The sequence below is a fragment of the Drosophila mauritiana genome, chromosome X, assembly GCF_004382145.1.
Source record: "Drosophila mauritiana strain mau12 chromosome X, ASM438214v1, whole genome shotgun sequence".
Taxonomy (NCBI): Eukaryota; Metazoa; Arthropoda; class Insecta; order Diptera; family Drosophilidae; genus Drosophila; species Drosophila mauritiana.
Window position 1 is genome coordinate 3,714,468 of NC_046672.1, and position 133,260 is coordinate 3,847,727.

Consider the following 133,260-nt stretch of genomic DNA (forward strand, 5'->3'; position numbering starts at 1 on the left):
TAAAGGGCAGGCCCGGTTAGTAACACTTCTCTTCGGTGACTACGCATTAAATGCTTGTCGGCGAAAAAACGACGGCCATTAGGGCTGCCACTTGTCGAAAAAGCCGAAGGGGACAGCTCGTACGTGAAACTACGCCCATGTCTCTAATATCTCCACGCTTTTCGGGTGTGGTGCCCTGGTATCCGATTAAATTTACTTACAACTGTTGTGTATTTGCCTTACAAACTTGCTTAAACGTATCAAGCAATTAATTATTACCGATCGATCACTACATATTTCACTAAATTGCCATTTTCAACTCCGAACGCAAATGTTCTACAAGATACAGTTCTCAACGAACAGCCCTACCACAGTATCTTTTTCCAACGAGCCGGTAACGCCGGCCAACTGCATTTCTGTTATACTTGTATTGCACATAACAGCTATCATTAACAGCAAATTTTGGGACATAGTTCAGTTTCAAACCCTAACTGAAGTTTTAAATTGTGCATAGCTAATAGCCAATATTATTGTATCGTGAACATATTAAACAGTGCCAATTATAATAATTAATAAGTATTTCAATGCCAAACATATGTAATAAAACGTATAAAATGTATTTACAAAACAATTGGGTAAAAAATGCATCTACAGAATACTCGTACAAACGAAGATATTTACAGCAAACTACATACATAAATAAATGCGAACAAATAAAATAAATAAAAGGCTACGACTACGACTAAATGCGAATGCGGGCGACGCTCTTGATGTGGGTATGGACTTTAAGTACGAAAATCGGGCATCTAGGCCTCCGAGAAATCGTTGTCGTAGGCGTGATTGCGGTAGGCTCCGTATCCCGGTTCCGCCTTAATGCCGCTTGTTTTCCTTGAGGTTGTATCCACTGTAGTGTTCTTGGGCTTCGACTGCATACCACTATCGATTGTCGCATCGTCGTCGTCCTCGAAGTCCTCGCGCTGATCCTTGTACTGGTAGCTGCGGGCTAGCCACAAGAAGATCATCATGTCCACCAGCATGAGGCTGGCGAACAGGGTGAACTCTCCGGATTGCGAGCTGGTGAATTTGAATTCGGCAATCACCACGACAAGCATGTTGCCAATGGCCACCGAGAGCAGCCAACAAGCCTGAAGAACACTCTTCATACTGGGCGGCGACTGTGAGTAGGAGAACTCCAAGCCCGTCACGGAGAACATCACCTCAGCTGCGGTCATCACGACAATTTGGGGCAGCTGCCACAGAATAGATACGGTATTGGGGGCAACCACCTCGACCACGTTGTTTTGGTAACCATCGCGGGCACTTCCCGTCACCAGAAGGCTGTAGAGTGCACCTTCTTTGGCCTCGAAGCTGGCCACCTGTGTGCCATTGATGTCTACCCGAGCGAAGCCAGGCGTGATCCTGTGGAGCTGCGGCAGATTGCCTTTGTTCAGGGTAAGCGGTGGCTCCTGGGATGTGGCTGACTCAGTTGATAGAAGAACGGGTCCCTCGTCGTCTGGCGTGTTTAACAGAGCTCTCACTGAACTGCGACCAGTGTCAGTGGCGGACATTTGTAATCCATCGGCAAACTCGACGAGCTTGTCCTGAGCTAGGAAGTAACTCACTGACTTTCCTGGTTGCAAACGCAACTTGCCGGTGATGGAAGGGCACTCTCCGGATACGGGCTGAGCATTAAAAGTGTATTCTTTGGACTCGGGCATCTGGAGTGAAAGATCCTCCCACACATTCAGAGGTTCGATAAAGCGAGAAGTTTGAACCACAGCACTCGAGATTTCATAGCGACAGGGCATGCCATTGTATATTCGCAGGTGGGCCATATCGGGCTCTGTGGGCATGGCTCTGTAGGCAGCCTGCTCCATCTTCATCTCAAGACCCGCTGAGAGGAAAAATCCTAAGGCTGCCAGGAGAAGGCCTAAGGTTAGCTTCTGCAGTGGTCTCCTTATTCCACAGCGTGCCAGAACAGGGTAAATGATATAGTCGAATAGTGGCAGAAACCCGAGGATGAGCAGGGGATTGACCACCTGCATCTGATCGGGCTTTATCTGAAAACCAAACACATTGCCGTCCATTCGTGTGGCCTGGAAGGTCCATCGCGAGCCCTGCTGATCAAAGAGGGCCCAGAAGACGGGGAAGGGCAGAAAGAGTCGTAGGATTCTACCCAGGCACTTGGTCTCCTGCACCATTCGCGACCCCACCGTCGGCTTGGCATAGTCCAGAAAGCTCTCCATTGGCTCCGAGTGCCTGCGCTTTTGCCATCCCTTGAACGCATCCGCAATGCAACGCGACACCCCGAAGATCATGTTGCCAGCAGGTGGCTGACACCTATACAACCGCTTGCCGGCCATGAAGATTACCACCGAAATGATCATCAAGATGGCGGGCACGCCAAAGGCCAGCGAGAAGCAATCCTGATCGCCGAAACAATGGACGTCTGCCCTCAAGATCGGGGTGAACGTGGTCGAAATCAGAGATCCTGCGTTAATGGCAAAGTAGAATAGCGAGAAGAACTTTGCCAGCTGGAGACTTTGCGCGGGCAGCGAGAACTGGTCGCCCCCAAAGGCGGAAACGCATGGCTTGATTCCACCGGTCCCGATCGCAATTAGTAGGAGTCCCACAACGGTCACAGCTCTAAATGGCGATAAATTAATGTATGATGACAACCATGCTATGCGGTATATACTCACTTAGTTGGCATCCCCGATAGCGGAACGGCACCAAAGGATACCACCATAGCCCCTAGGCTGTACACCAGCGATAGATATAATATAGTCTTGTACTTTCCCAGCCAGCCATCGGCGATAAGAGCTCCGATCAGGGGGAAGATGTAGACCAGCATGGTGAACGTGTGAAACAGTACGGTTGCCGTCTCCTCATTGTAGCCCAGCTTGTTGGTGAGGTACAGCACCAGGATGGCTGAAAAGTAAGAAATTTATTAGAAAGGACAACATGGATATGTCGCCGAGGTTACTCACTGCGCATGCCATAGTAGTTGAATCGCTCGCAGAACTCATTGCTGATGATGAAGGCCACCGACTTGGGATACGGAATGGTTGGCTAGTCGGGAGAGGTAGAAGAACTGTCATTAAACTATCGCGATCTGATTGCCCTTTGTAGCACTATCTCCTCTACATTTCTTTATCAATGGCCCACCAGTGAGAATATGTCGTTTCATGGACTGACTTGGCAATTATACGCCAAGTACCCATGTCGATAGAATTAAATACAACACGCGACGCCAAAAGATGTTTGGGTTTTAGGTGCATTTGACATTCCATCGCAAAGCGGCTAAAGAAACTTTCTATTAGTTTACTTTTTTTTGTTGAAACTTCTACGGATTCTAACAAAGCAGTGCCATAAATTAACTATTATATGAACGGCCTTTTCAAAGCGTGATACTCTTAATCTGTTTATAATAGTCTCGAACTAGCATGTGACTATTTATTTATTTATTGTATTAAACAAATTGTTGTGATTTTATAAAGAATTACAAGGGTTAAATGTACAAAATTTAACCAATTTAATTAACATTTTTATAGTTGTGAGAGACTTTGATTTTGAATCCGCCGCATTAAAAACGATTGAATAGTTTAGCTATTATGGTGCTTTTGGAATTTGCCTATGGCTACGAAATCCCCGTTTTCATCTTTTGATAATATGGAAGCTTACAAATATGACTCGTAACTTGGGGGAACTTTTCAGTATGTTTAATTGATATTGGATTGGAGGCAGTTCTCAAGTGTTAGATGAGGTCATTTCACTAGGGTATTTCTAAGGTACATACATATTTCGGATGGCCCTTAACTTTTTGGCGTTTTCTAAGCCTATTCTCATGGAAATGCTGCTTTCTGTCGTCACAACGCCTTGTTTTCGATTTGGCTTTCGATTTTGTTGGGTTTGTTTTGTTTTGCTTGGCTATTTAGTTTTCTGTTGTGATTTACCGCGTCTCTTGGCCAAGGTGAGCAACGAAACGCAAACGGGTTTCTGTCACTACCAGTGTCTCCGTTTATCAGTGAGTACGTTAACCATTGATGATTGAGAATTCTGTGCACACCACGGCCTAGGCCAAGTGGCTCTCCTCATCCTCCTTTCCGATCCCTTCGATCGCCCCAGCACTCCACGCTCTTCACAAGACTCACCGTTGCCGATTTGCAATTCTCCGGGCCAACAACTGCATTGCCGACAAATGCCATAACGAGCTTTACGTAATGATCGCTACACTGTGGGGTTTCTGATTTTCGGCTCGAATCTACACAAGACTTCACTATGCACCCTACTTTTTGGCCCCCGCAGAATTTCTGGTCTTGAGCTCCCGTCTGTCGGAGACAACGTTCAGTATCGAACTAAGAATTCTCCGGAGCTGGCCCCGAGCTTTAAAGTTCGATCTGCCACCCGTCTTTCTTCTCGGCCTTTCTTGCGCTCCCAGTCCCTAACTGCCACCTCGAGCAGTAACAGTTGTTAAGCATAGGCAAATAAATTAACAAACAATAGAAGATCCCCAGAGAGTCTTAAAAGGGTTGGGGGCTTTAAAGGGGGGCTCGAACAGAAGATGGTGAGATCAAAGCTACAGCTGATAGTCTCTGGCTTGTCTAGACTCTAGTGTCAGACTCTAGTCTACACCTTATCGCCGGTAACTCCGGGGCAGGCGAGCGGATGATAACAGAGCTCGGGTAAATGCATTTGTGTAGCCCGATCCGCAAACTGGGTCACTATCGATTTTATTCTCTTTTCACAAGAGTACATTAGCTGCAACAGTTGCTGGAAAACGTCCCATTACAAATATGTACATAGATTGGTGGTATTTATCAAAGCTTAGCTACTAATTTTAGCTCCTCAATTATTCAACTGCAATAAATAGTTTTAATTACGGGTGTCGTGTAAAAAATTGAATACAATAAAAATGGTATAAAAAAATAATTCGCATGCCGTTTAACCTTGATCGACCTTAATTGCTTAGCAAATATTTCTGTTGGATTAGTAAATGATTAAAGGGTATTTATTGATCGACGCTATCATGGAACAAGACATATTCGATTCTTGTTTTGATTCTGACACACGACGATTAATTCAATCAATTTGCGGGCAATAAAAGGATCTCGATTTGCTGTCGCTTTTGGTTGACACACATTTATCGATCGCCGGGGGCGTACAAGGTCAGCTGCGCTGCCGCTGTGATCAATAGCCTTGGGAGCAGAAGAAAACGAAGCAAGTGGCGAAGAGAGTAGAAAGAAGAAAAGTCATTGGAACTTTGTGCGCTTCTTTTTCTCGAACACCCACTGCACGTTCAGTTGGGCAAATGTGTATGTATGTGTGCCTTTGTGTGCACTGTACTTTCTCAATTGACAACTAAATATGATAAGTAGCTGTTCTTCGTGCTCTCCGCTTTTCACACCGAAAGAAAATCCATGGTTGCAGCACTCCCTTTCATTGGGATGCAAGAATTGGGAAAATGGAAGGAATGGGATTTGCTATCCTCGCCCACTTCTTCGAACTCTCTCCTCTTATCATTGCACCCTTTATTCAGCATTTCGCTTGCTGGCATCACTTACCGCAATCTGAGAATCGGACTCCTCTTTTTGTCCGTTTTTAACGTTTTGTCCGTTTTTACCGTTAGTTATTTCACTTGCCATTTTGGCATTGGCTCGCCTTGTCCTCCTTTTGGCTACCTCTTAATTGCGCTTTAATGAGCTCGAACAAGAGTCACCTAATCGCGCTGGGCACTTTGGAATTTTGTCGAAGTGCCCCGAAAATCGAGAAACGGAAAACACACGCACACGTTTTGACACAAAAGGTTTTTTGCACCGATTTGCGTTGCCAAAAAAAGTTGTACAGAGTGTACTACATCAAAAAAGACACTGGTGAAAGGGGGTTGTGGGGAGGTGATCAACAGGTCGACGCCATAAAACGATCGCCGTCGCTGGCCGACGATAAATGATGCTCCGTCCATTTGCAAGCTGCGCTTTTAAGCTTGACTCGCAGTCGGCGGCTACGTTGGCAGCGCAGTCGCGACACCGAAAACCAAAAAAACAAATAATACACAATTCGAGCAAGAACAAAAATCAAATTAAATTTTTAGATAAACAGGTGGTGATGGAGTGGTAGGGGGGGGGGGGGGGAGCGTGGTGTAGAGAGGGTGCAAGAGAGCGAGAGCAAGATAAACTCTGCTCTCGCTTCAAGCTGTGCTCTCTGCACTAAAAAAAAAGCCATGTGTAATCTACAAAATATAACATTGAATTTGTGAATCTATTATTCAGCCAGAGCGACAACATCAAACAGTTTCAATAAAGAGCGAAGTATAATGGCAACAGAAATTAGCCAAATATTCATTCCTATAAAATATTTCTCTCCGTGTAGCTCGCTCTGCAGAGATCATTGCAGCTGCAGCGGCGATCTCTTAGTATTGCTGTGGGGGTGTTCCCACCACCGCCCTCTCTTTCGCGCAAAGCTGCGGCAGTCAAGTTCAATGCTGTTGGAATGACGAGTTGCTGAATTAGTGGACACCCCGCCCACCGACGGGCGCTATCGCTGGGAGTCTCCTAATCGGGCGTGTTACAGCTGTATTCCTCCTAATTTGTGCGAGCAGTGTTTCCTGTTGTTTCAGAAGGCTTGTGGAATGTGCATCCCCATCTGTGGACACAGTGCACCCACAGTATTCCAGCTTATAGCCATTGCTGTGTCAACTTTGGCGTTTGGCGTGCTTAAAAGAGAGAATGTGGTTCTAGGAAGCCATATCCTATTTGCGATACCGTTGTTGTCAGATTTAACGTTATCTTGTGCTCAATATGTTATCTGCGCTGAATCTTGTGGATATCCCCTCGCTTTTCTTTAAGCCGAGCCAGTGAGCTGGCCGGTACGAATCGATCTTATCTCGATCATATTCCTATCCCCTATCTGGCGATTAAACCCCTGGCCGTGCAAAATGGTCGAGTGCCAAGTGCCTGTTATCTATGTTTGTTTTCTTTACGGCTTTGAGTAATTTGTTGGACTTTCCCAGGCAGCCATAAATCTATCCAGCTGTAAAGATTTATGGACCGCATTAGCTATTGTTTCGCGTCGAGATTGCTAAGGTTTTTCACGAAAACGCCGCGCTACACCACAAGATTGCACAGTTCCGGAAATATATTGATACATGTGCCGAAAAGGTTGTCAATTTCGCACTTCATTCCAGTCCAGACCTCAGACTCACCTTTTGGAAGCCGTTGCGGTTACCTTCGACGAAGTGGATGTGCTGCAACCGATCGTCCTTAGCTCGAAGGCGGGCGAAGTGCCAAGCTGTAGAAAGTACATACATATATATATGGGAGGTCTTTGGGAAACTGATGATACTTACTGCGACTGAATTCGGAGCTGCTCATCGGGCGACTGGATTCGCAGCTCGAACTGCATATGGATGTGGCTGTGCTAGAGAATTCGGGATTCCGCTGTCTGTGAAGCATACTTGAGCTGTAGCCTGGATTTCTGACAACTAAGGCAAAGGACAGTCACCCTAATTATAAGAAATTATTTATTTAGATTGGAAATGTATGGGGATCTTTATAATAAATTGTATTTTTGAAATTGACGTGACGTCTTTATATCTTTGATGTACAAATCTAATCAGTTGGGCAAACACTTCACCGCCTATCTTCATTGATATCGGACTCCGAGCCTTCGAGATCTTGAGATCTATAAGTACCCCTCTATCAGAAGATCGGAGCCCCTAAGCCCCCACTGCCCTAAGAACGAGTATGATTGGGTGGGTATCTGGCTATCTTAGGCAAGGACATCGGCTATATCTCGCTTTCGCTTCGCCCTTTCAGCCCGATTACTTAATCGGCACAAAGTGCGATTCGGTAAGCCCCGTGCCGAGTTGTGCGATTGGCCCACCTCTTAGGTAGGTTGGTGGTTGCGATTTAATCGGAGATACTCTATCGCCGCCTGACCACCAGTTTGCTAATTGATAAGGTCTTAAGTGTAATCCCCAGGCTGAGCGAAGAGTTTCTCGCCCAGATACGACGCCATAAGTCCATGGATACGAGATGCATAATAGCTGGCTGGGGATACGAGTACTCGATGTCTGTGTGTGTCAACACGCAACCCGCTCAATCGACACACAGACCCCCAATGCCTTGATGGCTTTAATTAAGTGTTACTCAATCGATCGCATAGCTGGCATTATGAAGACTAGACACCATGCAATCTGGGAGCCAAGTAAGTGACAATCGTAAAATCGAAAGCAAGAAGCAAAACAAAAAGTTCACTTGTCGCACAGTCAGGGCCTCTCGTTGAGCAATAATGGTTAACGTTAACAATAACAATAACAATAACAATGTCGGGCTACGGACTATCGCAGATCGGCCGATTGGCTATGGCCAATAGATGTACATATGTATATACTTGTTTCTGGGCATGGCATTAATGATAGGCGGCCATAAATACTATTCGCAGCTATCGACGCAGCGATTAAGTTCATAAAACAAAAACGCCACAAGTTTTGCGACCACATCCGATTAGATGCCTATCAAAGCGGTGAGCCAAACGGGGTTAGATGATATAGGTTTTCCTATTTAAGGGGTCGCAGGATTTATAAGCCTTTAAGAACCTATGTAGTATTCGATGTGATTCGCAGCTTTGGCTAAATAAAGTTTCCTCAAATTTCCTCATTACTTCATAAGGTATTATTATTGGGAAAATTGTCCAATTTCGAAAGTTTCCGGCCTTAAATGCCTATGGATTGAAAATTTCGGAACGAGTTCAACGAGATATAACATTCCACATTAGGCCAACTATTACCCAAGTGGTTTTCAAAGTACTAATCTTAAGGCGTTGAAATGACTTATACTTATGACTAATCTGATATGAGAGACGTACGTACTTTTGAAACGCCTGTTTGTTTCGCAAAAACTTATTGCCGATGTGATAACTTTAACGGCCATAAAACTACTTAATAGATTTGTAATAGTTCATTTTCCTATTACTATCATTTTAAGGGGCTTAATATAATTTATTGTATTGCTGCCAAAATACTGCCAATCATTTCGGTCTTAACTTATATGTGTATGTACGTACATACGTTGCTTACCCACGGAAAAGCGTGAAAAAAGAAAGTCATGTAGCTCGTTAATATGCAAGTCATTAGTATTAAATACTGGACGCGTTGCTCTAAAAATGGTTGGCGTACTTTCTTGAAAAAGAAATGGCTGATTAGTTACTTTTTGAGCAATATCAGTAAGCCATTTGGCTATTTATTATTGATTAATTGCCCGATTAACACACAGTTCAAGCCATTGAAGATTCTGACTAGCTCTCCTTACCCCACAAATTTCCTTGGCCAGCATTATTGTTTCTATTTCGGCGTTGTTTTTTTTATCAGCATATAGACGTAGTAGCTCTTTAAATAATTATCTTTAGACCATATACTAGACTACTTTTCGATTCATGACTTACGGTGGGTAAAGTTGGGAAGCTCCCATCCCCCAGACTTGCAAGTAATGGCCAGAGATAACCGTTTGGGGCGTTGAAAATATTTAGTTAATGATGGTGCGCAATCTGCATCGCCCACTACACACCACCCACCGACTGATGACAGACGGGGCGTGGCAGGTGTGATAAGCGGAGCAATTGTGATGGACAGCGATCTGTAATTGACAGGCGGCCAAGGGCGGGAAAGGGTAAAAAGTCAAGTAGATATTTCGGTGGGTAGTTGTGGGCCATAAATAACAATCGCGAGAGCTGCGAACTGCGGCTCCATTCATTGTGGGTAAGCGAACACCGGGCCGTAAATACTTCCACTTGCCAGTCGATAGTACGATAACACTGCGATTAGGCTTATCAACTCAGTCGTTCTAACGCCTTTCGCCATCCTTCGACGTCGAGCACGCGCGCAGTCGCAGCGGGCAGAGCAGTGCGGCAGAGCGGCGAAACCGTCAACGGCTTCTTAGCTAAGTTCGTTCACAGTCGACTTCAGTCTGAGGCTGTTGATCGCCGCTTGCGGACGTGGTCGCTCAATCCTGCTCGATTCATAACCGATTCAAAACCGATCCGCACCGATCCCAACCGAAACGACGTGCGTTCCAATTTTTTTTTTTGCAGTTGTTAAATGTTTTAATGTGAGTTACGAGTGCGCGAATGCAATGAACAATAAAAGCAATAACGATCCGAAAGCTTCGCCAGAGAACGGAGAAAAAACCGACGATAAATGCCTTATGAAAACATTATGTTATGGAAAGATCTTGCGAAACAATCAAATCCTTTCAAAGGCCAATGCAGCTAAACAGGATTAGATTTTGTATACTTTGAAAATCAATTTGCAATACAAAAAATCAATTAAAACTATAATTAATCTGAATGAGATCTAATTGCGATATTTTTGGGTTAATGCAGTGGCAATTGGAAATTTCCCTTTAAAGTAGCCAATTTGTGGTCTTATATACATAACTTCAGGCGAGGATCAGTACTTTTTTGCTTTTATTGTCTCTTATTGGAAAAAACAACAAAATTTACGCATAATATATATGTGCATATTTTTCGTTAAATTAAAAGAAAGTTGAGTTTATGCAGCCCGGTCCATATCTCATACATATGTACATTCCTACAACGTAATGATTTTTAAAGCAAATTTAATATTTTTCTTCGATTTCAAGTGACGCGTAACGGATGTGAAGCGATCTCCGGGTTCCCACCATGACGGATAACAAAAATGGTATTGTAAATTACTAAAAAAAACCACAGATGCATAATTATAGTTTCTACAGAGGGGTGGCGATTATACCCACTACTGAAGCGAGATTTATGGCCCATATTTTTCAGATGCTCTAGTTTTAGTCACTGTTTCGATTTCTAGGCAAGCAATATAAGCCACACAAAATTCCCCTCACCATAGATTGCAGTTGTGTTCTTATTTAGTTTATTGCGCCTATTTACTTCGATTCGCACCCATCCGTTTTAATCAGGGTCCGTTGGGTAACGTGCATGTTATAAGGATGGCCGGTAGTGACTCAACGGAGGAACGATTCCCAGAACTCCAGGCTCGCAACTACGATAATCGGCTCCCTTGGCCGCGTGTGCAGTTCGCAAATCTAATCGCTCTGATAAGGGACTTTGAGTGGCTGGCCCCGGGTTTTAGCCACTTGAGCGGCTCCAACACAAGCAACAAGCAGGTCCAAATGTGGATTTGCTTTTGACGGTCCCCAAAAAAGAGCTGCCAAACTTGGTCAATTGGCACGGACGAACCAAAGACACTAGAATAACAAGATGCGTAACGGCCATACAAATTTTTGGCACGCGATTTTTTGGCCGTGGCTCTAGAGGTGGCTCCAGGCTCTCTTGAGTTTTTGTTCGAGAGAGAAAGAGCGGAGAGCGCTACAGCAAACAGCTCTTTTCTACGCATACAGTGATAGCATACAACTGTATGTGTGCACACGTATGCTCATGTATTGTAAATTTGACAAAATATGCCCTTTACCTTAGAAGTTCGTTGACTTTAAATCTATATTATTTTTTATCAATTGGCACCATGCGAAAAATTCTTGTTTTGCATTGCCTCAACGTTATTATTATTTAAATAAAGCTTAGAAATAGTAATAGACATAATAATATGTACATCACAAAATAAATTTCGAAAATGACTTTATATTAGAATACTTGTCATTAGGGTATTCAGCTTGCGGCGTGAGAAAAATTAATAAGGCAATGATTGTTGAGTGCTTGTGTCCGCACTTCGTGCCTGACGATATGACTTTTGCAACGAACTGTTTTCATATTTTTATTTATTTTATTAATTTTTATTTTCTACTACGTATTATTATTTTTTATGAAATATTATTATGAAATATTATTATTTTTATTATTTATTAATAAAATTATTATTTTTATTATTTATTAATAAAATTATTATTTTTTTATGAAATTAAAAAATAATTATTATTTTTATGAAATATTTATTTCTCAATGTTATGTCTTCTTTTTGGAAAATTTATGTTTCAAATTACAGTAGTATAATAATTTCCTTTGTATTGCTTTAATTATTATTATAATAATTATTATAATAGTCAGGGAATTTTTATTTTATTTCATCATATTGCTACGAAATTGGCCACAACTCCAAATATGTAAATTCGTTTCTTCGATCAGAATTGATTTCGGCCCGAAAATCGTCTTCTAGCACAGCACGCACACATATACGCGTTCTCGTCTCTTGTTTTTACTCACGCAAGCAAGCAAATTCTATTTTTATATTTCTTACGCTCTCAACGTGAGCGAGCGGAAAGAGAGCAAATTTGGCCTTCACCAAAAAAGTGGCTGCATAGTGCCAAACGAATGTATGGCCGTTACGCATCTTGTTATTCTAGTGTCTTTGGACGAACCTTGCCTACACTTGCCTATTCAAATCTCAAAAAAATAACTCGACTTGCCTACACCGATGCAAATTTTCTAATTTGTATAATTGTGTGCGCCTGCATTTCAATGTCAGCCGCCGGCTTCATTTGCATATTCGTAGGCAAACTGCCATTGCGGGTGTTTAAAACAAATGCGATTACGATTTCGTTTGGTATTCCAAACACACACACACACTCCACTTGCTGACAAATCGCTGGGAGAGCCTGTAGTAAGTGCAACCGCTTGCAATTAGTGAGTGAGTAGTTCGCCTGGAATTTGCTAGTGCGAAGCAGAACCCGGTCGAATTGGATGGGGCGGTGCCGATATGGGATCGTAATTGCCACTTCGAACGGAACAAGACAATCAAAGTTTTGCTCACTACCGAAAACACCGAACTTATCTATCTGACAACTTCCATTGAATAATTCTGTTTCTTCGCCGCCGAAAAAAGCATTTGTAATTAAAACTGGGCCAAAGCCCCTGCTCCTGCGCCGCTTATCATCGCGCTGGACCAATAAACATCGCGCTCGTTCTAATCGCTTGTAAATCAGTTGGAATACTTTTAGACCCTCTTCATGGCGATTATGTTATTGGGTAGGTGCGAAATTTACAACCTATTCGATGGCCAATCGATGAACAAACCGACGACTATGCGATAACGATGCCGATATGCAATGTCATTAAAGAATCACTCACTACTATATATTTGATATGCAACATATAGATAACTCACTTGTAAATAGCACTTTCAACTTCACTATATTCTTGTCCTGCGTGAGACTATCCAATTATGGCCATCCGTTCTCGAATTCCAGAGGAATTTCTCTGCATATCACAGTTAGCAATAGTTCAACGCGATTCAGCATCATAACCACCTATCAATCAATCAATCAATCAATCAATTTATCTATAGGTCCCAGGGCTCTTAGAGCTTAAGTAAAGAAATCTTAAGAAAGTGAGATTGAGAACACTTTCACAGCACTTTCCCTCTGACTCTTTACAACTGCACTCAAGGCATACCAGGCTTATCTAATTATTTATAGGTAAAGCCCTCACTGTACTCATTTTTCAATTAGCTTGTTGGAAATTACGGAGTATCAGCGACTACGATTGGTCTTCGCCTTTTATGGAGACCAATCGAGTGGATTGGAAGATCCGTCTGGAGATCCATTTTCCGTCCTTCGGTGACACTTGGCCAGTTCCCTGGAACTAAACACTACGCTATTAGCGGCTGAAAATGAATGAATGAGTGGTTTTGAGTGTGAATGTGAGTGGCAGGCCTGGTCTCCCGACTTCAAACGGCCACCGAAGCGGGTCAATGCTGTACACGTCTGGTACTTGTATATTTTGTATATCTCTGTCTCCCTGCGATAAGGCGCTTAGTGTTAATGGATGTTTGATGTGAAGTGTAGTGCGTGCAATAGCATTGTTTCCACGGTTTATGGGGCCATGTGATGGCTACATTACTGCCTCAAATAGCGGTCATAAACGCTGATAAAGCATCGATGGATTAGCTGCGAACCGATTCTGGATATCGCAGTTAGATAAGGCCCATTCATTGGCCGCCTTTCGGGACTTTCGCAGTTCGCTTCCTGAATCATCAACCATCGAACAGATACAGATCCAGTTGTCCGAACATGGCCATGACCATGACAAGATGCAATTACCATTCGATCTACATGGACATGACCATTAAAGCTCCAGCAGACATTTAGACGCAGCATTGTCAGTAATCAGCATGTTGTTTATGGCGTGGAAAGCCATACTCCCAGCCAGTTTGTCAAAGTGGAGGCGATCGCCGAGAGAGCTATCTTCCCTAGCTGGGTTATCTGACGCCCGCCACTGCCGTAAACCTCGTAAAAGCTCGGGGCCTAAGGCTGGATAATTTATGCCGGGCCACCGAATTCACACGCCCACCGTTGAAGTAAAGGCCTGGCCAAATATAGAACAGTCCTTATCTGTGGCGGAGGTGTCAAGCACAAGGCCACAAGTCTCGGTTTCGGTTTCTGATGAAATGTCGCCGATCCTCAGATCACTAACGAATCTCAGTGGCCATATGAAATGGAGCTGCCGGTGGAGCAAGTACCCCTGCTGGGTGGGCTCTCCAAGTTTTCGATGATCGCATTTCGAATTACTTACCTGGATCCTTCTCTCTTCCGCAGAAATACAGCCAGCGGCTGAGCCTGTGGCTGAACCAGAGCCTACTCCCGCGGCCGAAGTAGCTCCTGCAAGTCCCGAGGGTTCCGGTCCAAGTGTTGCCGAAGAAGTCACCCCGAGTGTTGCGACCGTTGAAGACACTACCCCGTCTGCAGCACGTGCAGAGAGTCAACCGTCCATCGAGAGCAACGGCACGGCGGAGGACAAGAAGCTTCCCGAGATCGCCAAAAAGAATGGCAAGGAGCCCGAGCAAAATGACAAGGAGCCCGACCAGAATGGCAAGGAACTGGCGGAGGCCAATGACTTCAAGAACGTCTCCGAGACTGAGGGTCAGCAGAAGGTAATCGTTATTATCAAGATTCGAAGCGAACACTGTACTGACCTTTCAATTGACACCCACAGAAACTGCCCTACCCCAAGTCCGTGTTCTTCATCATCAGTAACGAATTCTGCGAACGTTTCAACTACTACGGCATGAGGAGTAAGTTAATCGCAAAGGATCTTAGCATGGAATCTCTGCTAATCGCTCGTTCTTCTTTCAGCTGTTTTGGTTCTGTATCTGAGTCGAGTTCTGGGCTATTCTGATGACACCGCCACCGTGGTCTTCCATATCTTCACCATGTTCGTGTACTTCCTGTGCGTTTTTGGAGCCATCATTTCGGACTCTTGGCTGGGAAAATTCAAGACTATCCTGTATTTATCGCTGGTTTACATATGCGGATCGGTGCTGCTGACCCTAGGTGCCATTAGACCACTTAACCTGCCCATGGAAACGTTCACGATGATGGGCCTTGCGCTAATTGCCCTTGGTTCAGGTGGCATTAAGCCGTGTGTGTCGGCGTTCGGTGGCGATCAATTTAAGGTGCCGGAGCAGGTGAAGCAGATCACTTCGTTCTTCTCGCTCTTTTACTTTTCGATCAATGCCGGATCGCTGATCTCCACCACGGTGACCCCTATACTGCGCGAGGACGTGTCCTGCTTTGACGACATTAACTGCTATCCATTGGCCTTTGGAGTACCTGCCGTACTTATGATTGTGTCGGTCATAATCTTCGTTTTGGGACGATCCCTGTACAAGATGAAGCCACCGGCCGGAAATATGGTGGTGCTTGTGAGCAGTACCATCTGGACAGCCCTGACCACCAAATGTAAGGAGAAAAAGACCAATCCGAGGGAGCACTGGCTGGACTATGCCGATAGAAAGTACGACCGCCAGTTGATTGACGATGTGAAGGTCCTTATGCGAGTCCTCTTCCTCTACCTGCCACTTCCGGTCTTCTGGGCACTGTTCGATCAGCAGGGCTCCCGTTGGACCTTCCAGGCCACCCGAATGGACGGCGACATGGGCTCCTGGGACATCAAGCCCGACCAGTTGCAAGTGCTCAATCCTCTGCTCATCCTAATCTTCATACCGTTGTACGATGTGGCCTTCTATCCGGTCCTGAAACTAGTGGGCATCCGACGGCCGCTGCAGAAACTCACCATGGGCGGCATCCTTGCGGGCATTGCTTTCATCATTTCCGGAGTGGTGGAGCTTAGCTTGGAGGTGAGTAATTGTTCGAAAATGCTTGTTGGCTTGGGACTTAAAGCTCTGAAAGGATTTAATTGGGAAGTTTTAAAGTATTTTTAACTACTGTGCTTATATATATTGTATTGTACTGTACCTGCACCTGCACTTTCCGTTTTTCTTTCGTTGCACGCCTTGCTGTCGTTAGAAAACCTATCCCGACCTGCCCTACAGCCAGAACGTCCAGCTGCGCATCTTCAACGCCGACAACTGCGACTACCTCTTCACCTCGAACATTCCCGGAGCGGAAAGTGTGACGGTGACCTCGTTGAATGCCTATACCAACAAGGATATTTACGCACCCGGTTCACTGGACGTGGAGTACTCGCTCAGCAGTACAGATGAAGCTTGTGCCATTAGCGCCGACAAAATACGTAAAGTCCTTACTGATAAGACGGCATGGTCTCTGTTCCTCAATCCGCTGAATGGTAGTGGATACTACTGGGAGGAGGATTTTGTGGACAAGCCGAGCCAGAGCCATCCGCTGATCCGAAACGTCGCTAATGTGCCGCAGGGGCTATCAATTCGTTGGCAAAAGCCTAGCACGGGAGAGGTGGTCTATGATGACCTGGCTAGCAAAACATTGCTCACTCGTGTGAATTCGGCGGAGTATGAAGTCCTGGTGGGCGAAACGAACGTCGGAACATTCGATGTCCACACCGGCGGCGTGTACACACTCCTGATTAAAGATAACAACAACATTTACGAAGCCAATTTGGTGGAAGTGACGAGCCCCAACTCGGTAAAGATCCTTTGGCTGGTGCCGCAGTACGTGGTGATGACCCTCGGCGAGGTGATGTTCTCGGTGACGGGACTGGAGTTCTCATACGCCCAGGCTCCTCCCAGCATGAAGAGTGTCCTGCAGGCCTGTTGGCTGCTAACGGTGGCCTTCGGCAACGTCATTGTGGTCGTCATCGCCGAGGCCGCCTTATTCGAATCGCAGGCCAGCGAGTTCTTCCTGTTCGCCGGCCTCATGTTCGCCGACATGCTGATCTTTATGGTGATGGCCTACTACTACGTGCCCAACGATCCGAACAAGGCGGAGGAGGCCCAGCCCCTGACGGCGGGCGATGCCAAGACAGAGATTCCCGCGCTCGAAGACGGAGTCGAGAACAAGGGCAAGGACATCACCGAGTAGACCTCAATCCGATTCGTCCTGCTTGCTCCCGCGTTGTGTATTATATATATTTGTACTTGTAGATGTGTATATGTATGTAAATCCTTAGTGGCCTTTGTCCATTTCCAAGCTAAGTGTAAGTGAAGCTGCGACCGGGCATTGTTGCATATGAAAAGACATCCAACTAGTTAATCTAATAAAAGAAACTTAATAATATAATCCGTCGTTGTTACTATTCTTGCTCTCTCTCTATCTGCTTGAATACTCTTAATTGTTTCCTAGACTTTACTCAGTAGACTTTACTCAGTATGATAGTCTTATAAGATATCATTCCGGAGATTTCTGGTATTGCTCCGATCTAATATATTCGTACCAGCTTGCACGTTTATCTTCCACCCTTGCAGCACACTTACCCATTGTTACCGAGCAGTGGTAATACCCAGCTACGCGTCTTCAACGGTATTCCCGACTGCGATTATCGCTTCAGTACGAACCTCGGAGCCCGGGAGAGCTTCACCTTAAGGGGGCTGGACTTCTACTATTCGGGTAGCGTGGCCACGAGCACCGACGGTACCTTCCAGTTAACATACACCGTGGAGAGTCTAACTGAGGGTAAGTTACCACGTTATCGTGATCCTCATATTCAGAAGTCACGTAAGAACCCGTGAATATGCTTAAAGACCACTATCCTCTTTGGAGCGTTAGGCCGACATCACAATTTGAATCACTTCACTTAGGTTGCGTAATCCTGGAGGGCGGAACCCAGCAGTTGTATGAGGCCACCGCCCACTCACTGTTCCTGCGACCTTCGCACGCCATCACTAAGTATTGGTACGAGGACGAGGTGCAGAAGTCGAATCGCTCGTGGGCTTTCGTGCGAAACCTGGCGAATCTCTTGGCCACCACGCGTGTGGTTTGGCGGGAGGATTCCGGGGATGCGGTGGCCCTGGATTTACCCGCCCGCAATCACGATCTCTACGAGCTAAGTACGGGCGATTACAACGTTCAGGTGGCGGATCACAATCTTACTAGCATAGAGTTACGCGCTGGAGGCGTTTACGCCCTGCTGATCGGCCAGAGTCACGGGACATTCGTATCGCGACTCATCGAGGTGACCAGCCCCAATTCGATGCACATGCTCTGGCTGGTGCCGCAGTACGTGGTAATGACCCTCGGCGAGGTGATGTTCTCGGTGACGGGACTGGAGTTCTCCTACTCCCAGTCGCCGCCAAGCATGAAGAGTGTCCTGCAGGCCTGCTGGCTGCTAACGGTGGCCTTCGGCAACGTCATCGTCGTGGTTGTGGCGGAACTCAAGTTCTTCGACTCGCAAGCCAGCGAGTTCTTCCTGTTCGCCGGCCTCATGTTCGTCGACATGCTGGTCTTCATGTTCGTGGCCTACTACTATAAGCCATATGATGAGGTGGCTGCCCTGGTGCAGAGGGTAAGGGCTAGACGGGAACGGAAATGGCAGGATCTCGACCGATTCAAGAGGGACTAGGAGTACGGATGCCTGCTCGTCATTTGAATCGGTGCGCTTATTGTATCCTTATGTGTAGTTCTTTTACGATACGAAATAAATATCCCAAAAATACGGCAAAACAAAGACTTTTAATATCCGCTATCAGAAGAAACATATAATTATTTCTTACTTTGTTACTATTTCAAAGACGATCCTATGAATTGTTAGTTATATAGTTATATTAAAAGTTACTGACCATTTCCTTTACATTTATCCAGCGCTCAACTAGTTTACTACCGCTTGCGTCCACTGCACTTGCTGTATCATTAAAATATAAAATGTACAATTATTTTAATATAACTGTAACGAATATTCAAGCTCGCGCGGAGTTGCCAGATCGCAACTTAACAGCGTGCTGTTATGCGCATGTTGTCACCTGACATTCCGCAATTTTTAGTACCTTTTTCGCTGACATTTGGTCGAGAAAAATATAAGAAGAAGAAGAGTTGAAAATCATATGACTTGTCGATCGATAGAGAAAAAAGGTTGAATTTTCACCGTCGCTCCGTATCGAACTGCACGCCCTTCGCCACACAATTCGCGCAACTTTCGGTCGAGCGAGAGCAGTCCCATAGAAAGGAATCCAGCGCAATTCGCCACCTCTTCAACTTCCAGCCAGCTCCTCTGCGTGTGTGTGTGCGTGTGTCATCAAGATGAACAGCTCGGGCTTTATGTTTAACATCGATAATGGATATCTGGAGGGTCTGTGCCGTGGCTTCAAGTGCGGCATCCTGAAGCAGGCTGACTATCTCAACCTGGTGCAGTGCGAGACCTTGGAGGGTAAGTAGCAAAGCCATCGCAAGCGTAAACCGAAAACCCCATTTTCCCACACGCCCCTGGGTCACATGACCAGCGATAACAGAGTCGTGCGTGTGTGTATATATACATGTATGGCTGTTAATGTATCTTTGCACCGGTGTGTGTAAGCTTGTCTTGTGATTTGTTGACGTTTTTCAACTGGATTTTCTTTGAATTCATATTTGCAATTTATTTGGATCAAGGAACATGTAGCGCGATTTTCCAATAACAACTAAATAAACGCCGGACAAGTACTTTGGCTCACTATGTTTCGTAGAAAACTAATTTTCAAATGATGTATTAAACTTGATTTCACTTTGGATTTTACAGATCTCAAGCTGCATCTGCAGGGAACTGACTATGGCAGCTTCCTGGCCAACGAGCCCTCGCCCTTGTCGGTGTCCGTTATCGACGACAAGCTGCGCGAAAAGCTGGTCATCGAGTTCCAGCACATGAGGAACCATGCTGTGGAGCCGCTGTCCAACTTTCTGGACTTCATTACCTACGGCTATATGATCGACAACATCATTCTGCTGATCACTGGCACGCTGCACCAGCGACCCATCTCGGAGCTGATCCCCAAGTGCCACCCTCTGGGCAGCTTTGAGCAGATGGAAGCCATCCATGTGGCGTCCACTCCCGCTGAGCTCTACAACGCCGTCCTCGTGGACACGCCACTGGCGCCCTTCTTCGTCGACTGCATCTCCGAGCAGGATCTGGATGAGATGAACATCGAGATCATCCGTAACACCCTTTACAAGGCCTATCTGGAGGCGTTCTACAACTTTTGTAAGAACATGGGTGGTGCCACCGCCGACGTCATGTGCGAGATCCTGGCTGTAAGTGAAATAATGTTATAGGCGTATATATAATTTACTTAACATATTGTTTCATTTGAAAAATAAATACTGTACATCTTACCATTTCAGTTTGAGGCCGATCGTCGTGCAATTATCATTACCATCAACTCCTTCGGCACCGAGCTGTCCAAGGACGACCGTGCCAAGCTGTATCCCAACTGCGGCAAAATGTACCCCGATGGCCTAGCCGCTTTGGCGAGAGCCGACGACTACGAGCAGGTGAAGACCGTGGCCGAGTATTATGCGGAGTACGCCGCGCTGTTTGACGGATCCGGCAACAATCCCGGAGACAAGACGCTGGAGGACAAGTTCTTCGAGCACGAGGTGAAGCTGGACGTGTACGCTTTCTTGCAGCAGTTCCACTTCGGTGTCTTCTACGCATACCTCAAGCTGAAGGAGCAGGAGTGCCGTAACATCGTCTGGATCGCCGAGTGCGTTGCCCAGAAGCACCGCGCAAAGATTGACAACTACATACCCATTTTCTAAGCGCGCTAGATGATCGCTAAGCATTTGGCATACAAATAATATTACACGTTTTTTTTTCCTGCCTTTCGATATGCGTTTTTTTTTTGTTTGTCCCCCTACCCTTGTTATTGAATTGTTTAATGTATATTATATTATGATACCGAGTCTGTATGTTTGTATGTAGCGAGTATTATTGCCGGCCCAGGCAAATTTTTGTCAAGTGTTCAGACCCAAGCCTAGATTTCTCAGTTTCCGCGGCTCCTCCTCCCATTGTTATCAGCATTGGCCCCATAGATAACTATATAATATGTATTCGGGAGACCCATAGCGTCCCTTCAGGGCTTCGTGTTTGTGTACATATGTATAATTATCGAACGGAACGAAAACAGTTCAAATTGAATGTAGAGAAAAGAAACATCAGCACCATATGTTAACTACTATATAGAAAATGCATACTTATACAAGAACTACATATGTGAATGATAAATCAATTATTAAAACATGTTTTCAAACATTCCCTTAAACGCCGCTGTCTAATAACTGAGTTATATGACTCTGATACATGCCAATAACAAGTCAGGCATTTGCTTTAAAAAAGATAGCTCTGACTAAAACGATGGCCTCTGATTCCAACTTTCTTGTTTGTTTTTTGCATAATCTAAAAGCATTTTTCTTTCGATCTTAGTTTTATACATATTTTCTCTTTTGGATGCTTAAGTAGCCAAACTTAACATGCCAATCGGTTGGACAAACTGTCACGGGTCGTTTTGGGGTTACATAAAAATTGGATAAGATGCCAAACAAGTTATTGGCTATCGAATGATTTCAAGTTTGTTGTTGTCGTAGAAAGCATTTCCAAAAATATGTTTTCTGCAGAATGATTGTATTTTAATCAGTCCATGTACGAGCATATGGTATTTTTTAAAAAGGGAGCAGACAATAAGTTTAGTTCTTAGTTCTGGCTAATCCCTCTGAGTCACTTTTAAAAAAGGTCTACGAGTAAAGAGATTTATGATAAATGCAAGTATGAGAGGTATTGTCTTGAAGGCATCACATATTTCACTCAATTCATAAAGAAGACAGTTGTCAAGGATATCCAGCTACTCTTTGTCTGCTCGCGGAGTTCAAGGTTTCCATACATCCAGGGTGCGTCCACTGCTCCATTACTCACCGGCGAATCTTTTGGGCTAGACAAAGAAATCCTGCTTTGTATTCCATCAGCATACACTGAATATACATATGCATACCATGCGTTAACTTCTTGTCATTTAAGATATTCAAAAGCGGTGATGATCTGAGCTGGAAAGACATCATATGCATGTATATATTTGTGCTTGGCCAAGTTGTGATGCCCCGGAGATGGGATTTCAGATCTTTGCTTTGATTATGCACAGTCAATGGGAAATCAATAGCTTTTCTTTCTGTGTCGTGGGTTAATTGCGTGCAGCATGCTACGTGCTACGTGCCCGTAGAGCGCAGCATTCCCGTTAGGCAGGCCTATAGCTGGCCATAGCTTCGGATCTTGGCCCAGTGCGTATGGCGTCGCTATGGAGCAGGTGCCGCCGACGAGCTGAAGAACCGACTAGCCGACCAGCCGACCAACCAACGAACCCCGAACACGTTCGATGCGAAAAGAAAGCTGCTGTTGTTGGCTCGATCAGCTGGGGGAGCGACCCGTGGAATCGCCCATAACTCGGCCTGGTGGCTCCAAGTCCGCACAGTCGAGTTCCGCGTCCCCGAGCGTTGAGTTCAGTCTTATAAAGAGCAGCAGCATCCGATTTCCTGGCAGAGCGGGAAAACCAACCGTCACGCGCGCCAAGCCAATTTCAAAACCATTTTCCAACATTATTTTTTTTTTTGCCACACACGGAGTGCTACAGTTTTTTTGTTGTGTTCCAAGTGCAATACGGAAGTGTGTCGTCTGACCAGCAACTGGAGTTACAGCAGGATAGCAGGATACTAGGATAACTGGATAACCCACTCATAGGTAAAGATATACGCAAAGTGATATACGGTGAAATGCGGTCGGCACTCAAGTGGGCCAATATGATGATGACCGCTGGAGTTGGAAAAACCAACGCGCCAAAGACGGCCAAAGAGGCAATTGCACGTAAAACCCGCCAGTCGGCGTGGAATTGTTGAATTGTGGAATTGTGTCAACCAGTTTGGCCCCGCACTTTGCGAGTACGTCCCCTCGAAGGCCCGCAAGACTCCCCAGATCTCCATCTACGTAGTACGTACATACGTACATATGTGGCCGGCCATCCATCCGCTTCTGCCTCTGTTTGCTGTGCGTTCTTCTTGCCTTGTCATTAACTTATTTGAATTTGGCAAAACAAAAGAGACGCGTCGTCGTCGTTTTACTTTCTACAACCCATCACCGCATTCTTCGCCGCCCGACGTCCCGTGTCCAAAGTCGCAGGTGCTGGAAAGTGGAACTGTTTGTCCGATGTCCGTTGTCCGATCGCTTTGGACCAACTGTGGGTTTTGGCCAATTGATAATCAAAGTCAGCTGGGAAGTTTATCTGTTTTGTTCTCACAAACAAGGTCCAAAAAATCAAGTGTTATGCAACATATACGTAGGGAGGGATATGCTTTTCTCCTAAAACATGTCACGTTTCTTATAAAGCGTTCATCCATTGAATATTTCATCTGATTACAGTGGGTGATAATACTCACATTGCTATAGCTATATCAAACATTAACTGCGGGAATCCAAGGTTTTCAGCTCGAAACGGGCTAATTTTCTGGTCCATTGGGTCAGCCTTGACCGGAAATGCCGACCGCCGATCGCTGCCCCTCCTCCACTTGTTCGCCCCGTTCCCCCGCCGCCCCACCCCTCCCTATACGCCACCACTTCGGTGGGGGCTACCCACGCCCATGGCGAACGGAAATTTCACCGCTGGCTGCATTAAAGAACTTAACCTTAATTTTGGCATAGGTCTCTCGACATGGTCATCATTATTATGGTAACTTTGATTTTACCTCCTCTTCGCTTTGTGTTGTTGTTGCTGTCGCTGTTGCCGTGGTTGTTGTTGTTGTTGTTCTTGCTGCTGCCCAGCGATTTCACCCACACACTGGCAGAAGAAAGTGGTGAGCACACACATGAACACAGGGAGCCAAGAAATAACACAAATCAGGCAGAAAATCTCAGAGCAGTCGTAAAAAAAAGACCGAAACCGAAAACAAAAACAAAAACAACAACAAAAACCGAACGAAATTATGCAAATTTCTTGGGGTCTAGCGACTACACACATACATACATCTGTATGTACATATGTATGTACATATATGGGGTTATATAAACCACACCGAAGGATGTAAAAGTCTGACAAACTGTTTAGCATAATCACAGCTCGCTGGTTTCGCAATCACCGAGCGTGGATTAGATGCACAGATGCTGTGGCATCAAAAATCCAAAAAAAAAAAAGAAATATCATTATAGAAAAGCATTTTTTTCCTTTGAAATTTTTGCATCACTCTTACACTTTCGCTGGCGCACTGAATAATTAACAGTTCGATTTCGATGGACGAGCTAACCTCCGCCCAAAAAAAAGCTGATTGTATTATGATAATTTAAAAAAAAAAAAAAAACACAGCTAACCACTGTCTCACTTTCTATTTTCCTATGCGTTTAATAATTAATTAATGCTAATAACTTTTCACAACCGTTATAATTTATTGACAAAATTCGAAACTACTGCTCGAAAACAAACGAGATGTGTGCGGTTATTGGGTGAGGGAAGGGGAGGGGAGGGGAGGGGAGGGCACACACGTGGGCTTTTTATAATATTTTCGGTTCGTTTCCAAATGCAATATGCCAAACTGGACTTTCGAGCGTTTCGATTACGTATTGGAATTTGGGATCGGCTTTTAGGTGAAATTATTATGAAGCCAGTGCATCGCCAAAGTGCAGATTGCATTTCAAACATGCAGCAATGTGTGCCAAAAGCAGAGCAGCAGAATGGCTACAGTGAGTCCTGCCTGAAGCGAACCCCATCTGAATAGCAATAACAAGCTGTTGATTATTCTTATTCTTAACTTTACTTCGATTATACAACTAATTCTTGAATTTGAACTTGCATCGCATTGCCCCCGATATTGGTGTTGGCTTGAGGCAGTCTCCACTGTCTACCACCTGCCCATTGAATTCGGTTCGGTTCGAAGTCGACCTGCGATTACGAGCAAGTTACTTCGACTGTGGTCACATATTGCTACTGCCAGTGCCAGTGGGCATTATTACGGACACTCATTCTCGGAATGGGACTTTGGCCACTGCCATATTTAGCCGCACACACTTTCTTTGCCCAAACAGCCACCAACTGGGTCACAAATGGTGTTTGTTGTTCCGCCCAAGCGGAAGGTCATCAATGGAATGGAATGTCCAGATGCCACATATCACGCTGCGAGCCACGTACGGTTGAAGAGGGCCCAGAAGCCGAGAAGCAGGAGGCGGTGCCCAGAAAAATGAAAGTGGAACAATGTGGAGCTGTGGATCTGTGGAGCAGGTTCAGCTGGCCGAGATTTCTGTGCGTTGTTTACCGTTTCCAGACAAATGATGAAAATGAATATGAAAATGATGTAAGGAAATGGGCACCATTAGAATGGGCGGCAGGCAGCGCAGATAATACTCGGTAATAAGCCGGTTATGGTAGAATGAATTACCATTATCCCCTGCGGCCCATTCCCATCCAGATTACACAAATTGTCCATGGCGAACAGTGTGAAAGATAAGAAACAGATAGGAAAAGAGAACAATAATCGCCACAGTAGGGATTAATGGTCAAAATATTAGACCAAATCGGTCAAATCCATACAGACCCAATCGAAAGCAGTTCTCCCAAGAAAACGAATGCGTTTAATAGCATGGAACCAACGAGCTTTTCTATGAGCTCCATCTTTAATTGTAGTATTCAATACTTTGTTTTTTTTCTTCGTTTTTGTTTAATAGAAAACTTGATTTAGTTTCTAGGGCGTGCCCGTGCCCCACATCCCCACATCCCCACATCCAACAACTGCCATCCGAATCGTTTTGCATATTTATCTTGAAATAGTTCTGGCTCTGGTCCGAGCCCTTCGGGTTTCTCCGCCGGTTGAGCTCCAGTTAAGAGCCGCTAATTGATTTGGACATCTTGGGGCGCTTCGAAATCCCCCTGCCCCTGCCCCTCCCCTTCCACCCTCCCCCGTGCCAACGAGCACTTGAGGTAAATGAGTCAATAGCTGAAATTTCACTTTGCCATCGGTGACTCCCCCTGCCACCCGAAAAAAACTCAAAAAAACAAAAAATAAAAATGAAAAATGAAAAGAGCCCAGTTGGAGTTGGCAACGAGCTCCAACTTGTTGGCTCTGCGGAAATGAATGAACTTCAGAGTGGATACATGCATACATAAATATGTAGGTTTGTACACAGGTAGTGCTAGTATATGGGGGCTATTCTAATGAGCCAATCCAATTCGTCAATTAAATAACTCTGCAGAGAGATTTCACTCTCGTTTTTTGTCTCTTCGCGTTGCGTTGTTAAATTCGGCTTTTAGTTTTCAAAGCCACTGGGTTTCGCTGTTAATTTGTTTACTTTGCATTTGGAAGTGGGGAGAAGGGTGGAGGAGGAGGGGGAGGAAACGCAAAAACCGAAGATGAGATGAAAAGAGAAGTGAAAGAAATTATGTCAATATTTATTTAAATTCATTTCTTTTGCAAAATACGAGGCGGCCAAAAACGAGACGGAAGAATGCGGTGAAATTTAATCGCTGGCCACTTGAAAGCGATTTCCGAGCTGTTGACTTTTGGAATACCTCTTGGTTTTGTGCCCGTATCCACCTTCCTCAACCGCTCCACTTCGATTTCCATTTCCATTTCGATTTCGATTTCGATTTTGAATTCCGCTTCGCAAAGTGAATCGCCATGGAGCTCGCTTTTTCACTATAATTTTCACTGTATTCATTCTCGGGAGTAATTTTGTTAACTTTAGTATAAAATACCCATTACAGAGTCAACAATAGTGCTTTAACTAATAGCATATGCACTTATAGCATATGTACTTTGTGCATAAGTGTGTTAGTTGTTAAGGTTTTTATGGGAATACAATACACAATCCTTTATGTCAGCATACTGACTTTGATTTGCGTGTTTCGTTACAGATTCGCAAAACAAGATGACCAGCTCAAGGAACATGCTCCTGATGCTGCTCCTGGTGGCCAGTGCCTCTATACTTCAGCTGGAGGCCAAGACCGTGTTCCGGCGCACCGACAAAATATCGGAGAACTTCAAGCAGTTGGATCTGCCGCCAGAGGAGATCGATCCCAATGTGGCGCCCCCGGAATCGGAGCCGCCCAAGGTGGAGGATGTCGCCGATGTGGCAGATGAGGTGGTCGATGCCGTGTCGCCTGCTGCGTCCATCGACGAGAGTGCCAATGAGATAGCCAGCGGTGACGTGGAGACCCCGAATGCTGCCGCTTCCGTTGCTGAAGCTGTCGCCCCAGCCGCTGCCGTTCCCGAGGTCGCAGAGGCAGCTGCTCCGGCGGTGGCCACCACTCTTGCGGCCAAGCCCACCACTGCGCCGACCACCGCCAAGCCGGAGAATCCCATCAGCAAGTTCTGCAAGTGCTCGGAGAGCCACTGCGACTGCTGCCGGAAGTTCGGATTGCCATTGCTGCCCAGCGGACCTGGCTGCGCTAAGATAGCCTATGTGGGCAACGACGAGATGAGCGTGTCCCTCAAGTACGGTGGCATCACCTTGGCCTCCCGCCGCATCTCCAGCAAGCGGGCTCGCCCCATTTGCGTGGGCCTGCCCGGCGGCTACTCCAAGTTCTGCGGCAAGGTCTATGGTCTGTCCCGTTCCAAGGAGTCCAAGGACTTCAAGGCCTGTCTGGCCTTTGAACTGCGCTCCGACGACGAGGTGGAGGCCTCCCTGCGCGTCTCCTGCTTCAAGTTTGGTCCGGAAGGAGTCCGGGTGGCCGAGGCGGAGCCGTTGCCTGTGAAGCCCAGTTCGGACGACGATGATGACGACGATGATGACCTCTTTGGATTTGCCGGTGGGTTGGCATGTTCATATACGTATACATAATATTTGTTTCGATATATTGCGTATCCGCCTAGTTGAACTGACTCCTCTAGTCCATGCTAAAATATCTAATCTAACTCTTTTTTTGTATTTAGCTGGTGGCGATGATGACGAGGATGAGGAGGACGACTATGACAGCGACAACGATACGGATGCGGATACCGATGACGACGATGACACCGAGGACTATGCCGATGATGACGAGGCCGAGGCGCCAGAGGATGCTGATTACGGTGGCTTTAGTTTAGCCGGACTTCTGGACGAACTCGACGATGACGAGGATGAGAAGCCGGCTAAGAAGCCAGCTGCGGCTGCAGCTGCGTCAGCGGCTGCTGACCAAACTCGCGAGCATGTGATTGCCGATGGCCAGGCGACCGCGACTACGACGAACAGCGACCAGGTGCAGAGCAAGGACGATACGGGAGCTCCTGCCGCTGGCGAGGCTGTTGCAGCTGCTGCAGCTGCAGCACCGATTGAGGGTGAAGTGGCCGCAGCGGTGACACCGGCAACTACTGCTGCCGCCGACGAAGACTCCACCACGCCCAAGTCCAAGAAGTCCAAGAAGGCGAAAAAGAACAAGAAGAAGAAGACTGCCGCCGAGGCGACGGATGAGACTGGATTCGCCTACGAGCTCCTCAACGGCATTCTGGATTTTTTCAACTGAGCGGCCAGCGCGAGTTTGCCAACATGCTGGGCAACAGTGTAAATACCTTGTACCGCCGCAGCTGGTCGACACAAATTTAGTTCATAGTTCGTAGGTCGTAGCGCTTAAGGGCCCCCGAAATTTCACATATTTATTTCAACTATTTATTCGATTCGATAATTTATTTTAAATTTATAACGAATAAAAAAGGAAAAATGTACTACCCAACTGGCAGCTAGTCGATATTTTATTTCTTTCTCTGCGAAGTGACCACCTCGCTCGATGGACTTCATTTACATCTAAATCGGAATGCTGGCCTTTTTCGGGCTTTTGCGGCCAACATTTCTGATTTGATTGAGGTTTTGCAGTCAGTGCTGTTTTCGCTCCTGTGGCACGTTTCCCGTTCCAGGCCCTCCACTTTGATCTGAATTAATTTGCATCGAAATTCCAGCTGCACTGCGGAACTGTGGAATTAGCCGCAGGCCAACAGGAGTTGACAGGATATATACAATAAGTGCCAGAACCCAAGTTCGCCACAAGTCACAGGAGCTGCATTTGTGAGTTATGTATTTGACAATGATTCACAAAACTCCGGGGTAACACAAATGGTACACATATTAGACAAAAGATAAAAAGGGCCACAATAAATGAAATATTTTAGAGCCACTAAAACGTAGCTACTGTTACCGCAGAGCCGACTCGCCTTCTTGTAACTAATCTGGGACTTAATTACAAGTAAAAGGTACTGCTTTTTTACTGAACCAGCGATGACTACGGCATTTGGAGTTCCGTTCCCTGTGGAAGTGTAAGCATACATACAAAGGATGGCCACCATTGAAGCAGCATAATTAATGTTCCAGCCAGCCATTATCCAAGTTTTTATTCTCCTACTCTTTCCGAGTGTCTCGGCATCGCTGGCATTTTGATTAGTCATTTATGGAACACACTTCCGCCCTTGGTCCTGGTCCTGGGCATAACTTCCAGCTCGGGAATCCCGACTAAGCCGCAGAACACAAAAACAGCATTTTAGGAGGTCGAGATGCTGGTGCTGGTGCTGCGTTGATTAAGTGCCTGACCATTTGTCAAATTCCGGGATGGAGTAACTTTTAATTGGAAACTATGCGTTGCAGTTATGCGGCCGGGTGCGTGATGGGCTCGGATCGAATCCGTAATCCCTTTGGCCTTAATTGCCCGGGACTGTTGGTCCAAGTTCCCACTTTCCCCCAATTGAAAGACGGGCGGTTAATGCTGAAGTATAAGCTGTAATTAATTACACATAGAGTAAAATATTTATTTATGGTTAAAAGTGCCCATTCAATTTGATTGAATGAAGGTTTCTCGCAAAAAAAATGAATTACAAATGCTTACGCATACGTACTAAATCGTGGTTACTTTATATGTATTCTATTGTATATGCCACGTGGAACCATCTTTGCCTTTGCTCACCTAAACCAATTGCTTTGCTTGGAAACTTCAAAATCACTCGGAATTAAGACGGGAATTAAGAGCAAATTGTCGTTCAGTATATATATATGCATATATATATGTACATATATACATATATATGGATATCAATTACAAATAGAGGTTCTTGCAAACACACACATATCATAAATGTTTAACGTACATCAAAAAATCTCAAGTATTCATAGTGTATATTCGTGTATAATAGAAACAACTGCAGCGTCTTTTGATTTGTAAACAATTTTGTAAGGAAAAAATGACACTATTTGGGAACGTTTTTTTGTTTTTTTAGGTTTTGATTTGATTCGAACGGAGTGAAAGTGGGTTGGGGGAGGGGCAAGAAATAAATGACAGGATGGTAGGGAGCACCAGTTGGCTTTCTATAACTAAATCTCCGTTCGCGTATCACACTTAAATGATATATAAGAACAAGTTAACCATTAGTCAAATGGATTCCCATAAAAATGCCGCTGAACTTGTCCGAAATTCGTATAAAGTTTGGTTTAACTTAACTTATCGCACTCAAATGGCACGGAGTAAAACTTGTGTGTAAATATTTCATCGTATATATTTTGTATACATATATGTATATAATAGGGGTATATAATTATATAAGATATATATTTGTATTCAAGTAGTTTTGTATATGCGACCTTATCCAACCGATAGGTTCTATAACTTGTAAATGTATTCTTAAATTATCGTGTTGCCGATAGTGTACGCGAAATAGGTTATGAAAGTTGAAGTTCAGGTTGTCAGGTTGTCAGGTTGTTGTGATATTCTTCCGTTTCCGGTATGTATGTATGTATGTATGTATGTACCTTGTGTGTATACTTTGTTTGTGTGCTGTTTAGTGGAGGGGGGAGCAGTAAAATCAGTCTCGATTTTGAAGTAGTAGGTAGTAGTGGGTGAAGTTCCGAAGTGATTCTGTCCGTTAGAGTGAGCGTCCCCAGTTCCTTGTCCAGGGTTTCTTCTCTTGACCCAGCTTATGTCCAGTTTCTGTTGCCCCAGCCCAATCGAATTCGATGCCCCATTAAATCTGATCCAGTTAAATATATTCGCTAAGCCTCTTGGCCACTGGACTTTCAGCTGAGTTCAGCACAGTCGTTTGGTTGGAGTTATGGTCGAAAGAGGTTCAGTAAACTACATGTCAGATTGGAGTTGACGAAACTGACTTGGATATTAGATGTGGTGTCATACGCATTCGCTTCACTTGCACTTAATCTCCAACTTAGGTCATTCACGATTCGTTGTTCCGTTCACTGTGTTTTTTTTTTGGCCATTTTTTTCTATTTTGCCCATTTCTAGCGCTCCCGTTTTGCTGGAAGCTCCGATCAAGTCCGGCCAAGTACTTAGCTAGATGGCACATAAGTCACCGTCTCATTCCCCCGAATTCGTCCAATGTCTTGCTTCTCGTTTTGAGCAATACCACTCTGCCTCCATTCCTTGCCAGCGTTTTCCATATTTTTCAATTGTTTGACAGGAGTGAGAAGTGAGGAGTGAGCGGGGGGAGTTCTTGTGGCTGAGTTGAGTGTGTTCTTTTTTTATTTCAATTTGTTTAAGTTTCTTGTTCTTGACTTTGTGTACCTAAGTTACTTGTTGTTGCTGCCGCTTGTGCGGACAGCACAAAAATAATGGTGGAATGTATGACTTATTCTTTGTTTTGTTTTCTTTTCTTTTGTGTTCGGTTTTTGAAGACCGCCTTTCCTACCAAAAACTTTGACAGCTTTTACAACGTCAGTTGAAAGCGATTACCAACGAAACTAATAAGGCAAGTAAATAATTTAACCAGCTGTCAAAATGCAGTTAATGCACTTAACAGCTTGTATTCACCCAGAACATAAGGCAATAAGAACGAAAATTAGCAATTTAAAAAGTTTAACCAAAAATTATTAAAATTATTGTGAAAACCCCGTCGCTTGGTCGATATTCCATTTGCTATATTTCTGAGTTTGCGATGGTAGCCGCTAAGAAATTTCCAAAAACACCAATTGTGTACATTATTTCGTGCCTGTTCCATTTGAAGACAGTATTGCAGGCTTTGGTTAAGCGCATTATGGTTTTGGCTGGCGTTCCAACGACCGACGGAATTACAAAAGCAATCGGAAAAACTTAGGGGATATTGGAGGTACTTCATCTCCGCCTCCGATGTCTTGGAGGAAGAAGATTTGACTTTAATAGTTTAGTCTTTTCCTCTGATTTAGCATTCATAAGCTATTAATATTGAATATTCTGTGTGTTGTATAGAATCCCTGTTCGGGTGCCATTTGCTGTAACTTTTTGTAGAACTCTTTGTTTCATTGTACAGATGATATCTGCTGTTGTTATGTTTATTTTTATGTACTTTATGTAGTGCTTTCAGTGGTTTCAGTGTATTTTCGGTATTCTTACCACACGACATTTAGAAGTGTAAAATACTTATTTGCCTATTCTGGATCAAAGACGCGCAAAAAAAACATTTTTTTTCTTAAAAACTCGGCGCTAGACAATTATTTTTTTTCATGTATCAATAGATGTGCATATGTATATTTATAGTTCAGCAATAGCCAAACGAGCAGCAGTTCCAAGGGTGCGCATCTTACAAAAAGCTCTCACATTGCTTTATTGTAAATTGCAGTTAATATAGGAAAAATATATTAATACCTAAATTGTTGGTGGAAGGTTGTTTTTTTTTTTTTTTGTCTTTTTTGGTAAATAAGCAACTATAAGATTATCACAAAAGAGGGTAAATGTAAAATAGGGTTTTTAATTGTTTACAATAATGTTTAAAATGTTTTAATAGTTGAGCCATTAAGTTGGACCATTGACATTATGAAATCGATTTCATTAATATGCTTGCCACTCTAAAAAAAAAAGGGTTTGGACTATTTCATACTGCTCTTTTTGGCTTTCATTTGTTTGCCAGAATTCCTGTCTACATACATCATATGTCATGTTCATTGGTTGAAAAAAAAAATGCATAATTGCACCATATTACTCAATATATGCATTATGTTATAAAGTCAATTCATTATTTGTTTGAAACTGGTCAGAAACCACGCGATTAATCATAACTAGAAACCACAAAAACGACATAACAAAATAGAGTGCAATTCCTTGCCCTGTTTCTCTACATATGTATGTATATTGCAATTGCGGTTTTTCCTGTTTCCTCGAGTATGTATGTATGTGCCACTCAAACAAAGCCGAAGTTTGTTTATGTTTTCCTTTTTTTTTCATTTTAGCTGCATTTTTCATTTTGTTTTCAAGCGGATAGGATTCGATTTTGCATTTTGCATTTGCATAAAACGTGCTTAACCCTTTGTTTTTCGATTTTGGATTTTCGATTTTGTAAAATTTGCTGATCAATATTTTTGGTAAGAAAATTATTGTCCGCATTTGCAGCGCCACCTACCGGCTGGGTTCGTGGTAAAAGGGTATGTCTTTTGCTTTTTAATGTTATGTTATATTCGCCTGTTCAAAACTTTCTAGATGCTTAATATCACTTACATACGTTTCCAAAGGTTGTCTACAATATATTTTCAGTCCGCAAGTCGCACGGCCATGGTTAACTAGACCACTCTTTTAAATGCCATTTCAAGTGATTATAAATTTCTAGAAATCTGTTTGGCCCAGAATTTCATATTGCTTGCCTTCGCCCGACGAGTTGCAGTTGCCATCAAAAAGTGCAAAATCTATAGCTCTGAATCTGCAAACGTCCGTTGGCCAATGAAACGGAAAATGTCCCTGTAGTTTTTGTGGAATATGCAACTGGAAACTTCCTCATAAGTTGACCTCCTTTACTCCTGCACTTCCGTGTTCGACTCCACCTCGGTTTGCGCTGCTGTTTCGTTGTGCCTGCCTGCCTGCCTGTTTTGGTCTCTGGATCTCCTGGTCTGGATGGTTCCGGTTCCGGTTCCGGTTCCGTTTCCGCTTCCGCTTCCATTTCTATGCTCCCACTTCGCCTCCTTCTATACTCCGTTTATGTACATTCAGTCTATGCTTCCTATGCTTCCTACTTCCTATGCCGCCGCCGCCAACCGTTTAGATCACGAAGAGATCGCTGCAGCTGGAGGAGTTGCGCCGCTTGAGGCTGATGGCCTTCTTGAAGCGCAGTACCGACGAGATGAATACCTTGGTGCGGGCGGTTAGTTTCTTGACCACCTTCCGGTTGCAGGCATTGCGGTGTCCTCCATCCACTGTGTCCTCACCGTCCTCCTCGTCATCGCTGTCGGCCAGTCCACTTCTCTCCCCGAAGCGCTCCTCCGTCGCTCCTGCCAGCCGTCCCTCCAGCTGCAGATCATCCATGGCCCGGAGCTGATAACGCCGCTGCAGTTCGGCGGCTGCATCCGCGGCTGCAGACGTGGAAACGCCGCCGTCGAACGAGCGACGCTTGCGGAATGGACGACGATGACGTATGGAGGCCGCCAGCATATTGAACTTGCTCAGCTGCGACGACTTGACCACATCCTCGTCCTCGTCCACCTCGCTTTCGCCCATCTTCAATATGCTTTCCAGGTTTAAGGGCTTGCGGTTGGGATTCTCGATCCGCGACCGTCCGGCCTTCGATGTGCTAGGCACTCCGTCCGGATCGTCGTTGGCCTCGCCGTTCTGCAGCCCCTCCGGCAATCCGCCATCGAAGATCTCCCCGTCGCCCTGGCACACGCTCATTTGGCGGACCATCCGACGCGTCTGCAGGTGCATTCCACGGTGCTTTTGGATGGTACTCTGGAGATTCAGGCGCTGCAGCTCCAATTCCGTTAGCAATCGCAAACGCTGCGGATTGAGTTTCACCTGGGCCACGATGCCGACCAGCAGCTCGTCCACATTGTGATCCAGTCCCGAGGACGTCTCGATAAACTTGCACGCTATTTCCTTGGCCACCTTGCGACCCACTGGAATTGAAGAATTGGTGGTGTGTGACCAACTGGATTAGTTCTTTGCCCTCATTTAAAAAGTATAGAATATGTTCTCGCAATGTCGTTTTACAAATAAAAGATATGGCTGTGATTTAATCCGGTCAATCAACACACAAAAATTGAATAGATTGCTTACTCTGACGGGTGACAACTCGGTGTCGCTGCAGATCCGTTTTGTTGGCCACCAGGATGGCTCCGCGGGACAAGAGCATCTCGTTCTCCTTGAGATACTGCAGGACACGCTCGGCTGCTGCGAAAGTGTTTCGATCTATCACAGAGTAGACCACCACGAAGAGGTCGATGTTGTAGGTGGCGCAGAAGGCCTCCGTCTGCAGGCGAGAACCAATTTTGTGGTGGAGAAATAATAGAAACCAAGAGTGAGATGAGCCATATGGCGCAGAAAAGTAGGCTACAAAAATCGTTCTAATGAAATTTCAAGCTGCCTGACGACGAGCTGGGTGGGTGGGGCCAAAAGGGATGGAAAAGTTCACGTTGTTCCAGCTGAGACGCCTGACCCCTTGCTCAAATTAAAGACCCAAAGCTTCTCTCAATCCAGACTTAAGAAATCGCACATGGGTTAACCGACAATTGCAATGGTTTTGTGTTGAACATTTGCTAATTGCAATTGCAATTTACTTAGCAATTTGCAATATTTTGGTGTCATGCCATCACAATGTTTCTTCTTTAAAGTGACGACCGACAACGTGTAAATGGCATTTGTCAGTGGCAGATGGCTGTAAGTCCACAGCTTGATCCACTTAGCCAGACTGGGAAAATCGGAAAATTCGGAAAACGGAAAAACTCCCAGCCAGATAAGAGGCAGTTTTCAGGGGAATCGTTACTCACCGACATCTCGCATGCGGGATGATCAATAATCTCCAAGTCCGTCTCAATGTTATCGACCAGCACCGACACCGTCTTCTGTCCGTAGTCATCATCTAAAAAATATATAAATGTATGTATATATAATATATATGGGTATATAAAAACTAATTGGTAATTATATTACAAGATAACAAAGCAGCCAACGTGAAGTGCATTGTTCAAGCGTGTATTTCGAGGAGTGCATTTACATTGCCATCAGAAAAAATGAAAGCAAGCCCTGAGCTCTGAATGTTTTCACGGAAATCAAAATAACAAGTACTCGAATGCAGTTCTAGGGTCTTAAATCGATCAAATTGCACCAGGGGGGCCAAGGGGTGGCAACAACCATCGTGGGCGTTGGAGGGGCGTGCCGCCCATAAAACCGTAATCAAAGTGATTTTATTTGCCCAGCAAGTTAATGTCGCAATTGACGCTCCCCTTTCTCTGTCCACATTGACTGTTTTTTTTTTAGCCCAGCCATGAAACGTGGAAAAGGACGCACACAGTGAACTTGGAGTGGAGGCCACACCGGGTGTTGGCAACTGGGAACCGACCCTCGGTGCTCCGTACTCGCTACTCTGGAGCCGTGAAGCCTTCTTGTCCCTTGGAGCACACGGAAAGTGCTACGTCACACTGCAACACTGCCAGAAAATTAAGTTTGGAAACTTCCCTATTTGAACTAATATTTCCAATGCAAACTGACTCTTTTTTGACGGTAATCAAGTTTTACTTTCGGTAGAAATGCGATTTTTTTTCAAATTGGGTTTTTTCTATAATTTGGCTAAAAAGTGTCACATAGGTAAAAACGAAAACGGATTTTTACAGAAATTTTCATTAGAAAACGACGGACACCACGTTTTGGATTCATTTGAAAAACAAAAATTTCATCGATTTTTCGCATTTTTTATAAGGGGTTACATCGTGATTTTTGCGAAAAATGGCTTAAGTTGAAAGTTTCCAGATTTTAATGCACTTCGATAGGAAATTTCATTACGAGCTCAACAAGATATGGCACTCCAGATTTGTGTTACTATTTTCCATTTTGTGAATAAAACTAACTTACTGTTTTTTCACGGAAATCCAGTTATAAACTTTTTTATATGGGTTTTTTGCTATATTCTGACTAAAAACGCTCCCAGAACTAAAACAAATGCAGATTTTTACGGCTAATAACCTTGGGTAACTATGCAAATCTCTTTTCGGTTGACTCTCCAAAGTATTTTTTTTATATATTTTCGCAGTTTTTATAAAGTATTTTTTCCGAAAAATAGCCAAATTTGAATGTTACCAGGTTTAAATGCACTTCGATGGGAAATTTAATTACGAGTTTAACGAGATATGGCATTCCACATTTGGACCATTATATCGAATGTTGTGCATAAAATAAGGGACTATTTAGGCCTAAAAATGGTGAAATCCTAAAAGCGAACGAATTTAAATGACTTCTCGCTGAATCTTCTTATTTTGCCTTAAAACTCCAATTAGGCACGATTTTTTTTGTCAGTGCACGAGGACCGCCCTCCATGTACGCTTTGTCAGCAGTCTGACACGAGCCAGCAGGATGAAGGGGCAGCTTGGGTGGCTGGAGCAGCGGAAAAGGACGAAAGGAGCTGGGCAGGAGTCGCAGGAGCAGACAATGACTGCAGTTTGCGTCCGACTCTGTTTGCATTCAGCTGTGGCAAATATTTAGACGCCAGTCGACCCCCTGCATCCAAATGCTGAAATGGTGAAATGGTTAAATGACTAGAAACAAAAAAGCCCACACACTTCGCCGCTTAATTTGCATGTTGCAAGTAATTTACCATGCGTGGGCGGTGCCGCACAAATTGAATAGAAAAAGCAAACGTGCTGTATTGCCGTTGTCGGTGGTCGGTGGTCGGTGGTCGAAGAAGCCCCCTTCTGCCTTCCAGCGTGAACATGGGTCCTTCGACGGCTTAGCCGATTAGCCATGCAATTGGGGAGCGGCAAAAGGCGAACGGCGAACGGCAACCGCGAGTCATTGCAATGCAATTATCCAAACGCCTGTGCAAACAAGCCAACGGAAAGCGGGGAAAAGCAGGAAAAGCTGGGAAAACCCCATGCGATTTTGGTGAGATTACACGCACTGGCCGTCCCTAAAAGCAAAACATTTTGGGGGCGTGTATTATTAGCCACTGATGGCTAAAATAAGTGCGGTGTCTGAAATGGCTGAGGATTATTGGGGCTTTCTAGAAAAAGTCAAATATAGACTGTAGTCTATTTTCGTTTAGATGCCACATGTACAGTTTTGGGTACAGTTGTGTTCAAAAGGTGTTTTGTAATGTTGCTCTACAATAGTGGTTGTTGCATAAATGTAACTGAAATCAGGGCGATTGTCCAAAATCATAGGCACTTAGACTTACTCCAAACGGAGACATGGCATGTAATAAATTTACCATCTGCTTTCGAGGGCGTGGCCAAAGCAGTTCCGCCGCCCACAGATTTCTGTGGTCATGCAATCGTGGCAGCCATTAGCGAAATATGGCTAAGATGCCGCCCACACGCAAAAGCACACAGCAATTTGCGTGTGCTGCAGGAAAGCATTCGAGTATCGAAACCACACACGCAGCCCTCAAGCAGTGCAAGCAGTGGAAGCAGTGCAGCTGGCAAGCTAGGAACCAGTTCGTAGGACAACTCATCTATGTTAATTGCCAACAATGGTTGGCAACCAAAAGGGCAAAGACCCCCAGCACACACACACACTCGCACACACGATTGTCATAAAGTTCGCCCCTCCTTGTGGACTAATTAAAGCTCCCAGTTTTATTATCTCCACAACACACACAATCCTGCACAAACGACCATGGCAATGCCACTTTTCGGCCCTTTGGCCTTGTCCAGCTGCAAATGCCAGCGAGGCGAACAGAGACCAATCGGAGCCCGTATTGCACAGGAAAGTACAATGAAGCTTGATGATAATGATATAAGTACGCCGCACTCCATTAATATAGAATTTCCAAATCGCATGCGGGCGCTTGCTTCCTGACCAGAAATCATCCGCTGGCAACTGTTGCTGCACGGCGACACACACATGTTGCGCCACTTGCAGCAGCATTTATCCGCTGCTAATGAAATATTGGGTTTCGGCAACTTTCGCCATGATCGGATTACTCCAGCCAAAACTCAAGCCGTTGAGCTTCCAGCATCCCAGACGTAATTAACTCAGTGCCAGAACACAAGTGTGGTCCATTAAAGTCCGCTGCTCAAAAGGTAATTCGATAGTGGCACAATTCAATTAATTCGACTTCGGAGCGGATGCACTAGCATCTTTTGGTCTGACTAATTACGTCAATTTTCGCCAGACCCCGGCAGACAAAAAAAAGGAAGAGAAGAGTTTTCCGGCTTTGAGCACCGCTCATCCATACCATGCCCGTATGGCACTTGAAAACTGAACTAAGGTAAGACTAGAGACTAGTGACTAGAGACTAGAAACTTTAAATCACTGCAGTTTCCCTAATACGCTTGATAGGCATTGCCTTGCATCGTTCTTGGAAGTAACAATAACAAGCCATGCCATGCCAAATGCTGAATCGAGAGGGGAGGGACTGGAAAACACTGCATCCCAGTCTATTTGCGACTAATGCGAGTTTCTGGACGAAAAGCGGGACACTAAGCCGATGGCAGTGGAAATCCTTCTCCACTTCACTCTGAAAATCCACTTAAAAGCTCCAAAGCCGCTATTAAAGTGGTTGGCAGCCAACTTGGCCATGTTCTCTAGCGTTTCCACACTCCGGGATCCGGTGATATGGTCGCGAAAGTTAATGAAATTAGCGCCGGCGGTTTTCATATTTTATGACTTTGTGCCATAATTAAAATGCAAATGTGTTTGATTAAAAGCCGCGTAGTGGAGCGCCAGGCGGGGGGCGGGGGGCGTGGTGGGGAGGTGATTCTGAAAGGGCGACTTCATTTTCAATTACATTGCCTAACGTGTGCCTGGACAAAAAGTAAATTTCGAAATTTACCCAAACTTAGATAGCCATTTAGGTACGTGATTCACTTATAAATTTTATACAATTTGAGCAATTTCTGAGCATAACTAAACATATATTTGATATTTAATCAAATCAATCAATTTATTTAAGTATAGCCCTACACATGCCCGATTAAAAGAAGTGACAATTGAAAAGAGCCTGGTAAATAATGAATTTCGTACACCGACTTACCGAGACTCAGGTCGTAGGCGCATATGTAATCGGAAGTGGTGAACTGGTAAGTCAGGGTGGTCTTGCCCACTCCGGAGGCGCCGAGCATGGCAATTTTGTAGGCCGGAACATTGGGATCCCCGTCGATGACTTCGCCCGATGCCCCCGATGCGTTGCTACGAAGATACAGGCAATACGAATAACATTAATAAGCGAATCAGCGAGGCACAGTGGAGCAACCTAATCCATAGGCAATCAAAATTAAATGAATATATATGTATGTGTTAACTAATCTTTTGTGCCATCAAGTGGAGTAGAAACAGAGTTTAGATGAAATCCATACCAAAACAATAAGTAAAATACCAATTAAAGCGATTGTTGCCACTGTTCAGGGAACGCGTCGTTTTCCTCGTCAATGAGAGGGAAAACGCTTTGGCATTGTTACGATTCATCCCCATCTTGGGTCCCCAAGCTCCAGACTCCAAGATGCCGTTGTTAATGGCAGCGGAAAGTGTTTGGCGTGGAAATTGTATGAAATTAGTCAGTCTATATAGACGCGAAAATGCCGCACGTTTCGCATTGTTGTCGCCATGTGAACTGTCATTTCATAAACAATTTATTGCCAGCCAGCCACTTTTGTTCGCCGAACATTGAACACTGAACATTTGAACATTGAGCATTGAACGTCGAGCGTTGAACCACTGAACTCACCTATTGTGTCGATCCACGCCGCTGTTTGAGGTGCCGGTGGAAGTCACGGAGTTGATCGAACGTGACCTGCGGCTTCTGTTCCAGGAAAATAAAGAAAAAGAAGAATAATAAATGGCAGAGCCTGGCAAAAGTATCAGGGCTTTCGCAACTCGCCTCAGGGAATCGCCCAAGTTGCAGATGCCATGGGAGGTGATGCTGAAGCTCCGCAGACGGTAGTAGGTCATGTCCGGATCACCGGCATGGATGGCCGAGCGTCGCATCTCCGCCAGACGGGGCTGCAAAGTGAAAATAAAATAGCAAAATGAAAACGGAATGATAACATTTTGAAAATAACGCATACGCCATGTCAGCTGCCTCCTAGGCGTATACGCAATGTCACACTCATAAAAATTGCGCATACGCACCGTTGACAGCTTGTCAACGAATCATACAAATAAAACCATTTTTCAAATACATTTTATCATAATGATAAGAACATATACATATGTGGGCAAAAGCCTACAACTGTTGGTCCTGCACAGATATTCGATATCTTTTAAGCTGCCCAATATGGAGTAAGTGCAGCCTTTGCAAATGGAAAACATACGTCGAATTTAAGACACCTCCAGCAGTTTTGGGCCCGAAACGAGTAGGGAGCACAAAGTACCGGCTCCTGTTCCTGCCAATTGCAGGGCGGTTGCCCCCGATGGGCTTACAGGACACACATATTTGCGGTTGGCCTTTCGGGCAATGGTGGCACAAAAGTTTCTGCACTTTTTCGGCTCCCTTGGGGGTTTCAGCCTCTCTGGCTTTATTCCTTTTTTGTTTGCTTGCAGGCGACGGAAGTGGCGGTGAAGTGTGAATGGATGCGGGCCTGCAGTCGACAAGTTTGCTCCTTTTTTGGTGTCGAGTGCGACGCACACTTGACACTATTAGGCATTTAATGCTGAGCCCCGGACTCCAGGCAGATCCACGTCATTTCGCCGGTGCGACCCATCAATGTGCTTGCCATTGATACCGTTTGAAGGTTTTCCCGCTCACTTTGATTGCAACCAGCGCCCATTGCAGAGAAATCAATTTCCAGACGGCGCATCTCTGTATAAGGTTCTGTGCCGGAAAATGTGAAAACTTCGGGTCAATGCCCCCGGCTGGCCCACTTTCTTGCCGCTTTGAGTCCCTTGCGACTGTGGCAGGTGCAGGTATTCCAGGTGGCACGTATTTTTCGCAGCACGCGTTGCACAATTTTCACTCGAGTAATTTCACAAACTAATTACATTAGCTGCACCGACCAGACAAGTGCAAGTCAGCCGAGGAAGCGTGGGGATTATGAAGCCCACGGCCGCCACCGCAGCCATAAATCCACGATAATGGCACACGGCCATAGGGACAATTGAATGAGTCGACCTTTATGCACCTATTGAATATTTATAGAGCTCGGAAGTGACAAAAAATGTCCTATAATACCTTAAAGGCAAACCAAATGGCATGAGTCCTTTTGCAAATATGGAAATAGAATAGATAGAAATCAGTTTTTTGTTCAGTGAAACTATCTTCAGTGTCCAGGGAATGCCTTGATAAACAATAAGTATATATAGTATACATAGTATATATATATGTTGGGAGTGCACTCAACTTGCCAGCTGATTGTGGCGATTTTTCAAGTGTGCCAAAAACGATACAGGAAGGCACAAGGCACAAGTGGGCCTGGATCTGGCCACTGGGGGATGGTCGGTGGCAGTCGGAGGTCGGTGGTCGGGGCATGATAAGCTTGGCAGCCAGGCCCACTCCTATCGCTCCCTAAAAAGCAACTCAGGCAGCCAATGACCCGGGGGCGGAGGGCCAAGAGCAGAGCCATGTATCAAATGCTTACTCATGCTGAATGCTGCAAACTTGGCCGAGTCGCACAGCCACACTGAAGTAGACTCCCCCGATACATGTGTAATCTTCGGTTCCTCCTTCGTCTGGAGCACAGATCAAGCTTTTCTTTCGACTGCCGGCTACTATTAAGCATATTTCAGCGCTGAGTGGAGTGCTAATGGCTGTCCTTAAACGACTTTTGTTCCCCGGTCCGAGTTTCAATTACTTGTCGTCCCATGTCGGTGCGATAATCCCCACGAGCGTGCTGGCCGAACTGACTGAATTGGACTATGCAGTTGCCAGCTGCCGAATTTGGGCAAAAATAAATAGTTTCCATGACTGGGCAGTTTTGTGGAAGCTTGGGATAATCGTGACTTGAATGTTTCGTATCGCATCCGACGATTGAGTTTAAATACTACTTGTTTATAAGTCATTTGTCAGAAATATAATTATATTGTCTGCCAAGTGTTGTAGCTTCTTTGGGATATTACTCACCCTTCGACTTTCCGCCGGCATGCTGGATGTCCTTAAGCGTTGTCGCTCCGTCATCGGCTTGCCGGACTGGGTGGCCAGGACGACGGAGGAGGCCAGTTCGGCGATGGCGGTGCCGGATGTGCTGGCCCCCGAGGACTCGCCCACGCCTCGTTCCCGCTTCATGGGCAAATGCGTGGGCAGATGCTGTTGCTCCTGCTGTAGCTGCAACTGCAACAGCTGCTGCTGCTGCTTTTGCTGATTGGTGGGAATCATGGAGACCGGGGACGGGGAGTCGGTGGAGTCGCCATTGCCATCCGGTCCACTAGTCACCTCGGCGACAGCAGCCAAAGTGGTGCTGGAACCACCGAGAAACCCCAGGCCCACCGTCAAATTTAAGTTGTGTGAAGATCCGCCACCGCCAATGCCATCGGATCCCACAATTCCCGGCTTCCCGGCTTCACCAGTAGCGGGTGGCTGGGGATTCAGCGATCCCACTGTGCCATACTGCGGTGACACAGCTCCGGACATGGCCTGCTGAAAGGTCAGGACTCCGGCTAGTGACATGCGATCCCTGGAAGCAGCAAGAAATGTAAATGTTAATTGCAAATAATTGCTCTTGCTCCCTTATTGAGAACTGAGTTATTTGAGAACCCTAACTATAGATTTAAGTTCGAAAATGATAATTGCCCTCTGTGTATCTGCACACGCAGTGTGTGATTCAATGGTCATGGCTTGGCTTAAGGTTAATTGCGTTTCAGCTCATAATTAGGCTACTTAGCAGCGAGCTTGATGAAAACTGATTGAAAATTGCCCCAGACCCGCTGGCTTTTAGTGTAATTAGCCCAATTAGGACGCACAGCGAATATTCAGCGAGAAAAATTAAACTCTTATTAAATTCGGAAAGGTTATTCAGGATGGAACTCGGATCAAACAGCAGTAGACGTTCCATTTTTTCCCCCAAAAGCTGACGCTTCATCTTAAATTGCTCGAGAGCAAAGAGAGGCGACTGGCTTTAAGATTTTCATGGAAACTTCTGGCTTCGCCGGCGGGAAGCGATAGATGTGGCAAACTGTGAACTCATTAAAAAATTCCTCTTTTCCGGAATGGAATGTTGCAAAAGTGCACTTGTTTTTATTTTTTTTAAAGCTAAATGCAATTGTGTCTGAAGCTCTCACAAGCCATTTGCTAGTGAATTGTGAATGGAATAAAGCGTGAAGCATTTGAAAAGCCATTTGGCATTAAAACCAGCACAGTTTCCATTTTGAAAAAACCCATTGGGCCAAGGTCGCGCTGGGAAGCCAAAGACAATGGCCAACAACTGTTGGCCCACAGGGAGGCGACGAGAGGTCACAGTTGAAGGCTCTAGGCGGTCGGGGTCACCTAATTAGGGTGGCCCTTCTGCTCTACCCACCTGCCTGCCTGCCTGCTTGCCTGGCATTGTTGCAAACTTTTTAATTATCATTTTTACTTGTTTATGACTGGACGCCTTCGAAGAGGACTTGTGCCCCCAGCTGCAGCTACTTTATCATCAGCTTAATCTTCCTCGGAACTGAAGCTAAAAAGTTGGCGAAAGTCATCACAAATTGGTCTTCTAACGACTTTAGCCGAATACTGATTCGCAACCATGGAATAATTAACATAACGAACCTCGACACCAAACATAATTGAACTTGAACCAAGAACTGTCAATTCATACCTGGCACTGCTGCTATGCGAAATGCGCTGAAAGTCGTTGGAGTCGATCGGAGCTCCACCGATGCTATTCCGGGTGTACGTGTAATCCGAATGCAAAAGATTTCCGGCTATGGATGAGGCGCGACGCCTGTTCAAAATCGGCGACTTCTGGGCCCGCAGACTCTGCTATGAATGGTCATGGTATGGTGAAAAATAAAGAGACAAGTTGTAAGGGGTTAGAGGTGTCGCTGAAAAATAACTTTGTGTTATAGGAATGTAAATATTTATTGCAGCACACACATTTAATTATTGAACTAATTGGCTTTAAAGTGTCTGTTTGGCTTCAAGCATGAATATGAGACCGCAATCCAATAACGATTGACATGAATATGAGACATTTACGCAAACAAACTTTGTGGCAATAAATAATAATAAAATCGATCAACATTTTCTTTTTTTCAACAACAATTGTACGTGAATAATATTTCAGCGATACTTACACGACTGCCAGTTGGATTTTGAGCCGCGTTGACGAAATCGTTGAAGGTGGTGAGTGGCGGCACAATCTGAGGAGCAGGTTCCTCATCCAACTCCCACTCCGTATCGTAATCAAGCTCGGTGTCATCCGCGTACTGCTGATGCTGCAGCTGATGTTGCTGCTGATGCTGCTGCTGATGCTGCAGCTGTTGCTGTTGCTGATGTTGCTGTTGCAGCTGCTGCTGCTGCTGCTGATGTTGCTGCTGATGTTGTTGCTGCTGATGTTGCTGCTGCTGATGTTGCTGCTGCTGCTGATGTTGCTGCTGCTGCTGATGCTGCAGCTGCTGCTGCTGATGTTGCTGATGCGACTGGTGCGGCTGATGCTGCTCGAACTGCAGCTCCTGGTGCGGATCGTAGTGCAGCTGCTGCTGCATCTGCTGTTGCTCCATGGCCTGGTTATAGCCGTAGGCAGATGCCGAGGTGCTCGGCCCCTGGTTGTAATAGCCGCTCTGCTGTTGCACCCGCTGCAAGGCCGCCTCACGCGTGTGGTACGCCCCCTTTCCACTGTGGGTGGGCGGTGTGGGCAGCAGGCGGTGCACCACGTGCACCCCGGGGGTCGGGAGCTGAACCTGCAGCACGGGCTGCTGGTGGCTAACCTGCGTGTGGGGGTGTGCCTGATGGGCAACCACTTGGTGCTGCTGGTGGGCACCTCCTCCTGGATGTTGCTGGTGGGTTACCTGTTGGTGGGGCTGATGGGTCACCACTTGATGCTGCTGGTTGCCCAGTTGCTGATGCGTCACCTGTTGATATTGCAGCTGCGTAACTCCTTGATGTTGCTGTACATTTACCTGTTGATGTTGCGGCTGCAACATTGCCTTCTGCTGCTGCTGCTGCGGCTGCTTGAGGATCGGCTTGAGGACATTGTAGGCCAGCTGGTGTGGAGCCGGCGAGGGCACGGGATTGTGGGTGCTGCTGCTTATGCTGTCGCTTTCGTCGCAGCTGGCATCTGAGCACCCGGACCGGAACCACGGGCAGCAATCAGGATAGAGTAAATAGAACGGCGGAAGTTTCATTACAATAAAAGCGAAGCCATTTTGTAAATAAAATACTCCTGTACAATAGCTACTACTACTGCATTTAGGTATTCCTTAAAATTCAGCTGAGTTCCAGCCTGAAGTTGAATTGATCTGACAAGATTCCAAAGGCAATTACAGATTCATGCAAAATTGACACAAAATAGCTTGGGAAATTGCTGGGAAAATGACAGAATCTCAGCAGTTGAGTGAAACAAGTCGTCTGTTAGTTTCATAATTGTCTCTCCATCGTCCAGTTCACAGAAACCAACCGCAACGATGTGGCCAGTTCCACTGGGCCCATCCTTACATCCTACACCCTCTACGCTTTTCATCCTTATCTATGTTATATGGGAAAAATGTGGGCAGGGACACCTGGGCCACCTGTGCCACCTGTTCCCGGGTGTCTGTATATCGCTTTTGCGTTGTGTGTGTCTGCCTTCCCCAGGAATTATGTTTCCCAAGTTGAAGTCAAATATGAAAATGTTTTGCCAGAACCCAAAAAGCAAACTTTTCCGAGACATTTTCCAACGACTTTCTGTTTGCAAGCGTGTGAGTGTGTTTGCTTTCTGTTTACATGTTTATAGCCAAGCTTAAGTTTTCTTTGCTGTTTCCTTTTGTTGCTGGGCGAAAAAAAAAAATTAATAAACTTTGGCTCTTTGTGCGTCGGTGGGCGCCATAAAAATGGTCGGTTAGACCCGGAGCATCGCTTAAAATATGGCCACATATGACAGGCTAACAGACTCGACCTCAAGAATACCCAGTTTAATATTCATTTGATTTAAGGAAATCCTGTCACTCAAAAGTCACGACTTACAATGGCAGTTCATGTTAATAGTTAATAAGAACTGTCTAGATTTTGGTCTCCAAAACATTTGGTTTAACGATTGGATGCGTTTTAAAGTGCACAATTTCCTCATCAGGCTACATTCTCATTATTTTTTAATTTTCTCTGAGGAATATACCCAGGAAATTTCGTCCTTGTCCAATGGGTGGCCATAAAAATTGTTTTCAACATATTTATGATTAAATTTCATGGCCCCCGAGTTTGCCTAGGAAACTTTCTGGGTGCTTTCTCTTAATTAGCGTGTGGCACATTTCTTCGTCGACAGAGCTTAAGAATTTTATGACGCAGCCATCGTTTAAATTTTGGCAACTGTAGCTAAGAGCTGGGAGTCTATTAAATGGTTTTCTTAAGACGGCATCTATTGTATTGTGCCCATTGGCAGTTCAATCATTCGGTTAATGGGCATGCCATTCAAAGCATTTGTCACTTGTCTTTGTTCATTTGAGGGCATGATTTTAACCAGATTTAATTCCGTTGATCCCGCCGATTAATCATAACGTCCGGGAGGCTCTATTCGGTTCAAACCTTTTTCAGCCGCATTCAGTCAAATTAATCACCATGAGGCGCCCATCCATTACAGAAATGAGTCGCCGGTCCTTTTATCGAGCGGCTCCATTCAACAGTTTACCAAATGCAATTAAGTGGACAAAGGCAGAAAGTATCTTAAAGTTGGAATCCCTTCACCTGACAAACAGGCACCCGCCCACCCAAAAAAGGAGCCGATTATCCATGTAACCCGTCAGTGTCACCCGCCTCCGATTCGCCCCCTCAAAAAAAAGGGGGAAAAAAGACCAAAAAGGCTTCAGGACAAGCGACGGGTAAATGTCGGACCTTTTTCGCTTTATACTCTTCATTTGCCACTTTTTAAGTTGATGTTTAATTTTCGTTTTTGGGCTCCCTTCCGGATCGTTTTTTTCTGTTTTTTTTTGTTTTTTGCCCCTTTCTTGCGGCCTTGACTTATCCGTTTTATTATTTAAAGCGAATTTAAAGCGCATTTACCAGCAGCAAATGGAAGGTGGATCCTTCGGGGTACTTTATCCATTTGCCCAATATCCGCTGTTCGTGGATTCGCACGTCGCCGGCTGACACAGGTACAAAATTCAAGTTAAAGTGTATTTTCCAGCTGAATTTTCGAGAGGAAGATTGCAATGTACACAAACAGCCATTGTCAGAGTTTCCTTAACGACATTTTCGGATTAAATAAAAACACTTTTTAAAGTCAAGTGGCTGAAGCTAATGCTCTGAGCAGATTCCCAGCCAAATTAAATTAAGTTAAAGAGCTTTCTTTATGTCAACTTGGGCGGCATTCGGTTAATATTTTCCCTCTTACCAACACCTGCGGCTAACATCAATGAAAACGGTTTAGTTTTCGAACACTAGCTAGCACGCTAAAAGTTGCGCTCTTCAGAAAATAGCCTGGAAAATGAACCAACGAGTGTATATTAAAATGGCCTAAACTCACGCAGAATGCATTCAACAAAAATGGCAAATTTGTCAGCTAGTGTAATGTGCGTCCGGAGCAAAGTAGCAAAGTGCTTCGAACGGACGGACACAAAGGACTTAACTCCTCGGGACTTGTCCCTTAACTTGTTGTCAGGTGCCACAAAACAGCCACAATTGCATCAATGTGGCAGCCACCACAACGATGGCCAGGCAAAAGGGAGTTGCGATCTGGCAGGTGACTTGCGGCCTCGTTAGCCGGAGTCTGCAGTCCGGGGACCGGAGAGCCGGAGAACCGGAGAACCGGAGCATGGACCACGAGGCACGGAGAACGAAGTGTGCTCCATGTCATTGTCACCGTAAAGAGTCACTTTGTGCCCGGAAAACAAGTCCAGGCAGCAGTCTTAATTAACCTGCCAGCCGATGGCCGTGCAGCATGCAAACAGGCAGCTCGTTCTGCAATTGGGGCCACCGCCCATGGCACGCACTTCCGACTTCCGCACTTCGTGGCAGGACATGCTCCTTGAAAGGCTTCGTCCACTTCGTCCGCCCTTTTTGCTGCCCAGTAACTGGTGACTAATTCCCTAATCAAGAGCCAACCCCTGCAGCGCCTGCATTTCCGTGGCGATAATCCAGATGGCCGAGATTTCCCTTTTGGCCCGCTGTGGAACAGGCTTACATTGCGTGCGCTTTTAATTGCGCTTTACAACACTGTCAAGCGATAAGCAGTGCGGAGACTTAATCAAGAAGAAAGAGCATTTCTATTTTAAAATTTTGCTTTTATGCTATGTAAATTTGGCTAAAAAATAGTTTCCTAAAACACTATTCAAAACACGCACATATTTCGGCTATATATAAAATAAGTAATAATTAAGTTGTACATACATATGGACATATGTATATCTTGTAAAAACTCACCGAAATCGAAGGCCCTTTCGAGGATGACCGACCCACGTTTCTCCTGCCGCTCCTGTCGCTCCTGCAGATCCTTATTCTTCGATGCTGCCAGCTCGGCGGAAGTGAAGTTGCTCGTCTTGTCGATGGACTTCCCCTTGGGCGTCGGTGGTAGCATGTATCCGCCAGAATAGCCCTTCAGGTAGTTCGCACCACAATTGTCCTCGCCATCGGGTCCGGAACGGGCAGCCTTGCCACTGCCGCAAACGCACTCGCAACAGGCCATAGTCACGTGTTTCTGTCCAGAACCGAGTTGCTGATTCTTGAGCTGCTGCTGGAGTTGGTGGATGCCATCTGCGGAATTGTCATGGTGCAGGGAACAGTACTTGATGTCACCGCAATGAAATTCACCATCGATTCCAACGAAGAGTGCGCATCCACGGTCCACCGACGAGTTGGTCGCCTTCAGAGCGGGCTTCAGGTTCGACTTAGCGGGCGAAGGATGCACGTTCTGGCCACCGCATCCACCTCCGCCACCTCCGTCACCAGTCCCAGTGCCAGTACCACCCGGCAAGGTCAAGTCCAGGACGCTGCCGCTGCTGCTCGAGCTGACATTCGGTGCAAGGGTCACGGGTCCCAGGCCCAGGGCATTTAAGCCATTGCTGCTCAGAGTGGTCAGCGATCCTCGCGAGCGATTCCTCCGCAATGAATTGACCCGGTTGGTGGTGGTCGAGAAACTTACATTGCGATTAGCATAAAGGTCAACGCTGCTGCCACTGCCGCTGCGACTGCGCGACTGAAAGACGCGCTGCTGCAGGCATACATCGGTATATCGTCACCAAGTCATGTACATGCCACATCTCATCTCATCTCACCTGTTGGGTGCCTTGCTGCTGCTGCTGCTGCTGTTGCTGCTGCTGCTGCTGCTGGTGATGATGATGATTCTGGATCTGCTGCTGGTACTGCCGCTCGGCGCGACCCCTTCGATCGGAGCGGTCGCCGCCGCTGTGACTCCGCATGCTGCCACCGTACCGCTGCCGCTGGGGCTGCACGGGGCTGTTCTGGCGCGGAATAACCTAGGAACGTGGAGGGAAAACCAAACGAAAGGAGGGAAAGAGAAATGGTTAATATGCAACTGTTATGCTAGGACATGTGCGCTGTCGCAAAGTCGTCCGAAAAGACGTGGACGTGGGTCGCGGGCTACCTTATCCTCCAGCAGATTGGCAAAGAGCCCCACATGATCCTCGTCTTCGTTCATCATGGCAAAGAAGTTCTTGAATGTGTCCGGAAACGAGGCCGGAAACTGGCCACGCGCCTCCAACTTGGTATCCATGTCGCGTCTACAACTCTGCTCAATTTTCTTTTATATATTTTTTCCTTCTCCTTCTCACTCTCTCTTTCTCTCTCTCTCCTCTCTCTTTTTTTCTTTAATTTTTTCTTTTATGAACAACTTTTTTTTTTTGATCCGTCGTCATCGCAAACCAAGTAACATGCAAGAAGAGAACAGGCATCAAGGTTAGAGTGGGACAGCGAAAGCGAAAGCGATAGGTATTGGACAACTTATAATAAATAAAATAAATGTTAATTCAAAAATTTTTTAATTCATCGCAGTCCAGTCCTTTGGAGATCTGTGAAACCTAAGAAAGTTCCTCCCGCAAATACAGGTCTATTCTAGCGAACTTGCAGCTTGGAATTATTCCTATTCAAATGGAAATATGCCGCATATATATTGTTAATCCTCGCAGCTTTCAAAACCACAATACTACCCGCAAATAAATAAAACTCAGTTCCTTTTGTACAAACATTCATTCAGCAGTCGCAATCCATACTCCATGCCGTTTATAGGGTCTTCGAGATTTAGATTAAGGCCAACACACAAGTTTCCCCAGTTGTTGAACCTTAATTGAAAACGAACGTCTTTCACGCGCAGCTCAAGGGTAAGGAAGTGGGTGGCAATCGGGGTGGAAAATGGGAAACGGCCGGTGGTGTAGCCGTCGTCGATATACTTAGCATACTTTTTGGGCACCCCTTCGCCACATCGCAACACCGCCAACTCCCATTCAACTTCCACTTCATCCTGGGCCTTTCCTCCGCGGCCTCTTTACACTCTTTTTCCAAGCGGCTAAATTTGAAAAGTTATCAGACCGCCGCGTCTCCCAAAACTGATGTTCAAGTTGTTGACGTTGGAGGTGTCACTCCAATGTGTGTATACATAATATATATACATCCCGGAACAGATATATACCCCCATCTCGAGAACTTCACAAAAAGCAGGGAACAAAAACTTATTTAATGGCGGCTTTTTTTTTTTGCCGAACTGGACGCCGAACAACTTATTCAACTTTTATGCTTTGCAAATGGACTAAACCCACCGCCTCTACTGTTCAAAACCAAAAAAGTATCCCGTCGGCCATGTAAATGAGGTGCAGATGTGAGTCCCAAAAAAAAAAAAAGGAAACAAAAACATTGTCACTTTGGCCAAATTCCTTTAGCACACTCCAACGCGCCTCCGAATTTAGCAGTTTTGTAGAGTAAAAACGCTGGCAGAGCCGAAATTTAACCATTTCATTAGTTTCACTGCCAGTTAGTTGCTTCCGCGATTCAATTGCACATCGACTGACTCAACAAGTCGCCTTTGTTTTCGGGGCGTGACCATTATGCGTCGCTGGCGCTGTGGGCGTGGCCAGTGCCGTCTAGACTGGAGTGCCAAGCCCAAGATCCCCGGCCACGATGGGGTCATTGGTCGCGGATAGCGATTAATTGCAAGCCGACAAGTTACTCGACTCCAATGCAAACACAGCGCCAGGGGATGCGAAATAAATGTTTCAAATATAAATCATTAAATCATTAAATCTAAATCGAAGCGCTTGCATTGAGTTAATAATTTATCACATGACTAAAAATTTGTCAGTTAGAATATCGAGAAGCTAAATTATTTCGAGTGTTTGGGTGAAAGTATGCGCCCGCCTAATGAGGGGATTTCCTAACCTAATCCGCTTTACGAAAGCGTTTGATCTAACCGCTGCCGGGCTGTAATAATAACGAATAACCATAATGCCCTCTAATTTTCCACTGCAGCTCGAATTTGCTGCCAATTTGCAGTGGGAAAAGTTTATAATGGGCGGGGGGGAGGTGTGGGTCGAAAGTCCACCCCCGAATCCCCCGGAAGAACCGCCCTTCGGCAATTTGCGAGGCGTCAGCGGAAGCAAAGCAGCCCCCATTTCCCTTCCCTTTCTGCTTTTTTATTCGGTCTTTTTTATTCGCTCATACTGGGCTGCAAAACAAGGAGAAAAAAGTTAGCCTCTTTCGTCAAGTCCCCAGCTCAACCATGTCAAGTGGGAACCTGGCCCAGACTCTCGCGTCGGGCTTATTAAAAAGCTGCGGACACAGTGAATGGCTCTTTCGGGGAGTGTAGGTGGGTGCACAGAGAGAAAAGTCGCCCGGCTTCAGTGCACACTTTCAGAAATCTATCGGAAACTTTAAACTCTAATCGACCGATAAATGTATGAATGTAAATTGTTGTTATTATATTTCATACCCATTGCTTATACATATGTACAAATTATTCGTCTCGGTGTGCAAAAAAATGTAATAAGGGTATAGGCTAGGGTTTTTGCGAAAGCGTTTAGTGTCCTCAAATGATCGTCGGAAACAAGGACAGCGTTTTGAAAAAGAAAATATGAGCATACCTCAAATGCAGTGCCGTCCTGTCCTGTCTCGGTGGCCTAGAATCCATATCCCAAGATTCCACATCCCTGCAGCCCTTTTAATTAGCAAACCGTATGTAAATTGTAAATTCCCTCAAACGAAGGAGAAGGCTTCTGATTTCAGATTTCTGCTGGCAGCAACATATTATATTCTCTGTCTTATGGTTTATTCAGTCATATATCTATATATGTACATATGTATAGTAAGTGAACGTGAAGTTGAAGGCGCAAGAACATGACTACAAGAGTTTATCGAGCCAAAAAGGCAACGTGCCCCAATTTCAGTTGCAAACGCACTCCCCTTTTCGCCTATCCATCATTTTGGTTAGGCGCACAGTCGCGGTTACCATATTAGTGCAATCTTGCAAAAAGTATAAAGTATAAGTTGAACTCCTGACTAAATACAAGCGTTACTTGCTTCAGTTTCTGCACTGGCTGTAAGATACGTACATAGTTGCCTGAGGTTTAATTCATGTTTAGCAAAACCAAAGACATTTATATTACATTGGCTGAACCCCAGTTGTATGATGCATACGAGACTCGAGTTTGTGTATGAATTTATGGCCTGCCCAAATAGGTATGCTACGAAACGGCAAATGAACCACAGCCTGCGGCCAAAGAGGGGACTCAAAATATGGGTAAAAGGGCCAAAAAGGGGTTGGCGAATGGGGAGGGGGGGTGACTCACAGCGTGAGAAGCGAACCAATTGAGGGCTCCTAGAGCAAGGGCAGTAATATGAAACGATGGGGCCAAGAAGATGTTGCAGTCGTCGCTTTCTGGAGGTTAAGTGCCAGCCCTGAATGAAACTAGGTTCTTGCGGTTGGATAAGGACCTTTAACTAAGGTCAATGCAAGTGCAGCATTACTATAAAACTGCCATATACATAGGTCATATCGTTTATTGGTACTAAACTACAAAATATCATCGAAAGCGGCCACTGCAACAACTTTGGTTCAAGCTAATTGCAAACTTCTAGATTTGCGTAGTGAAAAACTGCGCGTGGTTTAAAGCTCACATATTCATGAGTATTCATGAGTCCGGTGAATGTAGCCAGTGAAAAGCCAGCAGTTCATTGACACGTTCGACTGCAGCTGCTTAAATATTCATTTCCCTAAATAATTTCACGGCTTGCCAATCAATTCTAGTGGCAAATAAACAACCTTTTTTTTCATTTTTCCCTTTCGAATTCCAACCATTTCCCAGCACTTGAACACTGAACACAGTGAGTGTGTATACACAACACTAGAGGTTTGTCAACTTTTCATTTTTAATCTCGTGCACTGGTAAAATACTGACAATACTGTGACAATCGATTCGCGATTCATTTTTAACCGAACTAAAATTTCGCTTTTGGCTGAGAAGTTAAAATATTTATTTCCAAAAGCTGGATTCGGTACGAGTATATATGTATGTACATGCAATGCACAGAGAACTGCAAGGGTGGCATTTTTGAAACTCGACTCATACTCAACCATTTTGAGTGCGGGTGCCACTCACCACTCACATCAAAATCTGCATGTGCAGACAAGCACCCGGGTGCCTAGACACCCAGTGTTTAGAGTGCCAGTAGCCACTGGTTCTGCTGCAGTTCTCTCATACGCAATGTTAAAAATGTCCTTTAATGTTACATAAATTTTGATAAAAATTCGTTGAAATTTGGAGCGCTTCACAATGGATCCCTTGACTTTTGTACAAACCCAAACCCCACTTTAACATCTAATTTTCGGAATCGAAACTTTTCCGCTGATTGTTTGCATAGGTCGCGACAGTATCCGAATTCTTTGATAGAACGATCCCATCGGACGCTGATAATTTATACCTAGCTGACCCAAAATCAAGAGGTCGCAAAGAAACGTCTTCGAGTGGGGGAAAGATACAAAAAAAAAAAAAGGAAAAAAAGCCAAAAAAGGGCAACTGGACGTGGAGTGGTACTTGGACATTGGACGTTGCGCTGGGCAACAAACTAACACAAAACATAAAACTGGCCAAAAGGAACCAGAAATAAATAAAAAGGCGCATGAAATTGGATTTGCACAACTACAACACATGGCGGGAAAGTGGGCAAAGTGCGGGAAAGTGTAAGGAAAATGAATGGGCTCCATCGGAATGAATGAAATGAATGAATGGGGCAACGGGAGCGGACAGCAGGGGCCTGAACCTTATAAATGTTTAAGCGAAACCTCTTCCCCCTCTAGCCTTTTCACATCTACCGTCTACCGAAAAGGAAAAACAGGGTAAAAATTATGAAGAAGAAAAGAATAACAGAAAAGCAGCAAGAGGCACTACGCACACATTTTCCCAGCGAAATGCGATACACAAGGAAAAATCGAATGATTTTACAATGGAAATCTGTCATTAATATTACAATATCTTCGCAACAAACTCCAAATTAAAGTGTAAATCAATTCGGAAACATTATTGGGGCTTAACTTCCGAACTATAGACTATCATCATAACATACTTCATCTATTTTATTTCCGGTTTTGTAATTTTCAACACTGGAGATCACTTGAAATATTGCATTTCGCAGAGTGCTGACCCTCGCACGCTTGAGCTTTTCTATGAATTTGTTTCCTCCTTTTACATTTGCTCGTCATTCGACTGGGACAAAGAGCTCGGAGCTGGGAACTGGGAGCTGGATGCTGGATATTTATCCAGTGAGAAGGCCACTTGCGGCATGTTGATCTAGCTGTTAAGGCGTTTGTAATGACAGGGATAAAGTTTTATGACAACAGCCACCGGGCAGTGAAAGTTTGGCTTTCACCTTCCACTGATTTCTCGGTTCGTATTCAGGACTCCGTATCCTTAACCCACCCACATAACCCAGATGCTCGGTAGGAGGCACTGGCACTGGCACTGGCCTGCAGCCAACTGGGCAATCAACGAACCTTTTATGCCATAACATTTGAGATTTGAGCCGAGCCGAAGCAAATGCATGAGCATAGGTTAACTTTTGGTGCCCACAAATCGAGATGAGTAAATAAACAGTCTGCGAACGATTTCAATGCCAAGTTGGGCAGCTGGGAAAGCCATTTTGAACAAATATGTGGATTCAGGACATATTAAGTTGAACCAGTCCAATGGTATGGAAGTTGTGTCAAAGACTCGGCCTTTTTGTGCAAGAACCGAAATCAAAGGAGTTCCTAATAACTGAGATCCGAGCATAATGTTGACTCTGACCAAATGACGTTTGAATGATTTTTTTTACGACCCTTTGCTATTTTTAACGTAGAGGCAATTTTTGCGTTTCTGTTTCAAATACGTATGCTAACTGAATTCAATCGGCCATATTAATTGGTAGCATATTCAGGGGTTTTTATTAGAAATAACAGAAATGATTTCGCTCGAAGATACAGCTTCCATTTGATAAACTTTTTACTTATTGCAATTTACAACTTTTGTTGCAACTTCACAATTCCATTTGCCATTGTGCAAAAGCGGCCAACAATGCCTTTGCTTTTCTGCTCTCGAACAAAGGATAAACAAAGAGAGGCACCGAATTCCCCGGATCGAATGCAATAAATCAAATAGGGGCCATTATAATGAGACTTTCAGAAATATGCAAAACGAAGCAAATAAATTGGCAAATTAAACCATAATGCAACCGATTGGCCAGGAAGTAGCTACTTTGACTCGCATTTATTTACGGATGCTTTCGTTTTATGGCTCTATTATTGCCTTCGCTGGTGGTGACCCCGATATATTGTCCCGACAGCCGCAAGTGGGTCACCGGGGCTAGAAATAGAAGTACAACGGACGTAGTTACATACAACCGGAAGCAAATCTCTCATTCGAATCTTATAGGGCATTTGTCTAAGTATGAAGTTAAAGAACATATAGGTGAATATGTATGTACATATCAATAAAGCATAGGGACTTCAAGCCAAGGAAGTTCGACTTCTGAGAAGTGCATCTTCTCTATAGCTGAAGCATCTCGAAATCACTTTCCACTCTGCCATTCAATTCCAATTAATCAGACGCTAATTGGAGCCCATTGCCGATATTAATTGATTCCACTACAGACACTTCGGTTTGGATGGGGCGCATTAAGATGCCTCTGGATGTAATTGAACACATGGACGGGCATGAAACACATGAAAAGCCAGTGAGGGATGACAAATAGTTTGCCGTGCAGCTTCAATGGCTTCGCGGGTCGTTAATTGGTTGGCCGGACAGCACTTTAATTGCGACCAGATCGGTGGACTTCTAGAATCCCTATATTACCCATTGATTGTGTCCTTACATTTTTAGTCAACTACACATTCCATCTTTTGCATCCACTTCTTAGTACCTGTTGCAGAAATTTGAACTGCAAACAATACAATCGCAACGCGTAACGAAGTAGAGTTGCAGCTGAGCGGATAATGTCGGCAAAACAATAGAACAATAGGTAACAAGCAGAGTGTGGTGTAGTGTCGTGTAGTGCAGCGTAGTGTTGTGCAGTGCAGTGCAGTGCAGCGTAGTGTAGGGCAACAATGCAGTCGGGGAACCCCATGCGGATAAATCACGGCGAACTGACCGACTGGATCAGATTGCAATGTATACCAGTTCGCCGGGCAAATCTTTCTCCTTTCGCCATCTTAATGCATTCGAGACACGGTTGATTGACTGCCAAGCACATTGAATAATCCAAAAGAGCGACGGCGAACACAAAAGCCAACCAAAGTGTTGATTGCAAAATTTATACCCGTGCATTTCGTATTCCCTTCAATCCGGCTGAGGAGTTCGCCGATGGGAATGGGAACGAAACTGGGAGCGGTAGCGGGCTGGGTCTATACCCTCTGCGGTATTCCCATCCGCCCAGCGGGTTGGCGACGAGTGGGGTGTGTAATCAGTTGTCAGGCATCTGTCAGGCCATTGGCGCCCCAGCCAAAAGCCAAAACCTGTCACCCGAGGGCTTCATCACTGTCAACTTGCTGGCCGGATCATTATCGCGACGTTCCCGCCGCCAATTTCTATGCAAAAAGGGGAATTTTATTTATTCGCAACCTTCAAGCCAACGCCAGGCAATGTCCCAAATATTACGGATAGTTTTATTCATTTGCGCAGTTACTAGCCAACTAGCTTGAAATGGGAAACAGGAAACAGCAACTTCTAGGAACGTTTTACAACAACTAAAGTGTCATGTAGATCTGAAATATTTCGAATTTCTAAGCCCACCACCACGCTCACTTCGAAGGCTTGAGATATTTTTAATTAAAATTAATTTCACATAATGAAGTGCACCAGTTGAAGTGCCAACTGCGTGGGGATTTTTGGGGGACCAGAGGACTGCGGACTGCAGTAGGTAGGTGAAACATTTCAAGCGACTGTCAGGCTGGCGTGCCACTTCATTTGTACACTTTGCCACCCACATTCTCCGCCCACTTCCCGCCAGTCACCACCCAATGCCACCCCAACGGCATTTAAATACCAGCAACATCAGCCACGTTGCATTTTAGCTCTGACTCCCGGTTTACTTTTATTGCACGCAACAATTTCGTGCACATTTCCCCAGAGTGCACTTAAAAAAAATCAGATATCTGTGAAAAATGCATATGCATTTTGGAGTGTCAAAGAAATTAATTAAAAACAACTCAAGTACATTGTAAAAAAAACCCAAAGATTGGCAATAAAGTCCAAGTGTTTCACAGATAATTAATTTGTTTGCAAAACTTGACCAGAGATTTTGGAAACAGGTTTTTCTTTGGTGTAGAAGATGGGCGACGAATGATGCCGACAGCTCGCCTGGACGCTTTCCTTTCGAGCGGGGAAATGGGAAATGGAAGCGGAAGGTCGACCGTAGAGGAACGGGAATGCGGCTACAAAGCCTCGCTCCTTGGAATCAACTTAGCCGCAATGCGCCTCCAGGTGCTCAACATTGTGTCCCACCATTGCCGGGACGAAGCCAAGGATGCGGCAGATGGCTGTCTTCCTGGTGCCGCTTTGATCCGCCAAGTACGTTGAGCCCGGGACACTGACACTGGGAAAATCCATGAGGACGAGAGAACGAGAGCAGCCGGAAACGGTTCATGCAAATGATCCAGCCCTTGAGGGTCCACCAACTGTATACATACTGTATATTCTGCGGTACAGTGAAATAAACACAAACAACTTGGAGGGTCTGCTCAATTGTCAAAAAAACGTAAACCGTTTATTTCCAGGGTATATGCTCGAATGTATTTCAAATCAATATTCCCACGAACATTCAATATCAATTTTCTTCATTTAAATTGAAAGGGAAATTGCGTATGTATTTCATTTACTCTAACAACAGAGATAGTCTGCAGACATTCGTGGTAGCACAAATATGTATATAGAAATCAAAATATGTATCACAGAGACCATGGGACCATTAGTCCTCGTTTTGATTGGTTGTTTTCGGGCCGCAAAATGATTTTGTATTATTACTTTGCATGACACACATTAAACATTATTACACTTTTATTTTAGCTTGTTTTTCACTCGCTCCTGCTGTCCCTGCTGTCAAAAAATTGGATCATTAATCACCATTAAACTAGACCAATGTGACGCCTACGGGGTTTTCTCTTTTTTATGGTTTTCTTCTTCCCTTTGTTTGGTTAGAGAGCGAGTACAGTTGCTTTAAATCACAGGGATTGCATTTTGAAGGACCAGTGAGATTAAAGAATTATGATTTATTGCGATGTGCAGTTGGTCATTGTTTGGACCATCTGGCAGTCGATCAGCCTCCTTGGGTTTGCTAAACTGGCCAAAACATATATCCGCACTTAGCCAAAATGTGCAGTGACATTTCAGAGCAAACTGATTATAAGCAGGAACTTTCCGTCAAAACCCTTGACGAGAAATTTGCCAATTTACAATACCACATCGCAAGGCAGAGAAGTATTATATTGTGAGCCACAAGTGCAAGTCTTATTGCCGAGTTAAGTGGCTTGTACTTTGTCAATTTACATTTGCAAGTCTGCAAAGTGGATAACATGTATGCGGAAAGCGACTAGAGAGCGAATTTCAGGCACTGAAACATTTATCGAATCGATAATTAGTCTTAAAAGTTTAACGCCACTCAGTTAAACAAACAGAAAAACAGTATAAAGAATTAGTTTTGACGAAAACTGCTATGACACTATTGTTAAGCACATTTAAGCTGAAGCTGCACATTTTTCAACGGCTTATTGCTTTTGGCGCAACTGTACTCTTGCACGCACAAAAAGTGTCATTAGAAAATGTCAAGGAATCTATCGTTATCGCTGTAATCGGTTCGAGTTAGGGTTGCTCCCTCTACCCAACTCCCGTTTTTCTCATTGACTCGGCTTTAAGGACTAAGCCCGTCACAATATCAACAGCTGCGAGGAAGTAACTTTAATTATTGATTTTTATTCGGCTGCCGCAGGACGACGAGGACGTGGAAAGACGTGGACAAGACGGTTAAGTATGGCGGCTGATGTATCTGGGTGCGTGCTGCCGGCGACACATTTTTATTATAGTGCTGCTTTACCTTAATTACATTAAATCGATATTGCCCGTGTGTGTGTGTGTGTACAAGGTGGCTTGGATGAAATGAAGCTGCAAATGGAGTCCCAAGTGAAGAGAGCTTAGCCGCAAAAATAAAAAAAGAAAAGATAATGTGAAGGCTGCCTTTTCATTTGGTTCGCAATTTATGCACCCACACTCATATTTTATTCAGATGGCAGGCAGGGCACCAAACAAACAGCTCCTGTTGATTAGTTTAGACGCTTTTGTGAAAGCTGCCACCACCCCGTGCGGAATTGTAAATAGCAGACAGATGGCCGGTGGAATTTAAATAGGCCTCTATTCAAATTCGGTGCGTCCTGCCGAATCGAAATGCGAGGCGGATTTGGTGTAAGCCGAATAAACAAAAGAGCGTGAATAATACCGAAATCAGCCATGTACATATACAATAGAAGTAACCATGATTTTAATCACATTTTCGTTTCGTGCCTAGCCAAAGTTGTCACTCAAAAATGTTTGTTTCCAATGGAATGGAAGTGGTTTTAATTTTCCAGATAAAACCATACGCACATGTCATATTAGGTGGGCCGGGCACACGATTGAGTTATTTTCGTAATAATTGAAATTATTAATTATACAACGACTGTGCTGGTTTTTCGGAACTGCCAAATGCCTGCCACTGACAGATAAACAATTTGTAATTATAAAAATTCCCACGAATGTTCAGCAACACAAGGGTTTTTTCGCATTCGGTTTTTGTGCAAGAGACCATCGACAATTATTTCTATCCGTCCGTCTCTATACCTTGGCACCTTTGCACTTCATTAGAGTTTTCGATTCAATTCTTTTTAAAACACATTTTCCACATCGCTGCCGTTAGCTGTCACAGGATATTCATTTTCTTACCTACACGTTTTCGCACTTCGCTGCGATTGGGCACACGCACTTGTAAAATCGCTACCTGTCACATTCATATTTCAATTTACAGCGAGTCCCCCGCCGAAATGTCATCGCCAATCTGTGTAACAGGTGTTAAAATGATTTTAATTGAGACACAAATGGCATTTATCAACTGGGTTCACAGCCAATGTTGACAGCTCGCAAAGGGTTGATTACAGAGACCAAATCGCACTGACTGATGATTTGCAATGGTTTTCACACCTCGAATGTCCAGTGAATAACTATTAACCGGAACCCACGCAAATACGCAAATGCGCAAAATACGGTTTCAAAATACGAAACATTTTCCATCAACCTGATTCAAACAGACTGATTACGGTGGCCCCAAAAATACCGACGCATTCCATGAGTCATTCTCATATTTTCGGGACCCATTTTCTGTGTATGAATTTTTGTTAGTTACCATTTTGTAGGGGGTGGTTGGTAGGGGTGTCTGCTAGCGCGTAATTAGTCGAACCGTGTATTCATATTTGCCCGGAGCAAATATTGGCCTTACAACCAACCACTTTATCCCCCAGCTGGAAGCCACTTAACTCGAAAGGGGGGTGTGGGTGGTGGCTGGTGGGTGGTGAGTGGCTAGCCGAAAACCCCTTCCTCGCACTCAGTACTCCATTTTCCTCTCGAGTTGCGCGAGTTTTGTTGTGTTTCCGGCAACTAAAACCTGGAGTTCGAGTCGCTGGAGAGGTTACATGTGTCACCCACATCCCCACAAGCCCACAACCCAAATGGACCTCAACCCCCACACTCCCCCATTGAGAGCACTCGAGTTTCTGGTTTAGATAAAATGCCTGCCTGGCTGCCAAAAGATAAGATATACATACATACTATATGCACAAAAAATGCCTGATCGAAACGCTCCACTTGTTCCACGTACACTGCCAGATGGGGGATTATGCTTTTTAAAACTCCATCCCAACTATAGAAAACATTTCAATTTGAATGTAGTGACCAGAAAAGGAACATATTGTGATTGACTTTTGGCCAAGTCCAAGGTCTGGAGGCACGCAACACAATTGTACACCTCAATTAAGATGGAGTTTTCCCGCAGTGAAGAAATGGGTTCTCACATCGCGGGGGCTCCAAGATTCGGTAATGGGGAAACGAAGTTACATGGAAGTGGAAGCTGAAGTGAAGAACCGAGTCCTTCATAATTAGTTTGCAAAGCGGGGGCGTTGGATTTAAGTGGGCTTAATTTAAGCGCTGCTTGCTGAACGCCCTTATCGCCGATCAGCAATGGCACTTTCAATTGTATCAGCGGGCGGCAAAAATCGAAATGTGTGTTGATTGAGCCTATTAAGTATACGCTCCGTTGGCCACCGATTAATTATGAGCAACGATGGCCGGGAAATGGCCGAGTGCCACAGCGGGTAGGTACCTTCGACAGGGCCGGGGCTTAATTTTATGATTGATTAATCCATAAATATTAGATCAATAGCAACAGGAAGCGGCAGCTAGATGGCATGAAATAGCTCGGAATCTTTCAATTTTATAGCACATACCCCTGCTACCTGCTACCGGCTACCGGCTACCGGCTAGTCCATTTAAATGTCAATAAATATCCAGGGACTTTTCTTTCCCACCCCGCACTCCCTCGGGGAAAGCCCTCCTAGCCACTTGGCCTCTGATGGAAAACCTGGCCCCACGTTCGAGTGCATTGACTTCGACGCCTTAATGGCTTTTTGACTCGACTCAACGCGACTCGAGTTGAGTTGCATTTTTTCTGTATTACTTGATTTTTTTTTTATTTCTGCAGACGGTGGCGCTAGGTGGAAAATAGCCGTGGAAAATGGCTGAAAATGTTAGTAACCGGGTGGAAAACGCTCTGCAACAGCACACATGAACGCGCCAGCTCGACTGACAGGCAAATAACAACAAGCTGAATACACGCTTCACAAAATCCTGTGCCGAAAAACAGGAGGTCCTTGCAATAAATTCAAATCTTGGCTAAGCACGTGAAATTGGCAACTCAATGATGATGTAAGACGCAGCCATCTACATTTTGCCCCCGTCGATGTCAGCGAGGCTCTTATCCAAAGGAGGGGATAATCTCTTTCGATCATTTCTTCAAAATCAATTATTACACAAAAATACCAATTTGGAGATTCCCATGCGCGCACGAAACGAAAACGAGGGGAAAAAATATAAATAAATAAATCCGAGTCAAAAATTCGCTTTACGCGCTGTGATTGACAAACTGAATCCGCCTTTTTCGACGCTTGACTTGGCTGCATATGGATTGGCCTATTAGGCGGCCAAAACCGTAGGAGGAGCCGCCAGGTGTGGCCCAGGTGTGGGATTGTGGGTGGTTGGGTGGTTCTGGCATTTGGTATTTCGTTATTTGTTATTGTGGCTGGGACACGCACGCCAAGTCAAATTGGCTCATTTATCTTATTTCACATTGCTCAGCTATTCGAACGAAATGTTTTTCAGCAAGCGGTTTCTGTGGGTCGTCGCTTTTAATGGCCTCGCACGGAGTGTCCTTATTTCGTCTTGACTGCGAACAAGATTTAAATATTTCTTAAAGCATTTCCCAAGCTGATAATCCACACGATATTGGAATTTTCATTTGTGCTGGCTGCATTCTGGGCATTCGGAAATTCATACGCACAGATTTGTGCGATGATGTTTTGTTTGTCTTGAAAATCGCACACTTGTTTATGAAGTAATACAGTGCGAACCATAAATATTTATACGCACTGTCGGCGGCAAGGACGACGATGAAATTTGACTGCCATTTGCACATTTTCCAGGGGCGAGCGGCAGTTTGCAAAGTTTTCAGTATATATTCGTGTGCGGTATATGATATAGACACGATTTGAATGATTTTAAACGCATTAGCATATAAAACACATATGTTCTTCCCAACGGCTCCCATTTTTATTTCGTTTTTTTTTTGTTCCTTACCAACACCAACAGCTTTTCGACATTTCACAGGGCCAAAGAGAAGCGTCAAGCTGAATGAATTTTCAAACACAAGACAGATATACGGAGCACACACATGTGCAAAAACAATACGTACATATACACGGAGGAAAATCGACATTTGAATTTATTTTCATCACTTGAATGGCCTGTAAATACTACTGTGTCTCCACAATACTAAGCCACGCTTTGTTCTAAATAATTTTCATTCAATATACATACTAGTTAGTTAATTCGCATTGATTCGAAACACAAACTAATACAATTCTCTTGCCGTGTAAAGGAAATTCAGCATGTTTCGCGTACTTTTTCATATGCGAATGTGAGCAATTTTTCATTTTGCCAGTGGGCGAAGACTTTTAATGCGATTGCACAGCTGCCAAAAAAAAAAAAAAAAGGACAGCACTTGTTTGGCCTTCTTTGGAACTCCTTTAAACTAGTCGGCCTTAAAGTTTTCATTTGGGGCGGGCAATGCAGATGCGAGAAACTTAAGTCCGAGTTGTTTATTGACTCTGTGACCCAATGAAATTTGAGTGCACGCTCCTTGTTGATTTTTCCCCCAAGCACTTTCAATGTGAATTGTAAACTTGTTGACTTGGCCGTGGGTACTTCTAAGCAAAAATCCCGAATCCATCCCGAAAATCAACGTATCGAACGTGCAGTAAGTAGAGATAAACGCATTATTGGCTGAGCCACAAATGAGTCACTTCCTAATATAAATATTTCCATAATCAGTTCAACCATTCAATTAGTATAGCTATCGCCAACGATAGTCTCCTAATAAACTTCAATCAGATTGATCGCTTTATCGCCGAAAACGCCCCAAAAAGGCAGGCAAACAACTCAACTGAAAGAGGGCTTCATGCTTTATGACCATGTGATGTGTACATATCCGCGAATCCCCATTTTACCAACCGTTGTTTCCAGAACTTTGGCCAATGCCGTTTTTTGTTGTTGATATTTGTTGTTTTCGGCAAAAAAAAAAAGAAGAAAAAAAACAAATGGTAAGCCCCTTTTGTGGGTCAATCGGCGGAGGAGAAGGATTGAGGGGAACTCGATTCGGCATTCAGAATGGAAGGAAATTCTGGGCGAGATTGTTGGGCATCTCAATTTCGCGGAATGGTATATGAGGTAAAAATCCGGTTAGCCAGATTTCTGGAATTCACGTCCTTGCAGCAAGAAAGTGGCATTGATTGCTGAAAACTTCAAGAGGTTATAGCCATTAACAAAGACGCATGTATTTAACAAACACATACTCCCTCCACTCAAATCAAATTGCAATAAGTGAAACGTTGCCACTTAAATCGCATAACGATAAAAAGGGGGAAATAGCGGGATGGAAACGGAAATGGAAATGGAAATCGAGGGAAGGATAAAGGATAAAGCTTTAAATGGGGAAGAGAGACGGAAAGTGAAAGCGTTAGCGTAACTGGACATCAAATAAGCAAAACAAACAAACAAACTGGAACTCCAGCTCCAAATAAACCAAAAATATATGCATCTACATATGTATGTGCATACATTCATATATAAACAGATATGCACATATATGAATAAAAATAATCGGAAAAAACAACGACGGCAACAACAACAAAAGGCCGCATCGTCGGCATTAACAACAGCTTTTAAATTTCAGTTATAAATAATGAAAAACCAACAAACAAACAGCAAACAAGCAAAATGGTCGGCGAACATAAAAAACAAAACCACCCAGCTTTAAAGTGGGCGAAAAAAAACGGAGAGTATAAACCGCATGCAACTGAAGTGAATATTAAAATTGAATTGGGGAAATGGAATATGTATCGGAATAACCACAGCAAGAGTTACAATAAGAAAATGTGGCGATATTACACATATGTATGTAGATAATGCTGCAATGCCAATTGGCAACGAAATGAAAAAGTGAATTCCAGGTGAATGGCGGTGGTCAATAACTAGCGAAATCGGATATCAGGATGCGAATTTATGTACTATTTAGCTACCCAAAACTCTAGTTACTTTTTCAACGATTTATTTGCGAGGCCGACGCGATTTTCAACTTGTTGTTAAAAACATCTGAAACCGGGTGGTAGCCAAAAGTAACAAATGCCCTGGGATCGTTGAAAAGAAAGCGTTTTAAGTGAATTCAATCTAAGAGCAGGCTCAGACATGTCAGCTTTGATTTTTATTAGCAGCTCCACTTCCACTCGCCGTATTCTCCACTCGTTCTCCACACTCGTTTCATTCGCAATGTCCTGCCCACCAAGACCAAGACATTCGAGAGCGAAATCGGTAGTGGAAGCGCACTGGAGCCAAATTAAATTACCAGGCCCAGCAGATTCGAACAGACCCACTGTCGTCCGTCCGTCCCATTGTCGTCGCCTCCGCCTGCCAGTTTCATCCCCACTGCCATCAAAATATTTGTATATATTAGTGGGAGCAACAAAGAAAATATGTGGAGCAAAACGCCAAAGGACATGGCCGGCATTTTTGATTTTGTTTACATTTGGCATTTTTTCATATTTCTGTCGGTTCTTTTTTCCTTCGCCCATCTTTCGGCTTCGAGTTTCCCGGGGCAGATGACAACGAAGGGGAAAACAAAAGTGTAGCATACATTGCGGTGGTCTGGAGTGCCAGCATACCCAGCGGAAAAACCGAGCAGTGGATTTTGTTTTTGTGCGGCACAAAACTAAACACTTCAAAGACTCAAATGGGGCAGGTGAGCAGTTGATGTGTTTTTGGAATCGTATTTACATGTATAATTGGAAGGAAGTGATACGGAGATACTATTATTGCAACGTAACTTAAGCTCTGGCCCAAATAGAATGTTACAAACCAATTTCCAGGCGAAAAGCAACCAACAATCAAATTCATATTATTCCGCCAGCGAAACGATGGTTGAAGGCAACAATACCAAGTCCATGAAAAATCCACTCGTGACAAAGAAGAAGCAAGCCAAGGAAAATGGGGTAAGGATGTGCATAAGGGGAGGCCACCAGGCAGATGGTACCCTCTTGGCAAATGCAAGGACACCGATGTCCTCGGGCCCTACCAAACAGTGTGGCGCATACACCGGGGAAAACTGCAGAGACTTAACTGCACATTCACATTTTAAAATTAAAAAAAAAAAAACAGCGTCGTTGTATCAAAGGTTGTTCACATAAATTTAATGTGATATCATAGCGGGCCGCGCTGATTTCGCTCAGTGTAGCACAGGAGTGGTTGGATGGGTCGCGAGCATGTGAGGAGAAAAGCCCAAATTGTAGGCAAGTCGTGAGTCGTCTAAGCGTCTGTCTGGCACAATCAAAACAAGGAGCCGTCAACCGGGCCAACGCAATTCTAATTAACTGCCAGATACACAAGGACACTCGCACATCCAAGCATCCAGCATCCAGCATCCAAGCTAACCAAGTAGACAAGTTTCCAAGTGGGCATGGCAAATGGTGAATAGTGAACGGTGAATGTTGAAAGGTCTGCGTTTTTAATCCACAAATTAAATCGAAACCTCGAAAATGTTGAAAACAAGACACCCAACTACTGGCGACGCTAACTTGCCGATGGGTACTCCATTCGGCACTCCATTCTGCCAACGTCCTAAGCACTTGCCTCACTAATGCGCAGTAAAAGGCATTAAGAGGCCAGCTTCCTCAAGTGTCCTTCTTGTTTTTCCCGCTCGACTCTGGCAGAGGATACCTGCCTTGGGTCCGCAACTTGCTCATGCTCATGTACTCTTCATTAATTGTAATCGCAATAGCATTTGTAATTGCAAATGACATAAGTAAGAGCTACACAGCGATGATAATGATAATGATAACAACGATAACAACGAAAGCAACAACACAGCAATGGCAGTGCCAACAACTTAATGACAACGAAATTTAATTTGAGTCCACTAGTCCCAAGGCTTCTCACCTGCGACTTGGCGTTGTCCTTATGTGATCACATATCCTGGGCGGCTCTGGACACTCATGATGAATATATTCGTCTTGAAATGAGCGCTCAGGTTGCAAAGCATCGATGGGACTACATCGGTGTGATGTAGCGAAATGCGACCGCGATTTGAATGTTCTCAATTTCGGAAATACAGTTTATATCATAAGTTCGGGTTTGAGTTCGATATGGTTCAATATGGTTCAAGTTGGGCTCTCTATGAGGTGTCTTGAAACCGGTTTTAAAAAACGGTGGCTTGTACTATTGTTTTTTTTCAATTCAGTTCTTTACTCCGATAATTCGGAAGTGCGCTTTGTTTTCTTTCGCAATCGAAGGAGCTCGATCAAATATCGGGTTATAAGCTTGATCTGATATCGATCGCTATAGTAACGATCAAGTATGGGATGCATTTTTAAGCTCTTCTTGTATGTTCATTGATTTCAATGGTTCTTAATGTTCTTAATAATATTCAGCGTACTTTCAATAGCTTTTCTCAATGGGTTTGTTAAGACTATTCGGTTATATTTGATTATGGTGTATTAAGAAACAAATCGTACGGAACTATAAACTTGTGTTCACTTAGACTTGTCTATAATCTTTATATTATTGAGTAGTTCGATATAGGTTTTCTAGTCTCAATCAAGTTGATTGCACTCTTGGATTTATGCTTAATCATTGATATATTTAAGTGTTGGTGAATACGATTGCATTAAGTTTGAATATTTTTGTATATTACAATCGTTCTTGATCTTTTGACACTCTTGATCGTAAAGATTTTGATAAAGATTAAGATATATAGATTTGGGATTAAATATGCGATTCACACTAAATATGTGATTAATTATAGTGATTATATATATTTTATATTTGCTACTTGATGCTTAGTTAAATTCAGATGATGGTAAACGCAAATTCAGATGTGTTTTTGATTTCAGAATCCTCTCAATGCCTTGATTTCCTTCCTTCAGTTGTTTAACACTGAATGTAAATTTGATAACGATTTCCAAGATTTCCTTTCAATTCGGATGGTATTCACTTTGCATTTTCGTAAGTACATATGTTTTAACTGATATGTTAACTGCAGCAACAGGAAAAAACAAGACAAAAATATAAAACTCAATAATTTCGATTGAATGCAGGCACTTGGAAAACACTCGGCATTAGGCACTGAAAACGCTTCCTTGGCACTTCAAACACGGCAAAAAAAAAATGGAAAACGGTTTAGAAACCACAGCAGTGTATATGCACGTTACACTGGCGTCTCTCCTGTTGGGCGCCAATTTGATATTTTGAATATTTTGAATTTTTGAGGCGACTGCCAAAGGAGAACAAATTTTTTGGCGCCCAACCGATTTTTTGGCGCCCAATCGACTGGGAGGCGGTGGGGCTGCTGTGGCTCTAAATGCTCCTGTCGGAATGCCAACGAACCGTTTCCAAACACTTTCGGCCGATGACTGGGAGCCGCCGCTGCTGAGCGGATGGATTTAAATCATTTTGCCTCGGCCCGGCGAGCTGTGCATCGGAAAAGCCGAGTCCGGGCGGCTCGGAAAAGCTTGGTAGCTCCCACTCAAAAGCGTTTCTTTGCGGCTCACTGACCTGGTTCGCGGCCAAGAAAAGCGGCGACTTCCATGGATCTGGATGTGGGGGTGGAAAAGCGGTGGAAAAGCCACTTGTTGACGCCAGCCGTGAGCTTTCCAGCCAGCAATCGCAGACCAAAGCTGATCGCCGGATGAGCTTTTCACTAATTTAAATTTTTATAGCTCAATTTAGAATTCCACGTTTTTAGCATTTTTTGATTTGTTCATCTTGAGCTGCTACTAGTAAATTACCATGAACAGAAGGCACACGTAAATGTCATGTAATGATATTCGAACTAATTCTAGTAGGACTCTTTAATAAGAGTTAAACAATAAAATAATTAAGAATTTTCTCCAAGCAATACAATAATTTATATGCTGCATAAAAAGAATTGACTAATTGTAGAGCCTATTTCGTGCGATTCGCCTGCCTTAAAGCCTTAAAACCGAAACATTTCCCAATTAAGAGGGGACAAACTTCTGTTTGTGATGCGAATTAAGTTCTTCATTAACCGAGAGTGTGTGTCTACTTATTTATGCAAATATGTACCTTTGCAGGCGCGTGGAGCTGTCGCAGTTTCACTCCCAACTGCCCCCCATCCACATCCGTGTGCTTATCCACATCCTCACATCCTGAGGGGCACAACTCTTTTTGCTTTCGCGAGGTGAATGAATGCTTTTTGTGAATGGAAAGCATGTTCTGCCACCACCCGCCGCCTTTCCACACTGAGAAAAATGTCGGCAACACAAATGCGATTATTCGAAATGATACTATATTATATATAGTACTATATAGTACTAATATATATACATACATATATGGGTCAATAGCAGTGCACCTTGGCTGCCATCAGTCCCCGAAACACATCCACCTTAATTCAAGACATCTTACCAGCAGCAGATAGTTCTCCACAGTGCAGGACTTAGTTGCAGCTTGTTTGCAGCATGTCAATGAGCACAATTCCTGCAGCCTCCTCCACGCGCCCGCATTAGAGGATGCCCAGTTCAGTGGCCGCCAGTCCAGAGTTCAGAGTTGCAGCATATAATCCGAAAAGTGTGATAAATTTTCCGGCCAATGGCTTCCGACCGGCGGTGTATAGTGTGTCAAATAAGTGTATATCCATTGCTTTATTCTCTTGCTTTATACATACATTTGGTTTGCCGCTGCTTGTGTTTGAGTGTGAGTGTGTTTGGTTGGGTGAGTTGTTAAGTAATTTGTGCAAAATTAAATTAAGGCTAATTAACCCCTAGGTTGTATACATCGGCGCAAATAATTCCGATATACACATACATATATCATATGTGTGCCTACAGTGCGTTTCAGAACCATAAGAATATTGTGCAATTGCAGGTAAAGCCGTATTTTCTGTAATTCTGCTGATGTCCCATGAGAATAAAGAACGCCAGCTAGCGAATTAACTTATAAAACAAACATATATGTAAATAGTTTTTTTGGTGTTTTAATCTAAAAAATGAAATTGCATTAAGTAAGGTTTTACATCCCATTTCGAGAGTTGACTACGATTTTCTTCTTATAGCTATGACACGCACTTTTTAAACTAGGGTGGTTCGATTGCTAAACATGCAAAAATAAATATACTTTAACTGAAAGTTATTTGATCACGACTCGAATCGAATGAAAATAATGAGGTAACATTAACAAATTAAATTATTGTCTTGTTGGAATCTTAGCAAAAATGCCAGATCACGGGTTTCTTAGGGAAAACTAAAACAAATATTTGACCCAAGGCCTTAGAGTTAAGTATCTTTTAAGAAATAGCGAGATATGGCAAAAGGATTTTAAGGTTATAAGCTTAAATACAGAACCGTTCCACCCTGAAGTTAAGCAATTAAGTTCGCTCTATATTTGCCGAATAGGCTATGCTATCTATCGAATACTTTGGGTCAATACCTGGGCGGCAATTGGATTGCGAATCGCTCAGGATCAGAACATGCCATCCGATCGGGCGACGGGTATGAGCACGATGAGGAAGATCACGAAGTTTCGCATGACCAGACGCCAGTCGCTGGGCACCGCATACGGCAGCAGGATTTGGGTGAGGCGATGCACCTCGTGCGATGCGCACACAAAGATGAACGATGTGATGATCATGTTGAGCGTGGGGAAGCCGGGCAGCAGCACCAGAACTCCATGCCGATCGGCGGCCAGCCAAATATGGTACTGGCAGACGAACAGCTCCAGCGAGATGCGACCAAACCAGGCGAAGAACGCCGAGTATCGTGTACGTAGAATACCCGAGATGTTCCTGAGGACCACATAGCCCACAATCGGGATGAACAGTATATACGAATGGATCTCCTCACAGTTCTGAACGTTGCGGCAAAGGAACGAGAACGAAGTGTACACCCCGACGCCCAGCATGGCCAGCAATGTCACTGATATGGATGTTCTTCGCGAGAACAAATTCCCATGGTTGTTGTCATCGAACACATTGTACTTTTGGGCAATGTGAAAGCAGGCGGCATATATCATGCCAAAGGCCACCGTATACCGGTCCAGTTTCCACTGATGCCACCACTCGTGGAGGTCGTCGTCAGTGGTTACAAACAGCGCCTTCCACGGTCGCGTTACGAAGATCCGTTCGAAGAATACCTCCGACATGAAGAGCACCGTGATGCCGCCCAGGCAACCAATGCACTTGCACACCAAATACAGATAGTGCAGCGGATTGGCGTCCACCGATGCGGACGAAAGTCGTGGCGGCAGTGCGAGCACAAAGTATACGATGCACAGCCAAAAGGATAGAAGTGGCACAAAATAGTAGAACTGATACGGCCGGTTCATGCAGAAGCACAGCAGTACACTGAGAAAGTTTGCCCGGAACATGGCCTGGAAAAAGCGTACGAATAGGGAGCCACTGCCACCCGTCTGCCACATGTGCGTGAAGTGCGTGTATCCGGTAAGGAAAAAGTAACCTGAGATCAACAGCTTAATGTGCATGTGAATGGGCAGCACTCGCTGTGCTCCGGTCATGTAATATATAAGCACCACCAGCAGTATCCAGCCACGCAGCTCATCCGTTTGATCGCGATTAAGCACCTTAGTGAACCGTGAATCTTCCGTAAAAAACAGTCCGAGTGCGAAGACATAGCCCACTGGTATCCAGAAGCTAAACTCGGAATAGTATTTGTTCTCCTTCATAAAGAAGTTTGTGCGATCGCAGAGGTAGAAATAGGCCAAAATAAGGCCCAGCAGTGATAGCGCCACCATGGGAGTGCCATAGTCAGTTATCAGAGCGGATAAGGCATTGCTCGGTGATCCTCCAACTGCTCTTCCCCCGTCGTGAGATTGCTGCTGCTGCAAGGGCACATACAAAGTCTGGCCTCGCAGGTGAAGCAACCATCTGCGCAGACACATGCCACACACAAGCGTCATGCAGACGCCAAACAAGGCGTATGCCACTATTTGCAGCGTGGTGTACGGCTCAGAACTGCTGCAGCAGGTGCCATCATTGTAGTTCATGTAGTCATTGCAGTACATGTTCCACAGTAGCTGAACCTCCAGTCGCTGGCCATGGGCGCACAGCTGATGACCATCGATGGCGTTGTCCACCAAACCATTGGCTATGTGCCAGGCGGATTCCCAAACACTTGCCTCCGTGTAGCGAAAAACGCCTCTGGCCACATGGTTTAACCGATCGATTTGCTCGTTCTGGAGCAGCTTCCAGTGCGGGGGCAATTTCTCCTCGTCCACGCGGTCTGCTAGCTTCCAGAGGACCCGCGAAGTTTGCGCCACCAGGCGATGAAACGGAGCCACCAGCAATGTGAGATTGGCGGCATATTGCCGCAGCACATCGTCTGTGGTGTTGCCGGCGAGCAAGCCGGCATAGGTGAAACCCACAACGTACACGGAGGACAGCTGCTTCTCGGCCTCCAGACGGTACAGTTGCTCCACAAGCGACGGACTCACCTCCTCCGCTCGAATGTATTGGGCCAGCATATGCAGTTTCTTGTCCTCGAAACGGGCTGAGCCATCAGTCACCGAGGCGTTATTGTCCTCCTCGTCGGCCATCTCATCCGCGGCCAATGGCTGGCGCAGTTGCTCCACAAATCGTTCGTAGAGCAGCCGGATACTCTCGTCTCCAATGAACACAAAGTTGTTCTTGTTGTCGAAGAAGGCGAGGTAACGCAAACAGCGCCTTGTGTCACTGTAAATAATGAGAATTTCGGTTTGGGTGACTCATTAATTGGGGGGTTATCTTGTCGGGAATGTGCTTTGATTACTCACGTGAGGGAGTACTTGTGCACCATGCATCCGTACGGCTGCCACTCGTTGTCGCCCTTAAATCGGCCCTTGGACAGCAGCCACTGGCAGGAGTCACTGCCTGCGGGAGAATGAAAGAAAACAAATCAATATTCATAATAAGGTTACAATGTCAGCCAATATCCCAAATATGAACCATACATGGCGTTAATATTAATCCAACCAACTGCAGAATTTGGACACTAATCTTAAAATTCGACATGATTATCTATATTTACATAAACGTTTGAGATTACCACTTTGTAAAAACCTTTTTCACTATTCAAAATGTACACATATGGTCAAACTGACTCATTAAATATTTGACAAGACTGTAAGCTATTAAGCAAGACCATGAGAAGAATATGTGCCCATTGGTATGCAATTGTGATCTTAAAATGGGTACGATTCCGTATCCACATCCATTATAAATTTCATAGTACTTAGATCTTTAAGGAGCTTGTAACCTTGGACCCACCGTAATTCCAGTTGAGCAGGCCGTGATAGACGATGAAGCCGAGGACCAGAAGCAAAGCCACCTTCTTGGCATTGGTGGCGTTTAGTTGTTCCATAAATATATCAGCTCTGGTGGGCATACGCTGTCCGCCGGCGGCGCCTCCAATGCAGATTCCGCCTAGTTCGGGACTAGGGGCTCCATTCACTGGCGCTCCGGGGGCTCCGGTTGTAGCTGCTCCAACGCCTCCTATGCTTCCACCATTTCCACCGCGCAGTTCGCGTAGCTCCATAATTTATAAGCTGTCTACCGCCTTCTCCTCCTCATCCGCCACCACCACACGGTCTGCGACGGAAAGTCTAGCCGATAATATAGATAATTTGGCCTATTGCATGGGCATGGTTTAACCCAGTTCCGCTTGTTCCTTGGGCACCGACCGACTCCTCCTTTCGTCTGCTGTTTTGCTTTTGCTTTGCTTTTATTTTACTTTACTTTAGCTTTGGCTTCGCCGGCCGATAGACAATAGCGTCTATCGCCCGCCACCCACACGACAAAACTATCGATACCGAACAGCTGATGTGTCTGCATTGTGGGCGAACGGGAAAGATCGTTAATAATATCAATTATCAATTATCGAAAAATACACTACTATACTTTATAGCAAATCTCATTTTATTTTTTACCTTTTAAACTTAAGCATTTGCTTCGCCGGGCGATAGGCAGTCGCGTCTATTGCACGCCACCACCAAAACAAGACTATCGATAGCGAACAGATGATCTCTCCTCATTCGTGACGAACGGGAAAATCGCTAATAATATTAATTATTAATTATCGAAAAATACATTACAATACTTTCTAAATATCTTCAATAATTTTTCGCTTAAGCATAAATGCATATCATAGGAAAATAATTATAAATAAAGTTAAATCAATAAAAATAAATCTACATCAAAGAGTCTAATACAAAGCGAAATTTTTTTTTTCGGGACATCTTCAGTTTCAAAAATAAATCTTCGCACGCAAGATAATCGGTACGCAACGGCAAACTATCGATTTTGTATAGTTATCTGACGAGAAGACGCACATAAAATTGAATTCGTTCGGAAGAGTTTTGGCAAAACGCGAAATTTTGGCAGCACGATGATAACTGCTAAGAAGCACCCGCTGGACAATTGCCAATTGTTTGTCCAGCTGAAGAAGTTATTCCATGACTACAACGAGAAGACCCAGTGTCTGAAAGACATGATTTACTGGAGTGGTAAGTAAAGTGCCAGAGGTTAGTGGCCAAATATGAACATTATTTGTTCTCAGGAAACGATGAGCACATTGCAAAGATCTGCGACCAAGTGACGGACCTACTGTTGGAGCACGATCTGATCATACAGCCGCCAGAAACCATGGATCCTTGTGCTATGAATCACCTGCGTGGACTACTGGTGTACCTGGTGCTAAACACCGCGCACGACGATTTCTTGTGCGAATCCCAGTGGAGCGCCAATGTCATCCATTTGTGCAACCAGATGCCGCCTATCCCACTGTTTTTGACCATCGCGATAGCCATTAAATGCTGTCTCAAGGAGCCGCTGGAGGAATTCCTTGCTTGTGGACCCCGCTGGCTGACCATTCAGTATTTTGAATCATTCAATGAGGCTCTGTCGCATATTAATCCGGATTGCTTGGAAACACTACCGCTGCTCTCTGCCGCCCTAAGGGCAGCCGGTCGCGCAATTGTCAACTACAATTTGCCCGCAGAAAATAAGCGACTGCTGCGGCAGATAGCCTGCATGGAAAATCGTCACATCTTGGATTCTAAACAGCGCCTCCTTACGCTGCCGCGTCCATCCACTCGTAAGACTTACCTGGCCGAGGCTATGAAGCACCTCATAGAAGTCCTTTTGTATACCCTCAATGATCCACTAAAGCGGGAGAAACCAAAGTGCTTCGCCGTCTACAGCCAAATAACCGTGGACATCAGTGACAGCAACTCAAGCGATCCCATGCCTGATCTGCGGCACTTCGCCCAAATACTGCTTGACGTTCTGCAGCGTATCTTTCAGCTCGTTAGCGTAGACACGTTCATGTACTGGCATGAAATGAAATCGAAAAGTGTACTGTATAGCTGCCAGGAGCTAATCTGTAGGCAGACGGCAGAATTGCTTAAAGTACTCCAATCGGATGAGGTGCTCGGGCAGCATCCGGTTTGCAAGCAGATGCAGAGCTTTGCGGATGCAGCAAAAACTTTGGAGCAGCGCGTTGCCGAGATGAGAATCGGTGAACTCTTAGCCTTTCTTGATTCAGGTATTGCCACCCATAAGGAGTTGCTTGCCGGATTGGACAATCTCTTTAGCCGCTTTATAGCCTTTGGCAACGATGAGTGCCTGGAAACGATGGCAAATCATTTAAATATGCTCACCAAGAATCATGCCCAGATAATACTCAGTTTCCTGGGTCAGGTGGTGGAGTCCAAAATGGAGGTCGAGGACGAGGGCATATCCGTTACGGAAGTAAATCAGGCGGACGACGAGGACGAGAGCTCGTCCAACGATGAGTACGAAGAGCTGATAAGCCTAGTACTGCGCCCCTTATTTATGCAATTAAATGTCAAGGACAAGATGGAAGTACTGCTATTGCGCGATGAGCAAAACGTTACCCAAGGATTTAATTTCAAGGCTCCCGATCATCGGGAGCGTCGCATATGCTTCTTTAACCAATTAGATTATAGAAATCGCTTCCCGATATCCGAATTTCTGGTACTGTGCTTTGAGAACGCAGAACAGACCTGGATTGATTTCTCCCACTTGGGCGTGACGCATACATGCTTCTCGCAGCTATTCTGGGACATAGCTCAGTATTGTCCCAAGCATACTGCTTTTCATATTTCCGCCTGTGCCGATAACATCTTGGTGAACGAGCAACTACTTCAAAAGCCGTATGCCTTGAGGTTTACACTCTACCTATATGGCCACCGACAGATCCTCAACGGTCTCCACACGTCAGCGCGACAACTGTGCGTTAGTTTGAAAGACGGACCGTGTCCCTACGGAGAGGATGAGCTTAGGCAGGCGCAAAATAGGTTCCTACAGGCGTGTGCCAACGGTTTGGCCAAGTTTATAGAGTCAATGAACATGCCCAGCTTGCAGGTAATCTTGAAACTGCTCCAGCAGATTTGTCTGGGTGAAAGCAATCTAATCACCCGAGGTACTTCAGAATTAAATGCACTCGAAAAGGAGCACCCGAAATTGGAGAACGGAGACGATGCACCAGCTGTCAAGGTGGCCAAGCACTACACATATCTGCATGCCAGTTTGCCAGAGTGGCGTTTGAAACACTGGAAGCTGATCTCCAATGTTATGAAAACCATTGATGCCCTGCGCTGGGACTTGGCCACCTTTGAACAGGTCCGAGTGGATAATTTAGAACTGGCGTTGTGGTATTGGCAGGACGGTCTGTCCCATCTGACATTCCTAGGCACTGGTGCGTTCTTATAAATGTAAGTCAACGACGAAAGCCTATTAATTATTGCTCTTTCGCAGAATTCCGTCAGAGGATCTTGAATCAAGTGAGCAAATTGAAGCACAAAGACTTTTGGATCATCTACCTTGAAGAAGACGCCTTAAAGGACACGCGCTCCTTTCTCAAATTGCTGACTCAGTCCAGTGCACCGGAGGCTAATGAACTCTTCACCAAGGTCCTTGAAAGCAGCACCGATTGTGCTGTTATGAGCGATCTAAGCGATGCGGTGGTCAAGGTGAACAGCGAGTCCGCTTTCCTGGCCTTTAGATTCCTATTTCGAGAATATTTGGTCGCCTTCCGGAGCCACGCCAAACACAATAAGACCACCACGAAGCGCCAGCATTGGGATCATTTGATGGCCATTGTGACCAAGGCTCCTTTCTCCATTCGCAACGAGATTATGGAGCTAGCTATTAAAGCCTTCGCTGTGCGATTCGACATCGATGTCCAGGAGCAGCAGACGGTCAAGTGTTTGGTCGTTAAGGAGATGTCGGTAGAAAAGTAATATTCTTAAGTCAAATCGAATCGCCGCCGCTTGTCCAACACCTGAAAGAAGTTTTAGGCAGGCAGAAATCTATTTGACTAAAAACATATATAATATTCATAACGCTAGGATTAAACATCAGAATAATTTGATATCAGATTATTTACAACTTTGTATGTCCTTCAAAAGGACGACTGTATGCACATAAGATATGTACTACTACCATGAAAAATTGTTTGTCTATTCAGCTGAAAATTATTGCAAATTTGCATGTTCTTCATATTGTTCGTATACTTATGTATTATATATAATATACAAAACGCTATGATTGAACATCAGAATAATTTGTGTGAGGAGTCTTAAAACTCCCCACAATTCTGGGTGCAGGGGAGCGGCCTAGCAACAGCGTGGACAGCTGGAATGCAAGAAGAGTTAAGGGCGGTCAGGTCGAACGGTAATTAATGGACCTTGGACCGCAGCAAGGCAGAGAGACCGTGAACTAACGATACCGCGTTGGCCCTTGGCCTCGAGCCGGCCAAAGGCACGGAGGTCAAACGGTAAAGGTGCGGACTTTCGACCCGCTCAAGAGGACTCACCGTGAACTAACGGGAAAGTAGTTGAACATTGTACACGAGCGGGCAGTGCGCAAAATGGAAAATAACGGGATCCCCGCGGCCTATAAAGGGACGGCGCAAGTGCAGCTCGGGGCAGTCAGTCACACCACGCGATAAGCCATACGTGCGCGAGGATAGTCGATGAGATTACGGGCGCGAGTCGCGCGGTCAGGACGCGGCCGCGCAGTCGGAACGGTGTCTGAAGACGGGGGAGTAGGCTGGAACGTCCGAAGAGAGACAGTGCGTTAGAACGCGTGGAGAAGTCAGTGAAGGGCAAACTGTGAAGTGTCGGGCAGGGAGAAGCGCGCATGTCCTTTAGGCCGTATTTACATAAAATATGTAATACTACCATCAAATTTTTAGTCTGTTGAATAAATACTTTGGAAAGCTTAAAATTATTGTAATTTTGCATGATCCTATAATTATTCGTATTTTTATGTATTATTTCGACAGTACTAAGGGGCACATCTATCTCTCGATTTAAATCTCAAGTGGCGCATGCAAATCGCAATATTTTAAATACTTTTGCTAAATAGGACCTCTGTTTAAAAAACTGCAGTTGACTTTGCAGAAATCGCAATATTTATAATATCAATTATTTATTATCGAATAATACATTACAATAATAATACCAATTAATTATTAATTATCGAATAATACATTATAAAATGTACTTTGAAATATTTTATAAAATATCTTCATTTATATTTCAGCTGAGCATACATATCATATGAAAATATTTATAAATAAAGTTAAAGTTAAATCATAGCATGCAGTGAACAAGTCATTTTACTATCTACATCAGAGAGCCTATTACAAAACAAAATTTTCTGTTGTAGGGACATTTTAATTTTCAAAAAATATTCTTCGCACGCAAGATAATCGGTACGCACCGGAAAACTATCGATTCTTGATAGTCATCTGACAGAATACGCACATAAAATTGAATTCGTTCGGAAGAGTTTTGGCAAAACGCAAAATTTCATCAGCTCGATGATAACTGCTAAGAAGCACCCGCTGGACAATTGCCAATTGTTTGTCCAGCTAAAGAAGTTATTCCATGGCAACAACGAGGAGGCCAAGAGTTTGAAAGACATAATTTACTGGAGTGGTAAGTGTAGTTCCTAAGGTTAGTCCCCAAATATGAATATTATTTGTTCTCAGGAAACGATGAAGACATTACAAAGATATGCGACCAAGTGACGAACTTACTGGTGGAGCACGATCTGATCTTACAGCCGCCAGAAACCTTTAATTTTTTTACCATACCAAATGGTCTTCGTGCTAAGAATCACCTGAGTGGACTACTGGTGTACCTGGTGCTAAACACCGCCAACGACGATTTCTTGTGCGAATCCCAGTGGAGTGCCAATGTCATCCATTTGTGCAACCAGCTGCCACCTTTCCCACTTTTCTTGACCATCGCGATAGCCATTAAATGCTGTCTCATGGAGCCGTTGGAGGAATTCCTTGCTTGTGGACCCCGCTGGCTGACCATTCAGTATTTTGAATCATTCAATGAGGCTCTGTCGCATATTATCCCGGATTGCTTGAAAATACTACCGCTGCTCTCTGCCGCCCTCAGAGCAGCCGGTCGCGCAATTGTCAACTACATTTTGCCCGCAGAAAATAAGCGACTGCTGCGCCAGATAGCCTGCATGGAATATCGTCACATCTTGGATTCTGAACAGCGCCTCCTTACGCTGCCGAGTCGATCCACTCGTAAGATTTACCTGGCCGAGGCTATAAGGCACCTCATAGAAGTCCTTTTGTATACCCTCAATGATCCACTAAAGCGGGAGAAACCAGAGTGCTTCGCCGTCTACAGCCAAATAACCGTGGACATCAGTGACAGCAATTCAAGCGATCCCATGCCTGATCTGCGGCACTTCGCCCAAATACAGCTTGACGTTCTGCAGCGTATCTTTCAGCTCGTTAGCGAAGACACGTTCATGTACTGGCATAAAATGAAATCGAAACGCGTTCTGTATAGCTGTCAGGAGCTAATCTGCAGGCAGACGGCAGAATTGCTTAAAGTACTCCAATCGGATGAGGTGCTGGGGCAGCATCCGGTTTGCAAGCAGATGCAGAGCTTTGCGAATGCAGCAAAAACTTTGGAGCAGCGCGTTGCCGAGATGAGAATCTTTGAACTCTTAGCCTTTCTTGATTCAGGTATTGCCACCCATAAGGAGTTGCTTGCCGGATTGGACAATCTCTTTAGCCGCTTTATAGCCTTTGGCAACGATGAGTGCCTGGAAACGATGGCAAATCATTTAAATATGCTCACCAAGAATCATGCCCAGATAATACTCAGTTTCCTGGGTCAGGTGGTGGAGTCCAAAATGGAGGTCGAGGACGAGGGCATATCCGTTACGGAAGTAAATCAGGCGGACGACGAGGACGAGACCTCGTCCAACGATGAGTACGAAGAGCTGATAAGCCTAGTACTGCGCCCCTTATTTATGCAATTAAGTGTCAAGGAGAAGATGGAAGTACTGCTATTGCGCGATGAGCAAAACGTTACCCAAGGATTTAATTTCAAGGCTCCCGATCATCGGGAGCGTCGCATACGCTTCTTTGACCAATTGGATTATAGAAATCGCTTCCCGATATCCGAATTTCTGGTACTGTGCTTTGAGAACGCAAAACAGACCTGGATTGATTTCTCCCACTTGGGCGTGAGGCATACTCGCTTTTCACGGCTATTCTGGCACATAGCTCAGTATTGTCCAAAGCATACTGCTTTTCATATTTCCGCCTGTGCCGATAACATCTTGGTGAACGAGCAACTACTTCAAAAGCGGCATGCCTTGCAGTTTACACTCTACCTATATGGCCACCGACAGATCCTCAACGGTCTCCACACGTCAGCGCGACAACTGTGCGTTAGTTTGAAAGACGGACCGTGTCCCTACGGAGAGGATGAGCTTAGGCAGGCGCAAAATAGGTTCCTACAGGCGTGTGCCAACGGTTTGGCCAAGTTTATAGAGTCAATGAACATGCCCAGCTTGCAGGTAATCTTGAAACTGCTCCAGCAGATTTGTCTGGGTGAAAGCAATCTAATCACCCGAGGTACTTCAGAATTAAATGCACTCGAAAAGGAGCACCCGAAATTGGAGAACGGAGACGATGCACCAGCTGTCAAGGTGGCCAAGCACTACACATATCTGCATGCCAGTTTGCCAGAGTGGCGTTTGAAACACTGGAAGCTGATCTCCAATGTTATGAAAACCATTGATGCCCTGCGCTGGGACTTGGCCACCTTTGAACAGGTCCGAGTGGATAATTTAGAACTGGCGTTGTGGTATTGGCAGGACGGTCTGTCCCATCTGACATTCCTAGGCACTGGTGCGTTCTTATAAATGTAAGTCAAAGACGAAAGCCTATTAATTATTGCTCTTTCGCAGAATTCCGTCAGAGGATCTTGAATCAAGTGAGCAAATTGAAGCACAAGGACTTTTGGATCATCTACCTTGAAGAATACGCCTTAAAGGACACGCGCTCCTTTCTCAAATTGCTGACTCAGTCCAGTGCACCGGAGGCTAATGAACTCTTCAACAAGGTCCTTGAAAGCAGCACCGATTGTGCTGTTATGAGCGATCTAAGCGATGCGGTGGTCAAGGTGAACAGCGAGTCCGCTTTCCTGGCCTTTAGATTCCTATTTCGAAAATATTTGGTCGCCTTCCGGAGCCACGCCAAACACAATAAGACCACCACGAAGCGCCAGCATTGGGATCATTTGATGGCCATTGTGACCAAGGCTCCTTTCTCCATTCGCAACGAGATTATGGAGCTAGCTATTAAAGCCTTCGCTGTGCGATTCGACATCGATGTCCAGGAGCAGGAGACGGTCAAGTGTTTGGTCGTTAAGGAGATGTCGGTAGAAAAGTAATATTCTTAAGCCAAATCGAATCGCCGCCGCTTGTCCAACACCTGAAAGAATTTTTAGGCAGGCAGAAATCTATTTGACTAAAAACATATATAATATTCATAACGCTAGGATTGAACATCAGAATAATTTGATATCAGATTATTTACAACTTTGTATGTCCTTCAAAAGGACGACTGTATGCACATAAGAAATGTACTACTACCATGAAAATTGTTTGTCTATTTAAAAATACTTTGGCAAGCAAGGAAAATTACTCAGCTGAAAATTATTGCAATTTTGCATGTTCTTCATATTATTCGTATAATTATGTATTATATATGTATATAATATACAAAACGCTATGATTGAACATCAGAATAATTTGATATCAGGTTATTTTATAACTTTGTGTGTCATTTAGACCGACTGTATTTACATAAAATATGTAATACTACCATCAAATTTTTTGTCTATTGAATAAATACTTTGGCAAGCTTAAAATTATTGTAATTTATCATGTTCTTATTATTATTCGTATTCTTATGTATTATTTCGACTGCTTTGCTTCCTGTTGCATTACATCGTAGACGGAAAATTGTAACTTAAAACTAAGAAAATTTATTTTAATACATGCATATATATAATATAATAAATTTCACGTACTGTTATGTTATAATTTTAACTAATTTTCATTTTGTCAAAAGCAGTAGCAGTTAAATGGCAATATTAGGGGTAAGTACTATTTTGGTGCAAATTGTTTTTAATAACATATTGAAATTACCTAAATAAAAAAAAAAAATAGGACAATATATTAAAAAAAAAACAATATATTTTCTAAGGTAATTTTACGACCAATGCTTGACAAGTATCGAAAGGTCGCTTAACGAAAAATATCGATAACCGATGCATCGATATTTTTTTTTACATCACTAGCTGACAGAATATATGGCTTTTTTACATTTTGCGTTTTCAACTGAATTTACGAAGAAACTGAAGCGTGGTAAACCACTGAAATCGTAAATATCGACAGAAAAGCAAAGGAAACTCGGTGAAGAAGTCGCACGTTGATCGTTGTGTTTTTTTTCTCGAAATTTTCTGCAAAAAGCCCGTGCGTGCGTGAGTTTCTCTCGCTCTTCCTTTTTTTCCATGCGTGTGTGTGGTCGCATAAATTTACCGATATTTCGCCTGTGAGAGCGAAACGAACGAAAAACGAAAGAAAAAAAAAAGAGGCGAGTAAAGTAAAACGAAACAGGCATAAAAAACAGCAGCAGTTTTCTTAATATATTGGGCTAAAAAACGCAAACGTAAGCGAAAAATTTGAAATCCCTCTTTTAATTTACTTGTGTGCCTGTGTCTCGTATCTATGCGTGACAGCAAACAGCGAGCAAGAACAACAAATAGCTGGGCAAAAACAGGACGCACAAAAAATAAAATCAAAACGATAAGAGGCGAAAAGCGGAGAGAGTGAAATTCTCGGCAGCAACAACGACAAGAACAACACCAGAAGCAGCAGCAGCAACAACAACAACAACAACAAAAGCCGCCACAATGAGCAAATCACTCTTTGATCTTCCGTTGACCATTGACCCAGAACATGAGTTGCGTTTTGTAGGTAAGTTTATTTCACATTATTTTCGCGTTTTTGCGGAAAGGTCGCTGCATATCGACCAAAAAAGCCGATTCACCTCCAATTTCTTGCAAAGAGCAAACTGCAAGTTTCACTTTTTCTCTCTCTCACGCGCACATTTAATCTCCCTCCCTCTACGCTTTCTATTGCCATCTCGCTCGATTGGCTATCAATAATTTCCGTTGTTTTCGTGGTTCTTTTACATACGACACCTTTTATTGTTGTTCTTTTCGGGGTCTACGTGTATCACTGCTCTGCTTCTTTCCGTTCTTCTTTTCTTTTATTTTTTTTGCTTCAGCTCTTTAATGTATTTTATTTTTTTATGCCGGCAGCTGGCGTCGCTCTCTTTCTCACTTGCACTCGCCATCCCTCTCCCTCTTGCTCACTCGATTGGCGTTTTTGGCTAGCATTATATTTTTATACGCAAAAACTGTCATGAGCCATTTTCACTTTTTCTTGTCTTTGGCTCCTTGAATTTTGCCCAAAAAGCAACAGCAGCAGTGGCAAAAACAATGCAATGTGACAGGAAAAGAGCTCGCACAGTGGGTGCGACAAGTGGCACGGTTGTCAACACATTGTTATTGAACGAACTCCTGTTGCCAAGCTGCATTTTCCAGTGCATAAACATTTAATTTTTTTCGCGAAGTATGCACTCGTTTTATCACAGTCTCAATTGCAGAATGAAATGTGTACTTAAATGACCAATCATTGTTGATTGCGATTTACAATAATGCACCAATAACCATTCAACATTTGTATTTTGTCCTTTTGTAAAAAATTTAGTTAACTTTTAAAGTATTTTCCTATCGCTTCCAATGTGCGCAAATATTTTAATATCTGTATGTGTGTGAGTGAGCCTTAGCCCCATTCTTTTGCAACCCCCCCTCGCCCACGTTTCCCGTTAGATCGTGAAGGGTGCGGGCGGCGAGGGGTGGAAAACACATGCATGACGCGACTTTGTCTAATGAAATTTCCTTGACACACACTTACACCAAAGAAAAACACGCACACGCCATGTTAACAAAAAAAAAAAAGTTCCTTATATTCTTTCGTTACTTTTTGCCCATTTCCTGGTTTCTTTTGCTTTTCTCACCAATGTGGCCAAAAAAAAACTATTTTAGGAAGTAAGACCCCGCGATCGATTTTTAATCGGTTCGAAAGTAACATTCTGAGTTATACTAGCGTTTATGAATCACATTTAATCTGAAGTATTTTACCATATTAGCTGCAAAATAATTTTCACATTTAGGTAGTGTAACCAACTTCAATATGTAGGGTATTCCTCGATATTCATTTTACTATTCGGCTTTTGTGCCCGTTTTCGATTTTGTTTTGCTATTAATTCAATTAATTTGAACTTGATTTGACCAATGACGCAATGAGCGTGACGCGACACAAAAAATCAGGAAGAGTGGGGAAAATCGGGAAGGTAGGAATGGAATTTGGAAAGTGCGAGTGCTGGGTGCTCGATAGTACGGCTAATCGGGTGCATTCAATAAAGATCACATAAATAAAGCATTCAAAGATCATGCCATAAGGAAATCGGAAATCAGACAAGAATAACAATAACAAAAACAATCAATTGGAAAATATGTATGTACATATGCTTTATATCTGCGATGAAATAAGTAATACTTGTTCCTAAGCTAACACTCATTTGATATATTCTCGCCTTACAGGTCCCTTCACCCGACCCGTCGTCAGAATCATGACTCTGCGCAACAACTCGGCTCTGCCTCTGGTCTTCAAGATCAAGACAACCGCCCCGAAACACTACTGTGTACGTCCAAACATCGGCAAGATAACTCCCTTTCGATCGACCCAGGTGGAGAGTGAGTATTCCTCAAATTGAATATAGTTACCCTGATAATATCGTTACTAATCGGTCTTCGCCCTCGTCCTCGGTATGTACATAGTCTGCCTCCAGCCATTCGTCTACGATCAGCAGGAGAAGAACAAGCACAAGTTCATGGTGCAGAGCGTTCTGGCACCCTTGGATGCTGATCTAAACGATTTAAATAAATTGGTAAGGAGAAACGGATAGAACTCTTAATGATAGCATAGTGTTTATATTAATTTTCTAATCAACGTCCTATTCTACGCACGCAGTGGAAGGAGCTGGAGCCCGAGCAGCTGATGGACGCCAAACTGAAGTGCGTTTTCGAGATGCCCAGCGCTGAGGCAAATGCTGAAAACACCAGCGGTGGTGGTGCCGTCGGCGGCGGAACCGGAGCTGCCGGAGGCGGAAGCGCGGGTGCCAATACTAGTTCAGCCAGCGCCGAGGCGCTCGAGAGCAAGCTGAAGCTCTCCATCGAGGATAAGGTATGTTAAGTCGAACAGGCAAAAAACCCCTCGCATCATAAATAACGCCAACATTTTACCCAGTTAAAGCCATCCAATTTGCTCGATACGTCTGAGAGTCTGGAGGCGCTGTCCGGAGAGATCAATGCGCTGCGTGAATGCAACAGTGAATTGCGAAGAGAGAATCTTCACTTGAAGGTAAGCCAATTCCAATATGACTCTTCATTTGTTCTCCGAGTAGTGCAATGTCGAAGTTACTGCTACCACCCAACTTCAAGTCTTCGAAGCGTTGTTCGTCGCTTTCTCGTCGCACTTCAATACTTTGAAGTAAAAACGTGGATTTAATTACTTTGAAGTTATAACGTGGATCTAAATACTTTGAAGTCTATCAATTTAAATCTGGGAGTTCCAAGGAACAAGGCAAGGCAGCATATGCTGCCAAGGCAGCATATCAAGATTTCTTCAATATTGAGTTTTGGTTAGAATGATTCTATTCACCCATAAGGAGAAGCAGCCCTCTGATTTTTTTCAAATTACATGCTGACAATTAATGGCACTATTAGTGACAGTTTCTTGCATTAGGCTGATGTGGGCTGAATTTGCATCTGGTGCACTAAAAATAATCAGCCTTAAAATATAAATTAATGCAATGTGGTTACTCCAAGAATAATGCAAACACTGACCTGTTGTGCCTGGGAGTTTTTTGCGCGTTTGATATATTATTATTATTATAGTACTTGCTTCAGTTGGGGTGCTGATATGCTTGAGTTTAAAGAAAAATACATAGGTTAATTATTTTGTAAGTAGCTATAAATAAGGATCAATCCATATCCATTGGCGTAAATTAATAAATTTCTTAACCCTTTGCAGGATCAAATCACACGTTACCGGAGCTCGCCGGCCGTCAAACAGGTGAATGAGCCCTATGCCCCAGTCCTGGCTGAGAAGCAGATTCCGGTCTTTTACATTGCAGTTGCCATTGCTGCGGCCATCGTTAGCCTCCTGCTGGGCAAATTCTTTCTCTGAATGCCATAAACGAACGCCAGCAACATGCTACATGCAACGTGCAGCAACAGTAACAGCAAGAACAGCGGCAACACCATCATACAGCAACAACAAAAGCAGCAGTAACTAACAACAGCAACCACAACGAAAGAAGAACAGCAGCAGCAGGAGCATTAAAATATCCTTAATTGGCAGAAGAAGCAAACCACAGAGACGAATGTAAAGCTGACTAAACCCGGGGACCGTATACATTTAAACGGTTGTATTAAAAATCAAAAATAATCATTGTTTGTTAGCGAAACAAGTTTCGCTCAGAATAGTATGGATTATAATGTGAGAAATGTTGTTTGGTTCCAAAAAATATTGCTCAAAGTCAGATTGCAGTTTTTTTTTAATACGAATCATAACAAGACTTAAGTGTAAAGCATCATTTTAAGCTGTATTAACGCTTCGTGTATTTCAACAAAAAATATTTAAGTTTTTGCAAGATTTCGCTTGAATTGGTCGCAACCGGACTTTGAGTAACAAGAACATTTGGGCCCTATAAAATCCCTCACATCATAATCAATACTTAAAAAAAGAAAACATAACGAATGATTACTTTTGGTACCTGGGCTAAACAAAAAAAAAACCAGCATAGAAAGGGAAAAATAGGAGAGACTATCGTATTTTCGCAAGGGGGAAAATCTCTCAAGAAATCTTTTAAATCCGCTAAGATCCATACGTATATTTGCTCAGATTTTCGATTGCATTTTTTCGCTATTATTAATTTGTAGAACTTAAGTTTAAAATGCCTCACAATTCGTTTTAATCATTTTTTTCGATGAATTTTCAAAAGGGAAAAGTCAAGTATTTCAAAGAATAACCAAAATTATCGTTAATCATACCTTCTCGACGAAACTAAAAGAAAAACCAAATTGTTACTTGAGTGCGAGAATAAACTTTAGTTTTATCAATTTATTTTTTATTATTTGCTTTATTTAAAAAAATTAATTTTTTGCAACCACATAGACCTAGATGTAAAATTTAAATCGAAAACAGAAACGCAAATGACATGAAAAAAAAAAACATTTCGCAAAATGCAACAAAAATTAAGAAGAAACACTTGTATGGAAAACCAATCAATGAAACGCTTCAAAAAAAAAAAAAATAAAAAAAACAAAATGCTCTGCAAGGCCGACGCTCTCTAAGAAAGAAAAGTTGCTTCACCTCACTCCTCGTCCCATCTCTCTTTTTCATTGTCCGTCTGTCTCTCTCTAAATTGCGGACGCCGTATCTATATATACATATTTATATAGAATCATTGTTTTTGGTTGGCATTTGCATTTACTAAGTTTCGTTTTAGTCACTTCAGTGGTTACATTACTACATATACACACACACACCACTCAATGAACGCTATATATATATATATATATATATATATATATATGTAAATATATATATATGTAAATATATATATATATATTATATGAATATACTGAATTTCTGTAAGCAAACCTTTATGTAATTTGTGTTGTTTGCCAAGGTCGAATTGAACGATTTCCAGCCCAAATGGCACCGAAATTGAGAAAATCCTTCAACTTTATCCGACACGCCGATATATAAATACGATCTAATAAGTGCAAAAAAAAATCAATCAATTTTCTAAAAAAAAAAAAGAACGAAAAAACCTTTACTAGAAGCAAAACAAACGCGTGTTGTTCATGGTTTACACTGCACCCGCGGATCCATTAGATATGGATCCATAGATACACCCACCCACCCACTTGGTTCCTTCCGTAGCGCCTTCTATTTAACTGGCTATGCATCTTGTTTCACACTATTGTTTCCCAACACATTTCATTGCTATTGTTCGTGGTTACGACTTTTTTATATAGTTTGCAAAGCATTGAAAAAGGGTATATAGATTTATACATGAATATATATTCGCCGACATGCATGATCGCTGTAATTTCATAGGCATGTGGAAAACTCGTATTTAAATGTTTAACTAGAAATACAGAAAAGAAAAGAAAAAATGAACTAAAAATAAATAAAAGGAGATGTGGAAATAAACAAATGATAAAGACAAAAGCAAATCATAAGCAAATTGTACTTGATGTCAGCTGTAGCAAAAACAAAACACAATATATATGAACATAATATTAATAATAAAATGTGAAAACGGAACTTAACATTCAAAAATTGTTTCGATACATTTAACAACATTCAATTGCATTATTTGATTGAAGTCAACTGACACACACACACACACACACTTTACTCACACCCGAAAGTCTGTCTCCTCGCGAAGTGGGCGCAAAATCAAAGTTGTAGAAGATCTGGAAGCTGGAGGAGATCGCCACATACACACACACACATACACACAAGAGAAAAACAATTATTATAATATTTACAGCATGAATCTTAAAAACTAAGCGTTTTTTTCTCAAAGGAAAAGTAAAATGAAACATTGTTAATTAAACATCAAATATCATTTGAAATAAATTTAAATAAAACGAAAAGGAAACGCAATGGTGTCTTATTATATACATCCGATGTCTTAGCTTGTGCTATAAATCCAATTTAAGCACCAGATTGTAAACCCTATAAAAAAAAACGTTGGTTTAGTTCTTAAATTCTCTTTAGTTAAGTTTTCTGGTTTTTCTTCAGCTTCGTTTCACAATTCGTTTTGTTTTATACAATTTTTACATATCTACAACATAAAACGTACGCGTTTGGAACAAATCGGGAATACGGCTCGAATGGCCAAGGGGAGAGCTTTTTCAGCTAGCCAAGGTACATAATATCGTATAAAGAACTCTAATGCTATCGCCATTGTCCGCACAAGGAAGGCCAGAATCGAAGTAAAAGTAATGATTTGTTATTAAAGTGCTAGTCGTAGGAATCCGGGCTGTGGAAATGGGTTAGCCAGTGGCTTGGTGGCCCGCCTCCTCCTCCTTATTGTTGTTGCCCAGTATCCAGTCCATGAGCATCATCGATGGCGAACGCAATCCGGATTGAGCTGTGAATTTGAATTGGATTCGGTTAGGGACAGGGCACTTGCCGACGCTTTAGTAGCATCCACTCACAGAGATCCACGCCTATTGCTGTTGGAGCTGCTGATGTTGGCGCCGTTGCTGCTGCTACTACCCCTGCTCCTGCTCCTGATTGCGATCCCGAGCCCTGCTTGGCCATGTCCTTCTGCAGTTGAAGCATCTGCTGCAGGCGCTGCTCGCGCTCGTCCACGATGACCTTGTCCTTGGAATGCTTCACCGTCTGCAACTCAGCTAGCCTGAAAAGAGCAATAATAACCATCAAGCCTTTGCTCCATTATCTTGTGGGACAGCACTCACTTCTGCTTGAGGTCACTGCCTGCTGCACTCGTCGTTCCCAGAAGCTCGCTGTTGCTGCCCGCACTGCTGATTTTGCTGGGACTGCTGCTCGAGGCGGCTGATGAGGATGCCGTGGCACTTGCTGCTTCGCAATAAAGAAGAACAAAAGTTAGCAATGGATCGGATATATATATATATATATATATACTTACGTTCATCGCTAACGCGACTCCGCTCAGTTTCCAGCTGTCGCAGCGTGTCCGACAACTTCAGTTGCAGGTGATCACGTTCCTCAAGCAACTGCACCAGTTCCACAATCATCTCCTCGACTCGCATGTCCCGCTGGTGGAGCATCATGAGGGCGTAATCTAGATCCGCTTTAAGCACATACTCGGGCAGTGGTTCGTTGGCAGTTAAGGACGGTGGTCCACCAGCTGAGACTGTTGTCGAGGCAGGATTGCCCCCACTGGCTCCTCCTCGATTCTGCAGCCGGAACGGATCGTATTGGGCGGCTAGACGAGCGTACTCGGCTGAACGAATGGCCAGCTGTTCCTTTAGCGTCACAATCTCCATTTCCTGCGTTTCCAGCGCCTTTTGCATCTTTTGCATTATGTCGCTGGTGGCCTCACCTTGTGTGGACTGCTGACTTTGGGGCAGTTCCCTCTGCTGCTGCTGGGTAACCTCATCAAGTTGCGCCTTGAAGGCGGCTTCCCTTTGAGAGAGATGTTCCTGCCAAATTCTGGCCACCTCGCCGCACTTTTGCTCCACCAACTGTTCCCACTGCTGATTGATAGCTGACAGATCGGGTATTTGCTGTGCAGCGGGACTCTGGCCAAGATTTTGGCTTTGCAAGATTTCTAGAGAACGGCGCAGTTCGGTGATTTCAATGTTTTTGGTATCCAGCTGGAGCAGCGTTTGCTTCATCCTATCCTCCAGCTCTAGGCTGCTAAGAACATGATTGTTAAGCACACGCAGTTCCTCCTCCATGTCCGATTTTTCCTGCTGGAGCTGTTGGCACAGGCTTTTTAGCTTTTCAACGGTCTCCCCGTCGTCCTTTGGAGGAGCAGCGGACACCTGCTGATCTTCCTTGTCCTCCTCCAATTGCTTGACCTGCATGCGTAGTAGCTGCAGCTCTTGATTTTTGGTCAGGATCTCGAAGACAAGCTTCTCCGTTTGATCCTCGCGCATAAGCTCTTCGATGCGTTGCTTTAGGTGCACAATCTCTGATTCCTTCTCCTGCAGTTGAGCCATTTGCTCATCATTCCTGGAGGCCATGTCCACCGAGAGTTGTTGACCCTGACAACTCTTACGCAATGCTTCCAATTCGGTTTGGTCGCGTGCGCGCAGAGCTTCCAGTTCGATTAGTTGTTGGCGCAGCTGTTGAAGCTCCAATTGTTGGTTATCCTGCTGCCCGATTGCAATCCTTGCCGCTTCATCGTGCTCCTGGCTACTCTGACGCAATGCTTCCAATTCGGTTTGATCGCGTGCGCGCAGAGTTTCCAGTTCGACTATTTCTTGGCGCAGCTGCTGGAGCTCCAGCTGTTGATTATCCTGCTGCTCGATTGCAATCCTTGCCGATTCATCGTGACCCTGGCTACTCTGACGCAGTGCTTCCAATTCGGCTTGATCGCGTGTGCGCAGTGCTTCCAGTTCGCTTACTTGTTGGCGCAGTTGCTGGAGTTCCAATTTTTGGTTGTCTTCCGCCTCATCGTAACCTTGGCTACTCTGGCGCAATGCTTCCAATTCGGCTTGATCGCGTGTGCGCTCATCTTCCATTTCAATTAATTGTTGGCGCAGTTGCTGGATCTCCTGCTGTAGGCTCTCAATCCTCGCCGCCTCATCGCCGTCTAAGGATGAAGAGACAGTTGCGGCAGGCTCACCCCACTGGTCTAGTTGGCTAAGCTTTTCTTGGAGCTCCCGAATGCGAGCCTGGTACATTTGCACATCCATGTCCTGACGCTCCTTCATTTCGGCCATACGATCGTTTCCTGCTGTCAGAACATCGATGCGTTTCGCTAACTTCTCTTTTTCCAGGGCGTGCTGCTGCGATATTTCTTCCGCTTTGCTCAGTCGGGATTCTTGCAACTGGAGCTGATGCTTCAGCTCCTCAATAATGGTTGAGTCCAGATCATTATCCACTGTCACAGTGGGCATGGCGGTCGTTGTTGCCTTCGTTTTGTATTCCTTCAGACGCTTCATCAGCTTGGCAGCTTTGGTCTGGAGTTCGGTCTTTTGCTGCTCGGCATTGGACAACTGCAGCTCCAATTGAGCGATTCTCGTGTGCAGGTGCTCCACATCGGTTTGCGGCGCTTCGTTGGCGGCACTTGCCCAGGGATCCTCGTCAACGCCCCAATCAATAGTTTGAGCAGTCTGCTCTTGAATTTCCTGCTTTGGCTGGCACAAGTATGCCTTTTTGGGTTGGATCAGTGGTTCCACCACTGGCTCCGTTTGCGGCAGACCCAAATCCAAATGGTGACTAACAGCATCGGGCACTGTTTCCTCCGCTTGACCGCCAAAGAACATGTCCAACGTAGGCGCTGCCGCCGGTTGGATAAGCTTCTCCAGTGCCGCCAAGCGATCACGTTCCTCGTTGGCCGTATGAATGTTGGCCAGCTGCTGTGTCCTTTCGCTCAGCAGGCGCTCTACTTCCGCAAGGCGCTGCTCCAACTGCAAACGTCGCTCTTCCTGCTCCGCCAAATTCAGATTTCGCGCCAGCAGCTTCGTTTCCAAATCCTGCGCATGTTTCTCTAGATCAGAAACATTGCGCTGAAGATCCTCGATTGTAGGTGGTGGAGAAATAGGTGGCGGTGCACTTGCCGCTAGGGAAGAAACCCTCAGCGGTTGGGCAATCTCATCGAAGGGCGAGGGGGCGGCCAAAGCATCGCCACCAAAGAACAGTGAAGCCGGTGGAGGATGCTGCTGCGATTGAACAGCAGGATGATGATGCTGTTGCTGCTGCTGCCTGGCCAGTTGTGCCTGCAGTTCGCTTAGCTGCTCCGCCAGCCGTTTGTTCTCCGTTTCGATGTAGACCTGATCATCAGTTTGATTCTGACCCAGAGTGTCCAACTCAGCGATTCGCTGCTGCAGCGCTTGCAGCTCCTGGCTGTGATTGGCGCATAGAGCATCTATCTGAGTGCGCAGGTTGTCCATTTCGGTCTTGTCCTGCATGGCCTGCATGCGAAGTTCCTGGAGCTCCAAAACGTCTTGCTCAGCACTGTCATGCTGCAAACGGAGCACTGTCACTTCTCTACTCAAAGTGGATCTCTCGCGTTCCACCTCCTGGAACTCTTCGTTGAGTCGCTGTAGTTCCTCAGTTTGTTGGTTCACCAGTTCTTGGGACCGCTCCAATTGCTGGCAAAGATCTCGCGTTTCGGCAGCAGCTCGTTCAACATGGCTATTAAGGTCGCATTCGAGTTCATCGAGCTCCGTGGCCTTGGCTGCCAGTTTGGCATCGTAAACCTGCCGCTGACGGTGCAGATCCGCCTCCTTGACGTCCAGTTGCTGTCGGAGCTCGGCCAGCTCCTCCTGGCTGTGGCTGCTCATCTGTTCCCTTTCTGCCTGGGCGGTGGCTGTTAGTTGCGAGTGTTTGGCCAGCAGAGACTCGTAGTCCGCTCGCAGGCCAGCCAGTTGCTGCCTGCTCTCTTCAGCTTCGCTGGTGAGCAACTCAAGTTGGCGACTTTGAGCTTGCTCTCGTTGTCCAAGCTCATACAAACGCTCCTGGAGCTGCTGATCCTGTTGGCGCTGCTGCTCTTCTTGCTCGCGCTGTTCCTGCAACTGTTGCTCCAGTATTTGCACTTTATCTTGGGACGCCGCTTGATGGTTAGCCTGATTGGCGGCCTGTTCCTCAAGAGCAGCGCTTCTGGTCTGCAGTTCCGTATTCTGGGCCTCCAGCGACTCAATGTACGAGGCATCCTCCTGTAGCTTGGCTTGAATCCCTTCGTGAAGTGTCTCCAGACGGGCGATGGTCATCTCAAAGTTCGCCTTATCGCTGGCGTACTGCTGCGCCAACAGAGAGTGTTGCTCCTGGGCCGCCGTAAGCTGGACACGAAGCTGTTGTAGTTCTCTCTCTGCCACTTGGAGGGATTCCGCTTGTTGTTGCTAAAATAGTTCGATTTGTTGCTTTAGAAGGTAAATTATGTTCAAGTTCAGAGTTCGATCTCACCGATTGTGATTCCAATAGTTGATGTGAGGTCTTGGTAATGGTATCATCGCCTTCACCAGCTGTCCTGCTCTTTTGGTTTTCCAGCTTAAGAATCTCTTGTCGTAGGGCAGTAATCTGTTGAGGGTGATTATTATCTTCGACATCAAATATGGCTAGAAATCGTTTCCTCACCTCCGCATCCTTTTCTAGACGCAGTTGCTCTTGCGCGGCCCGCGTGTTCCGCACGTGATCCACCTCGCTGTCTTGATCCTGCTGCAGTTGCTGTAGCTCACGCTGCAGGGATTGAATCGTGGCATTACGAAGCTTTATCAACTCCTTGGACTTTTCAAATTTCTTCGATTTTGCCTCTAATTGACGACGCAATTCCTCGACAGCAGTGGGCTCTTCATTTACCCTCTGTCCAAGATTATGGATGTCCTCTTGGAGCTTGGAGATTTCTTCCTTGAGACGGGAGTTCTCCTGGCTCAGTTGAAAGACTTCCTGGTCGGCTTCTTGGCGCTCGCGTCGCAACTCCTTGCTTACCAGGTTGGCATCTTGGAGCTCCGCATCACGTACTTGGATTAGTTGCTCCTGCTCTTGGATTTGCTGCTTTAACTGACGCAGGGCATCGCGATTTTCCAGGTTGACATGGATCTTGGCCTTAAGGTCTTCGTTAAGCTTGCTGACCTGTTGCTGCAGTTGTTCCACCCGATGGTTGTCGACGATGGGTTCACGTTCCACCTCTTCTTTCTGCTTGACGAGCTCCTGCTGTTCTTGAAGTTGACTAGTAAGCTCCTGGACCTTCTGCTCGAGATCGGTATTGTCCTGTGTGCGTTTTTTGAGGTTAAGGGCATACTTCTTGAGTTTCTCGCGCAGTTCGCGGTTCTTGAACTGCTCCTCTTTGTGGGCCTGTTCTAATCCTTGATACTCCTGGATTTGCTGGTTCAGGGCATCGACAGTCTCCTGGCTGGAGGTCAATTCGCTGACCTGCTGGGCAACTAAATTTTTGCTAACGCGCAGTGCCTCTCGGAGCTGATCCGGATCCTCTTTGGCTCTCAATTCGCGAAGCTCCTCTTGTGCTGATTGCAGTTCCAGCATCTTAAGGTTGAGAGCGTGCTCGCTTTCGCTGACACTCTCAATGAGTTGCTGCTTCTGCTCGGCAACTAGAGTCTGTAGGATACTCAGCTCGCCCTCCAGAGATTCGGCTCGGGCCTCTAGCTCTCGACGAATCCTTGTTTGCTGCTCCAGTTGCTTCTCATGGCTCATTTCCTTGGAGTTGAGCAGCTGATCAAATTGTTCTGATTGCAGCTGGAGTTGTGTGATCTCGGTACTCTGCCTGGCCACCAATTGCAGCTGTTCTGCTTCGGTTTGACGCAGCTCCCTGATTTGATCTAGCTGCTCTTCGATCTGCTGGCGTTGCTCGGCCTGCACGGAGCGACTGTCCTCCAGCTGAGACTGCAGTTGCAGGATTTCATCTTCCTTTTGAGCATCGGAACCAACTATGGCCAATGGCGCTTCAGTTTCAGGATAGCTTTCCCGCAATTCATCCAATTCCTGGCGCAAACGGGAGATCACCGCCTTGAGTTCCGCGTTCTGTGCGTTCAGCTGCTCGTATTCCGCAAGAGCTTTTCCATTGGGAGCGGTCACGGCAACCACGGTCTCCACAACGGTAACAGTTTCTACCGCGGTGCTTGCTTCCTTAACCTTGTGGAGAAGCTCACTCAACTGGGTGTGACAGTTCTTGGCCTCCTTCGCCAGTTTCTTGGACACATTGAACTTGGCCTGCCTATCGTTGGCCTTGCGATAGGCCTCCAATTCAGAGTTGAGTTTGCTCAGGGATTTCTCGCATTTCTCAAAGAGCACGGGGCCTCCTTCGCCAGCGTCCAGTGTTGCGACCACTTCGGAGGAGCGTTGCATTGAACTGAGTTCCTGCGAGAGGTTGGATGAGGTGGACGTGGAGGAGATCAGATCCTTCTCACGTTCACGTTGCAACAGCTGAAGGGAACTTGAACTTTCCTCCAATCTTGCCTGGAGTTGCAAATTCTCGGCCGACAATTGCTCCAGCTTGTCCAATACCTCTCCGCGCTCCTGGGTGAAAAGTTCGAGCCGTTCTCTAAGCTGAGAAAGAGTTTCGCCAGAGGAATCCTCCTCCTCAGTGTGCTCCGTTTGAGTGAGCTCGCTGACGTGACTGGGTCCTGGTGGATGCACTTGCTTCTGCTCCTGGGCGTCGCCCTCGCTGGCCGGACGCCGTTGGCCTAGACACTCTAAGTGATGGCGCTCCACTATTTCAATGGATTCCGCCGAACTGGATGAACTGAGTAAGGCCTCCAGGGCCTGTTGCAATTCCAATTTCTGCTCTTCCAGCAAACGAATTGTTTCCAGCTGCAGTGGATTGGACTCCGTCGATTGCTCTGGCTGACGATCGTCCTCCTGCATGTTGGCCAACTGCCATTGCCCCTTCTCGTCCTCGAGAACGGCGATCCTCTGCTGCAGTTCCTCGTTATCAGCCAACAGTGAAGCCAACTGCTGTTGGCCATCTTGGGATTGGAATTTCTGCAGCTTCTTTTCCGCCTGCTTGCATTTCAGCTTTAGCTTTATGTTGGCCTTGTTCGTTTCATCCAGCTTTTGCTTCAGCTGCTGCAGATCCTCCTGCATCTGCTTGCTGGCGGCACTGTCCTCCGAATGGTCCTCCAGAAATAGGGGCTTACTGCGACTGCTTTGCGCGAGTTTCTCCTCAAGCAAACGCAGATTCACATTGAGCACATTGAGTTCCGTTGTCTTTTCTGCGAGTTCTTCGTTTTGGGCAGCCATTGCCGACTTCTGTTCCTGCAGCTCTAGAAGCTGCGCCGCTATGGTGGCTTCTAGTTCTTCAAGGCGCTGGGAAACAATCTCATCGGTCACCTGCAGCTTCGCCTGGGCAGCAACTTGCTGACGCAACTCCTCATTAGTTGCCTGTAAATCAGCTAGCTGGTTGGTGAGCTCCTGGAGCTGTTTGGCGAGCTCCGCGCTCACCTGTGCGTCGGTAGACGCTGCCTCCGATTGCGGACTGCGGAAAGCCTTTTCCTGCTCTTGTTCCAACTCCAGATTACGCTGTCTTTCGCGCGCCGTGGTCAGCTCTTCCTGAAGTTCACAGCGGGTCGTTTCTAACAGGTCGTTGACGTTTTCCAGCTCTGTTAGTCGTTCTCTTAGGACTAAAACTTCTCCCTGGAGGCGGGAGTTCTCCTGCACCTTCAGGCTATCCTCTCCGGCCTGGACCACACGCAATTGCTCTAACTCCTCGTTTCGCTGGGTGAGCGTGCGCTGTAATTCCGCACCGGATAGTTCCAATCGCTCGATGAGTTCAGCGCGCTTGGCCAGTTCTGTACGCAATTCATGTAGCTCCTGTTCCTGACGGCCCTGCCTGAGTTCCGTCAACTTCATACGACTCCTGAGCAACTTCACCCGGCTTTCGTCCACCGCCTCCTGACCCTGGGCCTCCAAGTCCAAGGCAGAACGATGGCGGGAAACGGGTGGATTGGAGGCAGACGCCGTGTGTCGCAGGTCCGTCATGGAAGAGCCCAGCTCGGCTGTCGTTTGGTGGCCAATATTCGACTTTACAGAAAGAAGAGACTTGGCCAGATCCCTCTTGCGCTGCTCCAACAAGGCACGATTTTGTTCCGTGCGCTGTGTGAGCATCAGAAGCTTCTCGCTGCCACTGGTTTGGAGTAGAGAGACATCACCGGGGTCGCTTTCCTTTGTGGGTGAGACCAGTGGAGTGGAAGAGTCGCCGGAGCGCGTCTTCAACACAGTGAGCTTCTGACCCAGTGTCTTAAGCGATTCCATGGAGTCACTCATGCTGGACTTGTGTCGCCCATCCTGGGATTTCCTTAAGGCGCGTTCTTTTAAGGCAGTGAGGCGCTCCTGAAAGCAATCATTTCGAGTTATTTAAAACATGAACCACTTGATTCACAGCGCCTAACTCACCTGCTGCTTGTACAGATTCTCTTTCAGGCTGTCCAGACGGCCCTTGCCTTCGGTGCCTATCGTTGTGCTGGCGGATACATTCTGTAGGGTAGATTCAACAGATTACAATGGATCCTGCTTCACTTGTGGGATTTGCTCAGATTTACCCACCTGTAACGAGGACAGATCGTTGGAGCTGCCCGCCAAGCGTATATCCGCCTCGCCATATTCGTGATCGTCGGGCTGCAAGTGATCATGATCAGTATGCACGCATGTACGCACAGGGAACACCAAGTGAAACCCACCTGAACGATGGAGAAATCGTAGAAGCTCTCCAAAGCACCCGAATCCTCCGCCATTGTCGTTTCAATTACAAAATATTACTAACTATCCTCTAGACCAAATGCAGCAGCAGCAACAAAAAAAAAAAACAAAAACAAACAAAAACACAAATCGGGGGGAATAGGGAATATATATGCGGACTGGCTATCTGAAGGACCGATTATATATCCACGGTGGCTGCGGAGCGCTAGCTATCGACATTGACTGCAACGAGAGAGGGTTTACCATATAGCTAGCATATAACATCAGCTTTCGATCGGCTCGAATTGTCTTTAGCTTTAAATTTGTGTTTTTTGTTGTTCTTTTTATTTTATGGAATTCGTGGCACTGACGTGTGCACCTCTCTATAGATGTGTGCGTGTGTGTGTGGCTGTGTGTGTGCGAGTGGGGCTGCGTATGTGTTTTGTTTGCTGTTTTTCCAGCGCTTGTGTCGATTTTCGCCTGGTTTTTGAGTTACAAGCCACTAAGCACTAGATTGCAACGTAAGAGCTTTCTTATTTGCACGCTGACTGAGGTATATTTACCAATTCTAATTAATGCCAGCGTAAAAACAATTCGATGCCAGGGCTGCGCAACAACTGAATTGGGTCACATAGCCCTGGTAAGTTATCGAATAACAGATGGCTCGATAGCACTTGCGCTTTTAATCAACCAATCGATTACAATCTAGTTTAAAAATTTGTCCTTACTTTCAAATTGACTTTATTTTATTTTATACAACAAATTATACTAGTATATACCTTGTTATACAACCGATTACAATGTTCGATGTTTGATTTTAGACACTTAATTATTCTCATATGAGTGTTTAACTTTTGGTTTTCGCTAATAATATTATTGCATTCAATGGATACATAAGTAAATAAGGACTACTTAAAAAAAGGTCAGGGATTAGTTAAACATTTCGACACTTAATAATAAAAACTAGCACGACAACATCGTTAATATGCGAGTTATGCACAACTGATAATAAGGAACCATCAGACTAGATGCAACACTTAAGTACAAAAGAGCTCGAAACTCGGGGTGTCGCAGAATAATCTGTTAAAGAAATAACTCTAGCCTCCAGTGTTTTTTTTTTTTAATGCTGCAGGAACGAGGTATGTATGGTTCGGTAGAGATTCCTATGATTTTAGGGCCTCCATAACCGCTGCGTGTCCGCCGCGCTCCGCATAATCCATGGCGGTCAGGCCGAGCATGTCCTTTTCGTGCGGATTCTCGAAATAGGGCAGGACGTACTGCACCACCTCCGGAAATCCGTGCAGTGCTGCCACGTGCAAGGCCGTCCTGCCCGAAGGATCCGACTGGGCGAGATCGGCACCGGCATATTGATAGGACTTCAATCTGATCATCGATCCCCTGGCAGCTGCCGCACACAATTGCTCGCCCACCGCTCGCGAAGAGCCCGTCAAATGGGCACCACAGTTGATTAGTAGCTGGATGATCTCGTGGCTATCGGTGGCGACAGCCTCCAGAAGTGGAGTGCGATCATACCGATCACGCACGTGCACGGACACCCCGTTCTGCAGTAGGTACTTGACGATCTCCACGTTTCCCAGCTGACAAGCCAAGTGCAGGGCCGTTCGCTGGTCATGATTCGTGCCCGACAAGTCGGCGCCATAGGCTTTCAAGTTGTTGATCTTCTTGGGATCACCTTCGGCCACAGCGGCGTTAATCATGGCCGGAAAGAGCGTTTCGCTCAGCTGATCCAGTTCTTGGGGCGAGGACAAGTGCAGAGACCGAGCCACTGCATCCACCAAGTCGTAGTCCTCTATTTTGGCAGCCTTTAAGGAGGTCAGTTCGCCCCTCAGGTTTGACTGCATCATCTAAGAAATGCACACATTGTGGATTATCCATATTTATTGAACTATGTTGAACTATAGTCGAAACTTACCTGCTTCTTTATATCGAGTGACCACTCCTCCTTGCCGATGACATAGGCCAGCTTGGCCAGCGCCGCCTCGGGCGTCATATCGAAACCGGGAATTACACCGACATCGCAGAGCACCTTGCCCGTATCGTAGATCTCCGCCACTGTGCCATTGGGGCACTGCGTACAATTGATGATGATAACGCCTCGTTCGCCAGCCGCACGCAGTTCATCGATGAGGTCTGTTCGGTTCGATGGTATGTTTCCAGACCCGAAAGATTGCAGGACAACGCCGCGAATCGGTGGAGCCAGGAATGCCCGGAATGTGGAATGCGAAATGCTCGGAAAGATTCGCACCAAGCCGACGTTCTCGTCGAGATTCAAGTGTACGCAAAACCTTTCAATTGTGCATGGCCGGAATATTAGGCGGTAGTCGACGTTCACATCAATGCCGATCCTTGCCAGCGGCGGAACATTCGGTGAATCGAACGCGTCCAAGGCATTCGAACTGACCTTCACCGTCCGATTGCCGCGCATCAGCTTGTGGCCAAAGAAGATGCAAACCTCCGGAATGATGTAGTTACCGGCAATGATCAAGGCCGACGTAAAATTGTCCTTGCCATCGGTTCGCGTCTCAAAGATCGGTATTTGGGAGCCCGTGATGATCACCGTCTTGCCCAGGTTCTCCAACATGAACGACAACGCAGATGCGGTGTAGGAAAGCGTGTCGGTGCCATGGAGCACCACAAAGCCATCGAAGAACTCGTACGATTGCTAAACAATAAATTAGAAAGGATTAATATTACCCTCCACATATACATATATGTATGTATGCGTGTACCTGAATATCACTGGCGATTCGCGCCCAATCGTTCATCGTCATATTGCTGCTGTCCAGCAGCGGTGTATATTCCGCGATCTGGTAGATAACCCGGCGATCCACGCCCTGAACAATGGGCAGCACCAGTGGAGCCATCGATGCAGATGCTCCAAAGCGTCGCAGCGCGTACTCCTCATCGTGGATGTTCGGATATTTGCGTATGCTGCGCACCAGGGCATTGGGAATGGGAGCCAGCACTGGAATAGTTATGGAATATTATTTTAGTCACAAAAATTAGTTCACTAAACAGGATGATGATTTATGGTCACGCTTTTTCGTGTGTCAAATGTTTACTAAAATACCTGATGAGAACACGTAATAGCGAGTAAATAGGTAATACAAGTAAATATTTAGAAGCAGCAACAATCTGTTGACTGCCAATTGATTTGTTTTGTTTACATTCCAACAATATCAACTGCATTCAACACTGCATACAATATCATATCTGGCCATTTTCGGGGACTCCCTTGTTTGCAAAAGGAGGATATTGTCTAGATGAGCTGCTTACCATTCCGCTCGTTGCGCACCATGCCGATGGTGCCGCCAGTGTAGATGACCTTCACTCGGGCCTCCTTGACATCCTGGGCCATGAGTTTTCCGTCACTTTTGTTCCTGCGGATCGTCGGACTCGGCAGAGTAGGCGATGCCGGCGGCATGCTTTTGTCCAGCGAGGCCAGCCTCTCGTGACCATTGGTCTTCAGGACGGGAATATCCATACTATATGGTAAGGAAATGGGGAAAATGGACTGCGGAGCGCCGGTTGCGAAGCAGCCTTATCACTAGGCTGCTCAGATGGTGTCGTTCCGAAGCGTAAACAGCAAATCCATTAACAGCCCGTGCCGTTGATGATTATTTGGCCAACTCGTTATCGGTCTAATCCGGATTGGATCCGGAATACTGAAATAATAATTCGCGGGGGGCGCCGAGATAGCACGTGGTATTGGGACTCTATCGCAGAGGAAATTGAAACGAAAAGCCCAAATCACGGCGGCGCAATCACTTATATATAGATAACCCGCGCCAGACTTTGGCCCACGACGTACATGACTAATCTAATGAAATTCAAATGAAATTCCGCTGATAGCAATATTTTGGCCATAAATAAACACCCAATCAGCTGGGCGACTATCGATAGTTCGCAGTGCATATAATCGCAATTCCAATTAGAATTCAATTTTCCAATTAGAAACAAAATTATATATATATATATACATATATATATTTTCTGTATTGTTTTGTTTACACTATCTTTTTACGTCGATGGGGCAACGCCGAACCATCAGTGCAAAAATACCCAACACTGGCTAACTGCTCAATACCAGAGGTCTGGCAACGCAAAAGCTTGTCCCCGTCTGGCAGCTCCGAAATCCCGTTAAGTTGGCGGTAAATGCGCAAAAAATTTAAGTACAGTACAATTTATAATTTGTGGTGAAATACAACAATTGAATGAGACAGAATGTGAATTGCATTTGTACAACGACTTGGTGGACAACTACAGCTCGTTGTGGCCGTGACTGGCGGGCAAATGGGGCTGCAGGTCCCGCCAAAAGTCGACCCGGTGCTGCATAAGCTCGTTTTCAAGTCGAAAAATGGATGCCGAGTCCTCCATTTTGGTGCCCAGTCGAGCGAATTCCACTGGATAACTGGATGCGGGACTCCAGTTCGGCAGTTGGAAGGTAGCATTCGTGGGATTTGGATTGCTGTGGAGAAAGTATCATTAGTTTCGTTTGAAAAAAGTTATGTTTAAATGGCATATACCCGGTCTTCGCAAAGCTAACCCACAGATGGAGCATCAATTCGCGGAGCTCCAGATCCTTTTGCGTCGGCACCGCACTCACGAATAGCTCCCGGCCAATTGGGAACAAGTACTGGAGCTCCTCGGCATGGCACGCTCCATAGAACTCGTTTCGGCCGCCCTTGAAAATCTCCGTAAAACTGGCAGCTCCCTTGTGATCGAATAGGTATACATAGGTGGGAGCCACGTCCTCGTGGGACATGCGGAGGCGCAGGTACTCATCGATTCCGGCCACAAACCATCCATCCGAGATCAGCTAAAATGGAGTAAGGAGTTTGCACACATATGCTGATTAGATTCATAAACTCTTAATTCATCTAGATTGGCGATCCTTCACTCACGTCGGTCAGGTTCTGGTGGTTGGCCTTGTCGTAATCGTGGCCCGACTTGAAGTAGAAGCTTTCGATGCGCTGCGTAATCGCTTGCCGCACGGAATCGTCATGGTGATCGTAGTTGAGCACGACGGGCAGGACCTGCTCAAACTGAGACTTAAACTCGGCCAACAGCTGTGGAAGATTGAGCAGGGCGGCGGTCTTCAGGAGACCTTCCTCGGCGGTGGCGCCCACCATGAGTGGAAGTTGCAGTCCATGTGGTTTGGCCGCCTGGCGAGGTGCCACCGTGAGGAAGGCACCATCGTGCTCCGGTTCGATCACGGGCGGAAATGGTATCATCGGATCAAAGTCCCAGACCTGCAATACAAAAAAGTTAAAGGTAAAGCTTGACCTTCCCTTCACCTTATTTGTTTAATAACAGCTTGAATGGCTGCATTGTACTCATTTTTGGTCAATACCATCTCTACCACAAATGTCTTGCTGGTGACACTCTCCGTTTTGTATGTCAATTGTAACAAAAGTAATTTACATAAGTGGGGCGAGTTGGAAATGAAATTGGTTATAAGGCTACGTCTAGCATTGAATTCAAATTGCATAAGAACTAGCAGGTTAGTTGAAACTCCTTAATCTAGCGAATTAATTAATTCCCTGTCCAAATCTTTCGCAGACTACAAGTACTTACGAACATGTCGTATAGGGAGGCCACTATATCCTCCGCTGGCTTCTTCCTCAGGCAATCCAGTTTTTCCGGCCATTCACCGGCGTTGCCGCAGCCCACTATCTGGGCCAATTTGGTTGCCCTTCCAGCGGCCACTCCCTTATGCGCAGGCTGTGCCCAGGGATTGAAATAGGTGCCAGACTGGGCGATACCTCGATGCAGTAGGCCGCGCGACTTCTCCGACAGCATGTGATAGGTGACACTGGCACCTCCGGCGCTCTCGCCAAAGACCGTAACACTGTTCGGATCACCACCAAATGATGCAATGTTCGCACGAACCCAGCGCAGAACCTCCAGTTGATCCTTCAAGCCATTGTTGCCGGGACAATCGACCGTCTCTGTGCTAAGGAATCCCAAAGGACCCAATCGAAAGTTGGCCGAAACCAAGACGATGTCGTGGTCGAGCAGGAAATCAGGACCGTAGAAGCTACTAATACCGGAGCCACACTGCCAGCCGCCGCCATGGAACCAGACCATCACAGGCAAAGTTCCATTTGTTCTCGGCCTCTCCGGCGTGTAAACGTTCAGATAGAGGCAATCCTCGGAACCCTCCAGTATCATGTCGCGCCGGAAGGGATCGCGCTGCAGACAGATGGGTGCATCCTTGATCGCCAATCGTTCACCCTCCCAAGGGGCCTTCGGCACGGGCGGACGAAAGCGAAGATCGTCAAGAGGTGGCTCCGCATATGGCACACCCATAAACGCCCGCATGTGCCGGCCATTGTGGGTTGTCAAATGGCGTCCAATTAGCCAACCGCCGTGAGATAAACGTACGTGCAAGCACTGCGAATTGCGTCCATCGCTCCATTGGATGCAAATGCACAACAAAATCACCCGGATCGACCAGAGGCCAGCGTCGTTTGACATCGTGCTCCTGCGCTTGAAGTCCGAGTTCAGACTGATTTCGCTGGTGCACAGCACGCGTAGTTTTAAGATTACAACACCATCATAAAGTCAGCTATCTCAGCGCGCCCGCTTCCGAAGCGAACTTGTTTGCCGAATTTTTTGTTAAGCGGCCCGTCTCTTAGCTCATTAATTCTGCTTATTTTCATACCCTCAGCGGAGTATTTTAAATATGGTAAGCAATCAACAAGCTCTGTGTACCTTATGCATGTTTTTATTGTTTTTAGCTGGAATGCCTATTAATACCTACCAAATCAGACGTAGAAACCGTTCAACTACTTGTTAAGTTTTTTTTTTGTAAATTATATATCTCTTGCATTTAGCACAGTAATTTTGCAATTACAGGAAACCATATTACAAGTGGAAGGGTGTGCAGACGCCAAGGTGCAGCAGCGATATCTTTCTTGCCACTTTGCTGCGTGATCGGCATCAGCATCAACATCGCCATCAGCACAACATCAAGCATCGACATTAATTTCGGATGTTTAGGTTTCGTTTTGGGACACTGCGCAAATTTGGTCAAATCGAGCCGAAAACCGTGGTTTGAGGTGTGTCATTTGGCCATTTGTGTACTGCACTTTAATTGATTTTATTGTGGTTCTTGCTAGTGTGATGCTAATTGATCATGATATTATATTTCCGTTGCTTATTTGCAGGTGGTTGGATCGATGAATAGTGGTTTGAAACATAATTAAATGCCAATACTCTTAAATGCAAGTGTCTACAGCAAGTAAATGTCAACAAATTACGAACTGTAAGTGACTATTTATTTATTACAATATTTCTGTTATTAATTTAATTTTAATGGGCCTATTTTAAATGAATTTATATGTTATGTTGTTATGGGAATTATGGTTTTCTGGGGCATTCAGCATCTATAGTTATTTACTATTTCCGCTGTTTTTCGTTTTGAACTCGACTTAACCCACTGTTGTTGGCGTCTTAATGATTTAATTTGGTCAACGTTGGCTTGTCAATGACAAGGCATATCAAGTGGAGAACACGAGAACGATACTACTACGACTATAATGTATTAATGGCATTTCTGAGCAGATGCAGATAACGTTCCCCCCACTTTGGAATGTTGTTATAACGTTCGTGATTTTGGCCTTGGATCAATTCGGTCAAATTAGACCTAAAGTACAAGCAAAATCTATAAGTTTAGCCCACTTGCGTGGAAAATATTGAGGCTAGAAGTTGTTTTCAACCGTCTCCGCTTTTTCCAAGTGTAAAAAAGGCCTATCGGTTGGGATGGGGACCATAACCGATTAGCGAATATGCTAATTTACATTTTTTCGAACTCATCTGAGCATATTTATGAGCGGTATAAAATATTTGACGATGCGCCGAGCCCACCGAACACAAAGAAATCAAAAAAAGAGCGCAAACTTGAAAGTTGTTGGAACAGCATTAAAATGCGACAGGGAGACAAACTGACCCGAGATGAAATGCCCTGTGAGATGAAGAAGGGCACCTGAAAAAAAAATGCCTTTGCATGCCGGAAAATACCATCGAGCTAATAGGTCCCTTTGATGTTGCCACGAAAGAGAGCTGCTGATGAGGTAAAAAATTACAGAATTGCCGCATTCCTAATAGAGCGAGAGAGTGTGGCTCATAACTTTTCCTTCGCTGGGGGAGGACCCTTTTTAATTCATAACCTGACTCGAGCTTTTTGTACTGTTTGTGAAACTAATATGTGGCACAGACACAGCCTCTTTGCCATCCTGACAAATGTCCAGACCCGGGCGCACAGATTTATTTAGCTGCAAACAATTTTAATCCACTTGAGTGCCAATTTATCAGCCGGCAAACAAACAAACGAGCCCCACCAAATTGATATGTGCTACCGAGTAACTACATATGTATCCCATATATATTATTTGGCTGCATTCAACTAGAAGATGGGCAGCGTTGACCGCCGTTGGCCCAAGGACTTAATTCATATTCCTCACCCAACCGAAGTATCAGTTTCGTTTGCTCAAAACAAAACTGACCGGTTGGTCTGACAAGGTTTTCTTTAAAATATGCCCTCAACCGGTTTATTTTACTACTTTTATGCATCTTACTTTACTTTGATTATAGGGAAACTAGTGAAATATGTTTCAAAAGTTCTTGCTGCGTTGCAAACCAAATCCTTTACTTTTTTTAAGGCATTTTACGCTGTATTTGCACAAATTTTGTATTTAAATTTGTTGAATTTTAAGTATAGAAGGGGGCAAAGCTCTTGGGGTTGACAAGAAACCCTTTATTTTTTTTGGGGCGAAGGTGTAAAGGGGATTTGCTGCCCAACAGCGAAATGGAAAATGATTTATTGAAGGTGAAATATTTATTGTTGTTTGTTTTATATTTTTTTTCGCTCATTTTTTGTGTATGATTGCTGGGCTGTGTGTTTCGGTTTTGTTTCCACAGTAAACAATGGCTATGCGGCATCTTTTGAATTCTTTCCACCTCCTTCGATGGAAAAAGTGAAATAATTATTAACAAAAACAAGCGGCAAACATGGAACAACAGATGCTCCGGCGGACGAGACGGGAAAACCCTCATCCCTTCCTTAAATATTTATTTATTCTGCGTTTTGGGTCAATTCCTCTGGTTTCATTTAATTAAAAAGAAAAGCCAACTCGCGAGGCATAATATCAAAAACAAAAAAAAAATGGAAAAGGAAAAGAGGGAAAAGGGAATATAAATATCCAGTCACATGCATGGATATCTGGGTGTCCTTTTTGGCTGCCGCCCGGCTTGTCCTGGTATTTACTTAGGATCAGGTGGTGAGCTGAGCACTCATCCCATCGCCGATTTTTCCCAACAATGCCAAGAAGCCGCCGCGGCAGGCGAAGCCAAAATTTCAATTTCGCGGTTGCTGCATATTTTCCCAGCCTTTACTTCTACCCACTTTGCTTTTGACTTCGCCAGCCAGGGACAAGCCACTTTCGGCAATGGAATTTAAACGAATTTTTAAACAGGCCAAGTTCCAAGTTCCAACTCCTCAACTCCCCAAGTCCATGCCCATCTCAACTTTAAAGCCAGTCCAAAAAGCCAAAAAGAGGCACAACGGAGAGCTTAAGCGATAATTGGCCACTAGGAAATGTCGATGATGTTGAATCGGGAAATGCAAATTGCCAATGTCCGGAACGGGCTTAGTCGCCTAAGTCCAGGAATCCAAAATGTGGAAAAATAAAAAGAAGCAACTTCGACTGTGGGCTTAGGCCAGGCCAGGCCAGGCGACCTGACATGGATCAGTTTAAGCGTTCCAAGTCGGAGCCAACAAATTGATATGCAGCAGATGTTGCCAGGTTTACATCCATAATAGTAATAATAATCAGAGACCGGGGAAAGATAATGGCCAACCACCGTGAAGTTTGAATACACTCACTGGCGCTATGCAGCCTCATTTATCGAGTCATTGCTTAATGTTGATTATTTTATATATTGGAAACCAACTGTCTAAAGATATGCATTTATGTAGAGTTTAGCTGAAATATGTCTGGATTTTGCCTGAATTCGCTTGACCAACAAACTCGCTGTTGGGTGTATGCTTCGTAAAATGCCAGAGTTAGAGCAACAACTGATTCGGAGTAGGACATGGGCGTGTGGTGATGTGGCTTTGGATGTGGCTGTCGATGCCTGTCAGAGGGATTAGCTTGCCTGATTGGACACGATGTGATTAACTTGTCGTCAACGCGGTGACTCCGTCGCCGAATGAGAATCTGAATCCGACTTTTGGTCTTCTCGCCGACTGTGTCGTCGACACGTTCCACGCGCTTAACCGGAGGAAGCACCATCCACTAGCGTGCCACCACCCCAGCCTGTCCTGTTCCCGCTAAACAAAAGTGCAAACATTGACAGACGGCTAACGAGACACGGGGATGGGATATGGGTATCGCATGGGCATGGTTAGGAAGAATGGGAATGGGCCAGAATGGGAGGCTTGCGAAAAGAGTGGGTGTTGCGGAATTGGCAGGCCAAAATTAACCCATTACGCACTCCATTAACGCAGTTTGCCTATGCATGTGGGCCCCGTCTAATTAGTTGTGGCAGCTGATGCTCCACACTCCGCACTCCGATGCTCCAGCACATGTGTACTTAATGCAATTACCAACGGCAGACTGGCGAGGAAATGGCAGTCGCAAATCTAGTTATTCAGCTTGGTTAAGTCCAAATCTAGTGCAACCGCCCCTTTTAATTCGATATTGCAAATCATCTGTTTAGAAATGAAATCATACAGCCTCTTTGGAACTAACTACATATTCTCATAAGCACAAAAATCGGATGGCTTTAAATTACCTGTTACGTAATAATTGAGCTCATCTCTGGGCGAAACAATATATTTATTGTTGCCTTTGAGTGCGATTATTGTTTTTCGTTTTCGTTTTTTTTTTCGCTATCGTGCCAGGCATTTCTTTGCCATTAATATTATTTTCATTTGTTTCGCTGTGCTCCTTTCAGATTCTTTCATTTCGAGTCAAGTGAATTCTCAAGTCGTTCTCTCGATTGCCGGCTGCGGATTACGCGCCAGTGCATTCGAATGCCTGGCATTTTGCATTGCCAACAATCACAACAATTGGCCAACCAACAAGCAGCAGCTAGCAGCCAGCAGCCAACAACCATATTGTTGGCCATATGGCTGCCGGTATGGGGATTGCGGTCTGGGATGATCCGCCCTGTTGGCTGCCCAACAAGCCGCTAACAATCAAGTGCACAATTGCCATGAGGCCAAAAAAAAGGGGGCACGCGGTCCAGGAGACAGGGAGTCCCATTAAATTGTGCTTTATGGGCGGCAATTTGTTTGGTTTGATTTGCCATCAAATATTGCCCGGCAAAATATTTGATTAGGCTTTAATTGCCGGTAATGATCGAATGCATCGCCACAAAAACCGGCAACTGAATGAGTACCTTCCATTGTCCAACATTATTTTCACTGTTTGATTGGCCATTAGGTAGGTGACTCGCTTCGCTTTGCCAGCAAGCTGTTGGATTTCAATCTGGTCTTGTACTTTATGGATGGGACAGCACACGTCCGCTTCTTTATCCAATTATGAATTTTTGTCATTACGCGATGCCGTGGCCATGGCGATGGCAATTGCTGCTTCCGTCGGTTGGCACTACCCCCAAACCAGACGAAAGCAGGCCATCCCATTACCATTTCCAATCCCCAATCCCCATTCCCATCCCTCTGCGGCGACAAAAAACGAACGCAAAAATCTCATTATGATTTCATTTCGTTCAAATGAAGCTCTCGTGCTGGGACTCTGCTCCGGCATCCGCGTCCGCAATCCACATCCGTGTCGGTGTCCTCCGCTCCGTCCCCGTCCACGTCCGCGTCCTTGTTCTCGTCCTTGTCCAGCTGCCAGCGGGTGGCAGTTGCTAGCCCACTGCCCCGCCTACAGCGCCACACAGCTCCACCCAGCTCCCGGTCTCATGTGTTCCTTGGCTGTCCGGCAATCGCCGCTATGGGGCACTGCAGCCGTAGCCAAAGGAAGCAAAACATGAAATTTTCGGACAAGAGAACACCGATCAATGCAATGCTCTATAGCATAAAAAAATATAAATTGATGATCAGTTCATCTTCCTCGCAGATCGCAGAAAAGTGAAGTCAATTTTGCTGCTTTAGGTCTTAACTTGAATGAGGATTGCGATGTCGCTGGAAAAGTCGTGATACTCCCTAACAGGGTATTGGAAAACTTGACTCTGGCGCTGTTCCTGTTTCGGTTTCTGTTCCTGATATTCCTGCCGCGGCTGCCGTGGACAACGGATAAGGCGATAAATTTATTTTAAAATAAAATTTACTTCCCCACTGTTGACTGCGTTTCCCCCAACCAAAGCCCAACCCAAACCCAGACCAACCCAATCCACCCAATCCCTGTCCCATTCTATTTCGCTGTTTAATTTTGTTTGCTTCTCAGGCGAGATCCTGTTTAAATATGTATTTTTTCGCCCGCTGTCCTTGCTGCCCCATCGTTGTTATTGTTGTACCTTCTGCTTACCTTAACGGCAAAAAAATATTGTTGTGTCCTGCCGTATTTAAATTAAAATGTTATTTATGTCAGCTGTTTGATTTCTTAACTTGGTCGCCCCTGCAACCACCAAACAAGCAAAACCCACCCACCCACATTCCCTTCTTTTTTTTTAGCGCTCCCAGGGACACAGGGCATTATTTTTCTCGCTTCATCGTTTTCTTTTCTTTTTTCGGGGCGCTTTTCTTTTGTTATATTAGAAAATCGCAGGGAAAGTAAGCCGCTTAGTTAGTGTTAAACGGCTGGTGGAAACTCCAATGGGTAGGGGTATAAAGTTGGGACGGGGGAGGTCCTTTCTTGCACTTGGCCACTTGACAAATAATAAGCGATTGCAATTCCAATGCGATTCGAAGTCAATAGTTGTAATCATCATGAGAGATTTTGTTTAGCTAGAGTTAACTTACATTAAGGATATAAGAAATGTTCATAAAAGTATGCTATTACCAATGGCGTTGATCTGTTATTTAGAAGTTATTACTATTTGAAAATCGTTCACGTATAGCATCGGCATCCTGATGGCAGGAACATCGAAACAAAGGACTCTACGCACACATACACATGTCCTTTTGGCAGTCAGTTGTGTGCGTGTGAGTGGGTTTTTGTTTGGGGGCGGCAAGTGTGCGGCTCATTTGTCAGTTCGTTCGCTTGGATAATTGTCCTGCGATAAACAAAATTAGCAGCAATTTACGCGAAAATAGCTGAATGCCTATTTGACGGCCCAAAAAGGACGAGGGCGCAGAGGCCGAAGGACAACGGAGTGAATATGGAATGGGAATGGCAATGGCCAGAGAACGAACGGCGACAAATGCCATCAGCAGCGTCATCAGCGCAAAAACACACATTTTGCCGCCGTCTGTGTCTGTTACTCGGGGTAAACCTAACCCAAATTTATAGTGCCAGGATATATTCATGTGTCTCTCACGCACTTCGTCGGGAGTGGGCTGATGTGGGGCTGCGAACCGATTTGGGATGGCCGGGGGTTGCTTGGTGGACCCTTCAACATTCGTTATAGTTTTGATGAGTGGCATTAATGAGTCGTCTCTGTGTGCCTCCGTGTCTCTGCGCTTCATTCTCGGGGGTTGGCATTAATGACACCCACACATGGCATCCAATTTGACAGTCAACACGACGACAAATTAGTGAAATCACAACTGCCACTGGAACACCCCGTCCTAGCCATTTCACATTCCATTCACTAACCAAGTTAATGCCGAATGCCTTTCCGGCGACTTTAAGTCACTCAGCAGCTAAAAAAGTTCTAAAAACGATTGGCCAACTCTTTTGACTAGCAATGCTCGTATTTGTTGAGTAGTAAAATAGATATTAAATCTTTAAAGAGGAATCTTTTAAGCTTAAATTCTGAAAACCGCTCCATTTCCTGCTTAGAACTCCCGATATCTGGTATGTTTATAACGTGTCCGTAGAGATCTTGTTATGCGGCAATCGCGGCGTTGAATCTAAGCCAAATTTGTTGTTGACTGCCGGAGGCCTTAAGCACCCACTTCACTCCACTTGGCCACTTAACCTACTGAGGATGAACCACCCCAGCGTATCGTTCGAATCCCGGCTATCTGAACTTGGACTCTATTAAAAATGCTTACAAATGCGCTTAGCAGCTGAAATAAATCTCCATATGTAAGATGACAGCTCAGGATGGGAATTGGAATGGTAATGGTAATGGCATGAGGGCATACTACTTGCTTGGCCAATTCGGATGCGGAGCAGATCTGGCTGTCACTTAAAAGCCATAAATAACTCATGTCCTTAACTCATTTCGATTGCTGTCGATAGCTATCGCTTGGCGAGAGATTTGCGAGGTCTTCGAGGCCCAGATTTTATTTGGTCAAAGGCAGCTGACGCCACTCACATGGCACAAAAAAAAAAAAAAAAATAATAGAAGGTGGATTGGGATCAAAGTAGTGGGTGCATATGTTTTTATGGCAATTCCAGCACCAAGGTCTGTTCCAAATCTGGAATCCCTAGTTCGAATGCCTAACAGCGTTCCTAAGAAGTTTTTGTTTTTTTAATTTCCCTAGGACAAGCAACACGATTTAGTCCCCATTGTAACGTCTCCACTGCTGCAATTTGGATGTCTCGCCAAAATGATTGGTTAATAAAGACGTTTTCTAAGCTCATCGAAGGAAACTCGAGTGCATTTCGCAAGTTCAATATTTGACTTTAAACAGAAGGACAGGTGCATATGGCCATATGGCCGTATGCCATAAAGACATTTGGTTTGTTGGGAGCGGAAGGGAGGCCACATCCAAGGACTGCCACAAAGGATGTTTGTTCTCTTTGCTGGCGCTCGTGTGTTTGAGAATTTTACTTAATTTTATTATGAAACCAAAGCCGGAGTGGGGATTTTCGCTGGAAATTTCCCCTGCAGCTGATAAGGCAGCAGCGTCTTGTGACTTTGACTTTAATGACTGGATTTATAGGTCCTTGGAGATAATCTCGGGCAGCTCGGTGGCCCACACTCGCGCACACAAGCGCATACTACATATACATAGATAGAAAAATTTGTGGAGTGGAGTTCGGAATAGCTGCTGTTTTGTTTACCAACTGAAGAGCAAGAGCAGGCTGGTGGGTAGTTCAGGGCAGGGGACCTTTGGGCTGGAGTCGGGGTGGGTGGACAGAGGAAGACGTCGTCGTTGTTACAGGGTAATTAACATCAAAGCCCGACAAAGCTCATAAAAAGAAGCCAGCAACTAGAGAGCTGGCGAGATAAACAAGCTCACATGAGAGACTTCGACGGAGGAGGACAAAAGCGATTCTAGGGGGATAAGTTGGGGGTAGTGGAGGTCATCAACTTGTCTGGAGTGACGACGTGAGCGTTTGGCGACTATTTCCCGGCTCCTGTTCCCCGATTTTGCCAACGTGAAATAATGTTGACAGCGCCAAAAAGGATGCCAGACACACACATTCACACACTCAGTCTCACACACTTTTATATATACACTTATACAGCACACTGAGAGATAGAGAGACAGATGTGCGAGGGAGTGTGTGGGTGCGGCAGAAAGGACAATGATGTGGCACGCACATGTTTGAAGCAATTAAAATCAGATAAGTTATAGAAAATGGCCTGTCGTCGACATTTAGACATGGAGCCGCTCCAAAAGAGCAGCACCGTCGTAATGTATGTATGACGGAATGACACTGATGGGGTATATCACTTTTGCGAACAAAATTCGGAGTTATATAGCAAATCTCTTGGCTTAGTATAAGTGTAGTTACCTATTTGATGATATTACATGCAGCAGCTAGAATTGGAATTGTAAAATTAAGATCTTTAAATCATGTCATGTCATCAGTAAGCAGTGCAAGTTGTAGGGTTAGTTTCCAGACCAGTGCTAACATAACAGCATAATCTGTGTAGTGTTGTGTAGTGTAGTGTAGTGAAGTATAGTGATGGGTAACAGCGGTCCGGTTCCTTTCCGTTGCTTTTCATTCGCATGTCTGCTCCAGTCACACGGGTCTGTCCGTCCATCCGCATGTCCGTCCGTCCGCCTGTCTGGTGTCTTCCGTTACGTTACGTTACGTTTGTCACGCTGCCTTTTGTCCGCCCACCGCCCACCGCCCACACACCGCCCCGCCCCAGTCCGACGATGACAACCGCTTCTCCTTGCCTTGCCATAATGAATTTCAACGAGAGCTGCGAACTGCAAAGTGCCAGCGCAAAGTGACAGCCAAACGAGCAATCCACTGAAGCACATACACATACAGCAGAGGTCGGGCAAATAGTAGTAGAATTCTTCAAATATATTAAACTATGCGGCTTGCAATGATCTTCAAATGTGCATAAGCTTTGTAGATTACGTTGCAACTCACGTCTGGTTAACAGCTCGAAAGAAGTATTTTTAGTATAATACATAAATAATGTAATATACATAAATATATTAACATTAACTAATACCGAAAACATTTCAAGACGAAAAGATTTAAGCAATGCTAATAACTTGGTCGCTACTGTGCATATCCAGGTATAAATCAACCTGCTCTGTACGTGTGTGCATAGGTGTGAAATATTTTTCGGGTTCAAATGATGGTAAACATGGAGACATGGCATTTGTGCAATCCGCACAACACCCCAAATATGCCATACCCCCAAACAAAACCAACTCCCAATTGCAGACTCCAACTCGAACGAAAGGCTCCAATTGGAATTGTAGCTACAGTGGGTGGGCCGGTGGGTGGTGAGTGGCGCTGTGATGTATTCATGGCCTTGACGTTAACGGAGTGACAAAGTTCGCACCCTTCACTGCAGATGAGAGTGCGAAAGCAGCCGAGAAAAATAATGGCAAAGTGCCAAGCAATGCGAACTTTGAATGCTCTTCATTGGGCGAATTATATATTATTGAGGTTTTAATTATTGAAAAATGGGTAATATTGAAAATTTAAAATATTGTTTCAACGAGCTTGAATTTACTTGAGGCTGCGTGTTTATAGTGTGTTAAAATCCAAATATGTTGGAAAATGAAATTATTTAATTGTCTGTCTCGCTGGTTTTAATTTTTTTTTTTGCGCAGCCTAGCTAATATACCCCACATGAGTTTAAATCTGCGAAAAGCAATAAAAACAGCCACCTTCGAAAATTCGCACGCTCTTTAGTGTGTGTGTGTGATGTCCTGCCCTCTCAACAACATTTTTTTTAGGGGGGTCATAACCAAAGCCCGAATCCTTAGGATTCCTTAGTGCGCCATTTGGTGGCACTGCAAAGGTGAGATACCTTTCAATGTGGCTGGCCGCTAAACGATTATGTCCTGCACCAAATGGTGTCCATAGATTGGAGTCTGTCATAAAGCTGCGGAACGGAGAAATTGTGAATCCGTTTAATAAGCAATGGATCATTGTTATCCGCTAGATTCTAGGTAATCTTTTGGAACTGTAGCCTGCACTTGCTGATCAGCAAAATGGACAGCATTTATATTTGGATGAATTCTTACCAAAAACTAGTACCAAAGTGGTTAATTATGCAAAGGACCAAATCAGTTGATTGGGCGATGGATATGCAAATATTCAGTCGAGTGAATAGCTGCATCCCCAACTGTATCCGATGGAGAGGCCAATCATTTCAAGTTTTTTTTTCCCGCATTTCAAGTTGCCAGACAAGTAGGATCCATTCCACCTCCTGAGCTGGGTGCATATGTGTGTGGGTGTGTTATCCTTACAGTCCTGGTTTCCATCTGCCGACTGCATTTCGCATTTCCATCTCCATTTCCATTTCTGCCACTTGAGCTGCATCGCCATCAGTGTTATCCACATTCGCTTGTTGGTTTTTCCAGCTGCTTAACAATTTTTCGTTTCTTTTCCAGCTTTTGCCCGCCGAGCCCCTCACCCATGGCCATTATCCTGACAGGCTTTTGTTGATTTCTAGCTGACTGGGTCCCCAGTTCGTTTCTCTTTTCGTTCCTCCTTCACTTCTTTTTTGGCCCCTCGGCTACCTTTTTTTTTTCCTTCTGTTTTTTTTTTTTGCCTTATTTGTGCCTGTGCGTGTGTGTTGTGTTTTTTTTGTCATTCACACAAACATATCCTGCGGCACTGAAAGAGAGAGAGAAGGACGAGAGCAAGAGGGATCTCCAAAGTCCCGACTTTGGCGAATGTGTGTGTGTGTGTGCCTCGATTCTGATTGGACACATCAGTGCGACACCCACACACATGCGACACCCACACACACATACACACACTCACGCAAATACATATATCCTGGCCATTCGGAGGCTCCACCCACATCGGTATAGGTCTCGCCTTTATGTACAACTCACGCGTTCGGTACATAGGATCCACACCCCCTGGGCAAGTCTGGGGTTAAGGGGTGTCCTTCCGCTGTGACGTGTGTGTGTGGAATCGTGGTAGGTGCTCCTCCTCCATCCCACCATCCTGCGGCCCAATAGAACAGATAAATCGATGCCGTTTTCGGGCTTAAGCTGCCATCATCTTCATCGCACTACGTACATGTATGCCGCCACCCACTTTTGTTTTCACATCCATGCGGTTGATTTGTAGCCAACGAAAATAATCAAAAGCGCATAATGAAATTAAACATATAGCATGCGGTCATGGCATGCCATTTTGTTTTAATTAAAGTTGAAAACTTTTCCTCTTTGTCACAAAAGCCTTTCAGATATGAAGAATTTGACTAATAAACGAAGGTATTTCGTTCATAGCAAAATAGAAGAAATTCCTCTACCATTGCATTAAACATAGAGTGTATTAAAGACTTTTTTCACGCGTAACCAATTAATGAGATGAGGTTACTTTACTTGCAGCCAACTTTGCTGCAGGATTCTTACAAGAGGTTTTCAGAGTACTCCTTGTTGGCTGGCAGATCCATAATGAGTAGGATGGCCGCTGATGGCTGCCTTATGGATTACATTTCCTCCTTTAGTCTTTGAGGGATGCCGCTGTGTGGGATATTGGGAGCACTGAGACTAATTTGGCATTCCGCTGGCAATCGCTGGCAAGTGGAGCACGAACACACAAAAACACACGGAGCATTCGGCACGAACCGAACTTAATGCGATCATGCACCAGAAGCCCAAGGTGCGATTTTGGACTAAGGGAACTCGACTGACTGGTGACTGGTAACTGGTAGCTGGTAGCTGGGATCTGGGATTGCCTTGGCCCCCTTCGTTGCTGCCGATAATCCTGGTGAAAACTTGAAAAGAGCAAAAGGAAATGATTTCATTACCAGACACGTCCAGTTGCACTGAGAGAAACTGGAGTAGCAAAGGCTACTGCAATTGCAAAATATATGGCCATGGTTGCTCCGCATACGCTATACATCTGAGTAACCATGTAACATAGTCTTCTCTTCTGAATGAACTAATCCCTTGGCATGTATGTATGTGTATGCATATGTCCATTTGTTTTTCTTCGAGTGCATCGTTGCGAAGGGCGAAGTGTGTGCGAAAAGTCTTAGAACTGGGCGGCACGTACGCTTTTATTAAGCCCGTTGCGAGCGTAGCGGCATTGATTACCAATTCAGCGGTCATCTAATCACGGACGGAACGGCGGTCGCCACCGGAACGTGCCGCCACCATCTCCGGCTCCATTGAGTGTATATCCTTACCGCTGCTACCTGGCCCGATGGCAGCTAATTAAAACGCACTAAAGCGGCTGCAAAATGTCTCGTTGAGGGAGGGGGGAGGCAGAGAGCTGCGGCGTGTTGTGGCATACAAAAGCCAAAACTGTTTCAAATTTCGTAGGGGATGCGAATGGGAATGGGAATGGGTAGCAGCAGGGTGGCAGATAGTCGTCACACTACCCATGCGCGAATTATGAGCCATAATTTGTGTTAGCGCCAAGTGTCGCCCATACCCCACCAACCCCCCCGCCCCCTGCCAGCTGGCTGGAGAAACGCAATCCAAATCCCCGATCCGAGCTCCTTTTCGGATGCGCGAGCAGCGAGGAGCGACAAATGCGGCGGCAATTTAGTTAATTGCCTGCAATTATCCTAATGAGCGCCTTGCCTTTAGCCGATGTCGCCGCCGCTGCCGCCCCCCCTAAGACCTCCAACCCCCTCAACACCCACCCACCAAATCGCTCGTATATCTTCCCCAAGCTGACTTATTGTATTTATGACCTTATGGCGTTTTGCCATGCATAAAACAATTAGTGCAACAACAACGGCGCCAGCGAGGGTACAAAGTGCACGGCTAACGTAAATGTCTGTTCAATAAGATTGAATTCATATATCTCTAAAAGAGTGCATTTGCATCAAACTTGGGTATATAATATATTGGCTAATCCTGGGAATTAGCTATAATTTGTATGACTGTATGCTTATATTCAATATGTACTCATATTTTTCTTTCTGTGTTGTGTTTCCTTAGTCTGTCTGTCACATATTGCCCATAATTAGATAAGTTATGTCAGCACTGAATAGCATTCTGATTGAGCTGGCATCAATCAAATGCGGGCTAAAATCTGGCGCTTGAACTGGGCGATATGTGGTGTCCTAACTTATGTTCGCAGATATGCATAGTTTGTACTATACTATATATACTATTATATTATTATGTCGATTTTTGTGCACTGTCTTTGTACAGGTTTTCCACCTGTCAATGGCACGAGTAAAGCCAATTTCTCAGACCCGCGCTGAAGTAGTTTCCAATCGCAGTTCGAACAGCCAGCTGAAAATGCAATTTACTCGAATTTGATGATGTGAAGGAAAACCATTTAAAAGACACACACACATACACACACACACACGCTAAGTGGAAGGACATAACCGCATGGATTCGCATGTGCTCCTGACATGCCGTTAGTCATGTGTGTCGCCGGAGCTTCGTCCTGTAGCGCCGTGCTTCGTGCTTCGTCCCAAATGACATGCCATTTAATGTTAAACTTTAATGTTTTCTTGTAAGTGAAGTCATAATTTTGTCAAGCGGTTGTGCCAGCCGAGAGCTGCTCCTCCTCCTGCTCCTCCTTCGCCACGCCCCCATACCAAGCTGCCACCCACTGCCGGCAGCCTCACATTTGCAGCCACATCGAAGGCTCAGCACAGGTGGCATTATTTACGCAGTTCGCTTCCTGCCACATCTTACACTGAAAAAGATGGGGATTCCTCAAAGCGCTCAACACTTCACCTTTCCGATTATATGGTCATGGACTAACTACTATGGTGCACGTGTACTACTACTATCTTTGCCTTTCATAGCCCTAATTTTTCCGAGTGCCTTCGCAAGTCGGTGGGCTGTTGTTATTTATATGTTGGCAGTAAGTCCATTTCGTGGAGGTGTACGGTGTTCGGTGTTCGGTATTCGTAGTTCGCCGGGTGGCCGGGGGAAAAACCGGGACGCGTTGACTGTAACGACCTCATGAAATAATGCGCCAAGTGGCGTCCTCGTTTTTTGTTTTCCTTCGGCGGCAAAGTGTTTTATGCCATAATATTTATCTGTGCGCGTGTGCCCCTCATTATGGAAATCGTGGATTTGCCAAATGCTTGCACGATCATTTGTCATTCTTTTTTACAGTCTCAGCCAGCTACTGCTGACATGGCTCCGGATTTTTATGCTTACCCCATCTCCCCCCCATCCAGCAACCTTGTAAATTATTGAAAACTGTTGGCTGGGCGATTCGGCGGCGGCGGTAGCATCATGAATGAAATATAAGCCAAGCCACAGGCTGTCATAGCGGCTTTCGCCGCTAAGTGGCGAGTCCTTGTCGTCTCGATTCCCTGGGATTTGCAATGTATGTATGTGACAATGGCTGTTTTTTTTTTCTTTTCATGATTTTCTTCGAGGGTGCACACAGCACACATGTACGCTTTTAATGGGCAGTTTATGTGTGGGTGTTTTGGGGGAAATTGCAATCGAATGATTGATCAGGCGGGAAATGGCAACGGAATCTGTAGTTTGGGAATACACGAAATATCATTTCACTTGCAAGTCCGGCACTTCACCTAACAGTGGTTAAATAATGCATGCTGAAAAATTGGTAGTGAGAAGTTAGAAACAGCGTTTCAAACTAATATTTTTGTATACCCCTTGGAATGATACACTTCAACCATCTAAATTTGTAACGAATCCAGCGTTTATCTGATTAAAATATCTCTTTAATTCGATGCCCAACATTTACGCACTTTTCGCCAAGTCGACGACTTTTATTGATTTTCTCCTGTGAGGACTCTCGCCGGGAAAACCCTTTTCTGGTCCACGCCCCCTTATCTCTGGCCGCCCACTTTCGGGAGTTGTTTCGCCCGAGTCGAGTTTGAGGCACATTGAGCAACTTTTTAAAAACACAAACACAAAACTTCTGAGGTCTATGAAACCATTGCCGTCGTCGCCGCCGCCGTTGAAGAAGTTAAAAAAAAAAAAAACAGAATACAAAAAAAAAAAAAAAACAAGAAACAAAAAGTGCGGCGAAACTTTTGCGACGCACTAAATGTTATCATTTTTGTTGCTGTTCTTGTTTTATTCGCGGCGGCGTCTAAGCCAAGCATAGAACCAAAATAACGAAAAAAAAATAAGAAAATAAATAGGCCACGCAACTCTTTAAAGCGCCACGCCCCCTTGGCACCCGCCACCCCCTGCGATATCAAAAAGTTTGCAATTAGGTATTGTCAAAAGTTTGTTCTTGTTGTTGTTGGCAACTTTGGCGACGGCTCGGCCTAATAATAATATGGGCAAAGCCACCGCCGAGTGTGCTTAAGTTTCTTTTTAAAGTGAACGAAATGAAAAACGAAAATCAGCTGATCAGCCGCTCTCCACGCCATCTGTGGTATCAGCAAACAGCTGTTCGGCGTGGGCTAGGTTCGGTTTTGGATTTTGAGTTCTGTGGAACACGGCGGAATGGAACGATGCGATACGGGTACGCATGGGAATGGAACGGCGGGGAAAAGTTATATCAGGAGGGATGCCCCTGCCCCCGGGTCGGTCGAAACTTTTGTCTCAACGCAAAGTTTGCAGTCGATGGGGACGTGGAACTGGGATAAGAAGAAGATAATGGGCGCGAAGTGGGAAAGAAACAAGGAACAAGAGCCAGAACAATTTAAGCCTTTCACTTTTACCATTATAATCGCAGCTGTTGGGGTCAATGGAATGGGCTTTACCAAAATAAGGCGGTTCCACAACTTACTTTTCAAGGACTTCCGTTAAATCTACTGAGCTGAATGGAGGGCGTACTTTCAAAACATAAAGTCTGATCAAAACATAGCAATAGGATCGGATTCATAGTTATAACAGTAAGCTCTTTATCTCCAATTTCGATCAACTTTATCAATGATCTGGTGGATCAACATAACGACCGTGAGCGATCGCATTTCGAAGTGTATTTACTGGGTATGTGTGCTTTATATCGGGGACTTCCTGTTTGGTTGAGTCGCTTTTGTACGTTGCTTTTTTATTTGCGGCTGGCAACTTTTTGCCGGGTCAAAGTTCAATGCTCGACGCGACGTCGTCCGCACTTTTTGTTATTTTGTATAAAATTTTGCTTAAAACTGGCGTAAGTTTAATTTTTTCTTGCCCAACTTTAGAACAAAGTTTCCGCTCTCTCTCTTTCTCTTTCTATCTCTATCCATCCTGCTCGCACTTCAAGGCAACAGCCTCTCTCTTTCCCACCAAGCAGTGAGTCACTCAAAAGTTACGTCGTAGGGGGCGTGGCGGTTGGGTGTTCGGTATGGAAGGGGTTTTTGGCACGCCTTAAAGTTTAGTTGCTGGCCGCCATACGCAAAGTTCTTTGGGATTTTTCTTTTACAGTTACTTTTCCCAGTGTCAAGGTCATTTCGAAGTTTTGTTGTTGTTCTTCTTTGACTTGTTATCGCTGTTTTTGCTGGCGCTGCTCATTAAATGCGTAGCAAAAACAAATCCAAATAGAGGCGGAAACTTTGCTTTTGCTTTGCCTTGGAAAACGGATCAAGGTCACCAGAGGCATAATAGCTCCCAAACCCATCAAACTTTCACCATTATCAACTTTCTTCCGAAACGCCGCGGATATTGCACAGAGGTAAAGTTTGCTACACGCATAGAGGAGCAGATGGATAGTGCTTTCAGGGTATGGTGATGAAATGTGCATGAAATTATATGTGAGCAATCGATGGAGTACTTTAAAATGCCCCTTGATAGGGTCGTGAACCAATGGAGCATCTTAAATCTTAAAGCCTTTATAGAAATTGACCTGCTCGTATTTACACCCCATTTTCATTCGCTCTCTGGCTGCTAAGAGCACCAGAGATTAGCTGGGAAAGCAAAGGTTTTGCATTTCAGCTTTTGTGGCTGCTGCTGATGTCCTGCGACATTTTCGCCATGCTCCACTCAACAAGTTCCATTTGCTGGCCCACCAACAACAACAGCAACAGCAAGAACATCAGCATAATCAAGAGGAGATTATGTAATTAGTCTGCAGCTGATTGATGAGTCCTGGCAGCTGTGAGCTAAAAAGTGTCCTCGGCCCACAAATCCGAAGGCAATCAGGGGTCCTTGTGATAAAATTTAAATATAGAAAACCCCCCTCACAGCCGACGTTCATTTTGCGGACGGTAAACAAACAAATAAAAACAAGATTTTCCCTTGGAGTCCTGGAAGTCCTCGGAGTCCTTCTCGTCCTTCCCGCACTTCCCAACTCCTGCAGCTCATCAGCAGGGCATCAACCACCAAAGGCGCTGATGATGATGCCAGGCAGGTGGGGCAAAAGGCATTGGCTCATCCACTTGTCTGAGCGAAATGTCACAAAGGAATCGTCCCCTCCCCGTCACCCGCCCCCTCGCAGCCGGCTTTTGTGTCCGGTAAAACTTTATTAAGGATATGCAAATATCCTTAATTCGAAAATGATTTTTAATAGGATCGAATGGAATTAGTTTATTACTTTTAATGAATTTTTTATGTTCGGCCTTCGTCCGTCGTCCTTTATCGTCCTCGTCGAAGGCACTCTCAGCTTTTGTTGCGCATGAATATAATGCTTTTCATTTGGCCATTCCGGGCGGGGATATAATTTCTAAAAGCCAATCACGTGGTTTTAGCCTGCGAATCGGCCAGAAAAGGAATAAAAATCTTGGGGGTAAGAGAGCTGGCAAGGACAACTTGGGTCGAGCCGTGTCCAAGCAAGACTAATGGTCGGTCTTTTGACCCACCACCCCTTTTTTTTGTTTTGTTTTGATCCACCCACAACAGTCACCCAACTAATTTGCTTGCAGATGATTTATTGATTTAAGAGCTGGGCCACATTGAAAACCCCATACCCCAGCCCACCACATCCCATCCCATTCCACTTCATCCCATCTCATCCCACTCCATTGCATCACATCTCATCATTTGAAAAGCCAGGGCCTTTGTTTATCTTGCTATTTTTATTTCTATGTGGATTTTTTCGTAGGCAGCTAATTGATTTTCCCTGCCAGCTAATTTCCATCCAAAAGAGTTTTTCCCTACTCCTATTCCCCGTTTTTCTGTCGCTTCTGAGGTAATTAAAATTTTTGCCGCAATTCGAAGGTCCGTGAGTCAATGACTTTAAAAGAGCACTTGATATTATTACAAAAATTTAGAGAACACTCGAGCTTAAATACAATTTAAATACTAACTGGTGGCGAAGGTCGACTAAGTATTGTTTTAGCTGTAATTTCGATTGGCAATGCGACATGTTTACCATTTGATTCACAGCAAACCCATTAATATCCATCAGCTGGTCAATTTTGTATCGATTGTTTTTGAATTTCCAACGAAAGTTTCAATTTCCAAAGAAAATAAGGCCCGCCTTTTGGTCTGCTAGTCACAAATTGTTGGCTCATTTCGATAATGGCCATACTAACTTAACCTAAGCCCCACTCCCCATAATCATCATCATCAATCGCAAGAGCCTTATACTATTTTGTTGATTTTCAAAATTCATTTGAAGAAATTACGAAATTTATTATGCCCGGGCCGAGGCTGAAGCGAAATTTGTCAAACAGAAATGTGGCCAAGTCGCTTTTGGCCCCAATGCGGATGGAAATTGGATCGGCTGGGAACGGTCCCTTTTAGCCAGGTCCACCCACTCCTTGTTGTTTTTGCTGGCAAGCAAATGCCGCTGTCCGCAAAAACCCAAACACGTATTTTCAATTATTTCCGTGCCAACGTCAACGTTGTTGAGGTAGACACGTAAAACTCTTGGCCACCGCGGCACTACCACTCCACAAACTACCGGAGTTGCAGTTCAGTTCTCCTGGACTGATATCGATGAAATGGCCGGGGCAAAAGTGGAGAAGCCATCGCCGGGCTTATGGAAATTTCGTATGCAAGACATATTTGGCCAAGAAACAAAAGCCAACAGGACAAAGCATTCAGCCCCAACACGCAGAGAAATGGTCAAAGGAATCGGAGAATAAGTATATATAATATATATTGATATATATACATTTTTAAGTCTTATACCCATTAACTTATTTTGGCACATTTCACTGATCCTATTGGGATTTGCTATTTTTAAATATATCCCTATACCTGCTGGTTTCTCTGTGTACTTATATACTTTCCATACCATCGCCTCGAACGTCTTCGCTGTCCTGTTGTCGTGTCATCAGCCTGTCGTCTTCTTGCCCAGAATTTAGTCATTGCAATCTACTTAATCATTTTCGAGGAGCAGCCTCGGATGTTCCATGGAATGGGGCCTGGACAAATGGGGCAGACAGTTCCATGTGGCATTCGTAATTTGGTAACTGCAGCTCCGTGAGGACAGTTCTGGTTTGGTACTGGGCTCGGGCCCGGGTCCGGGGAAAATTCCTTAATTGTTCCGGTTAGCCGCACAATCCATTCTGTGCATTTTACATTTTAACCTCAGCATCTACGACAGCAGCAGCCGCGTCCAGGTGCCACTGACACTACTGACACCACTATGCCCAGCCAGTGATACCCATTCCCGTTTCACGATTACCTCCCATTCAGTCGAGAAATGAAAATGGAAAATGGTAAATCGGGGGGAGTGCGGCGAGACGTGGCGGGGGCAAAGGTAAACCACAGAAATACAAATCAAATTTTGTTGTGCGGCCAAAAAGCGTTTGCTACGTCGCCTCGGCAGCTCCTTCCACTTCCTCTTCTTGTCCTTGTCCCTGTCCTGGTCGTTGGCCTGGCGCTCCTGCTAGTTGCTGTGGCTTTTTAAAACCCATCCAGGCCAAGGGAGTGGTGTCGACTTTTGGAAAGAAAACTATCATATTAGAATTAAATTTTGTATGAATTTTTAAGTTCTAATTTTATATAAGTACATAGATACTGATGGAAGTTAGAAACAGGCTGTCATGCCACTTTAAAGAATAACTATTTATTAATGATTTATCCAACTTATTACATTTAATCCTGAGTACCCAGTGCTTCGAATCCCCATGGCAGCCACTGAATGGCATTTGGTTGCGTTTGCAACCTGCACATGTACGTGTGCTCGAGCTAACTAACTCACCTTTGCCCTTCCGAAATGCGGTTGTGTGTAATATGCTGGGGCAGAATATGTTTTATGCTTTCGCATTTGGAATCTTATTTGGCTGCTCACCGATCTGGTTGGCGTGCACACAAGGTGTACATGTTTATGTACATATGTATGTAGTATGTTTTTTCCTATTTGAGAGATGGCTTGCACTGGCCTGGGATGATGTCCCCGCCAGCTAACCAAACCAAACCGAACCAAACCAAACCGAACCGAACTGAACCGAAACGAAACGGAGCCGGGGCACCGAGAACTGACAGCGACTGACTAACGCACTGACAGCTGCCACCCGCAGATCCCCGAGAGGCAGGGCGTTTTTCGGGGACTTCCCGGCCAGGATTTTAGCGGAATTGGATGGTGAATGGTAGATGGAGGGTAGTGGGTAGTGGGTAGTCGGTTTTCACCCATCGACAGGAGCGCGGCTATAAAACCTCAACCTTAATTGTGCGGCGCGCATTCGGCGGTTAGTTTTACGCAATTCAATTTGGCTGCAAGTGCTGCGAGAGCCGAAATTTATGCAAGACGACAGGCAAAACAGGGTTTTGGTCCGCTTAAAGCGCTCCTAAGTGTATCCCAACGCAAGTTGTTTGGCCTTTAAGGAGCTCCTTTGGCTCGCAATTAAACGAGGTGCACATAGAAAAATAGGGATGCAATTAACAAAGACATTTTTGCAAAGTCAAATGACTGCGTACTTCTAGAGAGGATTGCATGCGATTTTACATAAATATTCCGAGATTTATATGATAAGTCAACGGATGCACTACTCACTACTTATTTGTAAGCAAATATTTCCAAAAACTTGTCGGATTGTTTTGCCAAGTGCGTCGAAGGGGAGTCTTCGCATGGCACCCTTTCTTTTCCGTCATTTGGCCGCTGGCAATTGAAAATGTAGCCAGTTTTCAGTGCTGGCCAACAGTTAGCGAGAAGAAAAAGGTCAGATAACTGGAAAATATTATTAAAAACGAGTGAAAAGACGCCGAGACCGAAGCTGAGGCGCCAATTTAGATTGGGTTCGAGTTGGGCGGCGGCCTGGCTCGTCGGTATTATCCCCGAGGAGTTTTGCTTTGCTCCCCAGAACACCCCCTCCCCCCCTTTTTTCACTCAACAAAATGGACCGGACTTGGCCTGGCCTATCCGCAAATGAATTAAATTTCAGTTTTATTATTAAATTAACTTGGCATGAACACCTAAAGATCCAACAACAGAAATTTTAACCCCATCAGCGGCAGGAAGTGGAAGTGGGCGGACCTGCAGGCTGAAGGCTGAAGGACATTCACCGGACGGACGGTGGAAGGGGAAAGGGGATGGTCCTTCTGGATTTTAGATGCTGCCCGGTGTGGAATTGAATTTTGCCCAGAACTGAACTCATCTCCTGGCTCGCTCAGCTGTAAAGTGGAATGAAATGTAAATTTTTAATAAGCGTTTTCGCTAATGGCTATTTAAAACTTCGAATTCCCTCCTGCGCACCAACCCTACGAAAACCCTTTCCATTTTGGCCGCCCGAGGTGGTGGCTGAATGGATTCGACTGATTCGACAGTTAGTTCCCGGGTTGGTTGAACATTTTTGGAACACCGAAAGAACAAACAATGCTGTTGTCTTTAAAACATTATTAGAATTTAATAGCAACTATTCGGAATAAGACTTAAAAATCTTAACCAGAAATTGTATACAATTTTCCCTTGGTGAATATACTTTCGAATGCCAAATGAGTTGGCTTAGCACGCTTATTTCTTTTCAGTGCAGCCAGCCAGTCAGCGAGCAAAAACTATAAGAAAGCAATTTTCTCATTTGCGTTCAGTTTGCTCAATTGAAAAACTGTTGAAATCATTTTGGGGGTTCGGATGGGGCTCGACACGGGGATGTTGTGTACAGGCAAGGGTTGCTGGCCATCAGGACCAACGGGAATCGGGATCCTCTGTCCACTCCAATCCAATCCACTTCACTCCACCCGACTCCACTCCGCGCTGACGCCAGTCCGGCAAATGCGTGCAAACAATGAGCGACTCAAAAATCCATTCAGCGGATGCAATCCGGCGGGAAGTGGGGATGTCGGAAATATGAAATTCGAACGCCAAATAGTTTTCCAAAAATTTTAATGGATTTCTGAAGTAAAATCACTAAAAGCATTCATATATAATACATTGGGGTGGGGCAGTTAATTTAATTTCGCTAATAGTAAGATGAAGTATGCCCAATATTAAATACCTATTATTTCATATTTCATTTCGGATAGTCAGCTTTAGTTTTTCAATCTCAGCCGTTGTCCTTGGCAATTCTGTCTCAGCTGCTTGTAATTTAAAGTACCAGCAGATGTGGAGTGGGCATCCTTCAGAATGGAATTGGGGCTGGAGTATTATCTCATTTCAGTATTTGCTAGCTCATTTTGTAGGAAAGGACCGAAAAGGACAAGAGAAGCCGATGAATAACCACCCCCCGCCCCCCCACGATTTGCTGTTGACTCTGCTCTCTGGGATAATTTTAAATCTTTGGCAACATTTTTCATCATTTATCATTTCATCGAAAGCCAAACTCAAAATGACTGACAACGAGCTGATGCCACCGGAAGTGGCTGTGTGGTGCGCTGTGGTTGGGGAAGTGCTTTTGGGTGGTTTATTTGTGGTCGGGGGGCAACCCGCGGTGCGATGTGCGATGACTGACGACTGAATGGGAGGTGGGAAATGGTAGGTGGAATGGGATCCCTCAGCGTTTAAGCGCTGAAAAAAGTGTCGCGTATACTATGGCTACACAGTAAGAAAACAGGAAGTTGGGGGGCAGATAAATTACCAAACACTTAAGTTGGATTTTCGAGATTTTTATCGCCCCTGCTATGGATTAAGTGACTACGCGGCATTGTCTGCTCCTTGAGGTTCAGGTTCAGGTTCAGCTTTAGGTTATATTTCAGTTGTGGATTCGGAATCTGGGTTCAGATTTTGGCCCAACGATTCCCGCTGCTCATTTGGGCTCCAGTTGCCGTCGAGCGGGGCGGAGTGGTAAAAGTGAAAAATGTGCCAATTCATTTGGTTTAAATTAGCGACCTCCGTCAGGGGCGAGCAACAGTCTGTTCCGGATATATTCGCTCGCCCACCTTCAATCTGAAAAGCCGCTTGTTTTGTTATTGTTGGAGGTCGCGGTTCTGATAACGCCCCATTCCAATGGTTTTGATTAATGCGCCCAGATAAGCGCGATAAATTTCATTAAAAATTGCACGGCAATTCATAAAAACCATCTACGAAATGAGTTGCAAATTATTTATCCTGCCACAGCAGGAGGTCGAGAGGCAGGGTCTAATTGAGGTCTGGCGTAGATACACAGGGCACTGGGAGAAAAGGGGTTGCAATAGCGTAGACTAACAACATAAAATAATCGAAATATTGCGCATACGCCATGTGGTCTGCAAATAGTTTACTTTTGAAAGAGAAAGTAAGCTGGAGATGTTGTGATTATTACTCATAAATGCAGCAAAACTATTTTGTTAATATGATAGCCCATTTTTTTGCCGTTCACCTATACATACATGTATACATGCATATGCATCACGTATAGGTATGTTTTTCCGTGTGCACGTACATATATGTGTGTGTGGAGCACTAAATGCTGCAGAGGAAATCAAATTTAAAGCCGAGCAGAGCGCAACAAAAGCATCAAATAAACTAGCAACAAAAATGCGATGCCCATACATACAAGCGCTAAATCAAATGCAGAGGAGAAAGGGGGAGAAAGTGTGAGATGGAGAAGTGCAGCCAGTGGGAGGAAACCAGAGAGAAAGAGAACGATAGAGGCAGCTGCCCCCACAGAAAGCGACAGCGAGCGAGAGGGAAAGCGCATTGCAGGCAGAGCCATCGAAAGAGAGAACGAACTGCAGACGCAGTTGCCGTCTCTGTCTGACGGCATGCACCCCTCTCTCTCTGGACTGCATGCTGCAGGCGAATGGCCCGAAAGTTCCAACGTTGCGATAGGCGAGGCCAGAAAAAGAAGGCGGGTCCATTGCCACGGCAACGGGAAAATGGGAAACTGGGAAATCCAGAAAGTGCACAAAAAGCCGTATCAAAAAAAAAAAAGAAAGAAGGAAAAGCCAAGGCGGCAGCAGCGACGTCGACAGCAAAGAGCAGCATACAAAGAATTAAAAAAAAAAACGAAATGAAAAGAAAAGGGAATGGGAAAAAAGAAGCTGGCCATCTCGCTCTAGCCCCTCTTTCTTCTCTCTTCCTCTGCTTTCTTCTCGGGCGTGTTGGCCGCCATTTTGTACGATTAGCGGTATTTTTTTTTAGTTCTCTCCGCAGTCCTGGATTTCTTTCCACTTTATTTTTTGCCTCGCATTTCTTTTCTGCAGTGGTTGAGTGCAAATTGCAGTGTGGAGAGGGTAAAACGAATGGGAAACAATCGGGTAGAAAGAGAGGCAGAGAGTGGGGCACGGTGAAACGGAGATAGAGTTGGGGCTGATAGAATTAAAGCTTAAAAATTTGACAATTGAAAAACAATCGCCGTGATCGCTTGTTGGATGGGGGATTATTGGAATTTCACCAAAAAATAAGTGCTGGTCTACAATTAAGTGGATAACAAATCATATCTATCTCAAACTCAACACTTTGTATAATGAGATTATAGAGTCTTATTCAAACTATATACTATAATTACATCAAATTGATGATTTGTTAAATCTCAAGCTAGAAGCTAGATATTTTTGCAAATATGAACTATATGCTAGAGTTTCACGGTTTAAAGTACATTATTTTTCATTTCAGTTGAGAAATCAACTACAATTAAGCTGCCCCAAAGTGTATGCTATGCAAAATGTTGAAAATTCCTGTGATTTTATTGATTGACTCGGCAGCTGCCAAAGAGCTAATTGTTATGGTAGAAAAGTGGAAAAGCCCCGGCGGCCCCGCCCCTTGACCCGCCAACTGTGACGGAAAAGGGGGCGGGTTGGGGTTGCAGAGGCGCGTAAATCGCGCCAACAATTGCGCTGAAAAGTATGTCATAAATTCTGACGCTTTCGCCAAGAACAAGGGTGGGGTTAAAAGACGACGGCGAAGAAGAACGTGAAGGGGGGGGGGGGGTGCTCCTTCAGGGGGTCGGGGTCCAGGCAACAACAATGGGGATAATAACTAAGGCCAGCCGAAGGACCAGGCCAGCAAAAGCAGCTGCGCCAACGACAATTGCTGGCAATTAAAATGTGGCGCGCTTTTGGGACAACAACGGCAAATTACACGGAACAAACAAAATGTAAAAAACTAAGTGATTTTCATTATGAAACGTTTGGATGCTTAACATTTCAACAATCACAGGTTAATACCTAAAAAGAGTCAACTTTTTGCTACCTCAGTCAGATATATTCCTGTTCAGAACACAGGTATTTTTCGCAGTGTACCGAAAATAAAAACAATAAACGCAGCGGCGATAAGCAGGACAATGGACAATGAAGCAGCGAGGCAATCTTTGCGAGTTTTGCCTTCGCCTTCGCCCATCGGTGGTTACACCCCCCAACAGCCCAAGCCGCCCAAGCCACCCAACCACCCCCTCAAGGCCACACACCCACAGTCCATTTTCTGTTCGCTGTCATTGCCATTGTTAATGAGAATTTCTTGTTTTAATGAAAACAAATCATTGAGTGTAAAAGACTTGGATTTTATTTTTCATTTCCGTGATTTTGTTTGTGCATTTAATTAAGAAAATGGAATTAACGCATTTGCCACTACTCTCGCTACCACTCGTTGCCACATTTCTTCCCATCACCCCTCTGTTGCGTCATTCATTGAAATTGAAGTTCAATTTCGGAACAACGGAATTTTTCCTTTGCGCCTTTCGTCCTTTGTCCTGGTTCTTATTCTTTTCTCGCGGCATTTCCCCTCAATGTCCATTGTTTTTCCTATTTCCTATTGATCGGTGTTGACGCGGGGCGTGTTGGCTTATTGGAACAATAGTGGGCCAATAAAGGGCGAAGGCGGGTTTTGTGGTTGCAAGAGATCCAGCAAAAAAAGAAAAAATAAAAAAAAAAAATGTAAATCTGAAATCATAGAACACAGGCTTATAACATTCATGAGCCATTTGTTTATTAAACTTCTTGGTCGCTCTATTTGTAGTTGAATTATTTTCAAAAGTCTCCTTACCTTGAAATTAAAGAAGGTCT

General features: G+C 44.9%; 12 protein-coding genes and 1 long non-coding RNA gene across 21 annotated transcripts; 6 read left to right on the forward strand and 7 right to left on the reverse strand.

The window, feature by feature from the left end:
- Positions 1-564: 564 nt before the first annotated feature.
- Positions 565-7,445, reverse strand: LOC117148926 (peptide transporter family 1). Of its 3 annotated transcripts, XM_033316645.1 has the most exons (5): positions 7,325-7,445; positions 7,181-7,266; positions 2,970-3,051; positions 2,682-2,910; positions 565-2,625 (listed from the first exon to the last, which is right to left on the reverse strand). In XM_033316645.1, exons 1-5 carry the CDS (start codon positions 7,428-7,430, stop codon positions 786-788), a joined length of 2,343 nt encoding a protein of 780 aa, XP_033172536.1. In that variant the 5' UTR covers positions 7,431-7,445; the 3' UTR covers positions 565-785. The 3 variants fall into 3 exon arrangements, with proteins under 3 accessions (XP_033172536.1, XP_033172537.1, XP_033172538.1); XM_033316646.1 differs by lacking the exons at positions 7,181-7,266; positions 7,325-7,445 and adding an exon at positions 5,544-5,930; XM_033316647.1 differs by lacking the exons at positions 7,181-7,266; positions 7,325-7,445 and adding an exon at positions 4,134-4,329.
- Positions 7,446-9,953: 2,508 nt separating this feature from the next.
- Positions 9,954-18,772, forward strand: LOC117148924 (peptide transporter family 1). 4 transcript variants are annotated; one of them, XM_033316644.1, is made up of 7 exons: positions 9,954-10,082; positions 10,617-10,675; positions 14,514-14,848; positions 14,911-14,989; positions 15,051-16,054; positions 17,597-17,804; positions 17,930-18,772. In XM_033316644.1, the coding sequence occupies exons 2-7, from the start codon at positions 10,657-10,659 to the stop codon at positions 18,688-18,690; spliced, it is 2,406 nt and encodes an 801-aa protein (XP_033172535.1). In that variant the 5' UTR covers positions 9,954-10,082; positions 10,617-10,656; the 3' UTR covers positions 18,691-18,772. The 4 variants fall into 4 exon arrangements, with proteins under 4 accessions (XP_033172535.1, XP_033172533.1, XP_033172534.1 ...); XM_033316642.1 differs by lacking the exons at positions 17,597-17,804; positions 17,930-18,772 and adding an exon at positions 16,224-17,411; XM_033316643.1 differs by lacking the exons at positions 17,597-17,804; positions 17,930-18,772 and adding an exon at positions 16,224-17,411 and having other exon boundaries at positions 9,955-10,039.
- A 355-nt stretch (positions 18,773-19,127) lies between these two features.
- Positions 19,128-20,924, forward strand: LOC117148928 (V-type proton ATPase subunit d 1). Its single transcript, XM_033316650.1, has 3 exons — positions 19,128-19,491; positions 19,840-20,348; positions 20,439-20,924. Exons 1-3 carry the CDS (start codon positions 19,365-19,367, stop codon positions 20,853-20,855), a joined length of 1,053 nt encoding a protein of 350 aa, XP_033172541.1. The 5' UTR covers positions 19,128-19,364; the 3' UTR covers positions 20,856-20,924.
- Positions 20,925-20,941: 17 nt separating this feature from the next.
- On the reverse strand, positions 20,942-22,470 carry LOC117148929. Its single transcript, XR_004459954.1, has 2 exons — positions 22,082-22,470; positions 20,942-22,021 (listed from the first exon to the last, which is right to left on the reverse strand). It is a non-coding gene; the product is annotated as an uncharacterized LOC117148929 (long non-coding RNA).
- A 72-nt stretch (positions 22,471-22,542) lies between these two features.
- On the forward strand, positions 22,543-28,756 carry LOC117148927 (nucleolin). The gene is made up of 3 exons (XM_033316649.1): positions 22,543-22,821; positions 26,972-27,865; positions 27,990-28,756. Exons 2-3 carry the CDS (start codon positions 26,986-26,988, stop codon positions 28,556-28,558), a joined length of 1,449 nt encoding a protein of 482 aa, XP_033172540.1. The 5' UTR covers positions 22,543-22,821; positions 26,972-26,985; the 3' UTR covers positions 28,559-28,756.
- A 3,578-nt stretch (positions 28,757-32,334) lies between these two features.
- LOC117147714 lies at positions 32,335-50,682 on the reverse strand. 3 transcript variants are annotated; one of them, XM_033314714.1, is made up of 13 exons: positions 50,554-50,682; positions 50,225-50,425; positions 49,761-50,160; positions 49,374-49,703; positions 45,119-46,101; positions 44,641-44,804; positions 42,966-43,515; positions 40,788-40,909; positions 40,635-40,709; positions 39,945-40,099; positions 35,746-35,837; positions 35,036-35,228; positions 34,025-34,875 (listed from the first exon to the last, which is right to left on the reverse strand). In XM_033314714.1, exons 1-13 carry the CDS (start codon positions 50,680-50,682, stop codon positions 34,025-34,027), a joined length of 4,245 nt encoding a protein of 1,414 aa, XP_033170605.1. The 3 variants fall into 3 exon arrangements, with proteins under 3 accessions (XP_033170602.1, XP_033170605.1, XP_033170604.1); XM_033314711.1 differs by having other exon boundaries at positions 32,335-34,875; positions 49,374-50,160; XM_033314713.1 differs by having other exon boundaries at positions 44,641-44,801; positions 49,374-50,160.
- A 20,282-nt stretch (positions 50,683-70,964) lies between these two features.
- On the reverse strand, positions 70,965-75,133 carry LOC117147566 (N-acetylneuraminate 9-O-acetyltransferase). Its single transcript, XM_033314509.1, has 3 exons — positions 74,598-75,133; positions 74,105-74,201; positions 70,965-74,024 (listed from the first exon to the last, which is right to left on the reverse strand). Exons 1-3 carry the CDS (start codon positions 74,863-74,865, stop codon positions 71,801-71,803), a joined length of 2,589 nt encoding a protein of 862 aa, XP_033170400.1. The 5' UTR covers positions 74,866-75,133; the 3' UTR covers positions 70,965-71,800.
- Positions 75,134-75,514: 381 nt separating this feature from the next.
- LOC117146902 lies at positions 75,515-78,803 on the forward strand. Its single transcript, XM_033313511.1, has 3 exons — positions 75,515-75,832; positions 75,886-78,048; positions 78,108-78,803. The coding sequence occupies exons 1-3, from the start codon at positions 75,715-75,717 to the stop codon at positions 78,590-78,592; spliced, it is 2,766 nt and encodes a 921-aa protein (XP_033169402.1). The 5' UTR covers positions 75,515-75,714; the 3' UTR covers positions 78,593-78,803.
- Positions 78,804-80,021: 1,218 nt separating this feature from the next.
- Positions 80,022-83,566, forward strand: LOC117146901. Its single transcript, XM_033313509.1, has 3 exons — positions 80,022-80,296; positions 80,350-82,533; positions 82,593-83,566. The coding sequence occupies exons 1-3, from the start codon at positions 80,179-80,181 to the stop codon at positions 83,075-83,077; spliced, it is 2,787 nt and encodes a 928-aa protein (XP_033169400.1). The 5' UTR covers positions 80,022-80,178; the 3' UTR covers positions 83,078-83,566.
- Positions 83,567-83,984: 418 nt separating this feature from the next.
- LOC117148181 (vesicle-associated membrane protein-associated protein B/C) lies at positions 83,985-89,139 on the forward strand. The gene is made up of 7 exons (XM_033315451.1): positions 83,985-84,360; positions 84,431-84,668; positions 86,363-86,515; positions 86,600-86,709; positions 86,793-87,005; positions 87,069-87,182; positions 87,855-89,139. The coding sequence occupies exons 2-7, from the start codon at positions 84,605-84,607 to the stop codon at positions 88,008-88,010; spliced, it is 810 nt and encodes a 269-aa protein (XP_033171342.1). The 5' UTR covers positions 83,985-84,360; positions 84,431-84,604; the 3' UTR covers positions 88,011-89,139.
- Positions 89,140-89,936: 797 nt separating this feature from the next.
- LOC117148180 (protein lava lamp) lies at positions 89,937-100,321 on the reverse strand. Of its 2 annotated transcripts, XM_033315449.1 has the most exons (10): positions 100,256-100,321; positions 99,695-99,935; positions 99,561-99,632; positions 99,411-99,491; positions 95,640-99,347; positions 95,469-95,582; positions 91,519-95,404; positions 91,328-91,448; positions 91,064-91,266; positions 89,937-90,996 (listed from the first exon to the last, which is right to left on the reverse strand). In XM_033315449.1, exons 2-10 carry the CDS (start codon positions 99,746-99,748, stop codon positions 90,899-90,901), a joined length of 8,337 nt encoding a protein of 2,778 aa, XP_033171340.1. In that variant the 5' UTR covers positions 99,749-99,935; positions 100,256-100,321; the 3' UTR covers positions 89,937-90,898. The 2 variants fall into 2 exon arrangements, with proteins under 2 accessions (XP_033171340.1, XP_033171341.1); XM_033315450.1 differs by lacking the exon at positions 100,256-100,321 and having other exon boundaries at positions 99,695-100,222.
- Positions 100,322-100,444: 123 nt separating this feature from the next.
- LOC117148044 (L-asparaginase) lies at positions 100,445-103,197 on the reverse strand. The gene is made up of 4 exons (XM_033315223.1): positions 102,990-103,197; positions 102,443-102,678; positions 101,626-102,375; positions 100,445-101,557 (listed from the first exon to the last, which is right to left on the reverse strand). The coding sequence occupies exons 1-4, from the start codon at positions 103,195-103,197 to the stop codon at positions 100,856-100,858; spliced, it is 1,896 nt and encodes a 631-aa protein (XP_033171114.1). The 3' UTR covers positions 100,445-100,855.
- A 683-nt stretch (positions 103,198-103,880) lies between these two features.
- On the reverse strand, positions 103,881-106,241 carry LOC117147794 (venom carboxylesterase-6). Its single transcript, XM_033314843.1, has 4 exons — positions 105,291-106,241; positions 104,618-104,965; positions 104,240-104,532; positions 103,881-104,181 (listed from the first exon to the last, which is right to left on the reverse strand). The coding sequence occupies exons 1-4, from the start codon at positions 106,191-106,193 to the stop codon at positions 103,974-103,976; spliced, it is 1,752 nt and encodes a 583-aa protein (XP_033170734.1). The 5' UTR covers positions 106,194-106,241; the 3' UTR covers positions 103,881-103,973.
- Between the last annotated feature and the right edge of the window lie 27,019 nt (positions 106,242-133,260).

Bases quoted from the DNA above. Each gene is read 5' to 3' on its own strand.
- LOC117148181 (XM_033315451.1), top strand. From the start codon at position 84,605: ATGAGCAAATCACTCTTTGATCTTCCGTTGACCATTGACCCAGAACAT. The intron at 86,516-86,599 runs GTGAGTATTCCT...GTATGTACATAG, and splicing joins TCGATCGACCCAGGTGGAGA to TCTGCCTCCAGCCATTCGTC. The intron at 87,006-87,068 runs GTATGTTAAGTC...CATTTTACCCAG, and splicing joins AGCTCTCCATCGAGGATAAG to TTAAAGCCATCCAATTTGCT.
- LOC117147794 (XM_033314843.1), bottom strand. From the start codon at position 106,193: ATGTCAAACGACGCTGGCCTCTGGTCGATCCGGGTGATTTTGTTGTGC. The intron at 104,966-105,290 runs GTAAGTACTTGT...TTTGTATTGCAG, and splicing joins CCTCCCTATACGACATGTTC to GTCTGGGACTTTGATCCGAT. The intron at 104,182-104,239 runs GTATATGCCATT...CTTTCTCCACAG, and splicing joins GTTAGCTTTGCGAAGACCGG to CAATCCAAATCCCACGAATG.
- LOC117147714 (XM_033314711.1), bottom strand. From the start codon at position 50,682: ATGGATACCAAGTTGGAGGCGCGTGGCCAGTTTCCGGCCTCGTTTCCG. The intron at 44,805-45,118 runs GTAAGTATCGCT...GACCATTCATAG, and splicing joins AAAATCCAACTGGCAGTCGT to CAGAGTCTGCGGGCCCAGAA. The intron at 35,838-39,944 runs GTAAGTCGGTGT...TATATTTTTTAG, and splicing joins CGCCTACGACCTGAGTCTCG to ATGATGACTACGGACAGAAG.
- LOC117148044 (XM_033315223.1), bottom strand. From the start codon at position 103,197: ATGGATATTCCCGTCCTGAAGACCAATGGTCACGAGAGGCTGGCCTCG. The intron at 102,679-102,989 runs GTAAGCAGCTCA...TAACTATTCCAG, and splicing joins GGTGCGCAACGAGCGGAATG to TGCTGGCTCCCATTCCCAAT. The intron at 102,376-102,442 runs GTACACGCATAC...TTTATTGTTTAG, and splicing joins GAATCGCCAGTGATATTCAG to CAATCGTACGAGTTCTTCGA.
- LOC117146901 (XM_033313509.1), top strand. From the start codon at position 80,179: ATGATAACTGCTAAGAAGCACCCGCTGGACAATTGCCAATTGTTTGTC. The intron at 80,297-80,349 runs GTAAGTGTAGTT...ATTTGTTCTCAG, and splicing joins AGACATAATTTACTGGAGTG to GAAACGATGAAGACATTACA. The intron at 82,534-82,592 runs GTGCGTTCTTAT...GCTCTTTCGCAG, and splicing joins TCTGACATTCCTAGGCACTG to AATTCCGTCAGAGGATCTTG.
- LOC117148926 (XM_033316645.1), bottom strand. From the start codon at position 7,430: ATGCTTCACAGACAGCGGAATCCCGAATTCTCTAGCACAGCCACATCC. The intron at 3,052-7,180 runs GTGAGTCTGAGG...TCTCCCGACTAG, and splicing joins ACCGCAACGGCTTCCAAAAG to CCAACCATTCCGTATCCCAA. The intron at 2,626-2,681 runs GTGAGTATATAC...ATCGCCATTTAG, and splicing joins CTATCGGGGATGCCAACTAA to AGCTGTGACCGTTGTGGGAC.
- LOC117148927 (XM_033316649.1), top strand. From the start codon at position 26,986: ATGACCAGCTCAAGGAACATGCTCCTGATGCTGCTCCTGGTGGCCAGT. The intron at 27,866-27,989 runs GTGGGTTGGCAT...TTTTGTATTTAG, and splicing joins TGACCTCTTTGGATTTGCCG to CTGGTGGCGATGATGACGAG.
- LOC117148924 (XM_033316641.1), top strand. From the start codon at position 14,413: ATGGAGCTGCCGGTGGAGCAAGTACCCCTGCTGG. The intron at 14,447-14,513 runs GTGGGCTCTCCA...TCTCTTCCGCAG, and splicing joins GGAGCAAGTACCCCTGCTGG to AAATACAGCCAGCGGCTGAG. The intron at 16,055-16,223 runs GTGAGTAATTGT...TGCTGTCGTTAG, and splicing joins TGGTGGAGCTTAGCTTGGAG to AAAACCTATCCCGACCTGCC.
- LOC117148180 (XM_033315449.1), bottom strand. From the start codon at position 99,748: ATGGCGGAGGATTCGGGTGCTTTGGAGAGCTTCTACGATTTCTCCATC. The intron at 95,583-95,639 runs GTGAGGAAACGA...CACCCTCAACAG, and splicing joins GTCTAGAAAAGGATGCGGAG to ATTACTGCCCTACGACAAGA. The intron at 91,267-91,327 runs GTGAGTGCTGTC...TGCTCTTTTCAG, and splicing joins GGCAGTGACCTCAAGCAGAA to GCTAGCTGAGTTGCAGACGG.
- LOC117147566 (XM_033314509.1), bottom strand. From the start codon at position 74,865: ATGGAGCTACGCGAACTGCGCGGTGGAAATGGTGGAAGCATAGGAGGC. The intron at 74,202-74,597 runs GTGGGTCCAAGG...ATTCTCCCGCAG, and splicing joins CCTGCTCAACTGGAATTACG to GCAGTGACTCCTGCCAGTGG. The intron at 74,025-74,104 runs GTGAGTAATCAA...CATTATTTACAG, and splicing joins GTGCACAAGTACTCCCTCAC to TGACACAAGGCGCTGTTTGC.
- LOC117146902 (XM_033313511.1), top strand. From the start codon at position 75,715: ATGATAACTGCTAAGAAGCACCCGCTGGACAATTGCCAATTGTTTGTC. The intron at 75,833-75,885 runs GTAAGTAAAGTG...ATTTGTTCTCAG, and splicing joins AGACATGATTTACTGGAGTG to GAAACGATGAGCACATTGCA. The intron at 78,049-78,107 runs GTGCGTTCTTAT...GCTCTTTCGCAG, and splicing joins TCTGACATTCCTAGGCACTG to AATTCCGTCAGAGGATCTTG.
- LOC117148928 (XM_033316650.1), top strand. From the start codon at position 19,365: ATGAACAGCTCGGGCTTTATGTTTAACATCGATAATGGATATCTGGAG. The intron at 19,492-19,839 runs GTAAGTAGCAAA...TGGATTTTACAG, and splicing joins GCAGTGCGAGACCTTGGAGG to ATCTCAAGCTGCATCTGCAG. The intron at 20,349-20,438 runs GTAAGTGAAATA...TTACCATTTCAG, and splicing joins TCATGTGCGAGATCCTGGCT to TTTGAGGCCGATCGTCGTGC.